Here is a 144,179-nt window from a genome sequence, read left to right as displayed (position 1 = left end):
CTGAATGCAACCTGGCCAAACTAGCTGCCACTGCTTCATCCTCACTTGGAGAAGAATGACTTACTAAGCATTAATCTAGAAGATAACATCTGACAGAGGCCAATATCGTTTCTTTTTCTAGGGATATAATAATGGTAAAAATTGCATCATCCTACATTTCATAATCCTTTCACTTACTTCAAGAGGCTTAAGTGACAGCTTTCCCTAAAAAAGAAACGTACATTAGCACTCTTATTTTACAAACAGTCAGCAGGCAGTAATAGTTAGGAAACTTGTTTTGCAGTATTAGAAGCATGTAGGTGGAATAAGTCTTCCAAACTAAAACAGAAGTTACATACATGAAGTGTGACATACCCTAAACACACTTAACTGAAACACTCAGGGAAAAACTGTCTCCCAAGCATGGGCCTTTGTAGACAATCTGTACTGTAAGTTTAGTCAGCCGGTGCCAGCAGAATTTACAACCTCCAAAAGAAGCTGAAATAAGTTACATCATGAACAGTGACATTATTTTAAGATTAGTATTTGTCAGCCTGCCCTGTGCACTGAATCTCAGGGAATACAACTGTCCAGGACTGAACTTTAAAGAACAAGCTATTTCTGAGATATAAACAACTGACAAGATTAGAACATTTTTCTATTATATAAAAAAAAAACCCATTATTTTAGTGCTCTAAAATAACTTGTCAGTTTTACTCCATGCTGTTGTCAAGAAGTTAGTTTTCAGCTTCAGTTTAAGCAAGTGAAAATCATGCCAAAGAGTACTTGAAAAGTGTATTTGTGGAAGTTAAAACTGCTTTACAGGGAAAATATCTCTCAATCAAAACTATGTAATCCTTCCCATAAGGCACCTGTAAATCACATATTCAACTATTATGCAATAATGTTAACCCACTGAACCAAAACCCAGTATCAAAACACCACAAACCTCTGTAAACAAGAAAGATGTGAACTGCAGCTCCGAATGTATTATTGATCGTAATACTAACACATTTAATGTATGTCAAATTCCCTCACATGAGATGGAACACTTACTAAAGATCGAGCTGTAATACTCAGTCACTCAATCATGCTTTGCAGTTGGGGAACAAAGTACATTTATAGCACATTTTGAGGAAAACTGTGCTCATTTCTACCACTGTACACAACACAGGCATAAAACAAGACTTACTCCCAGTGTCTCAGTTTTGAAAGACACTATACTCTCGATCTGAATCTGAAAAAAAAAGCAAAACTACTTTTCAGCGGCATATTGTATCAGCCAAAAGGAGGATTCCCATTGCTACATTCTCCATTGTCTTACACGTGAACCAAGCAAGATTTTAAAATACATCTTAAGTTACGATTTTTTTAAAAGGAATGACACTTATACTCACTTACCTGAGACTCCACAGTGACTGTCATCATAAAGATGTTGCTGGTGCATGGTAGATTTTTTATATATAACATGAGGATGACCGTTCTCATAATTAAAGTTACTGGAATCTTCTGTTATATTCCTTAAAGGCTCAATAAAATACTCTTCATCTTCTGTAGCAATGACTCCATGCTTAAAGAAGAAAATAAGAAAATAAAAACTTACAACAGACAATATAAAACTTCTATTTAAAAGCTTAACTTTAAAAAACATTTGACTATCATCTATCTCTGTGAAGAAATCCACAACCATAACCCCACACAGAAAACAATGCATAAGCCAGCTCTCCTCCACTGATTCTAGTGGGAGCAGGAGTAAGCACCTAGAAGCAACACAACAAGAAAAGAATAAAAGTATCATTGCCCTGTTTCTGGAGTTCTTTCCCATCAGTTTTGGTGGATGTGGTAAGAAAGCAAGAGATATTCTTGGTATATGACAAATATCTCTTCACAGAGATGTTCCAAAACTACATGATTCATATCCATTAAAAGTGATGCCAAGCCAAAATGGCCTTGCTCAAATAGCGAGACCAATATCCCTCTATAATGCTACACCGGTAGATGCTTAAAGCCACATGCTGCATCAAAGAAAAACAGCATGAAGGATTAATTTTAGAACATATATTCAGGGAAACCATTCAGCATTTTTACATCCAGATGCTTAATCCCAAAACTGAGCTAGTTATTAAAATCAAATTATTAATATTAACTTGGATACACTATTTACAAAGCATTTATTCCTTAAAAGGTCTTGCCACAAATCTGGCAAATCCAAGTTGTTGCAGACTGTGCACTAGACCTCATTCTTCATGACAAATGAACATTTTTTTCCTCCTACTGCAGCACAGAATAGTAGATATTCTATTCTCATAACTTTCACATTTGTGAACTCAGCTTCTTCCAAACAGGAAGTGGTTTATGGAAGAAAGGGGAGATTTCAGGCCAACTATGCAATTTCCTGAACCTTCAGCAATTAAAACCGAACTTTAGCAGAAAATCCAGTTTTGGGAGCCTTTTGGATATAGAAATGTTGGGGGAATAAGCCCTCACAGACTCCTACACCTATATTTGCTAAATAAAAAAATTCTGCTATCTGTATCCAGAAAATTCTGAATGTATGAACTTTCTACACCAGGATAAGAAGCTGGTCATCAGGTAGGAGACTAGAAGCAGGAACTTCTCCATTCATATCCTGATTTGATGCATCACAAATTTCTATAACACCTTTGATCTGTAAAGCAAGTACGGTGCATGAGACCTTTTTTAAAGGGGGTATCTTTTTCCTCAGATGAGACCTCTATGATCAGCCATAAGACCACTTGCTCCGTATCTGCTCTAAATATCCTGAAGCTGTTTCTAGGATCAGGGCTTGCCATTGCACTCTTGGTCAAAGCTCCCATCCTGCTACTGTTTTGTACATCAAGAGCCTGCTGTTCTCCACTCCTGGAATAACTGCATTTCAGTAACAACATAAAACTTACAAAATAAAGAGTCCTGTATAACACATCAGAAAGAACAGTGTTTTCCAAATATAACCCTATTATACATTTCGAAAATACACATATGAACACAGTGCAGCTTTCAATTACAGATTCCTTACATAATGACTATAACACTACGTGTTCCTCATCAGTGGTATTTTTTCATTATGAACTCAATTATTTACTCAAGAAGGTAACATCAGGGTCTATATTCACCTGGAAGATGCTGGTATAAAATTCCCCTCACAATGCCTTCTTGTTACTTGGAGTCTAGGATTTTACTAGAAAATAAATCATTTGCTGGTACACTACTGCTTAAATAGTATTAAAAATATAAACCAAATTGTAACTGGGTTTGCCAGATGTGCAGAAAGAACCTTGACAGTCTGGACTGCATCCAGTCTGGATGTCAGACATCTGGGTTCAAGCTAATCCTGGGCCATTATAAGCTCTGGTATTATGTTCCCACAGGAAGGGAGTCCTGCAGAGTGGTTCTGGCCAGCACCATCAGGCTGTCAACTTCATGCCAAGCCTGAGGAGACAGAGGTACCATCCAACCTGTGGCTCTGCCTCTGCAACAGAGCTGGTCTTAACCTAAATCTGGTTACACCAGAGTATACATCCTTCATGTCTGTACTCAAGTCCAGCCAGGTTAACAAGTCTAAGCATGAATGAGGCATTTATATCAGATACTGAAACCGATAGTTTTAAGCAGTGAGATGACCTCAGTGGGAGCGAGTCAATTCAGATGCCATAAACACTTAACTGCAGCATTAGTTCTCTATACAAGTTTGTGTATTTGCAGGAGCAAATACACAAAAACTATTATGAATGTCTGCAAACTATGATCACAGTTCCTTCAGGTACCAGCAGTGAAAAAGGTTAGGAGAGTATCACTAATTTTTCCTATGCATAGCTAACATCTGATCCCATCTGCCCTAACACTGTGGTGGTTTAAGACAAGATTTTAATAACGTTTAGTTGAGGAACTGCAAATAAATTGTAACCTATACCCACCACCAGGTAGTCAGAACATGTACGCAGTCAGTTGCTGCAGCTAGCCAAGTGATTTGATAAACATTGGAAACACACTTGCCCTCCACATGCCCTTCACCTAAGTCCAGCATACATATATGATTTTAAACCTAACATTAATTTTGCTTGCAAACAAAACTGTTCTTCCAATATTGAACTGATGCAAGTTGTCTTGGTGAATCACAGTGACTGATTTTTAAGCAGCACTCTGAATTCTGTACATTAAAAGCACCTATGTCAGTGACAACCAGCATTTATTCTAATTATGAGAAAATTTATGTGGCTAGAGATACTTCCATTGTATATGCATTCAGCAATGCCTGATTAATAAATAGTGGGAATTATGCTATTATATCCAAATCAACATTCTAAACCTTGGTTTTGGCTTATAATCTACTATTTGAGCAAAACACAATTTCAGTTGGAAAAGGAGCTTGGAAAAAATGTCCTTTTAAAGCATTAAAAGGAATTAATTTTAATTTTCTAGTTTTTCTATTGTATTTGAACAGTTTGTAAATTAAACTTCTGCTCCAAACCGTAAGAAATATCATTAAGACATAACAATGATCAGCAAAAGATTCTGACAATATACCATGACTTTAAGAAACAAGCTGAATGCCCCAAGTAGGCTACTCCAAGCAACATTCCCAAGATTATTATCTAAAACAGTCTGAGGTCCTGTGTTAACCAATCCCACTACAGACTGTCAACTCCTGCTAACATAGGTAAGGTCTGGATCCAGCAGTCTGACATGCTCAGACAAATCTGTGAATCCATATGGAGTTCCCCTGAATTTGTGAAAAGGAATCTTTTTCTGTCAGGCTGTCCAGCTGGGGCCTTAACCTCCTTCAAATGGGGGATGTCCATCAGTCACAGAAGCAAACTGAATTATGGAGGACAAGTAAGTGCGTGCCTTTTTCACACAGTACCACTGTTTTACAATTTCTCCATGCCTTGAATCTTTCTAGACTTTATGCTTTACCCATTTTTAATATAAAGTACTAGTAATGGAAACCTCTGAAAATGTGTCAGTGCTGTTCAGTATGTCTACAGCTGGCTATACACTTCGGTGTCCTTTTATGACTGAAGAAAAAGATTGCATTAGCTTACTGTGTTCTTAAAGATGAAAAAAATAGTGATCTGGCCTGATAGAGTACATCACAGAATCCAAAGACACGATAAAACTAGGACAGGGACAGCTTATATGTAATTTTCTGAATACTAAGCCTATACTGCAAATACATATTAGTACCAACAGAACTCCAAAGACACTGATCTAACACTAAATCCTTTTCAATATAATTTCTGATCTTTAGAAATTATTTTATAAATTAGACATTACTTTACATATGACTCAAAAATACCATACTATATGCAATTTATAATCTATGAAAGTAGATGCATTCTTTATGGTAGAACCAGCTTTCAAATGAGCTAATTTAAGAAGAATATGAATAATTTATACCCATACGAATTTAGGAATACATGAAACAAACATGACGTCTTCCAGCAAAACAATTCTTTGTTTAACCAAGTAAGGTCATGCTTTTAGTCACAGCCTACTACTTGTGCTTTCTTATCATTTCTGTTTGGATGAAGACATCTGTGTTACCCAGCACAAATGTTACTCAGTGCATGGAACTTCACATGCCACAGAAATACTTGGCCTTTTACACTGAACATTTCCTTGGAACCATAGTAGCCTCAAAATGTGATTTCACTTCTCATTCACTTTCCTAATAATAATCACTTTCTACACATTTTAAAGTATTTCGCACTACTGGGCTTTTCAGCTCAAAATGAGAAAATCTGCTACTGTGGAAAACTTGTCTGAGCACTCAATTAAGAGCTCTGACACCTAACAGAGGACAGAGGTGGATCAGAATGCAAAAAGTTTGGTTTCTGCTCAATTCCACTACTATGATCTCCAAAACTTTTCTTCTTTAAGCCCTGCTCCCCTCAGAATTAGACAAACTTCTTTCCCTTGAGGTGAAGTTCTACTCTCTTCAGCCAATCTACCACTGTTTCTTCTCTTTTTTTCCTTCAGTATGACATACTCAGCTTAGGCAATGCCTCAGCCTTGTTGCCTTGCACCCAACATCCAACAGCCCCGAAATGCTGCTCATTGCAGGCTCTTTCATGAGAAATCCAAACCTGCAATCCATCCGCAAATGTAACATCCAATAAAGTAAATATGAGTTTGGAAGCCAGGGAGCCTGCCGGACAAGACCTTCAATTTCCTCACATGACTGCTCACTGGATGATAGAGCTTTTCTCGTAACTTCAGACAATTTATAGCATAATCAGGGCCCAGCAGATGGAAACTGCTGGAATGAAACTTCAGTAAGTAGCAGCCTGTAATTCTGGGGCACTTGGTAATGAGAAATATAGATGGAGAGGCTGAAACAGGAAACAGTGACAGGGAAATGAACTGACTGCTCATCACTTTTATTATAATGAAACTGAAAGAAAGCCCTCCTTGCACTAGAACTCATTGTGTTCTTCAAAGTCATACAACTTGGGTTAATTAGATCATGGTCTCACCTGACCACCCTGAATAACTGAACAGAATAACTCAAAATATTCACCAAGGGGAAGAAATCTGACTCATTTGGCAATACTGACTCCCAACAGGACAACTGGAATAAATGGAATGCTTAAATTCTGCTTGTGAGCAACACTCACTGTTAAAGATTACTACTGGTTTTAGAGTTAAACTTAAAATGACTGGCTTTGAGACAGATGTTAATCAAGGACTATGCAGAATGTGACCGGCAGTCTCTTACAGACCAACAATCAGACCGGAAAATTCAACGAATGCCTTAAGCACAACATATTCCGAACTATCACTGATTCTAAAACAAGTAATATTGTCTTCAACATTCACTGCCAATTGCTTTATTAAACATGTTCTAACCAGCAGCTGTGTAACAAAATATGCATCAGTAGGAATCATCATTTACAAATAACTCTGTGATGGATTTATCTGAATGGAGTGGTAACTCCCATACTCAGTGCTCTGGAAGGCCCTGCCAACACTGGATGACAGAGGAGTTTCTGCACAGTAGAGGATGACACTGAGTCAAGCCTATCACTGCACCACTCTGCAGGATTCCTGCCTCTCTGAGCAAGAGCCTTGTGTCACCTGTGCTGCTGCTTCTGGAGCATGACAGGAGCCTCACATGCTTGTGACTAGGCCTTTCTAGGAGATGCAGTGGACACCTGACACTTGCAGTCCCAAGTAAGAGGCATGACCGTGAAGAACTCGAGAGTGCCAGTCGTGGGGTGACCGGAGACGGGATTAAGGCTGCCTTAATACCTGGAAGAAATACGTAAGAGCTGATGACAACTAAAAGCATTGAAGATGACTATTTAACTCGGAAGCATTCCACACTAAAGTTAACTAAATTTTAACTTAGAAACACCAAGTTAACATACGGACACCCAGAACCACAGAACAACAGGTGGCTTCACTCCAGCAAAACAGCAAGGCTGAGGGCAGAAGGAAAACGTGCAGCAATGGGAATGCTAAATGTCACCTCAGAGTGTAAGGCACAGAAGCAAAAAAACAAGATTCTGCTTCACCATGGCACCTTCCATGCTGCTAAATTCTGTGAAGAAAAGAAGTGCCATGAGGAGCGAGAGATGGCCAAAGCTGATAAGAAAACATGGCCCTTTTCCTGCTTCACCCCACTCTTGTTTTCCTAACATGAAAGGAAAACCAGTCGGCTAAGGCAAGAGCAGGCATTCTTGGCTCAGTCCTTGGCCAAGGTCTGAGAGGAACTGACATGGGAGCACCATGGCACTGACTGCAGGCTCCAAGGGGACCAATCAGTCTGTGCCTCAACTGGCAGAAACTCTGGAGATATAGAGGCATGCAGCCTCTTTTAGCAGTGAGTCCTGAAAGCAGGGATTTGGTCTCCATAGTATTTTTAGCTGAAGAGAACTCAAAAGCAAAATGATTAACTGTATTAATTTAAGAGCTTATATAACTGTGACAAAAAAGTTACTATACGGGAACTGCAAAACCAAAGTGAAAATTGTACTTAATTCAGACCTATCCACTACTAGTTTGCATTAACTAAGCTGTGACACCACACTCAATGCAACACCATTTTAACTAGTAGCTGGGTGTAACGCAACCTACCTAGGTCTGAAGCAGTTGGCTTTTGTTTGTACATAACATCCCAGGATGCATTATTCAATAGCACTTCCAAGGATAAATAGGAATTAGTTTAGCAAGTCTGTGTAATTTTTTTTTCCTTAGCAGTTAGTTAGATCTGTCTAATCCTAACAAGGAGATTGACCAGTATTCTACTGTAATTGAAACCAGAATGAATAACCATAATATATACATATATTTTTACTAGAGAAATTACTGGTTCTTGATTTAGTCTTTCCTAGTCATGCCCTTCTATTTTAGTACTTCGTTACTCAATAGTCTGTTTTTTAATTTTTTGCATTTGTTTTCTAATTTCTGTTGGGAATAAAAGAAGCTTTTTCCCATGCAATTACTACCATCATGTGATCAAGAGATCAACAGTGAAATGATATGAGAATAAAAGAGATGAAAGTGTCTAATCCTACTTTTAAATACAACTGTTTACAATTTGTAAACAAAATACTTCTGAAAAAGGTAAGTAATTACTTTCTGATGGTGGTACTTCCAAAGGATCTACTTTCCTCTTCACTCTTTGAATTTATAGCAATGATCACTTCTACAGCAAGCAATGCCTCTTGCCTGTTATTTACTCAAAATTTCTAAACCCAAATTCTCAGAGACAACAAGCAAGGGTTCAGTTCAACCCATATCTCTCTGGAGAGACTCAGCATCCTGAAGGATCCACTGTTTCCTCCTCCCTGCCCCTTGAGCTTGCAACATTTTTATAACCTGCAAGGATCTCATCACAGACCTAATCTTGCAGCCCTAGTGCAGACACTGTAAACACTGAAAACATTGCCTCCTAAAGGACTACAGAACTGGGTCTTAGTACTTAAAATTAAGCTTGAAAAACTGATTACTACTTTTCCCCAGGACCCAGATCAGGTTTTGGGAGTTTTCTGCACCCTTCTGTCTGATTGCTTCCCATATGGACTCAAAAAAATGTAAAATATGCCAATTCAGTTCTTCTGTAATTTAAGAGGGACAAGTACCCTATTACACTAGAACACACAATGTGCACTTACCAGACCATTGCAGTTGCTTAAGGCCACCTTAGTTGTTCTGTGTTGGTCTTGCAAATATCCTGTGTAATAACAGTGGTCTAAAAAATCGTGCTTCCATTGCGGTCCATCTTTCCCCCAGTACTCTACTGTAAAATGTCTGGACACCAAATCTGTGTTGAGAGTCAGGTTTAAATGAAAGTGCTTGCCATAGGCAGAAAGTTTAAAAAATAATTTAGATGCTGCCAGTTCTTGGTCATAAGGGTCTGTGCTCCTCCTCCTTCTTGAGGGTTTAGCATTTTTCACAGTAAAACTGAGGAAGGCTCCATTCTGATCAACTCTTACTGGGATCGTTAGTTGGTAGTGTTCAAGGTAAGACAGGAATTCCTCTTTGTAATCACAAGGTAAGACAGTCCAGGGAGTGGGCATAGAAGAAAAGAAAATACAACAGGAAACAACAAGTAGTAGTATAAACATAAACCATACGTGGCTATATGTCATCACCCTCATGATTAAAAGCCATTTTCAGGTAGACACAAGATACTAAATGAAGTAAACCATTCTTTTCTTTCTTTTTACATCAAGAAAATGTGTTCCGTTTCCTATTAATTTAATGTCACTGGAAACACAAAAGTCTTTAACTACATGTCTTTTCCTATTTACCCCAAATATGTAAACATTTGGCGCTAAATTCTAACCTAAGAAGGACACATTCTTCCCAGTGATACCATTCAAAGACAAAAGCTATTAGATCCACCTACAAGAATAGAAACAGCAGTAATGAAAAGTATTATATTGTAAAAACATGTAAATGGCTCTTCATTCATTAAAAACTATAAATGTTAATGGATCAAAGTAAGAGTTGATCCTTACTTCCCAGTCTAAAACATGTTAATGTTGTTATGGCAAGTCTCTAAACTATTATCGAGTACCACATTTTACTAGATTTAATTTGCAAGGCTTTCCCCACACTGAGACAGAAAAATTAAAACAAAAAATTTAATCAGATTTGCTATATTTAAACTTCCATGACAATGAATCATGATAAAGCTAAGAGCAGAACCCATATGATCTCATTAATTACATAAATATGGTTTAGAAAATACTACCCAAATGCAATGCAAAAATAGATGCTTCTTGTCAGCCACAGAGATCAGACCCTACCTTGAGAACTATATGAAAGTCTGTTGTCACTGTGAAATTCTGATGAAACCATGACTAGGCTCAAAATCCATGTCCACGTCTTCCAAAAAATTTCCATAATTTAGAAAAGCAGAAAGCTCTTTTTGGTTTTTTTCCTCCTTGGAGAGCTACCTGTGTGCTACAGAGTTAACTCCACTCCAGAATCGCACCATAACAGGTATATTTATTTTATACTACTTCCAAATTAACTACTGGATGTTCCACTTTTTGACAGGTATTCTTTTCCAACAACCTGTACTTTCTTCTATATCTGCAGTCATTTTCTCAATTGAAAATAAGTATTTGTAAGATTCCTTAAGATACCAGTAAGAGGTTAGACGGGATAGTTACTGAACTTGCTCCGTTTCTTCTCCTGAAAAACAAAAGAAAATGAGTTAAGGCAAATTCTTTCTACTAAAACAGATCTACACTACAAAACACTAAGCCATCATAGTGAACTACACAATGTAACATTTTGAAATAAAATTCAACCATTATCACTTCTATGGTCCAAGGTCACAATCTTACAAAAAAACCCATGAATTACCATTAACCTTAACAGCAGATCCATATAGCTTAAGATGCACATATCGACTTTATGTTAAATAGGCCTAAGAATTAATAAAATTAAGGTTTCTTGTTGCTCAAATACTGTGTTCAGACTTGTTCCAGCTATAATCAATGCTATGCACTCATTGATTTCAGCAGTGAATAACTAGACCCAATACACTAGTAGACAAAAGAAGACCTGGGAAAGAATCCAGAGTACAGTTATCTGATCTTTCTGCAGCACGTATTCTGTTATTACTTGGGCCTGGGTTCTGCTTATGCAGGCAGAATTCTCATTCACTTAAATGGGAATGCTGCACGTTCTAATACCAAGGAACAAATTTCAGTATCTGAAGCTATTCATCATACACATTCTAATTTTTCAAATATTTGTTGTCAAAAAAATGTTTTGTATGTATCTTAACTACAATTTGCTGTAGTAGAATATATTTTTATTTTCATTTTGCAGGTCATGTGATTAAGCAAATAACATGTTTGTTGGGGGGTTATTTTTGCATTTAAAACACTACTGCAGTAATACTAAAAAGCAGCTCTAGCTGCAGCCAGGGATTAAATGGAAGATCTATGCAATCAACCAACAGTCCAGTATCATGGGATACCAAACCATGTGTTTTGTCAGCTGGTACTAATCAGTCCTCTTAAGCACCCGCAGCACACCTGTGCTCATAGAGTAAACTGCTGAAGCAGACAATGGAAAAACAGAACACCTAAGGGAAGACTGTTCAAAAACAAATTTCCAAAAGCATACAGAGTCACCTACACATGCACCAGATAAATTTGCCTTTCTAAAATTCTGGGAATGATTTACAATATTCATTCAGAGAGGTAATACCCCTGCAGCCAGTGGATTATTTGTAAAGGTTCAAGAGCTGTAGCATGCCATCTCAAGAAAAATCAACGTCATGCAAATCTTATCTACTAGCATCACAGGAAAACTTCTAGGAATTAGGAAACTTCTTAGCCATTTTGAAATACATCTAATTATTACTGCGTAAATGAGGTTAATCTGATCATTCCAATACCTGTATTTTAAATATCTTTCAAGACAGCACACAGGATTTAATCAGGTTCGTAGAGTGCATAAAAGATACTTTGCAAGCATAGCTTGGCTTAGCAGTATTTTTTCCTGGGGAAGCATATGGATTTAGTGATGCCATTCACAGGCTTCAAGGCCTTAAAGCATATTAATAAAACCTCTGGTCTGGCCTTCCATGTGAACTCTTTATTTCCCAGCTAATATTTAGTTACAGCTTTTAGACTTTTACAAGTTTTGAAGACACATAATGAGCCCCACACTCTTCAGCTACATCAGTACACTAAATGTGCCTTATTTCTAATGTGAGAACATCCACTTTCAAATTCCTGTCACCATTATCTTGCTTCACCCATCCGCTAACAAGCTGCTTTCTTCTCCTTGCATGGAGAGTTATAATCTGATACAAGCACTTCTTGACACATCCTGATAAGCAGCTCAACCTATTTGGTTTACCTCATGCTGTACAATCCAGTTTCCAGATGTCTGAATACTTCTGCAGTTTTTTTCTGAACCCTTTCCAATTTGTCAGCATCCCTTTTCATGCACAGACACCAGAATTGGACGCTGTAGTCCAGTAATGGCTCATTACTGCCATATATAGAGGTAACATTGCCTCACAGCTTTTACTTAGCCAAAAAATTGTATCAGGGAGCTCATGTTCAGCCTGTTTGGCTGTTAAGTTATCCTAACATTAAGATCTCCTGCAACTGTAGTACCTAAGGAGCTACGTTGCTCAGAATACTAGACATAAACTACAGTGCCCATTGTTTAGACACCAACAGCCCACATGGTGGGCATTGGTCAACAGTGTCCAACTGTCACCCACGCCTAGTGTCTTTGCAGGGGTCTGTGTGAAATGGCCTCCCTCATTTCAAGCTTCACACAAGAAAAATCTCCTTTCACGTTAAGCTTGCTGGAAGTTTCAGCAGAATTTTTAACCTCCTTTCCAAACATATTACAGCCAGCTTGAGCATTGATACAAGCAGACCACGTGTAGCTATATTAATGTTCAGAGTTAAGGAGTAGTTAACGGACATGAAGGATAAGTTAAGGAGTAGTTAACGGACAGGTAACTCGATATAGTACTTCCAGTATGAAGTTTGGTAGGAATGTCAAAGCGTAAACTGTCTATACCCCTTTTTTTTCCATCTTCCTCGGTAGCATTTAGTCAGCATTCCACTTTTCACTGTTGTCAAGATGACACATTTGGTCAACACTAAGCTTACAGTAAGAAGCGTTTTCTCCCTCGTGGCTAAACTACACGTTCACCCACTGCTAAGGGCAGGCGTGGCTCCATGTCCTGAACTACTACCTAAAACCACAGCTCCCACCTAATTAGAAAAGTTCTGTCCACCGGCAAAGAAAAAGTACGAGATGTTTTTCAAAATCCAGGATGCCGATGACAAAGCAGGTGCGTGGCACTGGCATTTCTGTGCAGGCACTGATGACAAGAGTGGCAGTGCCGTCACTGATGCCATGAGCTTCCTACCCACTGCAACTCAATGAGGAGAAAAAAGGCCATAAACACGAACGGGAAGACTTTGGGGCAGGAAGTGGATAACGGGGAGGTGACTAGCCAAACTGCTCAGGCCAGTCACCCAGGGAGCCTCCATCTAAGCAAAGGTGCCTTGGGCAACTAAAGCGTCCCTTCGACTGAAGGCAGCTGAAGTTTTAGGAAAGGCAGGCTACCAGCAGACCGCCGTCCCAAGAGCATCACCACACTTGCTGCCTCCCCCGGGGACTGCCACGTCCCGCTCCACTCCCGGGGTCTCCACACCAGGGACGTCCACCACAGTACCGTCAGGCTCCGGCACGCGGCGGCGGCAACGACGACGATGACGAGGTCTCCCGGTAGGAGCCGAGGTGCCGAAACAACACGACACCGCAGCGCCGGATCACCCAGACCAACCGGGGGTTACGCTTCAGGGCGGAGCGGACGGGTGGAGTGAAGCGACAAACGCGTCGAGGTCCGCGGCGGGCGGGAAACGGCCCCGCCAATCCCGGCGGGGGGGGGGGGGGGGGGCGGCTGTCACCACGCCCCCCTCCCCCCGGCGGGCTCGGCCCCCGCGTCGCCTGTGGAGGTGCCCGCCGCCTTCCCGCCCTCCCCAGCCCCGGCGGGCGGCGGGGAGCGCCGCGGTGAGGCGCGGCCAGGGGCGGCCGTCCGCGCCGGCAGTACGAGTGGTTGCTAAGGAAATGCGGAGGGCGGGGCGGGAGGGGACGGGGCGGGGGGCGGGCATCAATCACACAAATTCAATTACAGGTATCGGGGCTGTCCGTGAAAAGCGCTGCCGGGCTTGAAAAGCCGGGGATTAGCCGTGGCCCTTGGGAGCTCCCCCGGCGAAAAGAGCGACGCGCAGACAGCGCCGGGAAGGGCTCGGTGAAAAGAAACGGGGGCCGGGGGGTGGCGGGGTGGGGGACACGTACAAAGGGAAAGGACGGATCCTTCCTCCCCGGAAATTAACCAGAAAGCGAGGCGCAAGGCATAGAATTGCTGCTGTGCGTGCCCCGACGGACGGCGGGGCCTGCCGGCCGCCCCCCCCCGCCCCGGAGGGGGACGGGGTTGCAGTCGTATGAACAGCCCCCCCAGCCGCGCCTCCCCCACGGCTCCCCGCCGGCCCTGCCCGGGGCTCAGCTGTCACTGAGTTTGTGGGGGGGAGGATGCAAAAAAGCAAACCCATGCACACCAACCCACCCAAAAAGTCAACAGACTAGAAAAATACATGGCTATACGTATAACCCAACACGTATACACATACATATTATATACACACGTCTGCACGCACAAAAAGTTAAAAATCCCTAGTATTGAAGCCAGTTGGAGGTCACCAGACACACATCCCTCAAAGAAAATTCAGAAGGAAAAAGGGAATAATAATAAAAAAAAAAAAGCCCTCCTCCCTAGAGAGGCTGAAGGGAAGAGTCTGGTTGCTGTGGTGGAGTTGATCCTAAAGTTAACTTTCAGCAGCCCATTTCCAGACAGCAGCGCTGAATCTATTTGGATAAAACGCGTGTGACCCAGACACTTGGCGTTTGGCCCAAACGCGTTGCACCGGCAGCCCAAATAAAAACAAGAGTCTGACTCTCCCTCTCCCTCTCTCTCTCCCCTCTCTCTTCTCTCTTGTACAACAATGAAAGAAAATAGCGAAGACAAAACCCGCACACACATCGCCAGGCAGCGAGAGCCCACTTACCTCCTCCCACCAAACAAAGTCCCTTTTAACCCCGGGCCGCTGCGGAGACAGACACACACCGATGAACACGGCTCCGCGGGGTTAAGAGTCTGGCAAACCCCAAGCGGCTCGAAGTAAATCAAAACCACACGCTTCCATCTTCCTGATGAGCCCGGCGAGAGCCCGACATCCCCGCCAGCATCGGGCTGCGGGACGGCGGCCGCCCCGACCCTCCGAGCCCCGGCACAAAATATGCACTTGTCCGACTTGACCGCTGCAGCGGACAACGCCGGACACGGCACGACCCGACCCGACGCCGGGATTCCTAAAGTTAAAGCAATCCGGAGTAGCTGTAGGTTGTCGTTGGGGCTTGGGGGCTGCTTTGGTTTTCATCTGTTGTTTGATTTATTATCTCTTTTTTCCTCCCTCTACCAACGATTTAGTGTTAAAAGTATGAAAAACCTAAAAAAAAAAAAACCTAAAAAAAAAAAAAAAAAAGCACCGTTCGAGACCGTACTTCATAAACCACTACTCTCTTCGGCTGAAAATCCTCGCAGCCCCTTCCCCCATCCTCAAAGGTTTCTGTCTGAAATTACTCCAAATCCACCTCGCCTAATGCAATATAAACCTCCCCCCGCTCCCCAAAGTCCTGCACGCACCATTATTCGGGACACAAGAAAAGCAAAAAGTTTCATTGAATAGCGTGAAATCTTCCTTACCGTTTTCATCTTCAATTTCTGATATAAAGTAAGTTTCAAACAATAGAGATTGCACAGGACGATTCCCGTATTCCTCTCTGCTTTTCCCCTCTGTGCAAGCAACCATCAGGCTTATATTCTCCAACAGAGTAAAATTCTCTAGCCTTCCTAAAAGGGGTTTTTAGAAAACGGGCTGGCTTGGCAGGAGGAAGGATGCCATCAATTCACCCAACCTATCACTCTGCACATTTTGTCTTTCCAACAAAAAAAAAGGGGGGGGGGGGAAAGGAAGGAAGGAAAAACAGGCTTATATTGGGGGGGGGGTGGGTGCCCTCCTCTTGAGCAGCCTCCTCTGTGCAAAATACCATGTGAATATCATCTGAGTTCGGGGGGGGGGGGGGGAGAGGGGGGGAGCAAGAGACAGAGAGGGGGGAGGGGGGGAAGAGGGAAGGCAAGCAGAGCAGGAAGGACTCAGTAAAGTTTGGTTGAAGTAGCCCCAGACCTCCTCTCGCTGCCGGCCCCCGGCCAAGCCGAGCGCGGCGGCAGCAGGGAGCCTTGGCAGCCTCGCCCGGGGGACGGCGCGGAGCACGCTGACGTCAGCCTGCAGATGTGCCCCGGGCCGGCGGCGCGGCCACGCATGCGCGCTCCGTCACGTGGCGGCGGCGGCGGGGGCAGGGGTACAGTCGGGGTAACGAAAAGCAGCGGAGGGGGGTGGGGAGGCCGCGCGCTCTTCGCGGCGGGGGCGGGATAACGTCCCGGGTGCGATTCCCCCGCCCGGCGCCCGCCAGCGGGGAGCCCGGTCCAGCCCAGCCCAGCCCGGCCCGGCCGCAGGGAGGTGCCGGGACGGCCGTGCCACCGCTGCCGCAGCCCCGGTGTGCAGTCGGCCGGCGCCGGGCCGGGCCGTTGCCGGTGGGCGGCGGGGCGGGGCGGGGCGGTGCCCTCCTCCCCTACCCCTCCCCGCCGGCGGCCCGGTTCGCGCCCCATAACGGGCCTGAATAAAAGAAAAAAAACTAGCACCATTTCCAGCTGAGGGCAGGCGGCGTCCGAAGCCCGCGTGGCAGCGGGGTGACCACCACCGCGGGGCCGGGTCCCGCCCGGGCCGGGCCCGGGCCGCGCAGCCCCGGGCGCAGCGCTTTCGCTTTTATTTGCGGCGGGGACCTGGTGGCACCGGGCTCGGGTGGGGGGCGGCGGGCCCACCCAGAGCGGGCGGCCGCGTCGCGGCATCGCCAGCCCCCATCTGGGAGCGGGAGGAAGGTGGGCACGGCAGCGGATCGCGGGCAGTCCGCGGGACCGCTTGTGTCCCCTGAAGCAAGCGAGCGGCGGCGGGGGGGCGGACGGAACGTGAGACTTTCTCTCCTAACAGCCGAGTTAATTTCCGATAGCGAAAAAAAGAGAGGGGGAGGAAGAAAAAAAAAACCCACACACCCTTCCTGAATCGAGGTTCTCGGGTTTCGAGCTTCTGCTAAGAGTGTTTCCCAAATGGTGTGGGTGCTCGTTTTCCTCCCGAGCCGGAGGTAGTAGGTGTAATTCCTCTGGTGAATGTCATAGTTGGCTGGCCTGTGAAAGGATTTGCAGGCGAGGTGAAGGTCCCAGAGCGTAGCAGCTCCGGGACTTCTCCGAGGATCGAAAGAACAGGATCAGCCTGCAGAAGTCAACAGCCCGCAGAGTAACCTTCGTGGTCAGGAGGGGCTGGCTGGCTGCCTGCCCCCAGAGATGGAGAAGTCGGACCCGGGGCTGGCACTCACCTCCCCGGGTAAACGCCGCATGCTTACCTCTCGCTATGAAGCGCTGCTATATAGTGGAATTAGGTTCTACGTCTAAGGATGTGAAATTTCTTTCGACAGTAGCTCTAGCAAAATAAGCACAACCAACCCCCTAGAAAGCTAGTCGCATTTCTCGCCACCGGTGCTGAAACTCCGCACTAAATACGACAAGCACTTACTTGTGAGATCCTTTTATAGTCGTTGGGCAAACTAGTGTTACAGTGGTTCGGGGAGTGGCAGAACGTACCACCGCACTGAAAACCGACCGATGCTCCTTAGGAACACGGGCGCTCGGAGAGGGAGAAACGCCGTGTTCTGGAAACACGTCGCCAACCTGCTCCCGGCGGGTTAATTGCTCGTACCGAGGGCGCCATCCCGCGTCGGCGGGCGGGGAGGGAGTGCGGGGGGCGGCGGGGCGCGGTGGGGGCTGCTGGCGGCTCGGCCCCCCTCCCCCCGGGGACACGCGGGGAGCGAGTTCCTCCCCGCCTCCTCTGCTTCGTCGCGTACCTGCGGGGGTAACGAATGGCTGCTTTGGGGGCTATGGCTGCTTCATTAAGAGGGGCATTTCTACTGCTGAGGTGAGTGGTTTTTGTTAATACTCCAAAGTTCCTGCTTCTGCAGCGACTTGATGCGTAGGATGATCACATGGATAAACCACGCTCGCCGAGCAAGCTCTGCGGCAGATGCAGCCAGGTGTACCTCAGCCGCATCATCTGTCCCCACGGACAGGCATGGTGACAGGTTCCGCTCAACCTTTTCTGCAAACTCAGAGGCGTATACGGAGACGTGGGAGAGCCTATCCTTTCGAAAGCACCGATTGCGAAGAGAGAGGGTTTTTTCCCCATTCTGCATCAGGACCAAAAATAACCTTTTGAACAGACAGACACACATCACAGCCAATCGCGTCATGCTTACAGTATCCTCACGGGATTTGGGAGACCTGCCTTCAAATCAGACCCTGCCCGAATCAGACTCGGGAATGCTCACGTTGCTGTCTGACGGCTAGGCTGGGGACTATTCTGGTGTGGGAGACTGGCCTCTCTGTGGCTGGAGCTGTTCCACTGTGTATAACTGATTAAATACTCATCAAGCTAAAAAGAAAGACAGCTTATCACTGTCTGGTTAGGGCCCTCACGTGGGTTCAACTCCATGCTCTAAATCAAGCAAAGATACATGGGCTCTGCAAAACCCAGCTGCTTGCTCAGACCAAGTTACTTATTCCCTGTCCCAGACAACTACATTTTCTTGCCTACACCCGCTGCTGGAGCTGAGAAAATGTTTCCAATAGCAATTTTTGTCAAAACTGGTATATTACCAGGAAAAGCTTTGGCTCCCGTTAAGAAATTCCTGACCATCTGTGATTAGGATTTCTGACAGAATTCCCAATACAGTTTGACTTACCTGTTTTGCTTTATTGCATAAAATAATTTTTCAGAGTGAACCTCATTCAGATAAAAATAGTGAGCTTATGTGATGACTTATTTTTGTTCCATCAGCCCAAATGATATCTATATACATTTTTTATGATCTGCAACTTTTTAGAAAAGAAACTTGGGCGGAAACTTGTATGCAGATTCTTAGCATAAATTTTTCTTTGCTGCAAGTAGATATCTTTGTAAAAAGGATAGGAATTCTACCATGAATTCTCATAATATATATAAACCATTTGGGCAACAGCGTCTCAGAAGAATTTCTGGACAAGATTACGCATTTATTGAGGACAGAGCATATTACTCCATGTCTTAACCAGTTTGTTAGTCTCTGCTGACCATGAAAGTAATTAGCTAAAGCACTGTTAACTTTACTTTAGGTCTTTGAATCCTTTAGTACATCAGTCAACAACTGATAAGATTGGCAAGCACAATTTTTGGTTTAAATAAATATTTATATTACACTTCATTTTAACATTGCTAGATATATTTGGAGGTATTTGGGGTTGATTCCAGGAATCTTGCTTTTAACTGAAATAAATATGGAAGAGAGAAAGCTACAAGTCTTTGATCAGCAGTGCACTTCTGTAAGATGAGATTCTTGTTACCTGTACATTTGGATGGACATGCTTGAAAGTATGGGTTTTTCCAGGATATATTTTTACCTGGTCAGTGAAGACCTGAGGATAATAACCTGTCATATTTAGAAATATGCCAGCAGTATTGGGGAGAAAATAATAATTTTTTAAAATTAAATATAAAATGATGTTATAGATTATATAAATATGCTTGCTAAAATACTTTGGTTGACCAGATAGCTGAAAAAAATAATACATTATAACCTTGCATTTATATGTGATATCAGTTGCATGCTTTTATCTGCTTATAGGGAGGAAAGCTCTTGATGTGCGCAAGGCCTTTACTTTTAGTCCCCTGAACTAAAAGATTCTAGGGGTGCTTGAAGGTAATGGTGCTATTGAGATCCAGTATCTTCCACTGACATTTCCTTGTAAATAGCCTGAATTCAGATCTCTTACAAATCTCATCTGCCCTTGCAGGAAGAGATCTAAAAACATCTCTAGAAATTATCCTGGTCCCTGGGTTCAGCATAATACCAACCACTTGCCATCAGAAGTAGAAACTATTGTGCCTGGCACATTGTATTTCAGAGAGAGAGAATGCATATCAGAGTGTACTTTCAACTGGAAAATGCACCCTTTTTGAGTTGAGCTGTCCTTGATGGCCCTCTAAAACAAAATTCACGGGATGCATTTGCCTTCAAGAATGGCTTTGAGGCTACTTCTGCCCAGCAATGCAGATATTGCCAAGAATGTCTTCATTTAAATACGAAGAGCCTTAAGAAAGGCAGGATGGTAGACCATCCTTTTCCAGGCTGCACCCTGCCAGCAGGTGTATGTGTTATGCTGATGCGGGGTTTATCATCACCCAAGCCTCCTTGTTCCTGCAAGACCCTGTGAACCTGGCTAACCCGATTATTTTGGTATAAGATTTGGAAATAAAACTGGAAAACTTCATGTAAGCTTGGCATCCTCCAGCATGTCCTGGCAGGTTTCCTCCCTGGTGGAACACAGATGAGGCAGGGCAGAGAGAAGATCAGAGAATATGAATGTGGTGAGAGTAATGCTCAGAGCTTGCTCAAAACGTGGGAGGGGTGGACAGTTGGGAGGGGTAAAACTAAATCTCTCTCTAGTAAACCTGAGATGAGGAATCTTAGACTACTCAAGCTGATTAGGGAATCCCTATAGCAGAATGGATGTTGGCCCCAAATTTTGCAGGCATGTTACGATGGAACTGATCCTATCCTCATTAAGATTAAAGCAGAAAGTATAGAAAAAAACAATACAGTCCCACACAAGAACAGGAATAGTAGTAAGCAGAAAAGAAGAGGTAACTCATCTGAGTGAGTTGTTTTATTTCAAAGACAGTATTTTTTCCTGCTTTGTCTATCTTCCAGAAAGAAGATTAGGTCAGTAGGCATAACTGTTTAAAGAGAGCATTTTCCAGCCATATGTATTAGAGGTTTTCTGTGTATTCTTGTTTTCTTTATTTTCCTATTTCCAGAGAAAGTTGTTCATAAGATCTGAACAATCTGTAAGACTTATGGAGAACAAAGCTGAGACAAATTGTACAGTATGTGGAAAATGTGTACGGAAAATCTCCATGGAAAAATTTGGCAAATGGTATTCCTCAAAGATTAGTGTACACAGAAACATAAAAGCTATGCAGAAAATCTTAGCAAATACATAAGAATTCAGTTATTTTGATTTTAGAATGAGAAATCTGGAATTAACTCACAAGAAGACTTGGCTATTACCACGCACAGCACTGCAGCATTTTGCAGTCTGACACTAGGAATGACACTTCCAGTGCAGAATTAGGCACCTCAGTCTCAGGTGCCTGAGTGACTTGTTTAGTTTCTGAATTGAAGGAGAATTACGGTAGTCATACTGATGAGCATCACAGACTGCTCATTTAGCATCTGCTGAACTATGTGGTGATTCCCCATTTCTTGGTATGCCTTATATAAAAGCATGAACACATACACTAATGTCAGAGATTGTAAAATTGGATCGTGAAATGAGCACAGATTTATTTCGAATGGAAAGAATTGGACTTTCCTTTCCATATTCCTGGACTGTATAGCTGGAAAAGATTTATTAAAGACTCCAGAGCATACAGTGCATACTGCTTTGGACACAAATTACAACTTTGTCTAATTTAGATGGTTTTCTGGCATTCTTTCTACCACAGTGTCTTGCAACAGTCTATAAATGGAGCTATCTTTAATGAAAGTTGTTAAGCCAATGGTTTGAAGAAGAATTGGGAAAAAAAAAAAATTTCACCTCTCCTCTTGTAACTTTTGGGTATCCCTCCAAAATGGAAAGACTTATTGTGAATGCAGTAAGGTGTTATGTGAATGTGGTTAGTAAATATATTTCTTTCCTTTTATCTCACAAGTAACTTCATTTTTCATTTTCTTACAGGATTATCACAGTACTAACAGCTCCTTATTTAGGGAAGACAGTGTTCTGCTTGAAAGGGGTTTATTAAGGCCCCTTTAAATTTCCCTTTTCCAGCTTATTTAGGATTGGCTGTTTTTGCATGAAGATGGTTTGTGCGGCAGTAAGGGCTCTGACCCTCGTATATGGCCCTAATATGGAACTGGTTAGACACTGGAGACTGGAGAGTAGAAAGGGGAACTGCCAAAGGGGAACTGCCATATATGCTTGCCCTGTTCTTTGCCCAGTTAACCCTAGTTATCCCCTTGTAGCCACTCTTGGAGGCAAAATCTAGGGCCAGATGAATCTTTTGGTATGACCCAGCAGCTCTTTTTATGTTAAGAGCAGTCTTCAACTTCTTCAGTACAAATTGTAAGCGACTTAACTTAAAAGCACTTCCCACTTCTCACTAATTTCCACTGTAATCCACTGGCATTCACAGGTATCCACCAGAGTCTACTATGCTGTTGGATTTCACACTGAGGCAGCTCAGGAGCATCCATATATTACATTTAGCTGCTCTGCTGTGAGAGCAGAGATGTCCCATGAAAGAACAGGAAAAAAAAAGAAGTCCCCAAACAGAACAGTTACTGTTCCCCTCCTAATGACTGCAGCTATTTGTCAAATGAACCTCTCAAAGCTCTCTGCCACTTATACAAAGCCTGGGACCAAAAGCAAATACCATGATGGTTGAAATTTATATAACCCTTTCATAAGACTTAGTCCTATGAATCTTCCATTATTCCACTAAATATTCTTGAAATACATTGTCTTGCATGTATTTTTGCTTATTATTTGTTCAAAGGGTACTGTTACAGTCTAAAGATAAAACTAAAATAAAGGAGTTTCAGTAAAAGATCAAAGGTCACAACGTAAGTTTTCCAGCATCAAAAATGTCTTTTTCACATTATGCTGAAAACTCAGCTGTGCATTAAAATCACAGACAACTTTTTGTTTCTAAGGAGTCAAAAGATTACATTTCTTAGTTACAGGCCTATATTCTGGGCACGATCTGTGAACTGAAATATGAACTGGGTTTAGTGTACTTCTGTTCCTGCTATAGACATTAAAGGATTATTTGCATCAATACGCAAATTATACTGGAAAAGGATAAGATTCAATTTTTCTCAGAAACTTTCAGGATGCTTAATATTATGGTTCAATAGACTTCTACAGTATACGCTATCAGTTTTGCATTCTAACATGAAATAATCATAAAACCATCCAGGGATATGAAGATGATGGTGTGTGGCTGTTCACAGATGTTTGAGGGCAAAGGAGGAGGGAAAAGCAACTTGTTCCTGTGTTTGTACTTACATGATGAGCCAAGATCAAAAGAGGCCTCATCCTCCATGTGGTCATCGCTGGAAACTCTGATACAGATTCAGGCTGATTCTAGCAGCAACCTTCTGAGCTACTGAAAGACTAAATTCTCCTAACTTCAGTTTTTCTTTAAAAAAATCCCCCAAAACCCCACTCTATTCCCACCACACCTGAAACTCAATTAGTGGTAATAACTTCTATGTATTATTTTTGGAAACTTTGTAATTAATAGTATATCAAGAAATTTGTCAGCCAAAATAAAAGTGCTCAAAGCAAATGGAGTAACAGCTAAAGAAATCTACAGGCTTGCAGAAAATGCCTGACATTTATTTTTAGCTCACTGCATCCACAATTGCAGCCATCTATAAATCTACACAAGTTCATCTACAGATTAGGTTATCTGGCAATAAATAGAGTAAGCTCCTATATAAATTATTGCATGAACAGTTTTCTGCATAGATTTAGTTATAAAGATAACTCTTCTAGTACTGCCAGTCTGGATAAAGTTTGGCTTTGGTAAGTACCTGCAGCCATCTTAGCAGTGTATTTACAAGGGCAATCAGGTACACACATGAGGAGTATAAACAGACAGAGGTATCCCACCTGCAAGTGTGTATCTATGGTGAATTTTTTCTGCTGTCTTTAAAAGAAGGACTTAAAGGTTTGCCTGTTTCCTAAGCCAGTTAACGCTCATCCAGAGCAGTGCAGAAGTTGAAAATCTAGTTTTGCATTTTACCAGCTATTGATGGTATTTGCTAAGAGATCAAATGGGACTACAAGGGACCTAGGTGTAATTAAACATTAATTACTTCATAATTCAAGGATCTGTGTAACTCAAATAGTTTACATTTGTGCAACATCACACCTTCAGTTCAGCTGGTACAAATTTTAAATCAGGCCAAAGTACATTTTAGTAATTATAAAAATGAAGTATTTCACAGCTACTTCCGCCACGGCAAGATTGCTTCTTCCCCTAACCTAGGCTCATACCTCTTCTAAACTATCGTTAATTTTATGCATCACCTGTGGGTATAGCCTGTCATTTCTATTTAAAGTCTAGACACACAATGTTTTTTTTCTCATTTTTGAATAGCTGTCCCTGGGCCATTCCCTTTCTCTGTCCCCAGATACAATGTCTGACTTTCAGAGGTGAGAAACAGAATTGGGATTCTTTCTGAATAGGCTTGGGGGAGGGTGCAGGGGTAACCTTTGCTCTTGTTCTGCCCCAGATTCTCGGCTTTGCACATGAATGAATACTCTTCTATTGGGCTCTTTCTTTTGGGGGATGAAACAAATTAACTGAAAAAGAATACCGGGGAATTCACTTTGTGCACTATCTCTACAAAGTTTTTTTCTGAGACTCCATGGAAAAAAGAAATTCAGAAGCTTAAAATGCCTCATGCAAAACTTTCAGAATAGGCAGGGCAGGCCAGCATTCTTCGCGTGCTGCTCTACAGTAAAACTACACATAGATCTCTTACCAGCTAAATGGTTTCTTACCAAAGATGTAAAATACGTTACTATAATTTTTCTGAAGTACAACTAGTTTTGAAGATAAAAGGTTTAATGCTTGTTTGTTTAATCTCTGCTCTCTAACTAAGACAGAGGCTAGGTGCTTTTTTTTTATTTTTAGTTCAAAAATCTAGAGAATTTGATGAAATATGATGTGCAGAAAAAGATTTTTTCATCTTGAGAACAGAACTCTGGGTTACAAAATGCCCACACTCTCTATAAAGTATGATTAGATACTACAACTGTTTTTCTCAAAGCGAACTAATTATGCTTGTGCTATTAAACATGGCATGTGTCCTAGTAAATGTGCCTGGATGGATGGATGCGTTGCTACCAAAGTGTCTTGTGCCCCTTGCTAACAGTTAGGCCTTTAAGCATCTCAGAAGTTCTCCCAGTTGTTTCAGGTATGTATTTTACGTGGAACACAGGAATTAATCTTTTATGACTCAATCTGTAGAAAAAGATGACCATTGCTACTTTCTATGTCTTCTTGGTTATGAAGCACGTAAGTATGTAATATACTTACAATGAACTTACTGAATCTTACAATGTTTTCAAGTGAGACAATGTCACTGTGATCAACAACAATGAATGCTGTGCTTTGACCATTGACAACAAACTACCATCAGCAGCGGGATCAACAATGTATCAGGGCTATCCTAATTCTGTCTCGCTCTTTGATCCTGTTCAGGGAGAAAGTGAATTCTCCCCCTGACCTCTGAGATGCATTAGGAATATTAATGGTAAGTATGTGCAATATTAATGGTAAGTGTGTCCAATCCAGTGGTTATTACCTCTTAGCTTATTAAACAACTTATCACAAATGAGAAGCAGTTTACTGTATATTAGTTGGCAAGGTCACACAGGCTTGGTGACTTCAATGCATATTAAAAAATTTAAACTATTTTATTCAGGTCTATTAATATAGATTTAAATATAGTTTTTTTTTCATAAAACAATATGTATGTATAAATGTAAAACATGCATATGCTGGTATTGGGAGGGTGGGCAGGACTATTATTTAAATTAATCCTTTAAAATTTCCATAAAATAATGCTTTGCTCTTAAAAAACCCAAACTGATCTTGTCTTATGGTTGAAGTACTGTGTTTAAACTGAGATTTCTAGTTTTTCTCATCTTTGTTTTTGAATAAGCATTTTATGAAATGTTCAGATGGTTTGATAGTAGTGAACTTATAAGCACTGTAGATTTACAATCAAGAAATTTTTATAGCTGAGAATGGGGAAAGGGCTCTCCTGTTGCTGATTAGCTGGTTTAGATTCAGCACTTCAGACAGGTGTACAGGCCCTCCCAGCAAGTCGTTCTGCTTTTGAGGCTGAATAAAAGTAGTCTAGATTACACAAATGATTTTTTTTTTAAACAGTCAAATTTAACTGGGACTAATTAACTGTATAGTTAGAAGGTAATTTGCATGATTAACAAACACTGCTTTTTACCCTTTGGGAAAAAATGAAAGTAATTAAAAGGAATTCCCCTTTTAAAATACAGTTTATTTTGGATATACTTCTTATCCGTCTTTCTTCCTGTTATCTTACTAAAATAAACATACTTAACTGGTTTTTCATAATACTGGTAACAAGATCAGAATCTCCCTACAAATATTACAGCTCTGTCAGAGTAGGTAATTTGTATTTCCCAACTTCACACTTGGTCATCAGGCAATTGTCCCACATCAGGCAGCGTAATACTTTAAACCCCTGAGCATAGAGTCATAGACTGGCCAGCTGGAAGCAAAATAGGTTTCCCCTTACCCATTGCCAATGTGCTGGACTCAACCAATTCCCTGAAGAAAAATGACTATATTCTTGGCACACAGCAGCTACTAAATTTAAATTCCTCCTGCCCCTATATACTAAGCTTTCTATCTGGTTCAACACTGAACTCCTATGATTTGGCCAGCTTGGATTCAGAAAGGGATCTTAGCCATCAATAAATTTACTGAAAATGATGCTTTGCTTTCCTTTCCTTCATAGTACTAAAAGGAAGTTCCAGTGAGATGGAAAAAGTGGCAGATACAGCCAACCTAACATGCCATCAACAATAATTTTGGCTCTATTACCTGCGCCAATCCACATCCGATTGCGCTGCTTCATTTCTCTCATACATTACTGTCATCTGTAGCAATGTGCATGTTTAACCAGCAAATCTGAACTGAATGCAGATTTTCTAGATAGGAATGGGAGAGGAAAATAGTCTGAATAGTTACTTTAACTTAATGAAAATAAATTTTAGTTAAGGTTCTCAACTGTTCCTGGGACTACATAAGATTCATCCAACATCGTATGGAAGAATCATTCTATCCCTTTCTTGTGATTGTTTAAAATAAGTGCCGCTAAAGTGAACAAACTTTGGCTGTGTGACTCAACAGACATTTATTTAACCCACAAGTTTATGAGTTCTCTGATGTCCATTTATTCTAGAGAAAACTTAGTTGCAGAATTAGTATCTTTATCTCAGATTAGATTATGTTATAAACTAGCCATGTGTGTTGTAACCCTGATGGATACTGGATAGGAGATGAATAAATATCAACAACTTTGGCTTAATAGATCAATACTAAAATGCAGCTATTACAGAAGCAGAAGCATGATTCTCTAATTTTGTAAACAATGAATTCAAGGTAATTTTATTCAGTTTCAATGAAATAGCATTGGCTTCTTTATTTTTACTGATCTAATTTTGAACCATAGGATTCTGTAACTGTCTCCAGTTTCCATTATTCCTACAAACCCTTTTTATGTCAAAGCAAGATGGAACAACGCATTAAATGGTATACTAACATTGAGATGAATGTATGCTAACCTGACAGTAAAAGAAAGTTACTGTCAGATGTTCAGAATCCTTATGCATATCCCTGAAATTAAATAGAAAACAAAGAGAGATTTTTCCATTGTGTTTTTAGACCAAGAACTTTGGGATTTTTTTCTGTGTGACATTCATATTCTAATGTCTACCCCATATAAGTCAGAGTCAATTTTACTCACAATTTTTCTTGAATAAAATAATGGTTTAACAGAAAAGAGTCTTTATCCAAGCCAAATGCTTTTCAGGTTGCACTACCTCCACTGCTGTTTCATTCCTCTCCAATACACCATTTGTGTTTGGGGCCATAAAGACTCCTCAAATTTGGGCTTATCCACCTGTGATCAAATCTTTGGGCTTATATCCACCTGTGATGATTAGTCTCTTACGATGGTCACAGTTTTCACCTCCTTTCTTTGGGTTTAAGAGTTTAGGAATAGTGATGGTGAAGATGAGAAGGAAGTGGTTTATCCAATTAAAAAAATTCATGCATCTTCCCATTTAACAATGAGACAAAATACAATCTGCTGTTAAACTGTACATCCAGACCACTAAGCTGACATGTGAGAGACCCATGTTCATGGCCCTGCTTCAAATAAGTCAATATTATTTAGAGTAACTGGAACTGATTTAACATAAAACCAGGGAGAGATCTATGCTTGACTGGTAAATTGGTTTGTTGTCTTGGCATTCAGTAACACAAATCAAGGTTCTCAACTTTGCTTTGCCCTACGGTTTTACGCATCCTATCTAGGAGCCTTTATTAATAGATTTGCCTTCATAGAGCTGATAAACCTTTCGATAAAAAGAATATAACAAGCTATAGTCTATGACCTGGATTTTAACTTCCATAAAAAGGGGGGAAAAAAAAGGTCCTTATTGGTTCCTCCTACATGAAGTATAACTATTACCAGGAGAGGAAAAAAGTCAATGAAATGGCACACCTGACACTGAAACATTTCCAACTATTCCATCACTACATTTACAGAAACTTGTTCTAAATTCAGCTTTTTGAAAAGTTGCTCTTTTCCACAGTTTTCTTACTTTTCATAAAGCTTAAGAGAGGGAGTACAATTTGGACTATTCTCCTATAAATTGATCTGCCAGGACAAAAGAATGTCAGCAATCAGCAAGCTAAGTACAAAACCTTTGTAAACAAAAGATGCTCCATTTCAAACTCTTAACTGGTAACTGTTTTTTTAAAATAAGTAAGGATAGATAACAGTAATAAATAAACAGCAAATAAAAACGTAGTACCTAGCATGTTCTTGATCTTTGATCCACAGTTTTCCTAGTATACAAAGTGCAATGGAAGCTCTAGCATTCAACATGCTTAAAAATCCAGTCATTTAGGCTAGAGACTAAATACAGAGCTGAGTGTGCAGCACCAATTTATAAATGCTGTTTGTCAACCTCTTCGAACCAAATGTTATTTGTTTTTGCAATTGCAATTCCTTTTTCCACCTTCCCAGGTTTGTGTGTGGCAGTTTGCCTCATACCAAAATCTATTGTTGAGAAAATTATGTCCTTTTCAGATAGAATTAAATTGTTATGTTCCGGGAACAAAGGACTGGAAGGCCAAATAAAAACTATTACCTCGATCCCTATGGCCTATTTGCACAATCTTTTTCTCTAAAATACTTTCACTATCAGTGGCTTAGCATCAAGCAGTAGGCTAGTAGGAAGGAAATCATAACAGGGTCTGAGGCCTCCTGGAAGAGAGGTCCACAGCTTTCTTCTCTGGGAATCATTTTTGTAGTATTTTAGGATTTTCCAGCTGGACCTGGCATGCAGGTTCACTCACAACACTTTCAGACTTCCCCCCTAGGGTCCAGATTCCTGTCCCTGTGCAGGTACATGATTACCAGGGTCAGTTGTCCCTCATCTTTTTTCCGTGTTGATATAGGAACCTGACGCAGATTTTCTATGTAAAACTAAATATCTTCTGGTCTATCAGTTTCATATGCTGATATTCTGACAAGTGTTCCACTGAAGATGGGAGAGGGACAGCTGAATGATTCACAGAGCTAACCAAACTGTCTGCATCTGATCTCCATCCACAGCTCCTCTTTGTCACTTCAGCAGCTTGTGTGTGCACCCCTCACAGAGAGTTTGATATTTGTGCTGATGACTTGCTTCTCTGGAGTCAGCACCAAATGGCAGATGAAGAGCCTTAGGAATTACCTCCCCAGGAGATATCGGCATGGTGTCTGGATGAAAAATTTTACAGACTTTGTAGTTGCATGTAATGCAACTGGTTTTTTCCTCCATAAGGAGACTTAGCAGGTCCTCTGGTTTCCTTGAAGTTGGAGATGGAAGTGGGATGCATCTACCCTTCTCTGAAAGTATTTCCTTCCTTGTTTTTTGCAGCAGCATCCTGATCAGATGAATGTTGGCTGCCCCGAACGAGAAGGCACCTGAAGACCCAGGGTGATTCCCAGTGGTTGATGGTCTGTTATAAGGCTGACACTTTTTTCACTGGTTAAGACATGACATAATGAGCTGCTAGAGGAGGATGCTCTTCCCATTTACCTTCTAATGTGTTGGGAAGGATCTAGGCTTTTTTGTTTTTATTTTTCATACCAGGGCTTTTCCTTCTAAGATGATTCAGTGTGATTCTGCAAATTTTCTTTCACAGTTTTACAACATAATGGGGTACTCACACTTTCATTACTGAGAATTAATATATGTGCTAATAATGCCATGTTTATAGGGAAGTTTTTGGAAAAGTCTAAATAAAAAACCATGTCCTGAACTGAGAATTCTTCATTAATTTGAATGAAGAAGAACGGCAGGCAGTGCCCTGCTCACAAAGCAGCTAAAACTCTGCATCTGGTAACCTTCTTGATGGAAAGGGACCATTTTTTGCCCTTTAGCTTCCTCTGGACAATTCTGTAAGAAAAAAGAGATGCATCCCTCCAAATTGCCTCAGAAACCAAATAAAAATATTTTTTGAATGTATTAGCTTTGAAGAGAAAATCTTCAGAGAAAGCTGTGCCACAGAGAAATTGACTGGATAGAGGCTCAGAGCCAAAGATAGGTCTGTTTTGAGTTACAGTAGGGTTAGGGAACACCCCATTGTAAATACTGCTTGACCTAGAAGGTACTGATTTTGGAAGGAGAAATGGGAGAAGAAAGGAAATAGAAGACATAAAAGAGAAAGTCAAGAACAAAATATAAGGAAAGAAAACTTAAAACGTGTATGAAGGAAGATGGGGAAAGAAATAGACACAAAATCTCTCAAGAATATCTATTGTACGATCTTTTCTAATGGTATGAACTAATGGTATGAGCATAATAGAAACAAAAAAAGAAATGTCACTTTTTTCCCAAATAAAATGGTAATTCTTACTCTAGAATTACTCTATGTGCAATACATGGACTGAGATTTTAACATCATATCATGTAACGTAGCAACTTTTTTTTTTTAATTGTAGGCTACTAAAGGATACATAAGTGCTTCATATATTGAGTAGTATATAAAACCAGCAGCATGCTATTTGTACTTCATTATGTATCACTATGCCAAAATAATAAAACAACTTTCTAAAACTGATCACAGTTTGTCTTATCCTTTATTAAGGATTGACATTCCTGTCAAATGTTTTGACAGGAATAGTGATTATAAACAAAAAGATTTCTATTTTAATATCTAGCTGCCATATACAGTATTAATAAAGCAGGCATGACTCTTTGAAATAAAACATTTTAATGTGAAAATATAACACTCTAATTAATATACTAAAAATACTCCATTTGGTCTGATTCAGACTGATTTGTTGCTTACAGATGATTGTGTAGTTTGCTAACAATTTGCTAAACACCCATGTCTGATAATTTTTTTTCACATAAGCCTGATCCCTGCCGTACATATACATGTTTATTGGAAAAAGCACATACTAATACCACTTCAATATTATTTAATTCTTAAATTGAGTTCTGAACTGCTACCACAAATTAGATGTTTGAAAGTGAAACACATCAAATTCAGTTTGTTAATTTTAGTCTCTAATTTTTTTCTAGATACTGCTGCTTTTTTAAATTGGCACTGGGTTTGTGTCTCCTTGCAGAATCACGTGCATGTTGACTACCTTCCAGATTGTATTTTTTAATAATAGCAGCTTGAAAAAAACCTTGCTAAAATGTTGCAAAGATAACTTTTTTCAACAATCATGATAATGCTTCTTTGTAAACATTGATGCTGCAGTAATCCAGTGGGACAGTTTCATCCCTGGTGTAGACCCACGGACAGTCTTATCTCTAGTGGAAAAGAACTGCAGCAGGAATTATTTTGGCTCAGCAAAATAAATCTCTCTTGATTTAAAGTGAAGGTTTACATCTAACTCCTGATAGTTTTATATAGAGTTAGCTGATTTGTTTTAGGATGTTTCTTGCATGGTATAGGAGACTTCTCATTGTAAGTTCTATTCCTATCATACATCCTACTGGGGCTCACTCTGTCCTCTCCTAGTTTCATTTGGTTTATGTGACTCCTGGCTCTTTAAAAAGTGCTGCTTCTCTTGCAGTAATTCACAGTTGATGTAGAGATGTAATATTTCAGAAAATAAGTATCTGTGTTACATTATAAAATTTGAATGCTGCTGCAGCTACACTTTTCTTGACGTAGAACAGTCACTGTTTGACTAACTCAGTCAAGACACAGTTGTTATTCTCAGCTTCAGTGTTCCTGAACTGTAACCCGTATCAGAGCTTTCCTTCTGAGTTAATCATCTCAAAGTTAGCAGTCCAGAGACTTGCAAATGTTTTTTAAATTCAGCTTTGTTGTTACTGCCCATGTCAGTCCTAGCTGTAGGAGGAAAGTTACATTTGAATTTCTGTGTTGTTCTTAGCAGAATTCTGCTGAGACACTCACATATGCAGTTATGGTATTATTTTTATACCTTTGCCAGTTCTTCAATATTTCATCTTCCCAAATAACAGACTACATGCAATGTTGCCAGAATCCTGTCATATACAAGGGACTTTGATCAGGTTACACTATTTTTGTCAAGCTTGTGCATAGTCAGTCAAAGGATGTAAACTGTGCAGCCTTAGCCTTCATATGCAAAGAGCATCAAAACTAAGCTCCTGTTTGCAATCAGTCAGGGGTTGCCCTGCAAAGTTAGAGCCATCTGGGAACTACCTGATAAAGTCTAGTTGAATTTTTAATTTGCAAAACTGGTAGGAGGACTATTCTGAACAGACTGACTAACTTTAAATTCAGCTCAGTTAAACAGTTTCACCTTTCCAGGAGGAAACACAGATCTGCTCCCTTTCTATTAAGGAACTTCATTCACATTGACCTCAGCCTTTGGATTCTTCTCTTAAATAGAACAAATTAACTACCTAGTTTTCCAGTGTTGCAGTTCAGTGTTGCAGGATTACAACCAACACGTTTCTGGATCTAATAAAAATATAACTTTCAATGCAATGACTTTCACAAAACAAATGCCTCTAATAATGAAACAGACACAAGTCCAAAAAGGAATGATACTGAAATAAAAGCATGATGCACATTCAAATAAAAACCTAGATGCAACTGCATCAGGTTATGCACACACAGTAGTGTTGTAAGCTAACACTTGCTCCTTGGCAACATTTATTAATGTAAGTTAGTAATTTAACCATAAGAGCTTTACAGTCAGTCAGTGCAAATAAAGATAAAATTAAACAGTTCTGTTAAATAAAAGCAAAAGAAGTACCAAAGATGAACTATTATAAGACATAATTGATTTTAAGCATAGTAATTTGTTTCTGTGGATAATTTAGTATTCTGGCAAAGATGTCTCTAGATCATGACACCAAAACTAATGGCTTGCCTTGTCACCTATCAAAATTCCCCAGTGTTCTATTAAACGAAATAAAAACACTTTATAATCTTAAAGAAACTTAAGCAACCAATTGTCAGGGAAATGATTTATTTTAAGTAGTAAAAGACTAGTTATTTATCAAGCAAACTGCAATATTAATCTGGTTTAATTTGTATTTTGAAGTCTTTCTGCCTGAAACAGTCTCCAGCAACTCATTTAAATGCAACCTAAATTACAATTAGAATAGGCATACCACCAAAATTACCTTTGTCTTGGCTAACTATAATCCAAAAGCTCACTTGGAAGCACCTGCAAGCAGCATTTGTTGCCAAATAGAGAAGGCAAGATTATGTTTCCTTTGACACAATAAATTTTCTAAAATACAGAATTTTAAACATTTGCAGAACAAAGAACTTCTTGTAACCATGGCTGATCATAATTACTGAGTAGTTCGGCACTGCTGAGGTACCTTGGAATGCTCATTGTTTAACCTGGAAACAATCTAAACTAAACTGAACTAAACCACAGTGTTAGTATTGCCTGAGAGTATGCACGAAACACAGTCTCACTGGCTTAATCACTAGAATGTCACCTTTGGGAATAAGTAAAAGTATTGTGATCAAAAAGTTGTTATGCTAAAACAGTTTGAAGCAAATTAAATAAATAAGCAAATAAAATAAAAATCCAACAAGAAAAAAACCAGTAGATCAAATCCAGTAAACCAAACCAAAACACTAAAAAAAACCCACTTTCTTTCAGAAAGTACATGGATTGGCTATCTTTTGTGAATAAAAAACTCGTGAAGGATGAATTGTAGACTTAGAGTAAACAGACGCAAGGTGGCAATACCTTCCCAGACTGTTTTATGTGCTGTTTATTGGACTTTTCCTTTTTTTTTTTTAAGCTTCAAATACAGTATAAGATACAGAAAATGTAATGTCATTGTACCAAAATACTAAAGAATATTCAAGGTTTCGAGACAGACTTATTTTCCCAAGGTTATATGCCTGTAACTAGCCATAGCAGTCTTCATTAGCATCACCTGTTCCCTCTCAAAAATACAAACAAAAAGCTTATATGTATTTCTGCCAAAATTTTATATCCAGAGACTTTTATGCCAGTCTTTCAAAATCACAATTCTTTTATCTGCAGCAAAATCCAGACAAATACAACAGTTAATTTTAATGCCACCATCAAAAGTTGAAAAACTATCTGCAGAACAATTCAGTTAATTTTCTAGGAAATGTCGTCAGTAAGTTAGTACCAATCACAAACTTTTGCAGAGTTGAGTTTGTGAGCACAGATGTGGTCTGCCTTTCCTTGTAACCTTGTAATAGTACCTGCAAGAAGGTGTTCATGTTGCTAGATTAATTTCCTCACAATACGAAGTTTGCTGTACCCGTGTATTCTGGAAAGTGAGAAGAGTCAGGGGCTCTACACTGTACACACAGTTCAGAAGAATTGCTACTGTAGAATGAGGCACTTCTTCCTCTTCACATATGTGCTAGTTTGGATCCCATCAAATCTGAATGGCAAGTAGCACTCCCTCAGGTTGAGATTTTCTACTGCATCAGTCACAACTTGTTTTGTGTTTGTGTGGCGGGGTTTTGGTAGTGGGGGAGGGGCTGCAGGGGTGGCTCCTGTGAGAAGCTGCTAGAAGCTTCCCCAGCTCTGTGTCAGACCTGCCTCTGGCCAAGGCCGAGCCCATCAGTGATGGTGGTAGCACCTCTGGGAGAACAGATTTAAGAAGGGGAACCTCCAGCAGAGAGGGGAGTGGGATGTGAGAGGAACCCCTCTGCAGACAGCGAGGTCAGTGAAGGAGGGGAGGAGGAGCGGGGCAGGAGGGGATGCCCCTGCAGCCCGTGGTGAGACGGCAGGCTGTCCCCCCCAGCCCATGGATGGGAGCGGGGGTGCAGATGCCGACCTGCAGCCTGGGGAGGACCCCACCCCGGAGCAGGGGGATGCCCCCCAAGATGGCTGTGACTCTGTGGGAAAGCCCGCGCTGGAGCAGTCTGTGACTGAAGGACTGCAGCCCATGGAAAGGACCCACACTGGAGAAGTTCGTGGAGAACTGTCTTCCGTGGGAGGGACCCCACACTGGAGCAGGGGAAGAGTGTGAGGAGTCTTCCCCCTGAGGAGGAAGGAGCGGCAGAAACAATGTGTGATGAACTGACTCCAACCCCCATTCCCTGTCCCCCTGCTGGGGGGAGGAGGCAGAGAAAATTGGGAGTAGAGTTGAGCCTGGAAAGGAGGGAGGGGTGGGGGAAAGGTGGTTTAAGATTTGGGTTTACCTCCCATTATCCTTGTTTTGATTTCATTGGTAGTAAAATGAAATTGATTTTTTTTCTTCCACAAGTTGAGTCTGTTTTTTGCCCATGACCATAATTGGTGAGTGATCCCTTCCTGTCCTTGTCTTGACCCATGAGCTTTTCTTTATATTTTCACCTCCTCATCCCACCGCGGGGAGGCAGGAGTGAGTGAGCAGCTTCATGGTACTTTGCTGCTGGCTGGACTTAAACCACAACACAACTGAAAGCACCATTCTCCCAGATTTGGCCTCTGATTCAGCAGGTGATTTTTTATCCATGAATTATGCCCTGGATGGTGACAGGGTTGTGACTGACATCTTTTTCCTGACCCTATTAAAGCCACCAGCTCAGTACTGGGAGAATATGATATGGGTTAGATGGAGAAGCCTCCTGCTTATCTGATGCTTAGCAGAGTCAGAGCTGTAAGGGGTTTTAAGCAGCGTCAATACTCAAGAGATAATGGGCCTAATCAAATAAACCCAGCCAAGTACAATACTATCTTACTCAGTAACAATCAAAGTCAAAGAAATCTGTCCTTACTGCTTGTTGCCATCATGGCATCTTATTGTGATCATCACTGGTTATTACAGAAAACACAAAGATTAACTGAGGTTTACCAAGAAGCCTGATTGACCCTTCTCAAGATTGTCCTGTTATGACCAGCCAATTGTCTATATATGAATTGACAGACGAGGTTTTAATTAAGATCTCAGAGTCCAAGGGCAGTTCTGTGTAAGACTGGCTCAGCTGTGAATCTCAGGTACACTTCTCCTAGCTCAGGTGGATAGCAATATGATGTAAAAAACCTCTAATTCAAAAAGATGACTCTGAAATGACAGAATTTAGTATTGCCACTCAGAAGCCATGGTAACACAGGAGGTGTTCAGTTTCCTCTGATCCAGAATATTACGAAGTTTCCCCTTCTTCAGAACAAGGAAATAAGAATTTCGATTTACACTTTTGCTTGATCTCTTCTACAACTCTGAAGTAAATCAAAGCAACCACTTCTTTTTATAAGTTCCTGAAGAGTGAGGTACAAAAATTGCCATACAAGCATAAAATGAGATGTTTGCCATTGCTGACAATGTCTGCTGTTCAAGTATCAACTGCAGTCTCTGACCACGTCCAGTGGAAGGAACCCAGGCTTCCAAATGTCAGCTCCAGGATAGTTTTAATGTGATTCACACTCCTGTCAGGAAACTGCAGACTAGGCAACCCATTCTTTTAAGAACAGACAGATAAGATACTGTGGTCAGCTGGAATCCCAGACACCTTTAAATAGGTGTCTGAATTGTGACTCCTGTGGCCACGGATCAAGCATGCTAAAAACTCTTTCATTAGGCAGATGATCCATATGAACACTAAACAGCTGATGATAAAGATATGAATAATCTCGGCACGTTCTTTTGGATCACTCTTGCCTTAACTTTAAGCTCTAAATTATTTTCAAGAGCCGCTTTTAGAAGATCTGTAGGTTATCATCAGCCTGGCAGACTAGGATTTCCTAAAAAGATGGGAAGGAGTGGATTTTCTCCTGAGCCAGACTTCTCTCCAGCAAGAGATTCCTCTAAATACAATAAAAAATATCTGAATAAACACCACCGGCAGGTGGTGGGTGTCAGAGACTGAAGGAGTTAACGTCCCAGACACTGTGGTGGGCCCAGCTCCCCACCATGGCGCGCTCTGCCTGACAAGGAACCCTGCCTAGCAACGCACCGAACGGCCTGGACCCAGGACTGGTGAAATCTTTCTTTTCTCTTCTTCTTCCTCTCTCTGCCTCACTCTCTCTTTTTCTCTCTTTTTTCCCGTAATCCCCATACCTCATTCCTTCAGACATAAACCGCTGACCAAGTCTGGGACTAGGAGTGGATCCAGCCGCCCCTGGGCTCCTCTCTGAGGAGGAGTCTGGAAAGCAAGGGGGTCTGCTCTGAACCTCCTGACCCAACGGGAGGGATCTCCTTATTTCCTTCCCTGAACTGATCCCCAAATAAGCAGGGTCTATAGTATATGTTTGGTGATGTATGGTTAGCGCATGTTACACAGTTTACTGGCATAGTTTCATGCCAATTCTTGTTGTGAGCAAATAAAAGTGGGGTTTTGTGAGTTAAAGGATCCCTGGTGTCGTTTCACCTTAATCCTGACGTGGGAATCGGCAAACCTGAGTCATCGTCCTGAGAAATTGGGATGTGACAGTGGGAAACACATTGGGGTTTTTTTTCCAAGATGTGTGTCAGAACTTCAGGACTTTAAAAAAGTGGAATCTCAAGGATGTTAACAGTTATAGCAGTCCCCACGTGGTCTGTTTGCCATCACTCGTGTTGGACCTCACTATAGTATGCTTTCTGGATTTTAGTATTGTGATTACTACTGCTATATCTGGTATGTCAAGACGGACAGTGTTTTCAAAGGCATGTTTTGGTGCCAGGAAGAACTTGCTTGTCTAGGCTGGTATACTTGGTTTCAGCAGTGAAGCCTTTTTTGTTATTATCCCTGCCTTTTATTGTTCCGTGATGTTTCAATGAATTGGCCTTGCTTGACTTTTCGTTATAAGTCGGATGTATTTGTACTAATTTATGAATATGGCACTAACGTGCGAAACTGAAAATGTGATCTCTTGGTCACAGAGCTGATGCTGATGAAATTAATGTCAAAGTCATAGACTCCAAGGTGCAGCTAATTACAAACATGCTGGTATCAATGGTCACAATGCTTTTCTTCCCCTTGGAATTAGAGATGTCTTATTTTGAAGTAAGGGTAACTGTTTAAAGCTTCTTAAATTTTCGCTGAAGGACAGTAACAGGTAAGAATAGCTCAAGTGCTGTATCTATGTATTCAGGTGCAGGATGAAACAGAGCAAGAGCAATGGCTGTAGCATTTGTCAGGCATGTGTACTCTTCTGGGGCAGAAGATTTACCTCTATATTTGTTGATTAATAATGTGAAACAATTATGACAGACTAATTTCAGTCATTATCAATAGCCAAAGGCAGGGGAGGAATATCTGTGTCTATGCCTGAGTGGTTTCTAACTTATTTGGGGGAGCAAGTGTCTAAAATACCCTGAAAAAAAAGTTTATGAAAAAAACAGTACCTTTTTTCTTCAGATATCATTTGAACTTACACTGATCCATACTGTGACTTCTTGCCATGAGAAATAAGAGGGAAAGTTTTAATGCCATCCTGACCTTTCCCTTGCACTAATGTACAAGGTGTGTACATATGGCTCTAAGAAAAAGCTATTATGAACTTGCATATGTGAGGTACAAAGGTACGTACAATGGAATCTACACTGAACCATATGCAGAACAGAAATTTTTTCCATGAAGCTGGACAGCATACTCAAGCGGCAGGTTTAATACTCGGTGTTAGATTTAAACCCACTGTACAGGTCTGCCCCTTTCTACTGAGGTTTCTCATCTCCAAGACAATTTAGCCTAAGTAGCAGGAAATGAGAAAGGAAACCTGGGGAACACTGGGTAGGCAGGAATAGGGTACACGGCCTTTGTTACCAGCAGTTTAAGGCAGGAACAAAGGGGTATCAAAATGCACCCTAAAGCAGATCTACTGTGTCAACCTCTATACTGCGAGTTGCTCAGTGTAATTCAGCTATGTGAAAATGTGTCCTAACAGAAAATGTCTACTGATATTATCTAGGACAGGTCAGTATCATGTCTGGTAAACAACTGGATATTCTACTTCACATCATAGGTAGTTAAATTGTGGAAGTGTTTGTCACAGGACATTCTGGACATTAAAAAAAGTATATGGATTTAAAAAGTGATTGCACAAATGTGTAGGAATCTCAGTTAATGACTTCACGTTGGTGCTTATGAAAAGGCTTGGCTCTCTTCCTGGCCCATGCTGCTGAAACGGTACACACAGGCTCATTTTTAAAACTCAACAACACACTGCATGCTAAGCACCTGTTAAGCTGTTCTAGTGCCATAGGTTTGCCATGGGTAGAAAGCTCACCTCTTTCCTCTGCTTCTTTGTGGCTTTTTCACAGCTAAGTGTTTTGTAATTGTATTAATTTATACACTAGCAGATGTACTTGAATACTCATCTAAAGGAAGTAAATTCAGGTTCCTGATTGTTGGCCCTTGACTGGGACTTGGCACAAAATTATAATTGTGAAGTGGCAGAGGGGTCCAGCTAATTGAACCTGTCAGTATCTCTCCTCTTAAGGAAATTCATAACTATCCATGCTTACACTACACACTAAAAGGTCACAATCAAAGAATGGATGACTGTGGGTTAGATCAAATTTTCATGTTACTCAGACTGGTAGATCTGAATGTTCATTGAACTTCCCAGCTTTTTTTAATGTTAGCTTTGTAGAGCTAAAAATTGACATTAAGCTAAAAAAAAATCCTTATTTCATAGAATGTACATACATAGAGTCCCAATATTAGCATTTACAGAAGCATTAATTCCAGTTAAACAACTGTCACTTAGACATGCACAGAGAAAAAAAATGGAGAAGTTACCCTGTTAGGTCTTTGGATGTACTCCCCAACCTTCCTCATTGTTGATACTACTGATGGAAGATCCTATTCCAAGCTTTTCTGATAAGGAAAATCTGTTCTTCATTACTGCCTTGAATTCTTCCATTTAGTTGCCAGGATTTTTCTAGGAGCTACAGCTTCCAGCTAGCTCTATTTCAGCCTGAATCAGTTTCCCTTAAAAACTGATAATGCATTTTAGGCCATGAGAAAAATTGATTACCTCTTTCTACAGCTTTTCTTTTGCTGTAGTGAGTGACTTAATCGAGCCTAAGGAAAAAGCTCTACATTGAAGTTTCAGGTTTTGAGCATGTCCCAAGCCTAAGCAGAAAGGCTCTAGGGAATGCAATAAGATACTGTGGAGCTGCAGGAGGGTCTCAAGGGATATCTATCTATATCTTCTCAGGGTCCAACAATTAGCAGGACATGGATTTCTGAAACAGCTGACTGCCAGTTTTCTTTAATAACCAACCACTCATGGATCTAAATTCTATAAACTTGCATTTTTTGAAAATTTGTACTTAACCTTTACAACATATTTTATGGCAGTGAGCTCCATAATTTAATACAAAGCTTTATATGAAGTGCTTTATTCTAAATCTATTCTGATAATTTACTTGGACAAGATTCAATTTTGTGTTATGAAAAATAATTAATAATGCGTCTTCTCTAGACCACTCATTTATAGACTATCCTATCTACTCCTCAGTGTTTTGGGGTTTTTTTTGGGGTGGTGGTAGTGTGGGTTGTTTTTTTTTTCTTTTTAAAACTAGAGAAGCTACTTAGTATTTAACATTTTTTCTTCAGCTTACCAATGTCAGCACAGAAGCAGGCATGCAGGATCAATGAAGTATTTCAGCTTTATAATATTAGTAATAAGGTGAAAAGATAGCAGAATACAAAGTATTTAAAAACAAATGAAGAAAAAAATCTAACAAGACAATGCTAGAAAGCAAAGCCAAGAAACTTAGCTGTTTGAATAATTAATTAAAAATACTGTAAGGTAAATGTGTATAGATTAGTCAGACATCACAGCTAGATTTTGAATAACGGAGGGCAGTTGAGCAAGCAGTATGAAACAAAAAAAAGTCAATGTTCATGCACAATAGCACACAGTTCATGCTTAATCACCACTTGTGTGGGTAAAATGAACAGCATTCACTCAAAACCACAAAAGACGTAATGATTTTTTTGCTTAACATTTAGTAGGGCTAAAAAAGGCAATTATGTTAGAACTTATATTAGATTGGTCCCCACTTCCTCTCCCATGTGTCCTTATATTACCTTGTAAAGTTGTCACGTGAAATACTCTGTTGAGTCCTGTTCAGGACTTTCATAGTAATTTTTAGTAGCTGCAAGGCCTAACTGCAAAAAAATAGCCTGATTTCAGTCATTGCATTTAGTTTCTTTATCTAAGAAGTTGAGGACAACTTCCTACTACAGGTGATGGAGAGCCTGACCAGAGGAGAGGTCCTGCTGGATCTGTTGCTCACTAATGCAGAAGAACTTATCAGAGAGGTCAAGACTGGAGGTAGCCTGGGCTGCAGTGATCATGTCCTGGTGGAATTCTCAATCTTGAGGGGTACAGGATGGGTAAAAAGTAGAGTCACAACCTCAGAAAGGCAAACTTTTGACTGCTAGTACCTGAGATCCCTTGGGAAACTGCCCTCAGAGGCAAAGGAGCGAATGCAAGCAGGGAGATATTTAAAGACATTTTTCTTAGGGCACAAGAGCTCTCAAACCTGATGTGCAAGAAGTAGGGCAGGGGAGGCAGGAGGCCAGCTTGGCTAAGTCAAGACCTCTTAGCCAAACTAAAACACAAAACCAAAATTCATACACAGTGGAGTCAGGGAATATATACATCCTGGGGAGATTACAGGGATACAGCCCAGGAGTGCAGGGAGGGGATCAGGAAAGCCAAGGCACAGCTGGAGCTGAACTTGGCTAGGGATGTGAAAAATAACAAGTTTCTTCAGATACATAGGACAACAAAGGAAGATGAAAGAAACTGTATCCCTTTCATGAGCAAAGTGGCAGAGCTGGCTACAACAGACTTGGAGAAGGCTGAGCTACTCAACAACTTTTTTGCCTCTGCCTTCACCACCAAGTGCTCTAGCCCCGCCACCCAGTTCATAGAATCCAAAGGCTGGGACTGAGAGAATGAAGTACTACCTACCGTAGGAGAAGATCAGGTTTGAGACCATCTAAGGAGCCTAAATATGCACAAGTCCATGGGACCTGATGAGCTGTGTATTGGGTTTGCATGGTACGGTAAGTCCATGGGACCTGATGAGATGTGTATTGGGTTTGCATGGTACGGTTTTGGTAGTGGGGGGCTACAGGGGTGGCGTCTGTGAGAAGCTGCTAGAAGCTTCCCTCATGTCCAACAGAGCCAATGCCAGTCGGCTCCAAGACAGACCCGCTGCTGGCCAAGGCCGATCCCATCAGCAATGGTGGTAGTGCCTCTGGGATAACATATTTAAGAAGGGGAAAAAACTGCTGCGGAGCAGCACCCAGAAGAGAGGAGTGAGAATACGTGAGAGAAACAACTCTGCAGACACCAAGGTTGGTGAAGAAGGAGGGGGAGCAGGTGCTCTACATGCGGGAGCAGAGATTCCCCTGCAGCCTGTGGTGAAGACCACGGTGAGGCAGGCTGTCCCCCTGCAGCCCATGGAGGTCCACGGTGGAGCAGATCCCCACGTGCAGCCCGTGGAGGACCCCACGCCGGAGCAGGTGGGTGCCCAAAGGAGGCTGTGACCCCGTGGGAAGCCCGTGCTGGAGCAGGCTCCTGGCAGGACCTGTGGCCCGGTGGAGAGAGGAGCCACGCTGGAGTAGGTTTTCTGGCAGGACTTGTGACCCCACTGGGGGACCCACGCTGGAGCAGTCTGTGCCTGAAGGACTGCAGCCTGTGGAAGGGACCCATGCTGGAGCAGTTCATGAAGGACTGCAGCCCATGGGAAGGACTCATGTTGGAAAAGTTTGTGGAGGACTGTCTCCCATGGGAGGGACCCCATGCTGTGGTCAGTTCATACAGAACAATGTGTGATGAACAAACCACAACCCTCGTTCCCTGTCCCCCTGTTCTGCAGGGGGTAGACAAAATGGGGAGTGAAGTTGAGCCAGGAAGAAGGGAGGGGTGGGGGGAAGGTGTTTCAAGATTTGGTTTTATTTCTCATTATCCTACTCCGATTTGATTGGTAATCAATTAATTTCCCTGGGTCAAGTCCATTTTGCCCGTAACAGTACCTGGTGAGTGATCTCTCCCTGCCCTTATCTCAACCCACAAGACTTCAGTTGTATTTTCTCTCCCCTGTCCAGCTACAGAGGGGAGTGATAGAACAGCTTTGGTGGGTACCTGGCATCCAGCCAGGGTCAAACTACCACAGATGCATCCTCGTGTCCTGAGGTAACTGGCAGATGAAGTTGCTAAGCCACTATCCATCGTATTTGAGAAGCTGTAGCAGACTGGTGAAGTTCCCAGTGACTGGAAAAGTGGAAACACAACACCCATTTTTAAAAGGGTTAAAAAGGAAGACCTGGGGAGCTACAGGCTGGTCAGTCTCGCCTCTATGCCAGCAAGATCATGGAGCTGATCCTCCTGGAAACTATCTTAGGGCACATGGAAAATATAAGGAGGTGATTGGTGATGGCCAACATGGCTTCATTAAGGGCAAATTGTGCCTGACAAATTTGGTAGCCTTCTACAATGGGGCACAGGATTGGTGGATAAGGGAAGAGCAACGGACGTCATCTACCTAGACTTGTGCAAAGCATTTGACACTGTCCCACACAACATCCTTGTTTCTAAAATGGAGAGACATGGATTTGATGGATGGACCACTTGGTGGATAAGGAATTGGCTGGATGGTCACACTGTGAGAATTACGGTCAACAGCTCAATGTCCAGGTAGAAACCAGTGATGGAGTCATGTCCCTCAGCTGTCTGTATTGGGACTTGTATCATTTAACATCTTTGTTGGGGACGTGGACAGTGGGATTGAGTGCACCTCAGCAAGTTTGCCAATGACATCAAGCTGTGTGGTGCACTCAACGTGCTGGAGGGAAGGGATGTCATCCAGAGGGACCTTGACAGGCTTGAGAGGTGGGCCTGTGCGAACATCATGAAGTTCAACAAGGCCAAGTGCAAGGTCCTGCACATGGGTCAGGGCAATCCCAAGCACAAATACAGGCTGGGCGATGAGTGGAGTGAGAGCAGCCCTGCAGAGAAGGACTTGGAGGTACTAGTGGTTAAACTACATCTGAAAAAGTGAAGACAGATACTGTTAGGCAATATAGCATAACACAGTATGGGCTGATTAGGAAGCATGCTCGACACTCACAACACACTCAACATCTGCAGCCCTTTCCACAGAAAGATATATCATCTTTCCTAAGTGTTTATCTTAAAGCCAATAAATTTGTTTGCAAAAGCTCTGGAAAAAAACAACACACCAAAAAACCTACATTCTCGAGATGACACTTTACTGTTAGTTCAAAATGTTCACAAGGCCATGTACAGCAGGAGCTGAGTTATTACAAATTTTGCCTCTACAGAGTACAAAAAAAATACTAAAGGAAATGGAGAAGAGTTAAAGCAATCTAAGAAAGGAACATATGAGAAAAGTAATGAATAACGTATGATTTTTTTTTAAAGTAAAAAGGACTGTTAAATGTCACCTGAATTTGCATCTTATTAAAGGAGCTGAAAAAACCCTCCACACTGCAAATCTTGGCATCGCTTGCCATAAAACAAAGCCAACTGTAACTGAGCAGTTAAAAGTAAAAATGTTTGTCTTCGTATTTCACCCTCTGACAAAATATAAACTTTATTAAAACAAAAAAAATAATCAAGTCGTACAAGAAGAAGAGGTTGCTGATACAAAAAAGCTTATCATAGAACTTCAGTATGTCTTAGCCCTCTAGTCAGAGTACTGGTTTAAAATAAACACATAGGTCACGCTACATGTGAAAGGCTTCTAGGCGCATTCTGTTTGGATCTTCTGGATGTCTCAGGGCAATTCCATATCGCAGCAGCAGCTCAATATAAGGTGGCCAAAATGAGTCATTGATTGTTACATAAGGGTCATGTGGTGTGTTCATTAATTTGTGTATAAGAATCTGGAAGACCAAAAGGATAAGATTTAGGAATGAACAAAAGAGCTAGATTTTTATCTCCTTTAACTGAATTTACACAAATTATTATAATGGGACACTTTTGTAGGCAATATAAGAAATACAAGACCACAGGAGAAATACAAGACCTGTTCAAGGTAGAAGTAAAATGAAGAACTTACAATTAACTTTATTACATCTTTTTTGATGTAAAAATTAGAATCAGAATTCTCCTTTTATCCAGACTAAGTTTTTCACCATCTGTCAAAAATTCTTAGTGTAACAGTGAATGCCTAAAAAAGCTGAACATGAAGGTGGATAAATCCTTATATAATTAATCTTTAAATCAGTATCTGTTAATTTAAGATTAAAACAATAAATAAGAGGGAAAGCTAGTTTTTTGGGAATCCCTTGCCTCAAAACCATAATGACTTACTGTCAACAAATAGTATTTCTCCCTCACTCTTTCAGATTTTAGCAGAAAAGAATGTCTATCTTAAAAGTTTTGTAAATTTCATTTTGCTAATCTAAAAAAAAAAAAAAAAAAAAAAAAAAAAAATCTGTCTTCTTAGATTGAGAAGAATTCTTTTTCCTGTATTTTGTGTCCTTCTGTAGGGAGTGTTAGAAATAAAAAAAGTCTGCACCTGTGAAAAGTTAAACATCATAGTCCTCCTCTAACTTCACTACATTTGCACATCAAATCTGTTTGCTCATCTCATAAATGGATTATCCAAATTCTTAATATCACTTCTTGTTTAAGTATGACAAGCACCTTACAACAATTCCTGTCCTCTTGAAGCTTCCTTACTCCTCCTTTGTTCCTTATCTAAATACAGAATTAGTTAATGGAGTTAAAAAAAAAAATCAGTTTTGACATTATTTTTCTGTTCTTGGAGACCATGTTTATGTCCTCATAATTCTGCTCATGGGGAATACTACACACAATACAGATTAAATAATCTTGCCTATCCCATGGTGCTCTCTCTATTCATCCCAGATATTTCACCTTTCTACTCAGAGCTTCTAAATGTTACAGCTTTCCCAATTTCAGTAGGTACAAAATATTCTGTCTGCCTCTTTATTGCTAAAGAAAAACTCAAAATCCTCACTACCAGACTTTACTCTTTTTTCATCAAGTGCTATTAAAAGAAAATTTGAAAAGAAAAAAAATACTGCTTTTCTTTTGCAGAACATTCTGAAGAATTGTTCCAGTTTATGTCTTTTGCACTTATCTGCCCCAATTATGAGTACTTACTCCAAATGCATTATTTTAGATGAATTGCTACTTAGTCTTTTCTGACATCTTATATTCCAAAATAGCCTTTATGGCTGTAAGTTTACATACATTTGTATTGTAAACAGTCTTTCAAATCTTAAACTAGTTCACTAAATTCTCAATCAGAAAGGAATAATCCTCAAACTGTTTAAAAGGAAAAGAATTACTAAATTTGTAAAAAATTTCAGCTCATTACTGGAATAAGAAGTAGTATAATAAAAATTCTGAGGTTTGCATGAGAAAAGTTTACTGCTTGCTTACTACTTAAGCTAATTTAATGAAGTAGGTACTGATATACCTAAATAATAGAAATGTATACACCTAGCTTGTCAAAGTGGATTTATTAAAAAAGTACACTTTCATTATTTAACAAACATACACATGGAGATTGAGGATTCAAACACTTTTGAAATTGAACAGGCACTTGAAGTTAGAACCAAGTTGCTCAACAAAAAAACCTCCCATAAAACAAAGATAAGGGACATTGACAGTTTACTCCAAGACAGTTAAAAATAAGTCTGAATTTTTGAAAGTAGTTATGTTCTTCCAAATGGAAGTCAGACATTACTTGGATGTGTTCACATTTTGAGGAGATTAACAACATCAGAAAAATATGAAGGGCAATTTTAAAGTATTAGAAGAGCTTTAAAATTTTAATTCAATAGGGAATGTGGCTGTTTTAAATTCTGATCTGTTTTCAAGCTCTGACTAATTTGGTATTAATAGGCATGCTGAGATACTTGAAGCATGTAAAATGATTTTGATGATGTAAGCCCAAAGTCTGAGCTTTAAATTGAAGTACAACGTCATAGTGATCATAGCACCTTAATACCAAGAAGTTGTTCATCAAGTTTTCTGTCAGGAAAAAACTCTTTCCCCCAGGGAAGACTTAAAACCATCTGAAGAGTGAGGATGGAGGAGGAATAGGAAATTTCACTTCAAACACTACATTGAAGACAAGAAGGAACAATGCTAGTGAAAAGATTTTTAATGCTCCTTCAAAATTATGCTTTGCAAATCAAATTGACAAATTGCACTGTGATTAAAAAGACACACTAAGCAATGCTGGCATACTTAGAAAATCGATTAGAAATGCATTAATCTGATTGATTTCCTCATACTAGGAGATAATCCAGATAGTACACAAGACTACACATTAATTGGTCCTTCTATAACTGTTATTGTATTATATTTCAGAAATACTTTTATTGAAACAGTATGAAGTATAGCATGAAATGGAACAATTCATTTTTTTCTTAAGCATAGGATTTGTCTCCTCTAATATGAGCCACTAAGGCTAATAAAACTTCTTTAAAATGATCATCATTAAATTAAGAAATAAGGGATAATAATTCCTCAGCTTAAACTGAAGATTTAGTTATCTGAATTATTGCCACATCTCTTGTAAAAAATTGGGCTTTTAATTTGATAGGAGTTAAAATAGAAATCTGACGTAACATTCTTAAACATTCTACTTTTCAATTAACTATCTTAACCATATGATATATATGGTTATTTACTTATTACTATATTATGAACAGATCTGAGTTTTGGAAAATCCCCCAAATCTCTACATAACAAAACAGTCTTACCTCTAAAATTTCATGCAGTGTTATCAGTTCTACAGCTGGCTTTTCAAAAGACTTCTGCAAAGACAACCACACCCCCAGCCAAATTAACAAAACCCAAAACTAAATAGTCAGGAAAAATGTTAACTGACAAAGAAAAATAATCACACAATTATTTGACTGCATAGTACAGAACAGATGAAGACTTTTAGTTAGATTTAGTCATGACAGAAATACAAGGTCGTATTTAAATCTACCAGTTCAGTATCATACACTTTAAATGTAATATTTTTTAATTAATTATTAAAAAAGATTAATCTTAAGCAATCATAGTATATCTACCTGGGTTTACATTTAAATAAAACCAAGTACATATTTATAATGTAGTATAGTGCAAAACATTCTATGAATATGATCTGTTAGGGAAAAAAAAATGTTTTTCATGAACTTTAGAAAAATGTTTACAATGCAAATTTGACACAGCTCAAGACTTCAGCTCATACTGCCTTAATATTTTTTCATGATTGGCCGATGAATATTTGTTTACTCTTACTTCAACTTCAATTAAAAAAATAGGCCAAGCTTAAGAAATAGAATAGTTAAAAATGAAAAAAAAAAAAAAATCATTAGAAAATTACTTGTTTTCATTTGTAGCAAGCAAATCAAGACATTTGCCTATAAATTGATATGGATTCCTTAGGCAGCACTGCCAACAAAGCTGCTTGTGCTGTTGCATGGTGAACCTGATTCTTTTATTTTTCAATTTTATCCTTTTTCCCCATCCACTTCACATTCAGCAAAATAAAGGAGATAATACAGCACTGGCAGCTGCTTACTCAGCACTGCTGTTGAATATGTCAACTTAAGTCCTAAGATATTAACAGCCATGCAGCACCTTATACAAAGTCCACTTCTGGAACAGAAAAGGAATACAAGCAATAAAGAATAATTTGTGAAAGGCAAGCTCTGGCTCCTTTTTTCCAGTCACAGTTCTTAATATTCTCACCTTCAGAAAGCCACAAGGGGGACATGGTGTCTGCTCCATGGAAGCCTTGCAAACCATGGAGCTAGGTCTCAATAATGCCTATCTTTGTGCCATTGTCCTGATACTAGGCTGAGGAAATAGAATCTACACTAAGAAGCTGCAAAAGGTTCCTTAGGGCAATCATGGAGATACTTCTTAACCTTGGCTGTTGTATTTCACTGGCCAAAAATACTACTTCGCAACTTAGGTAGTGGGTTCAATATTAATGTTTGAAAGTTGAAATTAGGTCATGACTTCAGTAATTACTAAAACTGATATACAAAGAATAAAATCTTAAGGAAATTAGTCTAAAGACATTTGCACTCTTACAGAACTAGCAAACTTAATTTGCTGGGTTTATAATATACATTGTGTATCTTGCTTTGCAAAATTATATTACTTATATATTTTAAGTGTCACCAATGTAATAAGTATCTCTAATTAATTAATGCTTATCAAGTCACTTCTAAGCAGGATGCTCAGCATATATTTAACCTGAAAGGCACCTTCTCCCTTCCATGAGATAGATTGGCATAAAGAATATTCCTCAACATATGACTTCTCATATTTCTTATCTTGAAAAAAATGTGTCTTTTTTTTTATCCAAGATTTAAAATGCAAGATAATTCTTACCTCAGTCACTACCTATACTAAAGGTGTTGGGCCAACAGAAGCTAACATGGGCTGCTGTGATTCAGTCTTGCCTCCCACTCCCAAATGCAGGTGCCTGGTAAAAGGAGGGTGGAACCAGAGCAGCGAGGCTTGGAGCAGTTCAGACTGCTCTGGAGCCATGCCCCACAGACATCAGCCCTGCACATTTGCCCTCACACAGAACTACTGAGAACACAGGAAGTCTCCATGAAGTGAAGCAAAATTACTGATGTACAGAGTTAAAAGAGTTCAGTGCTTCCAGAGTGTTGAACCGAGCTGATAATAGGTGTGAATAATGTGTTCCCCCAAATCAACATAGCAGCAAATTTCATTGGTAATGCCAAAAATTTGTATTTCTGACACAACAAAGAAAACAATATAGGTGAAAATGGCTGTCTCCCCTGCCTTCAGTTAATCACTTAGATGCAGATTACACGGGACCTGCAGTTGAGCCATTGAGATCCAACTGAGTCAAAAGACAGAGAAGCAGCTATGAATTCACAACGAGTGAAAAGAAAGAAAAAGACTTGTCAGAAAACAAACTGTGTTTAAGAGCTCAGGAAATGCATAAATAAAATTAAAACTAAGACAAGATAATATCTTGCTTGGAAATTTATCAAAATAAATTTTACATTTAAGTAAAATTAAAAGAAAGGTAGGTGGTGATTAATCCCTACACCTTGGGTGATTATTTTTTTCTTTAGATTTTAATAAGAAAAATTGCATGGAAGAGAGATGAAGGCAGGGGAGCTAATAAGAATTTCTGATAGTATAACAGAAGCTGAGAAAATTCAAGCAGTTGATTTCGCTCTGGGGCAGGAGATCTTAACATAAAATCTTCCTCAGAATTCTGAAACACACAAATGAATTCACTGTTTCTTATATTTAAAACATAGCTGAATATGACCACGAACAACTCGATCTAACTTTGACATTGCCACTACCTTGATGGTGTTGGAATGGAAGATCCCCAGAAATCACTTCCAGCCTATATTTTTCTACGACATACATAAATGAGAGCAAATAAACTGGTGTATCTCATTATAGGAAATATACTTTTAAGAAAATAATAATCATACATATGGGAAAAACAGATAATTGCTTAAAATGCATCTAGGAAAGTTGTCAGTGTTTGAAGAGGCATGTCCTAGAACAATTTTAAGATGAGTAAGAACTAGCAAATAGGGAGATGACATACCAGGCTGAAATCAGGAAATACATGATTGAAAGATGACAGTTAATTAAATCCCTGAAGCTTTAATTTCTTAATGTTGGAGCAAAATGTATCATATTTAGTAACAGCAGGAAACTGGAAGACATTGATATGCAGAAGAACTAAGATAGAATAAGATGGTTGAATTAGACTTTGAAAATGGACATCATGCCTTGAAGGCTTCGTGTGGTATTTTTATGTGCAAAATACGTACTTCTGTGCAAAAACAAGTCTTTTTTTTTTTTTTTTTTTTTTATTAAAAGCTCAGAGCTCATCAGTTGGAAATAACAGGAAGAAAAAGACAAGGATGTAATTAGTTGCTTTTGTGATGACTGTGAGCTAGTAGTTTTGTTTATAATACTGTTTTTTACCAGGTTCCAAAAAAGATGAATCCAAGTTGAAGCAAGTAGAGAAAAATAGGTATTATTAGTATAAGTCAGGGAACTGAAAAAAACCCTACCTTACAGGATAAGAACAAGAAAGCTTTGCTAGTTCAATTAGCCAAACGAAGAAAGAAAGTGTGTAAGATTGCTGTCTATAACTATCAGGAGGAATAAACACAAGAAAGAAAGAGCTATTCTAGGGACAATACTGGCATAAGAATACATGGATCTGTGTTAGACATGAACAAATTTAGACTGGAAATTAGGAGATAGTTTCTAACCATAGTACTGAGGTACTAGAACAAACCCCAACAGAAACGGTAGTAACAAAAATAATTAGTTTTAAAATGGAGCTCAATGATAATATTGAAGAAATTATATTATGCAGTTGTCTGAAATAACAGGGAACTATATTGAAGAAATCCTTTCTATTTCTGTGTTCTGAAGTGTGTCTGAAATCAAAAATCAACCTCCACCTTTTTTGTAGCTTTTGTAACTATTGTTTCAAATAGTAATGGTAAAAGGTTTATTTTTACTGCAGATTTTGAATTTATTATGCAAAATACTCCCTGACTGCCTATTTTCCTTAACGTTTTAAGATAATTTTTGGCCCAGTTTGCCTGAACAGAAACTGATGGTTAACATTCCAAACTACGCTATAATTATAAACACTTGTCCTTATTATTGTTCCAAAAACATTGTGAGACAATTAAAATTTGCTTTGCCAAGGGAAATATGAAGCCACTTGCCTAGTCCAGTAAAAAAGAAAATGGAACAATTTGGAGTGAACCCATCACCATTTCCAAATTTGGCACAGCTTGCAGTTCAGTAAGAAATACAATACATTGCTATGCATCTCATTGGGTAAAGGATATACGCATTAAAAAAGAAAATATCCAGCTGCAAACAGCCTTAAATAATATAAGCCAGCGTGAAAAATATCAATTAAACCTAAAGGATCAGCAGTATGAACTCTACTTATTTCAAAATAGAACTGCAGATTCTATACTAGTGACTTTAAAAAGATATTGCATCTAATTAAACAGAAATTGCACATTCCAAATTTAACAGCTACTAAGAAAATCTTACCTTCTTTTTAGTACTTCCACCGTTCTCTGGAATGGGAAAATGTTCTCCTAGGAATTCACCCAGAGCATTCGAGAGTCCTTCCTTATACGACTTTACTTTCGACATTTTATTTTGCAGTTGTTGAAGTGCTCTAACATTCAAATTAATAGTAAAAACATAGCAATAGAATATGAAATTCAATAAAATAATTGAAAAGTTCTTCAGTAAAAAAATCCCTTATTTTCTATTGTTGTGAATTCAACATCTTGAATCACAGGATATAAGCAGAGAGTAGCAATATTTTTCATGTTTCAGATATGGATTACTGAGTTATTATTTGATCTATTTAACAAAACAAGGAGTATGTTTTAAGAGTTTGTTTGCTCATTTTCTTTTGTTGATATTTAAATTCTTCAATATAAAAACACTGTTGAAATACCTTTTTCTGGAAAGTTGTTCAGTTTGGGTTTTCATCTCTTCTTCAATTCTACTAAGAGCAGCTACTACCTGCTCCTGTTCCTCCTGCCACTGCTGTTCTCTTTGAAACATGAAAAGTAGGAAATGGCACAACAGATAAGTAGTTTTCCTGGACACTCAAAAAAATAATGCGTGGTAAAAAAAGCTTACAGCATTCATAAGTCCACATTATTGTATTACCTTTTCAGATCTTCTTCCAGTTGTTCATTCTTTGACTGAACTGTTGCCAGCACCATTTCAAGATCATTCTTTGTTTTCTGCAACTATAAAAAAGTAAAAATAAACCTAGAGTTTGCAGATAACCCAGTGGTATTTGTTCTGTGTAAGGTTACATCTATAAATCTGGTAAAGAGGGCCAAAATTATCTGTGATTTCTTAAAAAAATATGGCTATGGAGTGACAGACTATTTTTTTAAATCCACTTGGAGCTATTCAAAATGTTACTGTCACCAGCTGCCTATTAGTGTCTTACTGAAGCTCTGTAAAACGTAGTTGATTGTACCTGAAGCAGACTATGGAGGACACACGTGAACTGCTCATCTCATGAAAGACTGAGGAGAAGATATCTGCTCTATCAGGGCTGTGTTGTCTAAATCATTGCAACTGCTTGCAAGAATGAATCATGCTAATTGCACCAACATAAAGCATACAGCACTCAGAAGACAAACCTGCTGCAAAGAAAGACTAATTGCATCCATTAATTAAATGGCCTACAGTGATATGGACATAATTGGGAAAGGAAAGAGGGAGAAATAAAAATACTGCAGCCAGAAGATAGGGAAGAGTGGACTCTCAGTGGACTGGGTCTTTCATTAATGCATTATGTTCTACAAAGTAGTATTTCTAATAGTTTATGTTTTTTTTAATGCAAAACTATGATTTGGATATATTTTGTCTCCTTCCATACAAACTATGAGAACTTTTATATTTATATTTCACAATAAAAATTGTGAAAATATTCTACAGAAGCAATTATGCTCTATATATGCAACATCTGAAAAAAAATTTGAAATCCTCAACAAGACAGGCCACAAAATAGGATATCAGATCAAATATGCCATAGCAATACAGTCAAATGAAAGTGTGCAACCAAACAACTCTTAATAGCAGCTGGGTTCCCTGTTGTGAGTGATACTAGAGGGAAGAAACCTGGTAGGAACAAGAAAACCAGAAGTGTTTGGGTTTTTTTAAGCCATAGCCACAGGAATATTCACTGGTCATGTTGCATACCTATGTCCAATGCTACCCCCAAGGCATTCTTGATCTTTCTCTTTCTTCCAAAGCCGGAAGAACTCAAATTATTTGCAGATTATTGCCACAGAACTCTGGATCTAAGAATACTGACTCTTCTGTGTAACATGTAATGTTACATTATTTTATATCAGTATGAAATGCAATATTTAAAGTTTCCATTTAAAAGACCATTCATTACAACTAGGAAATTTAGTAGCTGTAATACAGGGGAAGAAACACATTAGAACAACAGTGCCTGAAGAAACATACACAGTATCTTAGCAGTAGTCCACCACAGGAGTGGTCATAGGAAACTGCAACAATTGTATATACTTTTTTATTTTTTTCAACAAAAATTAATTATCTCGTAACAAACAAAAAGACTTACCTCTTCTTTTCCTAATGCTAACAGTACATCTGGATTGTTAGAAATTACTGAAAAATAAAATGAATTGGGTTTTTTGCATCAGATGATATAGACTTGTTTACATTGAAAAGCAGCCTGGCTAGAGAGAAACTTTTGTAGTCTCTAAAAAACTAGCTTGGCTGTCAGCAGCAGTGGTGTCCTGCTGGGCTAACCTACTGTCACTTTTCATCAAGTTAAATTAGACTGAAACAAGTGTGGTATTAATGCTTCTGTGTTATTTTTTATACCTGAACTAGCTCAGGTATATAGGTATAGGTACATTAATACTGAAATGCAAAGTACAGTCATACTTCAAGCCTGTTTTTTTCAGTGGAAGGTATTCAATCAGTATTACCAATGTGGGCAATCAAATTCTTCCAGTCTTCCAGTTCCTTCTTGAAAAGCCTCCCACATGCTTGATCAGGATTGTAAAACCTATCAGACTTCAAGAACTTAAAAAGCAAGTCACCATCCTTACTGTCCACAAGAACATCAACATGTAGGGAGAGGAAAGGCCCAGGAAGGCCTGTATCCTAACTCCAACCCAGAGCAATAGCAGTACTTAAGGGAAAGTACAGTACTATTCAAGGATGTGGTAATGTTCCCCAGAATGTTTCTGCAAAAGGCAGCAATTTATGGGTCATGGATTTTCTGAATAAAAAGTGAATTGTTGTATTTGATAGCCTTCAAAGGACTCCAGTCAATTCTCAGTTCCATCTCAACTTGCAGCATCTGCATAAACGTATGACTTTTGAAAAATTGAAGCATTTGAATCTATTAAGAGGAAAAATGAAAGCTACTCTAACAGATTTAAATCTTAATATGATAGGGATATTTTTTGTCCAAGCTTGGGCTCTGAATCTCTAATCCTAATTACTTCAAGAAAAGCTTTTCCTTTAACAAAAAGGAAAACCCTTAACTTTCTCATAAAAGCATTAAATATCTCCTAAATACAAACCAGTTGATTTCATAAATGTATAAAAGTACTTTTTTGGTAAAGTAATTTTATAGTTTTTATCTCCACAAATTTTGAGAAGCCTTAGATCAGCAGTTTTAAAAGGAGTGTTTGTTCCGAGATTAAAATCAGCAAAACTACTGAGTTCAAAGTGCATTAAATTACATGTCACAATAAAATCCCTTTTACTTAGAGAGAGAATTACTGTCTCTAAATTTTGACAGAAAATTTGAGTAGAGTGCTCCCAAATCAAGCTTATGTTTAAGAGCTGTGGGAGGTAGTGGTCTGTGCTATTATTAGAGCAAGATTTCTTTAATGACATGAATATCCTACATACACATGATAAAATTCATTGGTGTGCTTCTATTGACATTCACTGGTGTATTTGAAGAAACCCATACAACTCCTTCCCCTGTCCACCCCCTGTGATTATTGTGGGCCCTCACTAACTGGAATTATCAATTTCTACTATTGGTTTCTAACACTTCTTCATTTTTAGCTACGTAACCCTGAGTACATGCTTCCCATTCAATATTCATATTGTGTGAGTATTAGAAGAGAAGGCCACATCTTGCTAGGAAAGAAATCACTAACCCTTATTTATGAAGGAACAATGCAGATGTAAGACACTGGGAGAACACATTATGGCAGCTGCTGCTATAAAGAACACAGGTTGTTCTACCTTCTATCAGTTAAAGCTTTTTCAGTTATGAATTGCTACACTTCCAAAAATCAGATGTACTATGTATCACTAGGCAACGCTGTTTGACAATTACTAAGCAAAATACTACCAGATGCTAGGAATGTAAAAGCAACTGCTATGCGTATGTTTATACAGTAACTCCTATTAAAATGGAATTTGGCAGAATACTGATATTTTGCAAAGAAAAATAGAAATTATGCAGGGACCACAACTGTTTTATATGGTTTAAAATACGGTTGCTTCCACTTCCTTATTTTGCAAAGGTAAAACTTAAATTCTATTTTTATGAGCCAAATGCTTGTTAAAAAGTTTTAATTCAGCTGATTTAGCAGCTCTAGAGCTACATAAATAGTACCAGAAATTGAGAAAGAACAAGAGACTAAAGTAAAAGCTTTGCAAAAATAAAATTTGCATTGTGGATTCAAGTCTGTTTGCCAATATTGTGCCCAAAGAAATGTAGAATTGCCAAGTTATAACCTCAGAAAATAAGGTTTAAAATTGAAATGCTGACATGCCCTCATTTACAAGAAATGAACCGGCCATTACTAAAAGTGGAGACTAAAGTAACAAGACAGCCTGACATGCATGCTCTACTAGCAAATTGTGTGAAATTAGAATTTCTGCTATACCTTTTTGGATATATTCAGCCAATATTTTCAATTAAGTAATTCCTCCTTCAAAACAAACAGTAGGTAGAAAGGAGCCAAGATGGACAGAGAAGATGTATGAAAATGAGGAGTCTACTGTGCTTACAAGCACTATAGCTCTATTCAAATTCTTAGCAGCAACTTTTTTTCTTCCCTCAGAAAGGTAGCCATAAAGGCAAAGCTTTTCCTGCAAAATATTATTTGCATTATAATATGCATAAATCATTCCTCTAGTACAAAATCAAGATTTCTAATAATAAATCTTATCACCTGGGAACAAGTATGAATGGCTAAGCAAACCAAGTCAGCAAGCCAATAAAAATACGTCAAGCCCCAAGAATATTTTTAAGCAAATAGCTTAAAGTTCAAAATAATTACATATTTTACTAAGGAAACCTAACATCTCCAGGTATTTTACCCGGACTAAAACTGTAAGTGCTTTCAATTCATTTGCTTTAAGCCAGAAGCTTATTCATGAGCAGCAGCTAAGAACCAGTTTTTCCCAAATTCATTCAATGTCATACTTTTGGTCTACATACCTCTAAGAAGCATTTGAAGCTGACTATTCTTAGAGACAGGTGTACAAAGCACAGGAACTATGAATTTATTCTAATACTCTATTCTATTTAGAAGAAAGAAAAACTTTTTTTTTCCAGCTCCTATTATTTGATCACAGTATGCAGCAAGTACATGAACTTTGAAAGAAGCTGGAAAAGTGACTTAAATGTTCATCTGAAAATGCATTCCAATCTGGCCAAATGACAAAATACTGGAAATTACCATCTGCTGTCTAAACCAGATTCCTATCATTTTCTAAACACTAAAAAAACCGAGCCTCTTCTGGCATAAAAATATTCAAATGAGTCAGTTTATCCATTTAAAGATTAACTACTAAGTTTTACTAGGTTGAAAGGTGCTAACAGGTCCTTGACAGGAGACATAACAGTGAGTGCTACCAGAATACTGATGATAATGTAGTGCGAACTACTACTTAGAAGTCTCCAAATGGGAGATGTGAAAAAACAGATTACTTTATTCACACTTAGATTCTGAATGGTTTTATTTTCAGTATCTGGCCACATCAGCCTTGCAACAGAGTAAAATCAGTCAGCACTGACGCTTATGTACAAAAAGAATTTTGAAGAACTGAGGAATTTATACCTTTTGACTGATAATGCCTAACAAAATATGAGAGGTACCACTTGTCTCAGTGGTCTGTGCTTCTCAGGATCCATAAGTGATCTGGATTCCTGTGTTGTTAAAATGAAATGTCTTTTACCACCTTTTCTTGACCTGAAATCTCTGGCCCCTGTTAAATCAAAGATAGATATTTTATTATGGTGTAATGGGCTTACCGCTAAAGGTTTACTTCAAAGTTTCAGCTAGTACGTCATAATACAACACACTTTTGTGAAGTATTAATAATAAAAATCAAGAATGTATGGTTAAAAATATGTCTGGGTGAATTATTGTTAGTTTATTAGCAGTACTTGGAAAGATAAAAAATATGTCAGCTTCTTAAAAGACAAAATTATTTGCCAAAGTCATTCTGTCCTAAAAAGTAAATACAAATGGAAGACGGAGAAGAAACAATCACAGAAAGGAGAAACCTTAAGGAGGGTAACAGCATACTGAACTTTTGTTATTTTGATAGGTGATCTGCTAACAGTTATTTTTCCATTTAACTAACTGATGAATGGTGATATGAATCATGCATTTATTTGTCCAGAATCATAAGATTTAGTAGAATTCACTTTGAATTCTAAGTTCACTTAGAACTGAAGTACCAGAAGAATACAGAAATGAAACATACATGCTACTGTGGGAAGTATTTAATTTAATGTTTTAATAGTTATAATGCAAAAATACAAACCAGCAGACATTTGATATATACACAGTTTAAGATGCCTAGATGAAAGAGACTTTGCAGAAGTTTAAGTATACCTTACATGGAAGCAGTTACTTACTTTCAGGAGTTCTTTTTTGCCATTGATTGTATTCCGCTTGTAAAGCTTTCACTCGCGTTATTAACAAGGAAAGCTGTGCAAGAAGAAAAGAAGCATTTCTTGAAGTGTGTTGAGTTGCCATGGAGTAAAATGAGATAGTACAGGATAGAAATTCAATTAAGTTCATACAGCAGAAAACAAAAGACCATCTATTACAATAGACCACTTATTCCTTCAAAAGATTTAAAAAGCCACTCACAGGGATCAAGAAACATTTTTATTCTTTTTTCAAAAGGGGGAAATCAGAAGAAGTCAGAGTTGGCATTTTTCCCCCAATTTCCTCTGTAATATCAGACAATAACCACAACTGAAGATGAGCCGCTAGAAGCAATGACAATACTTCACATCCCCACTCCTTAGATGCATGGCTGATACACATTTAAGGTTAATGGACTGTGCTTGATATGTGTGATTACTAAACAAATGATTGGCTTCCAAAAAATCAGTAGTCAAATAAATCTTCTATCAAAATGACATCTGTGGACTCAACAAAAAATGCTTTAGAAATAGTGCTCTAGCTCACTGTAATCACTGAAAATACAGGAGCAGTAAGAAAAAACACCAGTTCAGAAAAGTTTATTAAAAAAACCCTAAGTAAACAACATAGATTTAAAAAAATGTACTTATTTAAATATCTTACAATGTTCTAGAGAAAGAATATATTCATTATTACTATTCCACTTCTTGAAACTGACTACACCTGTAATTTTTCTCCAAATACACTGTAAATTACATAGAGATATCATATTACAAGTAATCTGGTAAGAAATTAAGCATACATTTAAATACAAAAGGTACTGCTAATATGGTCAAACATTCCGTAAAAAGCACTGCATATTGTATTTGGCTTTTCATCAACTAAAAAGAGAAAAATATGCTAAGAATCATCAGCTGAGTTCTTATTATAAAAATATCAAGAATTGACAACTTAAGCTTAGCTTTTCACTACTCAGAATAACTTTGTAAAGTGCATCTTCAAAAGCCAACCTTTTAAAATAAAGGAAAAGAAAACAAACCCCAAACAAAAGAAAAAATCACCATACAAACATTTCTTATTTTCTAGATCACGTGGTGTCATCTCTTTTGTAATGGAGCACTACTCTTGGCAGTACCATCAGCTCATTCTTTGTTGCTTTAAACTTGATAAAAAAGGATGTACGAAATGTTCTGGATGTTCCAGTAACTGGACAAAAAAACCCTTTCCAATAAGTTAACACTTCCATTCAGCAACCTTAAATCAAGGACTGTCTTTTCAACAGACAAATACATACAGCAAATATGTACATCAGATGCCTCTCTCTCATGCCCTATATACATTCTTCACAAAATACGCTGCTCAGTAAGTACCCCTTTACATCGTAGACCAGGATCAGACCCCAAATGTAAAGGATAAAACCAGAGAGTACACGGCAAGATTACAGTCTTGAGGTGATTAAGGAATGAACATTAGTAACAAGGTCAACAGCAAGGAAGAAAAACATAGCTTCTTTGCCAGCTATAATGAAAATAGAATAGAATGGTTCCAGTTGGAAGGGACCTACAACGATCATCTAGTCCAACTGCCTGACCACTTCTGGGCTGACCAAAAGTTAAAGCACATTGAGAGCATTGTTCAAATGCCTCTTGAACAATGACAGACTTGGGACATCGACCACCTCTCTAGGAAGCCTGTTCCACTGCTTGACCACCCTCTCGATAAAGAAATGCTTCCTAATGTCAAGTCTGAACCTCCCCTGGCACAGCTTTGACCCATTCCCATTCATCCTGTCACTGGGTAGCAGGGAGAAGAGATCAGCACCTCCCTCTCCAATTCTCCTCCTCAAGAAGCTGTAGAGAGCAATGAGGTTGCCCCTCAGCCTCCTTATCTCCAAACTAGACAAGCCCATAGTCCTCAGCTGCTCCTGGTAGGATGTGCGTTCCAGCTCTCGTCACCAGCTTTGTTGCCCTCCTCTGGACTTCATGCAAGGACCTTCACGCAAGGACCTTCATGTCCTTCGTAGATTGTGTGACCCAGAACTGCACATAGTACTCAAGGTGAGGCCGCACCAACGCTGAATACAGCAGGATAATCACCTCTTTTGACTGGCTGGTTGTGCTGTGTTTGATGCACTCAGGATGTGGTTTGCCCTCTTGGCTGCCAAGGCACACTGCTGACTCATATTGAGCTTAGCATCAAACCAGCACCCCCAGACCCCTTTCTGCAGGGCTGCTCTCCAGCCACTCCTCGCCCAGTTCATACTTGTGCCCAGCGTAACTCCACCATAGGTGCAGAATCCAACATCTGTTCTTGTTAAATGTCACGCCATTAATCATTGCCCAGTGCTCCAATCTATCTAGATCCCTCTGCAAGGCCTCTTATCCCTGGAGAGTCAACAGCACCTCCCAGTCTGGTATCATCAGCAAACTTGCTAATGGTGCATTCAACTCCTGCTTCCAGATCATCGATAAAAATATTGAACCAGACTGGCCCTAGAATTGAGCCCTGAGGAACACTGCTGGTGACCAGTCACCAGCCAGATGTAGCCCCATTCACTACAACCCTTTGAGCCCTGCCCTTCAGCTAGTTCTTCGCCCAGCATACCGTGTACCTGCTCATCTCACAGTTCGACAACTTGTCCAGAAGAATGCTGTGATGGACAGTATCAAAAGCCTTTCCAAAATCTAGAAAAACTACATCCACCACCTTTCCCTTCATCCACTAGGCAGGTGACCTTATCATAGAAGGATATCAAATTAGTTAAACAGGACTTTCCCTTTGTGAAACCATGTTGACTCTGCCTGCCGATTGCATTGTTCTTTAAATGTCTTTCAACAGCACCCAGTATGATCTCCATAACTTTTCCAGGTACTGAGGTTAGACTAACAGGTCTGTAGTTTCCTGGGTCAATACAAGTGCCTATGTTAGGGCTGCAATAACATCCCAAGAAAGTTGCTGACAGACGATATAACATGACCTTTTCCTCTCCTCCCTACTTTCTATTATGAAGTGCAATCTTATTTTCATCTTAATTGGCAACTCCATTTAATCACTGTCTTGCTATGACAGTTTTCAAGAAAAGCATATCTCGGAAGTTTAAGTATTAATTACAAGGGTACAATGTGCTTCAGTAAAGCTGCAAAGAAACATAAAAACCTCAGTCTACACCCAATTAAAATGACACAAAATTTATTTCTACTTAGAGGTTTTTATCTAGAATCCTGAAAGGAGAAAAAGGTTGTATTTTATGCATTTGAATATGCATCTTCCTTTATTTATTCTGATTAAATAATAGTTTAGAACATACATTATTAGCAGCAAGAGTTTAATGTCATTACACAGGCATTAAAACATCTGAATGTATTCAACAGATACATCTCTGAAAAGTGCTCTTTTTATTAATTATTCAGTCAAGTGTATTGAATTAACCATCTGAATACTCTTACTGAAGTCACATAAGATGGCGATTTATAAGACCTACATATTTTACCCAACCAGCCCAATGTTTAACTATTTATACTTTCTGAATTTGGGGTCCTCATATGAATTCTATTTTAAAGGCTCCTATTTAGAATTTATGAACAACTAAACAGTGAGCCAGCATTGCCTTTTTGCATGTTCCCCAAAATTTGAGGGATACAGGAGCTCACGTTCGTGCACTCAGCATCACTCTGTTCATTCTAATTCAAGCACATCCATTTCCTACCAATATCCACAAAGGGAACAACTGCAATTGGCAAATACAAACTTCCAGAGCCAAACTAAAGTGATCAATACAGTTTCACAAATTACTTATACACCGATTAGAAAATAGTCCAAATGGGTATTGAAGTTACATACCACTCCATTTTGCTGCCTATGTTAAGTCATTTATCAATTGTGTGGCAGGACTGCATGGAACCTTTTTGCTATACACAAATGCAACTTTTCAGTATTTGCTAGACACATACTTCAGCATACAGCTTCAAAGTTAATAAGAGTAAAGCTGTCAACTTTAGAGAGTAAGTTTAGTTTCCTTCTTTTGGAAACACACCGTATCTTTAAAGAAAACCAAATATTTTGTAGAGAATAAAAAAAAAAAAAATTGTCTTACCGTGGTATCTAATTTTGGCAGTGTTTTTCCTCCTTGTACCTTTAGCTTGCTCTGGCACTTGATAGAAAATAAACAAAACAAACATTTACTTACTCTTCCCTTTTGTAAGAAGGGAACACAATGCTTAGAAATTGAACAGAAGTTGTTTAATATAGGAATAAAAGAGTTGACTTGGCTCCTACCACATCCCTCAGAGCCTGACCCAGAACAGCAAATTAAGAAATATTTTGAAATCATACCACAGTACAGCTAAGAAAAGATGTATGATTTGAGGGAAAAGGCAAGTCATGAGGGAAAAGTTCATACAGGGAAAGACACTGACCAGATGAAGAACATGAGAAACTGGGAAGAGTGAGTCATGGACAAGGCTGAATGGGGAAGCTGCTGAGAAGTTAACACATTTGCTGCTACTATTCTGGCTCTCCAAACAGAGCAATCACATTATAATACACATTTTCAGTTTTAACTCATTTAGGGCAGTATACTGTACACTTCAGAAATGGTCTCATTTTCAGAAGTGCACTACATCAGCTCCCATGACTGCAATGGGATATATATTAAGCCTGAAATTCAAGCCACCACTGATATCCAAGGCTTCATCAGGAGATGCCTGCTAAACTCCTTTGTGTTTTATAACTGTCAGCAATTTAACCTGCCCCATGACAGGGCAGGATGTATTCTATTAAGCAGTAAAACTAATAAGCAGTACTTTGGAAACCTTGCTGTTAATGTTTTGGAACCAAAACACAATACAGGATTTCTCCAATAAAAACTGCTAATGCTGACACACAATCATTGGAACATTACATCATAAACCATATAACCTAGGAGCTAATTCAATGACTATTAGTTGTTTAAACTTTTTGCTGAAACATGCATGCATCCAGAATGCAACAATCATGAAGTAATAAAAATCCACTGTTTTTATCAACTTCCAAAAATAACACACATTATCACTTCCTATATTGTTTTGGGGATGCTGGGAACAAGATACCAAAGATTGTCTATTAAATTCAAAATAATAAACTTTCTAACTTCCCTTCTAACCTGAAACTTCCAAATATAGTTCACATCTTCTGAAGTGGTGCCAAACAAAACTTGTGTTGATAACTAATGGTATTTCAGAAACCTAGACACAGGATTCCCTGCCACTTGTTCAATGTTAAGATAAGTTACCTGTAACAGCAAATAAAATCACATTAGTCTTTTTAAATCTAATTCTGTAAAACTATTGCACTGTAGGTTGTCTATGCTTTGTTCTACTTTAAGTTGGGAAGTATTTTTACTTCAGTTTCAGATACTTCTAATGCTTTGAGTTTACAACTCAGAACTCAAGCAAATAGCATATAGATACCACATAAAATTGAGTGAAGCAATTAAGTATCTCAAAATATAATTTAGAACATAATTTTTCAGAACCAGCAGAATCTTACAGGATGCATAGCATTCCCTCAGAACTGTTAAAAGCTTATCTTTCCTGGGATTCATGTAAATAAAAATAACTCCCTCTAAAATGTTATTATTAGCATATTGGACCATATATTGAGATAGATAAATTTTATTCTTGAGGATGTAACTGTCAATTTGCATGAGCATATGCTAACATCGTCATCCTGGTAAGGCTCTTTCTCCTCCCATTCTCTTTCTCCTTTAAGATCCAAAGTGTTTGTGAACAGCAGTTGAATCCCATCTTGCATGAGGCTAAAGAGGGAAGGGTCTTGAGTCTCAGTGTGCTGGTACTACCAGAACACAAGTAAATTGTTTAATTTTCCATAGTTTTAACATATACTCCCATTCTATTTAACTAAATCATAACATCAGCACGCTGTAAACAAAGTTTGACACTGCAAGGCATTCTTCACCCCTGCCAGCACTTCTATCTTTGGCCTTTCTGAAGATCTTCTCTTCCTTTTTTTTTTTTTTCCCCTTGTTTTGTTGTGGTGGTAAGCATGCAGTGAAGGATAGGAAAATGAACAAAAAAATGCTAAGGAACATTTACAACAGATCTAGTCTATCACTTGTGATTTGCATACCTCTTCCATCTTCTGCCAAATACTCTCACATTCATTCAAGAGTTCTTCCTTGGCATCTACAGGACAAACTGAGTCATTGGTGATTTCTGGTAAATATTCAGCCTATTAACGAGCAAATAGAACAGTTATTATGTAGATCTACAATAATTATTAACAGCTTACTGAATCATACATACTTGACCTGAACTAGCAGGTAACAGAGCAATCCCTCTGAATCCAAAGCTTTCAGTTAACTTCCCTGTACTTCTAAATAGCACCCAATCACTCAGTAAAATCAGCTAACTATATTACTATAGTAAAATTTGAAGACACTAATAATGTTTTTTAAAATTGAATCACAAAGCCCTAAATTTTCAAAACAGCTTTGACTATCTGCAATGGTGATTTTTATTTCCTGACAACTTGTCATGGTTTAAGCCCAGCCAGCAACTAAGCACCACACAGCCGCTCACTCAGTCCCCTCACCCAGCAGGAACAGGGAGAGAATCAGAAAGAAAAAGGTAAAAACTCGTGGATTGAGATAAGAACAGTTTAACAGAACAGAAAGGAAGATACTAATAATGATAATAATAACAACAATAATAAAACGACAATACTAATAATAAAAAGACTGGAATATACAAAACAAGTGATGCCCAATGCAATTGCTCACCGCTTGCCAACTGATGCCCAGTTAGTTCCCAAGCAGCGATCCCCACAGGCCAGCTCCCCCCTGTTTATATACTAGACATAATACCACATGGTATGGAATACCTCTTTGGCCAGTTTGGGTCAGCTGCCCTGGCTGTGTCCCCTCCCAACTTCTTGTGCCCCTCCAGCCTTCTTGCTGACTGGGCATGAGAAGCTGAAAAATCCTTGACTTAGAATAAACACTACTTGGCAACAACTGAAAACATCAGTGTGTTATCAACATTTTTCTCACACTAACTCCAAAATACAACACTATACGAGCTACTAGAAAGAAAATTAACTCTATCCCACCTGAAACCAGGACACAACTCTAGTAAAGAAACAGTAAGAGAATCTCACATCTACAAAGCCATGCTTCTTTTCCATGTATTTGCAAAGTTCTTAGGCATAGTTACTTCTGCTCTGTCTTCCAATAGATGTCCTAACCTATATCTCCTTATGACAACTTGAATTTAGAATCTTTTTGATTAACAAATTAAAGCTTCCTAGAGGTTACTTGAAAAACAAACAAAAAACCCATGAAAGATATGCAGGCAGCCAAGCAAAGAGGACACCAGGACAGGCAAGAGAAAAATCAACCCAAGTTAAACTAAAAAATTTGATAAACTGTTGGGTCAGATAGAAACACATCCAAATTCAGAAATTTAATCCTAGTTAAATCTATAAAGATATAGATGAACAATAACAGCAATTGGGAGGAAAAAAAACCAAGAAGGGCAAAAATGGCACTCAAAGGGAAATTTTTTTTAAGGTAAAACAAGCAACCAGGATTTCCTAGACATACAAGATGCAGGAAGCCTTTAAAAAAAAAAACTTAAATGGATCACTAAGCCCACCAAATACTTCGCAATTAAAAAGAGACATTAAAAAAAGATAAAGACCTAAAGAAGAAATAAACACCTGCCTTCTTAATGATGCCAAAATTCCCAACTCAACCTTTTGTTCATTTTCGGAATAAAAATGCAGTATCACAGAAAATTACGTTGGAAACTTGAATAATTTAAAATGAGAGAAATATTCAACTAGTACCTTCAACGTTCAAGTATGCCATAGCAGAGTGGCTAAGACACAAATCAGAACATCTCACTGAACACTGGAAGTATTCTAGAGAACTGAAAGGTAGCAATACTTCTACTAAGCTTTCCTGGCAAATTTGTTGCATCAGTAGTTAAAAACAGAACACTAGAAAATGTGGATTGCCATGACCTGATAAGGTCTAATGAGGACAGTTTTTGCAAAGGAAAATAATTATCCTCCTAAGTCTTGGAATGTCTCCATAACATAAACATAATTTATTAAGACTTCTGAAATACCTCCAGAGAAGTCCCCCACAGAAGGCTAGTAAAAAAACTAAGCAGTCTTGAGATGCAATGTACTTTTTTTACTCAGACAAAAACTGTCAGGGAGACTGTAAGAGGCTGAATTGTTATCTCGAACCATTAGCCTCAAAGATTGTTAGGTATGAGGGACTGGGCTGTCATCAAGGAACTGTGAACTGCTCATCTTGAGCCCTTTGTCTCCAAGATGGCCGGTTTAAGCGGGACACTCCTCTGTCCATAAGGACGATTACCAGGCCATTGAGGCATCCAGGGGAGGAAACTGGCCTGGAGCTGATAAGATATTGGTTTCTGGTATCGATCACGCGAAGGTTGTGTGATAAATGAAACCTGCAGCGCATGACATCATCGAAATATGCCCTATAAAGAACCCCTAGAAACAAGTGGTGAGAGGGCCTTTTCTTCCTCACCAAAGAATTGAAGATTAAGGACCGACGGGACGCCGCTGGATCCGTGCTGGTGACCATCCTTGCAACTCCCACCACCGACTGCTTGCCTGAGGACCAACGGGAGTCCGCTGGATCCATGGTGGTGACTATCCTTGCAACTCTATCCCGACTGCTTGCTTAATTTCTACCTTTTCTTCCATTCTATCCTATCGCTACCATTTTCCACTTTTGATACTTTTGATAATAAAAACTTTTTTGACTATACGGCATTTGACCTCGTTTGTGTCTTAATCTCACTCTTGGGATCATATCGAAACCTTCCCCGACATTGGATCGGGACAGAGACAAATAAAAAAGCCTCTCAACAGAATTTTCATCATGCCCAAAAGACTCAACAACAGAGTTAAGAGGGCCTGAATGAAAAAAATAAAAGGGGGGCGGAGGGGCAGAAAAAGGAGGTACAACCTTTGGAAATTTGAAAGGTGTCTAGGGGTAGAGTAAAAAGTCCTGTCCCCCTGTGCCCCCCCCAATAATACAATTCATCAACATGAAAACATTATATGAAATAAATCTGAGTACATAGCCAACTCCCCCTCCCCAAATGTTTAAATTGTTACAATGATGTTATTGTTGTTGACCCTCAAAATTCCCCATGATTGATTTCACACAAAGTTTCAAAACGTACACATTATGAGAATATACTACAAGTCTCTGTAGTGCAAGCCAAACTGACTCGGTCTCCCCAGTACTATGCTGTTAATTACCTTACAAAGTATATACATTGAAGTATCATGTTCAAATGTTTTTCCTTGTGGATCGAAGTTTTGCCTATTTCTGAATGGTAAAATTAGGTTTCTATTTGCACACCATACCTGAAAACTGAAGACTTTTTTTTGCATGTCACTAATATTAATGCATTCCAGTACCAACAAGTTAATCCTTCTTACCGCATTTTACAACCACATAATTAGGTAAAAAAATACATGCAAGGACAAGCATGCATTGTATACACTCTGCCAGCCAAGAGATCAGGGAAGCTTTATGGGAAATGTTTCATGTCAACAAAAACAAAACGACCAACTACTGGAAGAAATTCAGAGATGAGAAAGGAAAGTAACAGCAGCCCTGGGAAAACTGATAGGGGGAAAAAAAACCCCAACCCCCCAAAAAAAGAAAACCAGGAGTTCACCGTGGGAAGGAGAAGAACAAAAGCAGGATCGAAATAACATCACACAGAGGTTAGACAGGCATCTCCCCCTCTCCCCGACATAAGCCCCAGTACTACGCCAGCGCCAGGAGAACACGAGGAAGGAGGTTACTCCTCGCAGGCCAGGGCTGACCGCGGCCTTTCCCCAGGCGGCAGCGAGCGGGCGGGCAGGGCGGCAGGGGCCAGCCCGCTCCCTTCCCGTCGGCCCCGCCGCCCTAACGGCCGCCGGCCTCGCCACCCTAACGGCCGCCCCGGCTCCACGGCCAGGGAGCCGCTCCGCTCAGTCGCCAAAACGAGGGAGCCCCCGCCTCGGGCCAGCAGCGGCGCTCAGGACAGGCGGGCGGCCGCCCCTTACCATGGCGGTTCGGTTCGGCTCTGCTCCGCTCCGTTTTGCTCTGCTCTGCCCGCGTCTTCCACTGCGCGCGCTCAACGCTGACTAGCTGCGCCCCGTGACGTCACGTTTAAACGTCATACGCCCGGCAATGGGACGTAGCGCGGGTGGGACGCGTCGTTGGGAAGTGATGTTGGGCAGCATGGCGTCGTCCGACTCGGAGCGTAAGCGAAAGCAGCTGGAGACGGCGGGCGGCCGTGAGGAGAAGGAGGAGGCGGCGGCGGCAGACGAGGAGGATGAGGAGGAGCGCTGGGTCGGGCCGCTGCCGGGGGAGGCCGCCCAGGCGAAGAAGAGGAGAGGTAACGGGGGGAGCGGCGGAGCCTTCGCCCGCCGGCCCCTTCTCTGGGGAGCGGCGCGGGAGGCGTCCGTGGCGCTGCCCCGGGCCGGCTCCGAAGCGGTGGGATCGCCTCCGGGCCGCAGGCCCCCCTGGGAGCGCGGCCGCCCTCGGGCGGTTCCCCCGCGGCCGGGGCCGGGGCCGGGGCCGGCGGGCGGAAGCCCGTTGCCTGAAGCGGCGTCTCGTACGTAAACCGACCAGGCTGTGGAGGGACCCCCCGCCCCCGGGTGCAGAGGCGTAGGGCCGGACACGCCGTGTTTCTTCTGCTCCTTCTCCCGGAGGAGGCCGACCGGGAGGCCCCGCTTTGCGGCGCCCGCACGGCTGGAGCCGTGCCGCCCGCGGCGGCGGGGTCTCTGCGCCGGCATCACTGCCCCGTGCCGCGGGAGCAGGAGCAGCCTGCGGGCCGTGCTTTGACACACGGCCTGTACGCGTCCGGCAACTCGCAGCTCTCTGCGTGTCGTCGTAACGTAAACTTGAGTTTGACGGCGTTCGACAGATGCGGTTCGGTGACAAATGGCACCGCGCGGGTGTTAACGGTTAGGACATAGAAGTTGGAGGCGAAAGTAGAAAATCAGATTATTTTAGGTGGGCCAGTTAAACAACAAACTGGGTAGGTGCTAGCGTAGCAAATACTTTGATAAAGATTTGATTAAAACATAATCATGAGATAGGAGTGTGAAGTTTGCAACGTAGTTATAGAGGCTTAGGAACATTACAAACTGTGCTAAACATAATCATAAGAATACAAGTATTGTTGACAGTCAGTTAACCATAGAATTCTAACACAGATCGGTTAATTATAGTGGTTTGTTTTAAGAAATCGTATGGACCTTAGTTCTGTTGCTTAGAAACCCTACTTTGATCAAAGTTCTGGTTAATGGATTATGTGAGATCGACCAATGATTGTTTTAACATAAGAATATTAATAAGGTGGTATGATTAAAAGACCAATCATAGAAAAGGAATTAACATAGAATGTACTTTTGTGTAATCTAATATATGATGGTAAGAATCGCACTGCGCAGAATCACCTAAGAAGAGGTCAAGAAGCGGACAAGTGAGGAAGACTATGGAAGACCACCAGAGGGCTTCTGAAGACCACCAGAGACCTCTAACGCGCTTGCGTAAAGGACATTTACATATGTTAATAGTTTCTCGGAAAACTAATGATTATGTATAACATTTCTCGGAAATCTAGTGAATATGTATAACAGGTGTGTATTTAACCTGCATAGTTAAACCAGACAGGGGCACACGATAGGTGGAACGATCCGGTGGAACGATCCCCCATGTGCCCAGCGCTGCAATAAAGGAGTGCCTGCTTCTTAACTTCTCATTGCTGTTAAGGAGTTTTATTCCGGATTTCGGCAACACTAGCACTGAGAATTTAAGCCGCGGTACCTGCATGGGACCTTGAATCTCTTAACAGCAATAGGGATGTGTCTGGTTTTGGAAGAAAGTGAGGTGTGGATGATCTTCTGGTTTCTGGCAGTAACTTTAAAAAGTGTTGTGTTGAATTTTTTTGTATACAGTCAGACAGCCATGGTAATAGTTGCTTTAAAAGGGGGCGTCTTTATGGGTTAAGGCAGAGTTTGGGTGGTTTTAGTCTGCCGAGAATCTCTGAGTACAAAGCCACACTGGAAACCTCCTTTATTAGGTTTGCACAAAATCCTAGCGTAGTCTTGACCAAAATGGGAGTAAACTATTCAAGCATAAGTAAGGGAGAACAGAAGCTAGATGTACCTTTATGAGAGAAAAAAAAAAAGTTCCTGATTTTTCTTTTTATTCTGTTTAGTTCTTGAATTTGAACACGTCTACCTTGAAAATCTACCGTGTGCTTCAATGTATGAACGCAGTTACATGCACAGAGATGTCATTACACATGTAGCATGTACTAAGTAAGTGTCTTTTTTTTTTCTACTGTATCTCATTGTCAGAGATGTATTTTTGTATATGTATATGTAAAAGTTTAATAATGGAAAGTTACTGTGTCCAGAAAACTAAGTGCAAAGGAAAGAAGTGAGATAAAAATTGTTTAAATAGACTAAAAGAGGATCTTAAAATCCTTATTGCAATGTGCAATATATGCAGCGACTGAATTAAGCGCTCAAGCTATCTGTACAAGATTCTGTTTATTTCACTAAAGGATCAAACTTATATATGTTTCAACAAAGATCTAGAAAGAGCTAATGGCATACAGCCAATACTACTAACACAGGAGTGCATGTCTGGCTCAGCTGGGATGTTTGCCTGTCCTCAGAACAGTTAAAGATAAGAACATTCCATACACATACTCGTGACTGTCTTCAGCCACATCTTCCTAGGCATACACTGGGCCATCCTCCGACCTGATCTTGTAAAACTAGTTCTTGAAAGGCTTGGCAAACACGCAGCACAACAAATCCTAACGGTTCACTCTTGGAAAGAAATGCCAGGTGTTCCAAGCTGCTCCCACAATATATGTTTAAAATTCATTCTCTACACAGTGTTAATTATAGTGGAAATTACTTCCTGCTGTGAAAGTGCATAATGTGTGTATCTTTTTTTTTTTTCCTGTTATTTTTCTTTTGTAATTGTAGGACAGATTTTATTATAACAGCCAGTCATGATGGACATGTAAAATTCTGGAAAAAAATAGAAGAAGGGATTGAGTTTGTTAAACACTTTCGGAGTCACCTAGGTAAGAAGTTGCTTTTTCTTCTCTAAAGAACGTCGCTTTTTCCTCCCCTTTGCTCGTAGTTGTTTGAAGAGGGAGTGCAAATAAAGAGGAGAGGGGTTCTGGGATTCATTCACTGCCGTCAGGAATTAAATGATATCTACCTATCTTCCTTCATTCCCCTGTCCTGTTGCGTTTTGCTCCCAAACTGCAGGAGGGATAGGGTGAGAATAAAATGTAGGACTCCTCCTGCACAGATCCCCTGCATCCTTTGCATTGCCTTGTGCCCTGCCTGTGGGGAGAACATCTAGGACATGAAGAAACTGTCTATTTAAAAATAAGTGAACAAGGTACATAAAATCCACAGAAATTTAAAAAGATTTTACTTAAAGTAAGGTTACCTTCATCACTTATGTCCTGGTTTCAGCTGGGATAGAGTTAATTTTCTTTCTAGTAGCTGGTATGGTGTTGTGTTTTGCGTTCAGTATAAGAATGTTGGTAACACACTGATGTTTTCAGTTGTTGCCAAGTAGTGTTTATTCTAAGTCAAGGATTTTTCAGCTTCTCATGCCCAGCCAGCAGAAGACTGGGGGTGCAAGAGAAGTTGGGAGGGGACACAGCCAGGGCAGCTGACCCAAACTGGCCAAAGGGGTATTCCATACCACGTGATATCGTGTCCAGTGTATAAGCTGGGGGGGATCACAGCTTGGGAACTAACTGGGCATCAGTTGGCGAGTGGTGAGCAATTGCACTGGGCATCATTTGTTTGTATATTCCAGTCTTTTTATTAGTAGTATTGTCATTTTATTATTTTTATTATTACCATTATTGGTTTCTTCCTTTCTGTTCTATTAAACTGTTCTTATCTCAATCCACGAGTTTTACTTGTCTTTTTCCCGATTCTTTCCCCAGTCCCACTGGGTGCGGTGGAGTGGGTGAGCGGCTGCGTGGTGTTTAGTTACTGACTGGGATTAAACCACAACACCTTATCTTTTTCTTTTTTCTCCCTGCAGGATGGAAAAAAAAATGGTTATTTTCATCTAGAATTATTGCAGCTGTAGAGTAAATTCTACATCATTGTCATGATTATCAGCTGAATTGCAATTAAGAATTAATAATTTTAACCCAATTTTCTGAGTTAATAAATACACACAGCCTTCTATACTATGCTAAACTTTAAAGCTGCACAGAAAACAAGGTTCTCATTGCTATTAGAAGTGATGATATGCCTGATGGAAAAAAGCACTTTGAGATGTAAATACATGTTACAATAAGAAAAATATGTAATAATACATAGTAAAAGTACTGTTTCTTTTTAGAGTTAGAAAAAAATGTTATGGTGGGTTCTTTAGCTTCTCATTATATACAGGAACAAAATGTGAGAACAAAGCCTACCAAGAAAAAATAAGTATTGTGAAAAACTTATGGAAGGCTCAACTGCAGAGTAGTTTTGAGTATTATGTGTGTTAATAGCAGGACTGTAATAGACTATAGAGTTCTGCTTCTTTTTCTGTTTTGAGAGATGCAAGGTGAAGAGCACATAATTTTTTACCATATCATAATGTTGTTCTCGGGTTTTTTTAAATGAACACTTTAAATGAAAAGAATTGCAATTATAATCTTTCATTTATGTATATGGTAAAGAGTTCATTGTCATGTACATGATGCTAACATCTGTTTTGTCTGATAAGACAGAAAGTGTTGTTTTGTGAGGATTATTTTTGTTTGTGTTTTTTTTTTATTAGTCAGGTAGTTTATGTCAAAAAGGTGGAGAAGCAGCTGAGAAACAGGCTTAAACCTCTGTAGGTTTTTTCCTGTGGAATATTGAAAAGAAAGATGTCCCTTTCTTGTGTCTTGATAGCATGTTAACTTTTTAAATAGGTGTTATTGAGAGTATTGCTGTTAGTTCGGAGGGAGCGTTATTCTGTTCAGTTGGAGATGACAAAGCAATGAAGGTGTTTGATGTAGTCAACTTTGATATGATCAACATGCTGAAACTTGGGTAAGTTACTTAGTTCCTGAAAATGTTTGTTTGGGATTATAAATGGGGTTATTTTGCTAAGAGGTAAGTCAATAATTTGGTTTTTTTGAGGTTTTTTTTTTTCCCCCCCAATCAGATGAAGCTGAGTAAGTTGCATTATCCAAAATGCATCCAGTGGCTGGAGACTGCCTGACTGAATAGAAGAACTTATGACTCTGTATGCACAGTACATGAGTGGTGTAGGTCTGTGCCTTTCCTCAGTGTCAAATACTATGCACAAAGATGTGATGTTTCTCAGAATACTTAGTTAGCTGTAATTTTTTTTCTGTTGTTTAGCACTGAATTTAAAAATTATAGCCAACTGGTAGTTCCAGTAGAGAAGGAATTTGGCCTGTATATATTGTCTTATTTATTGTCATAGGGATAGAAATTTCCTCCTTCTGTTAGAAAGAATGTTGTTGTTTTCCTTAGTCTTGCTGTTGTAGGATTTCTGTAGTTATACAGTACGTAGCTAAAGAATCTGGGAGAAATAGGAATGGATATTATTGGAATTATAACAATACCAGAGGAAAACAAGCCCCACACTGTTACAAGGGTAAATTTGGAGGGTTGGAGGATTATTGAATGCTGTACCAAGAATGGTAGAAATACTGATGTTTCCATAAGCCTTTTATAAACTACATAAGCCTTTATAAACTACAAAAAAAAAAAAAAAGGCTTTTCAGAATGCCTATATAAAAGGTTATGTTATCTGCTTTGTTGATTGTAGTTTTAGTATCATCCTCCAGATAATGTACTTAGTCTATAGGAATTGATTCTCTCTTGGCTGTCTGCTGTGGAAAAATTCCAGTTAGCCTTAGTCTTTTGTTTTTGCTGGTCTTTTCTGCTTAGCAGCCCTGTATTGGTAAACTTGGTAAAATTATAGGATGAAAAAAAAAATGAATTTAATATTAAGAAAAACTTAATTTGATGTCACAATAGAAGGTGCTTTTTTTCTGTTTGAGAATTCAGGGAAAACTGAGATAGAGTTTAAATCTATTTTGCTTCAGGGATACCCTGAGAATGCTACCTATAACATTTTCCTATAGTATGTTCCCTGATTTATCTTTAAATAGATTTTTTTTTTCAACCTCAGTAATCAAGACCCCCCTTTCCCCATATATTTTTTTTTCAGCGATAATTGGGTTTTACCTGAAGTGAACTCTTTAATGAAGAAGAGAACGGTATACAGCTGTAATATAAACAGCATCCTGAATAGCCTTTTAAAACTTGTTGTTTGTTGCTCTATCTTCTGCATTACTGTTTGTTGAGCAGATAGTTTCTGTTGACGTGCCTGAGAATTTTTTCATGGCTGTTTGCTCAGGCTTGCAATAGTTAATGTAGAATCATAATTTCTGTGTGGTCTTTTCAGCTCACATTATCTTGTGTTGCCTGCTTTGATAGGTATATGCTGGTGTATTGCAAGGTTGCTTAACTTTGTCCCAGATTTTTCAGATCCTTTCAGTTCTACCTAATCTATATAGTGTGGCTATCTGCAAATCCCCATGCTTTATGCTTTCATCAGTGATCTGGAGAAGGGCAGCTATTTCTGCAGAAACTTTGGATAATGATTCATAGATCAATAGGACATCATATTTATTTATTTATTTATGTTTGTTTTGATCCTTTTTTTTCTAGTGAACCTGAGACAAACTTCTGATTATGTTTCTCTTTATGAAAATCTACCAGACAGGCATTGAAAATCCAAATTATTAGTGTCTGTCATTTGTCAGTCCTTCAGTATCTGTTAGTTTGATTTGTGAAAGGATACTAAATATGAGTTTTGTATGGAGACTGTATCATTTCCTTGTGGTCTGTCATTTAGTTTCTGAATTCTGGTTCTTAAAGTCTTTGGTTACAGTCTTTTTTTAAAAATAGATGTATATTATTGACCATATCTCTGGCTTGTTTTATTTGTAGAGTATGTTTTTGGTAGTAGCAAATGGGTTCCTTCTTAAATGCATTCAGAACGCTTATTGAATATATGGTGATTGTCTTAATTTTACTTACATCGCTTTGGGGGGGGTTGTTGTTTGTTTGGCTTTTTTTTTGCAAGACTTGGTTGAACTTTTCTGTAAGTATATGGCAAAGGTGCAGTTGTCTTCATTTCCACTGAAGCATTAATCACTTAACAGAAGGAAGAGAAATGCTGTTGAGTAGTAATCATTAATGCCACTGGTACTATTGAGCTGCGTTTCCTTCCTTACTCTTCTTTTATACCCATCTTCTACCTTTGCTTTCTATCACAGCGTCTTTATAAAACAATATGGGAGCAATAGAAATTGGCTGAGCCATCCACTAAATTGTGTTGCTTGGAAAAGCTTGGTTATAACACTGTTGAATTTTAGCAAGACAGATATTAGCAAGACTAGTAAATAAAGTTCAAAATTGGCTTCTGATACTTGATTTCAAGTTTATAGCATAACTCAATTCTTATCTAAGTAACACCAGTCCTTATTTCTTTTTTTCTTTTCTCCTTCTACTCTTTGTTGCAGCTACTACCCTGGCCAATGTGAATGGGTATATTGCCCTGGAGATGCCATATCTTCTGTTGCAACATCTGAGAAGAGCACAGGAAAAATATTCATATATGATGGACGAGGAAATAACCAGCCACTTCATGTTTTTGATAAACTCCATACATCCTCTCTTACTCAGATACGGTTGAACGCTGTCTACAAAGTAGTAGTGTCTTCTGACAAATCTGGAATGATTGAGTACTGGACTGGTACTCCTCATGAATATAAATTTCCCAAGAACGTGAACTGGGAGTATAAAACAGATACTGATCTATATGAATTTGCTAAATGCAAGGCTTACCCATCCAGTATAAGTTTTTCACCTGATGGCAAGAAAATGGCCACTCTTGGGTCTGACAGAAAAGTTAGAATTTTCCGTTTTCTGACGGGGAAGCTCATGAGAGTCTTTGATGAATCTCTGAGTGTAAGTTTGGTCTTGCTTCTCTTTTTTTGAGGCTTTTTCTCTACTTACTTGAATATATTTACCAGCACATGTACTTAAGTTATCATCTGTTTCTAAAGCTGAGCTTCATTGCTATATTTTTCTTGCAGAAAAGGTTTTCAGTGTTCTCTTCCTTACCTCTTGTATTGCTTTACTCCAGAATTAATTCTGACTCATTTATGTTAGTTATGCAGTGAAACTGAGTTGTTGATCTTCATCTGTGTTTTCATACTGCTAGATTTCTTTTTACTAGAAAGCAATTATGGAAAACGCCCATTTGAAATAACATCAAAATAATGAATTAAATTTGTCATCTTCTAAGAACTTAGTTAGACAGCTACACACTTCCCTTTCTTTGCTTAAGCCTAGTACTACAACGTGCCTATTGGGTCATTAAAATAAGGAGAGTGTTACTTGTATTTGTTTTAATTCCTTAGTTAAGTTTGAGTGGAGTAGTCTCACTTGAGTTCTGTATTTTCTAAGCATGTGGATCAGTGTTTTGCTGGATCAAAAGTTTAAAATATTTCCATATAATAGATTTTTTTTTTTCTTTTTTCTGTAGATGTTTACTGAACTTCAGCAGATGAGACAGCAACTACCAGACATGGAGTTTGGTCGACGTATGGCAGTTGAGCGTGAGCTGGAGAAAGTGGATGCAGTAAGATTAATTAATATAATTTTTGATGAAACTGGACACTTCGTTCTCTATGGAACAATGTTGGGCATTAAGGTCATAAATGTAGAGACTAACAGGTAGGTTCCAGCAACACACGTTGAGATAAACATGTTTGTTTCAAAATCTGTAGTCAGTCAAATTTACAGTGTATTTAAAACTTGATATGACTGTGGGGGTGTCTAACCTTTTGTTGTTGTTGTTATTTGGGAGCCTTACATTAGATACTTCCATGCTTAATAATGAGTTGTTGCAGTTCAAAGTTTAGGAAAATGAGGAGAAAATATGGCAAGCATATTTGTATTAAAAGTGTGTAATCAGTTCATCTCTGTCTAACTGGATGTGATAACACAAAGTAAATGTGGATCTTGCAGTTGGGATTTTATTGCATAAGGAAGCTGACTAGTAAATTATGTAGCAAGTTTGAATAGAGAAGCATCATAAAAACAATTAGTAAATTATTTTGAGGGAGTTTTGGGGTTTTGGTTTGAGTCTTGCAGTCAGAAAGGAGACATTCTCTGACTGTGAGCAGCTAACAGTAGTTACACCTTTTTACATCTTGTACTTCAGGTGTATTCGTATCTTGGGAAAACAAGAGAACATCAGAGTGATGCAACTAGCTTTGTTCCAAGGAGTAGCAAAGAAACATCGTGCTGCAATCACTATAGAGATGAAGGCATCTGAAAATCCTGTTCTCCAGAATATCCAGGCGGATCCGACAGTAATCTGCACAGCTTTTAAAAAAAATAGGTTTTACATGGTGTGTGTGGTTTCTGTTTAAATAACTTCAGTGTTGTATTGATGTTTTCTCTGCATTATTTTTTATTTTTCTTCTTGCACCTTTCCAGTGCTTTTTGTCTTGAGTATTTGCGAACACAACTTTTCCAGAGGAGTCCCTTTGTGTTGCAAGTATATTATAGAATTTTTAGCTTGAACTAGCTATACATTGACTAGGAATGGCTTTGTAGTCTTCAATTTTTTTTATTTTTGCTCAAGCAGTTAAATAAACTTGGATGGTTTTGGCTGTCTAAATTATAGTTCTCTGAGAAGGGTATATGCTTTTGTTCTAGCTGAAAAAAAAAACTTAAATAAGAACATGTAAAAAGCCTAACCAGATCTTATACTGATAAAGAACCAGTAATTAACTGTATAAAATATGTAATAAAACATTATTAAATTCAGAGCAGCATCAGGACTCAGCAGCACCAAGTACATTTATGGGCAACTAACTAAGACAGGAGTCATCTTCCTGTTCACAATTTAGATTTTAGGTGAGATGCAATGAATAAGCGAAACAGACAAGCAGTTCCGGAGTAGTTAATCAGGGATGTGATCACCACAGAGGTTATAGAGATTGGTCTGTGTGTTTTTACTTGTGCTTGAATTTGATCATGTTTTCCATTGGAGCAAGATAGTATACTTTCTAAAGCTTTGTGTGGTTAGTGTGTAGTATATAATGGAATATACTACTCTGAACAATTTGACAAGTGAGGAGGAAAAGTTAGATGAAATCTGGAAACATTACTGAACGTTAGAGAAAACACGACTGTATGCATGCAGAAAGATGAGTGATTGTCATTTGATATGTAAGTGTACTAGTCAAGTGGATCTTGTGTACTTGTATATTTATTCTGTGTCTTCCTGTAAGTGCTATAAAAATTAGACTTCTGAGATTTTGCCTGTTCTGAGGTAGGTTTGCTGTTTTTCTATAGTTTTATATTAATGAAGTATTGGAATAAGAGGTTTTAGTTTGACTTTGTAGTGAAACTGAAAGTTTTGTGATGAAACCTGCCAGTTTTGTCTGAATATAACAGAACACATTGATATTCTCCTCTCTTCATTTGAAGAAAAGATGCTGAACTACTGTGGGCTTTCTGTTGAAAAGGGGAGGAAGTTTAGAGATAAGAGATTTTAAAAAGTTACTTGGATTTGCATGCAGTTGTACTAGCATTTGTGACTGTGGAAATGCTGGTAATGCACAACACTGAAATGCAAGGATAGACTGTCTATGAATTCTCTCCCTACGTTTCAAATCTATGTGGTTGTTTAACAGGTTGAATAATCGCATTGATATCTTGGGTGCAGAGCAGTGTATAAGATAAGGGAGAAAAAGAAAACCAAACAGTTAACCTTCTGTTCTTTTGTTCTTCAGTTTACTAAACGTGAACCAGAAGATACCAAGAGTGCGGATTCTGACAGAGATGTATTTAATGAGAAACCTTCTAAAGAAGAGGTCATGGCAGCCACTCAGGCAGAAGGTCCCAAAAGAGTTTCAGACAGTGCCATCATCCACACAAGCATGGGAGATATTCACATCAAGCTTTTTCCTGTTGAGTATGTATTCAGTAGTTTTTTCTGTAACTTTGTTTTTCCTTCCTTCTGTGCTTTTTGGTGGCAGTCTCCAAGACTGACATTTCAAGCTGGGAATAATCCTTTTCTTCCCCTTTTTCTACTGTCCTTGTTTCCTGACAGTTTCTTAATACATCAAGCTAGGAATGTGACTCTTGACTAACACAAATAAAGTAGGTAAAACCAGGTCTAAATAACAGTTGGGGGCACTGTTGGTTTTTTCGTGATTTTTGCTTTTATTTAATTATTGGTTCAGGGAGTATATTCCTTTCTTAACTTTTGTTCTTTCTCTAAACCACAGATGTGGATAGGTCATGATGCTCTTCTGTGTGAGCTACATATTATTGTAAGGCAGTGCTGTTTGATTCTGTCTTGAAAAACAAAGCAGCAGTAGATTTGGCAGTAGGTCTGTATAAGCCAGAGGAATAGTGGTTTGCAACTTCCAAGTGTGGCCATTGTACTACATTTTATGTTATTGCAGCTCCTTCAAGAGCAACATAAAATTTATACCAGCATATAATATTAGTGCTGTGTATATCCAAAACTAGGCATATAATTGAAAAAGAGTTTTATGCATGACAGTTGCTGAAGTTATTGTGTCACCATATCTCCTTTGTGATGCTAATATATGCAAAGATTTTGTTATGAAACAGTAAATGTATATAATATATTATGCTACTGTACATTGAAACTTAAACCATTTAAGCATAGTCCGTGCTTCTCCAAAAACAAATTCATGTTTTTTCATAAGCACAGGTAAGGCCACACAACCTCAATTCTGCTCTGTAGGGCGGCTAGTCTTTTACTGCTCTCTTCACCAGTGTCTCCTTGCATCACGCCCTAGTTTCTGGAACTCATAATTCTAGCATATAGGTTGCAGTAATGCTACAGCCCTTGCCAGTGACTGACAGGCCAAGCTACATTATTTCTGACTTTTTTTTTTTAATTCCCATGCCCATGTGTCACTATATTTGCATGCGTAGTATTGCTAGGTGCTTCACTGCAATGTTTTGTATGCAATTTTAAATAAAATACAGTATTATCAGGCTTGGTTATTGTTAGGTTTGTCCTTTCTTGTTCCAGTATTTCCTCTCACCTGAGATTTGAATTTAAAATCTCATTAAGATGAACATCATTAAAAATTCAAAGAAGAGCGTATAGGATGTAGCTTTGTATGCCCTTTAAATATTTGGCCATGTGCTTGTGGAATAAAGTTGTGAATGACTGTGTACCGCTCAGCAGGAACTGGGACTCTAATCTTGTCTGTTCCATTAGTTACGCCATCGGCACTCTGTTTCACGAGATGATCTGCAGTATCACTAAGCCCAAGCTCATGTTCCTTATCACAGCTAAAGTAACTCTACAGCTATGGACTCAACTTGGCTCTTTTCTTCTTTGCTGGGAAAATGTGTTTGACTGCGTAAGCCTGTCAATGTAGATCTACCCTGGTGTCATGACCCGGACTGGACAGACCAGGGAGTCGTGTTGAATTCGGAATTCCCTTGGGTTAAATTAAGGTGAAATGACACCAAATGATCAGTTGAACATTTTATTTATGATGGAAGCAAACTGAATTTGGGAGGCATAACAGCAGGTGGTGTGGTTTCTCACAACAGGAATTGGCATGGAACTACCTCAGTAACCTGTGTAACCCGTAGTGACTATATATATCAGTTCAGGGAATAAGGAGATCCCTCCCGTTGGGTCAGGAGGTTCAGAGCAAACCCCCTTGCTTTCCAGACTCCTCCTCAGAGAAAAGCCTAGGGGCGGCTGGATGCACTCCTAGTCCCAGACTTGGTCAATGGTTTATGTCTGAAGGAATGAGGTGTAGGGATTGTGGAAAAGGAAAGAGAAAGGGAGAACAAGACAAGAGGAGAAAAAGGAAGAGAGGAAGATTTCACCGGGCCTGGATCCAGTGTTGGTCTAGTCAGCCGAGGGGTCCAGTTCCAGTGGGCTTGCACACATGGGCTTCGGTTTGTGTCCTTTTATCATCTTTTCCCCTCCTTTGGGCGGGCACCTGAACTCATCAGGCCAATTAGGTGGGCGTCATGATCAGTTTGTCAGCCTTTGGCTTGGGGGTTGCCTGGGGAGCAACCTCCCCCTCCCTGCAGACATGATCTTTTGCCATGCATGGTGAGATGTTCTGCTCAGCATACCCAAAACAGCATTATCAGAATAGGGAGCTGTGCACCCTCTGGCACGCCCTCCCCCTCCTGTTGCTGCTGTCCGGCACTGATCGGCTTCTTTTCACCTGTGGCTCCTTGCTATGCAGTTTGCCTCTATGCAGAGTTAGTTCCTAAGCAGAACTTGCACCACCACAATGTTTGAGACATTAACTCTTTCAGTCTCTCACACCTGGTTACTAACCCATTTTATAAAACTAGTTGAAGAGCTATTGCAAAGAATTTTCACTCTGGTAGCAAATCACTCAGAAGTAAAAAAATCAAGTCACAAAGGTGAAGGGGTTGGTTGGTTGGTTTTTTCTGCCTTTTTATTCCATCAACAGGAATATTCCACCTCTTTACCATGCTTCCAAGCAAGGTTTGTGAGTAGTTTCAGAGGAGGATAACTGACTTTGCTGACTGCAAGTTCTATAATATTAAAACATTGTGTTTTTAGATTGTACTTCTTGTATGCAACATTGGACACCTTACATATATAGCTTAATAGAATTATAGAGATAAAAGAGTGAACAACTTTTTGCTTATGGAGCATACGCTCCTTAATTGATTTTGTAAATAAACTATGTAAGTAGAGAGCTGGGGAAGGAACATCTAATCAGTGGTGCCTTGAACTAGGCTTTGAGGAAATAGATGTGGTTCCTGACTGTCATGGTGTAAGCCCAGCCAGCAACTAAGCACCCAACAGCCACTTGCTCTCTCCCTTTGTAGTGGGATGGGGGAGAGAATCAGAAAAATGAAAGTGAGAAGATTCATGGGCTGTGTAAAGACAGTTTAATAGGTAAAGCAAAATCCATGCACGTGGGCAAAGCAAAATAAGGAATTCACTTACTGCTTCCCATGGGCAGGCAGGTGTTCAGCCATCTACAGTAAAGCAGGGCTCCATCACACATAACGGTTACTTGGGAAGACAAACACCGTCACTCCAAACGTCCTCCCCCTTCCTTCTTCTTCCCCCAGCTTTATATGCTGAGCCTGATGTCATATGGTCTGGAATATCCCTTTGGTCAGTTGGGGTCAGCTGTCCCGGCTGTGTCCCCTCCCAGCTTCTTGTGCCCCCCCAGCCTCCTTGCTGGTGGGGTGGTGTGAGAAGCAGAAAAGGGCTTGGCTCTGTGTAAGCACTGCTCAGCAGTAACTAAAACATCCCTGAGTTATCAACGCTGCTGCTGCCTTCATGTGTAATTGTGCAACTTTGTACTCCTCTCATGTTTGTTTGGGTTTTTTTTGCTCCCAGCACTGGGTTTGAAGAGGTGGGGATTTGTTTTCTTCCTTATTTGATGAAAGTCCTTTCTACAGTGTGCTGAAACAGTGTTCAATACAACAGAATCTTAGTCTCAGTGGAAATCTGTATGGCTTTGCCCCCATACAATTAAATATTTATTGTAGCCTGTATTTTCTGTTACATGATTTTAGGTGCCCCAAAACAGTGGAAAACTTCTGTGTGCACAGCAGAAATGGTTATTACAATGGACACATATTTCACCGTATCATCAAGGTAACTTGCAAAAATTTTTGTTGTTGGTGGTTTAGATAATGTACCTTTGTGGTCAGTCCTCTCTGTTAAGCCTTTTATTTCCCTTTTGCACAAATGATTTCTGGAATCACTTCAGACTTCCCTGTAAAGTCTGAAAAACTCTGAGGTTCTAAACAGCTTTATCACTTACTGGAGTGACTGCAACTGGCAAGGTGGAAGAAATCTGAAAATTGAGAGAAAGATCAATTCTGCAATCCTGATTGAATTAAGATTTTGTTTAATGTCAAAAGGCTTTTCTTGTAAGGCTTGTTATTTCTGTTGCACCAGAATCAAGCTGATACAGCCTAAGTGTTTGCAAAAGGTACAGAGAGTCAGGTTTCTGTCCTCCACTAGCAGGAACAGTGAGTAAGCTTGTTTTATTTCACAAGTACTCAGTTATGACTTAAAGAAGCCCTGAATGCTTTGTCCCATATCCAAAGCATCTTAACACTTTTTGTTGAAAGGTTTGAAGTAAGTTGAAAAAAAAAGTCACCTAGCATAAAACACTTTCTATGCAATGATGTAATAACATTTAATTTCTGTGCAGGGTTTCATGATTCAGACTGGTGACCCAACTGGTACAGGAATGGGAGGTGAAAGTATTTGGGGAGGAGAATTTGAAGATGAGTTTCATTCAACTTTACGACATGACAGACCATATACACTCAGCATGGCGAATGCAGGACCAAATACCAATGGATCCCAGTTTTTTATAACAGTAGTGCCAACTGTAAGTAATATTAAAAGCTCAGTTTAAGGCCTGGGATGCTAACTAGATAGTAAAAATGTATTTTTTCTGTTGGAAAAAGGAACACAGTAGTACTATCTAAATAATATTTTCCTGTTATTTTGCAAATAAGTGTTGCACACAACAACATATACTGTGTAGGCTTCACGGAAGCCATCCTTTAAGAAATAGAAAATTATTTTTGTCAGTTGTGATCAAGAGGCCTTTTGCCTTTAACTGGAGTAAGGGCAATGTCAAATTCTTAGTAAATCAGACATGTTTGCAATTGTGTATTACTAGAGTACTTTATATTAATATACTGGTTTAAACTTGATGGAAATCTAGCTATTGCTTAGATTATTTGAAGTTTTTTGATATGGTGCCAGGATGACTCCTTAATATTGCCCAATTACAGCTATACAAAGAAGCCATTATTCAGGTTTGAAGATTTCCTTTGATCTGTGTACAATTTTGGAGCCAACAAAGAAATTTTGGTATGCGAATCTAACAGATACAAAACAAATCTTAAACGTAATGCTTATAGAAACTGCATTCTTATAGCACTTATTTCAAAATCATGTGTCTTTTTAAAAAGCACCCATCTACCACAATTTTGAGGCTTATTAAGTTATATCAGTGCCTATATTCAGATTGCTAATTGGGCATACTGTATGTTTGAATTCAGTAGTATTCGGGACTGGCACTTAGAATTCAGCTGTGAAAATACCATGAAAGAGAGACTGAAACAGCATTTCTGTGAACTGAAAATACACGTCAAAATTAACTATGAAATGCTACTGCATTGCTAGAACTTGGCCTCTAGTACTTTAAGAAAACAATTGAAAAGGTGAGTTTAAATGCATATGTATTAGCTGCACTCTCATATTTACTTACATGCTAATATTTACATGATGTTAAGTTTCATAGTCTGAACACACAAAATGTATCCATGTTCACTTACTCTAGGTCAGTCTCTTTCTGGTTTGGTACCTAACCTACATGCTGCTTTCTATATTAATATCGTTTTTCTTTCTCCTCCTGTGCTCTTAAACAGCCGTGGCTAGATAACAAGCACAGCGTGTTTGGACGGGTGACTAAAGGAATGGAGGTTGTTCAGAGAATCTCAAATGTAAAAGTCAATCCCAAAACTGACAAACCCTATGAGGATATCAGCATCATCAATATCACTGTGAAGTAAGCCAGGAGTTGAAGGTTCCAGCTTAAGCAGAAAAAACTTGGCATGGTGGGACCCAAAAAGGGACCTAGAAAGAACAGAAACATTTTTGGTAATTCCTAGACATTAAGGAGTGCCAGGACAGAGCCATCACCAGTTCTACTATTTTTAATGTACTTAAAGTGCCCTAAGTCTGTATTTCTGGTAACTTTGTATTTCAAAGTAAAAACAGCTGTATGTTTCTTACAAAGTCTATTGTTTTTCTTGTTTCTCCTCTATGTAAAACTGAAGACAAAAACCCACATGATAACGTTTATAAAATAGGATCAGGGTATAGTTTCTAACTGCCATGTTTATTTTCACCTTTCACATCTAATTATTTTCACAGTACTGAAATGTTTGACAGAGGAAAAGGTCCTCTGAGTAAGCTCTTCAATCATAAATATGTTCATCAAAAGTTAGATTAAGTTATGATACTGTTTCCTATGACAACATATGTTAATCTATCTCTGTCCTTTGAAAAATGGTTCTGTATGTGTCTTCTGTGTCCAAGAGCAATGATCAACTCTTGGAATGCCAGTGTGTAAGGTCCTGTGCAACTTGTTTGGCATTGCCAATAATGTTTTTTTTCTTTCAATGTTTGCTTTCCCATTATTTTAGCCTAGGGAGTCTGTTTCTGGCTTCATTTGTACCCAAAGTCCTACAACCAGTACTGTGTCTACTGCAATACTTAGTTTAAATTAATGATGGCATCATCTCAACTGAGCCTATGTCAGGTGTTTCTGATGCAGTCCTCCATGAAAGCTCAGACAACTTCTCAAGCTGTTGTGAATCTGGGGTGTCGTGGTTTAAGCCCAGCCAGTAACAAACCACCACAAAGCCACTTGCTCACTCCTCCCCTGCCGCAGCCCCAGTGGGCTGAGGAGGAGAAAATACAAAGAAAAGCTTGTGGGTTGAGGTCAAGGACTGGGAGGGATCACTCACCAGTTATGGTCACAGGCAAAAGACAGGCTCAACTTGGGGAAAAACCAAAACCCATATAATTTACTACCAATCAAATCAAAACAAGGATAACGAGAAGTAAAACCAAATCTTTAAAACATCTTCCCCCCAACCCCTGCCTCCTTCCTGGGCTCAGCTGCACTCCAGATTTCTCTACCTCCTCCCACCCAACAGCGCAGGGGGATGGGGAATGGGGGTTGTGGTCAGTTCATCACACCTTGTCTCTGCTGCTCCTTCCTCCTCAGGGGGAGGACTCCTCACTCTTCCCCTGCTCCAGCAGGGGGTCCCTCAGGAGACAGTCTGACTTTCACAAACTTCTCCGGCATGGGTCCTTCCCACAGGGTGCAGTTCTCCACAAACTTCTCCAGGGTGGGTCCTTTCCACGGGCTGCAGTCCTTCAGGCACAGACTGCTCCAGCACAGGCTTTCCCACAGAGTCACGGCCATCTTGGGGACATCCCCCTGCTCTGGGGTGGGGTCCTCCCCGGGCTGCAGGTGGGCATCTGCTCCCCCACTCCCCTCCATGGGCTGGGGGGGACAGCCTGCCATCTCAGCACGGGCTGCAGGGGCATCCCCTCCTCCCCCGCTCCTCCACCCCTCCTTCACTGACCTCACTGTCTGCAGAGGGGTTTCTGTCACATTCCAATCCCACTACTCACTGCAGGTTCCCCTTCCCTTCTCCCAGAGGCGCTACCACCATCGCTGATGGGCTCGGCCTTGGCCAGAGGTGGGTCTGGCGGATCCAGGGAAGCTTCTAGCAGCTTCTCACAGGAGCCACCCCTGCAGCCCCTCCTGCGCTACCAAAACCCCACCACACAAACCCAAAACATGTGGCTAGGTAATGGTCCTGTTGTTATGTTGGATACTTACGTCTACTCCAAATACAGTATCATTAAGTTTGACTGTTTATGTTCACATAACACCAGGACACTCATACAAAATGCAGAAGTTTACAGTTCTGGTAACTTCATTCATGAAATGAGACATGATGCATGCTAATCAAATTCAGTCCCTCAAAAGGTGCTACCACTAGGAAGCTTACCTTCAGTGAGATAAAGGGATATCTTCAGGATCAATAAGAAAAATTCTACAGTAAGTTAAATGTAGCACACCTCTATTCTGAGATGACCTTAAAAAAAACGACGTTTATAAAAACTCATTCACAAAGTTTTAGATACTTTTATTGAAAATAATTCATTTTCTGGGCAACTCAAATTGCAGCAGCTCATGAATTGTTTCCACTAAAAGAACCCCTTCTTTCAAGAAATCTTTACATAACATCCACACCTACTCCAACAATTCAGAATAAGAGCTATCTCAGAATAAAACCATCCTGTATCACATAGTCCACAATAAATTTGAAGGTAGCATACAGTAAGACCATATCAAGTGATAAAACATTATTTTTCAGTTAACCTAGACATACTATTTTTGAGCTGAGATTCTTTAAAGAAAGCCACAACACAGTCACTGGATGTTATACATACTCACTTTCACAATTAAGTCAAAATCCTATGAAAAGTTATTCAGTCTTTTCAAATAATCCTCACAGTTAGTAATGCTTGAGTGACTTCTAGTTGAGGAAATATTCCAATTACACACTGCATAAGTCAGTACACTAAAAACTAAAGTTCAGTGAAACTGGTGAAACAAGCTTAAATTTATAACAGAAGCAATTTATATGTAGTATTAATTTATAATACAAATAAACCTCTTAGTGTACTGGTTTACACTGAAGAGTTCACAGATGAATGCAACACTTTCACAGTTACTTCAAGTCATCTTAAATAAATTCCATTTAAAAACACTTTTATGGTAGCATTCCATGTGTCACAAGCAATCTTTTGTACTCAAAAATATGCATGAGTGAGAATTTTTCCTCTGCCCTCAAATGTAATGTTACAAAAAATCCGAACTAGTCACCCTGAACATTTTAAAGTAGTAGAACTATACTGAGAGGCATGTATAACTGAAGTATAAGCCAGCTAAAATAAAATTACAGAATCAGGATTTTTCTAAAGGATGCATGTCTTCTCTGTTAAAAATATTCCAGGAAAAGGTATCTACCATGCTTAGCAGAACTTGTTCATATTTAAAAAAAAAGCTATGAAGGGACAGTCAGCCCTAAGTAGGTCTGGGACTGCTCTGCAGTACAGGCTAAGCAGATGCTCAAGTCAGAGCAGCCAACTGTCTATTGTGCAAGAAGTTACAGGCTGGGAAGGATGAACAATTTTTAGTTCAGCAGGTGCAAGAAAACACCTTTCACTCCATTGTAAACTATTTCCAAATTTGTCAGGTTGTCTGAAGAAAGAGTAAATACTCCTTCTCAGCACCTACATAGGCACTGAAACCCATTTCACAAACATTTTACTTTAAAGCTTAGCGTTCTTTCAGCTCCTATTCCAAGTTATTAGACTTGCTGAATCTGAAGCTGCATTTAACACCATTTACAGGAAATTTAAGTAACAAGAGAAAACTACAAATAAGTGTCATCATGAGGAAGTAGTTACCTTAACTGCTTCCTCTTGAAGAAAAGTGCAAATGTACTAAATTATTTGTTTATACATTCTTAGCTTTACCAAAGGTATGTAGTGAGAAAACATCATAAAATTGGTAACATTACAATAAAAGCCAAAGCCACAGATAATGGGGTACATTTTCTTTGCCAGGTGAAGTTCACAGCTCTCACAGGTAAACACGCTTTTCAGCATGGTAAAAAGATCTACCCATCTGTGAAACAACCATGCTCACTTCCCTGTCTGGTTCTCCTGATTCACCTCTACTCCAGTAAGAAAAGTTGATGATACGCAGTTTTGATCTATTGGCCATGCTCTTCATAGGTCCTCTCCCGACACGAAGAGGTCCATGGCATGGTTCTTCAATTGGCAATGGCTGTGTACTTAAAGAGGAGGGCAGAAGATTCTGCTGTGCATACCAGACATAAAATTGTTAGCAGAGTTGCATGTGCAGCGGACAAAGAGACATCACTAAGTCGTTGCAACCTTCTCTGAATTTAAACAGCACTATACCCATATTTCATGGGTTTGTGAATGAGCAATCTCCGAAAATAGAGGCATTGGTGATAGTTCCATGTAGAAGATACAGTAAGAACTGAAAATCTAATTATGGAAGGTTTATATCACATTTTACCATCTGCTCTTCTAAGTAAGAGTTATAATTAGTGTACACTGCTTTTACATTGTGTTATTTAATATTTTAAGGCCACCACCTTAATCTGGAAGCATGACTTCTACATAACAGTACATAGCTGGATTGACATTACACCACACTACTTCTTTAAGAAGTTGTTTGGGTTTTTTTAAACTTCATTTGACTTCTTGAGGAGTAACCTTAACCTCTAACAGCAGATTATGTCCTCAAGCACGCACAAAACACTTTCAGCCCAATATCACTATAGTCTTTCCATAAATAATTTAGCATGTGTACAGTTAACAAAAAACCCCAACTCCTCCCCCTCAACCAGAAAAGGAGTAGCTAAACAATGTCACACCCCCCTAGCCCTGCAACACTGTTCCCCATTCTCAGATTTCTTTGCCCAGTTATGCTGCCATCCGGTAACAAACAGGGAATAAATAATGGGGGAAACATTTTCTTTTTGTGGTGTACTTGCATGTAATTTTCAATGCCACCTTTAGATAAATGCATTCTTTAGATATTAAAGAGTAGCACCATTTATTTCTGACTAATAGAGCTGGCTACTCTAATAACTTGAGATGGATTCTGGAATAGTTTCCTGGGAAAGTATTTCTAAACGACTCAAAAATTTTCTGACACCAATTAACTACTTTAACCTTGTTATAATTATTAGGTGAACTCCAATGTATATTTTATCAGGGAAGAATTTTAAATTGCGACACCCTAATTTCACCAAAAAGAATTTAAAGGCACCCTTGTAATGAGCCCATTCCATTACTTGTATCAAATTTCAAAAACACTGTAACAGCACAAGTTTACTGAACCAGTTATCCGATCTAGGATAAAGGCTTATATGTTTCTGTAACCACCAGGTTAAATAAAGTCCCCTCTTCAGACAGCAGACCAGGCTACAACATCCTAAATCGTGCAAACAAAACAAAAGAGTAAACTATAACATTAAATTGCAGCTGCTGTAAAATTAAGCCACATCCAGGACACCAGCAGCCACTAACTGCCTCGAAAGCCAGTCCAATCCTTCATAAAGTCCTGTACCACTTCGGGCATCACAACCCTGAATATACCAGCTCCGGCCACAGCAGAGTTTGTGGAGACTCAGCAGTTCTGTGATTTCTTCTACTGAAAGTGCACCTGCTACATCCTGCAACAGAATCAGATACAATGACTCAATTATTATTTTGTATTATGTTTGAAGCATTTTATTTTCAACGAATGGCTTAGACTGAAGCTACAGATCACATAAAAGCTTTCCAAACACAAAAGCCAAATAAACCAGTTACGCATTTACTACTTGTTACCATAAAACTGGTTGTTGAGTTTACTAAGCACTCTACCACCACTTATTTTGCCAGCATTAAACATAAGGAAAACATCTACATTTTATTCTTTCCGCATTACCATTCCCTACCCATAGCAGAGGGTTCAGAAAGTTGGAATTTGATACACAAACTGAGGAAAAGTAACAGAGTGAAAAAAATGACCAGTACCTGTTTATTAGCAAAGATCAAGAGCAAGGCATCCCGCAGTTCCTTCTCTGTTAATAATTTTGCAAGTTCACTGTGTGCTTCACTGACCCTGTCTCTGTGACTGCTATCAACAACAAACACCACCGCTATGAAAGAAAGAGAGAAATGTTTTACACACATTTAAATATAAACTCTGTAAAATTAGCTTTCAACTTACACAATTCTTTTTTTTCTAGCAGTATTGTATGTGAAGTTTCTCAGCAGTGCACAACTTCAATTTCAAATCCAGGAGGACTGAGAAATGCCTTACATACCTCTATACGTTTGACAAAAATGTAGAATTCATCCTAAAACAGGGAAAAAAAAAGTCTGCTTTTTGCCTAGTCTAACATAAAGGTTGTGATATTTTAACTACTTAGGTCTAAAACCAGATTTACTATGTGTGGATTGAGTATCTCAGTTTAAACCACTTCTCGATCCATTTATACTCAATCAACTCCATTTATACACAATCAACTGTTCCAGTTTCCCTTAACTGGCTGTAAAATCTACAGGTTCAGCCAAATCGGCACAGCTTCCTTCAGCTACAGACTACACAGTCCAGAGAAGATTGCCATGGACCTGACAGCAGCAGTAGATTTTACTATCCACTACAGAGAGTAACCAAGATGCCAGAAAGACTAGAGAGTCAGAGAGGCAGAGCTAGAGGACAGAATTTAAACTCATGGTTTTTGCAATGAAAAAATCCCAACAAAACTAAACAAAACTTAATTGCAGTTATGCACCAGGTTAACTGCTTAAGAATTTCTCTCCAACATACAATTCTTCAAGGCAGACATGATTCCATGCTACTGGCGTTTACACAATAAGTTTTAAGAGAACAACAGAAATCCCAAAATACAATTTTTAAGTTTGAAAAGATGAAGAATTTAAAATGTTTAAGTTTGCAATGAAGGCCGAAATAATGCACAAAGTTGAGCACATAACTGATGTTTGTCATTTCCTAAGTATTTCAGATAATTCTGAATGAATTAATGAAGAGGAACCCCTTTCTAATTTGGAAAACAACTATGGAGGATTTACAGAAGGACAGCATGAATTTCTAAGTTGGCACCATTTAGATCAAAGTTTTCAGAATCAGTAATCTAGTCTATGACCAGATATTACACTGCAATACCAAGTCAGATGTTACAGAACTTTGCAGAATTTTTTAAGTTGTTAACTAAAGGCTCCTAAAGGCTGAGTGTTTTCCTTTCAAGTGCTATTTAAATTTCATACCTGGCAAGTACTACTTCTCACTATGCAAACTTTGGAATGCTGCACCTTGTCTGTTGTCAGCTATAACCAGTTTAACAGAGATTCTAGTTTTGTTTGGCTTCACAAACTGTCTGATGGATTTATGGAGAACGTGCCTTTATCATGCAGCAGACACTATGGCCAACTGGATTAAAATTTCTTAGCTCATGAATCCAGCAGCTGTACTTTGCATTAGATGAACAATTTTCTACTGTTATAAATTATTTCTATTAATAAACTTTTTGGCTCTGAAATACAAGCTAGAAGACAAAATACAGTTTAAAAGTTGTATTAATCTCACCTTGTGTATTGAGATAATAATGTTTCCACAAGGGCCTCAATTTGTGCTTCCCTCCTACATCCCAAATTGTAAACTTCAAATTCTTGTATTCTACTGTTTCAACATTAAAACCTAGAATAAAAATATTAAAGTTTTATAGTCTTGTTCTGTATGAATATAAAATAATCAAATTATACATGTAAGTCAAACATTCAGAAAAATCATTACATTTAAATTGCTGCTACTAACCTATCGTTGGAATTGGCTGCATGAATTCATCTTGCTTTAACTTAAACAAAATAGTTGTTTTCCCAGCTCCATCTAATCCTAGAGTGACAACCCGAATTTCCATTTTTGGTCCAATATGTACCCTGTTGTCCTGGAAGAAACAGCATACACAAAACAAGAGCAAGTTTAGGAAATTCAAATTAGAAAACTATGTTTAAGATACTTATCTTGTCACTATTTGTAAAGTGATTAAATGGATGGACTCCAAAAATACAAGGCACAATCACCAATCACCTCCAGCAATAACATAAACCAAAATACCCAATAATCTCTGTAGTGAACCTGTAAATTCTGCCTGCGTTATCACATGCCTTTTAGAAACACAGCCAATCTCATTCTAGTATGCCTGTACTTAATAAAATTTCAAATTCTTTCATCAATCTGGCTCAAACCACATGAGGGATTGTTCATAGTAATCAGGTAGAATTCTCTGACCAGAGAACTCTCTGTTGGTGTTGTAGCTTTTCCACTATGTTTTGTCACATTATGATGCCCCCACCTACAGAACTATTTCCTTGCTGGAGGCTCCATAGCTATGCCTCTTCACCTCAAGCCACTTCCAATCCTTTACCACATTAAACCAGCAACATTATTAGCATTAAGCAGTAATCTGAAATCTGAAGAAAAACAAACAATGTCCCCCCACCTCAAGTCTTGCTTGGAGGCAAGGAAGGAGAATCAACTTCCTATTTGTAGTTTAGACCAAGCTACCATGAGTATTGAACAAGCTGATGCTAACAATGCAGTCAAGTGGTATTACTAATATAAAGCAGCAAACCATAAATTGTAAAATAAACAACATAGGCTAAGATTACTAGGTACCCCTGAAACATATTTTGATGTACTTAGAAATGCTACCTTGATCAAATACCAGAGTTTCAATCATCAGAACTATGTGGCAATACATTGTTTTCTTGCAAAATCCAGACAGCGCTGTGCTAGGTAAGCAATACACAAAAACCTGTGTCTACCCCACACAGCTTTTCATTTCTTCTTGCATTAGAAATGCTATTTACTGAGTGCAAAAATGCTACAACCTCTCCTGGTACAAGACCAACATGCACCAGCGTGACTGGATATATAAACACCTATATTAGGTGACTTGAGATAGACACACATACACACACACAGGATCCATTATATAGCTGGATATATGTCATCATGACATGCAATTCCATTCTCCCCTCTGTCACAGATGAAGCAGCATATTGCCAGAATAATCAATACAGATTAATTCAATGACCTTACGCTATTGCAGTCTCCAAAGAGAGTAAACACAGCTCAACAAACTGCTTTCTAAAAAAAAGTAATTAAAAAAATGTTGCAAAAACCACAATGCAAAAGTAAGCAACACCATGATTGTAAGTTTAAGAGTCAGGTCAAAGGTCCAGCTAATCTAGCATGTTGTCTGAAACTAGGTAAAGATGGATGCATGCAAAAGTAAGAGACAAGGAAAGCAAAAAGTGATAACTGCCCTAAACACCCTCCCTGTGTCAAACAGCTTGCAGCTCATGGACTTAGTGAGCCAACAGTGCGGTGTCTGCAACTAACTGATCTTGATGTATTATTCATCTATGAATCTGTCTGTCTGCTTCTTGAAACCACAGACATTTAGGGCCCAGAAGATCCTTGGCATAGAACTCCACAGGCTGTTTGTTGTGAAAAAATGACTTTATTTGAATCTGTGAAATGAACTTGTACAAGCTGAGCAGTTTCAGCCCTACAGCTTTGACACTACACAAGACAGATGCTCCAAAACCAAAAGACTAACTGAATATTTGAGATTTGGACAATAAAACATTGAGACTTATTTGCTTTTTAATAAATTTCTTCTAAGTTCTAGATTTCTGGATTCAGAGCTGAAGTTGCCAAATTCAGTGACAACATTGCAACACAGCACGTTATCAGAAAGGGTTATCTCCTTCTGAAGAAGAAAAACCTGTGGGCAGATTCTTGACAAGCATGTCAGCTGGAAACACATAGGCAAAGAGCAAGAACACAAAGAAGTATGCAAAAGGCACTGAGGAATATAAAAAATGCCATGCCTCCAGCACCCTTTTCACACTCAAGCCTCAGTTCTGATTTTGTCTAAAATTTCTGGGGATGAATGTTCCCAGTTCTTCTCTGCACCTGAAAGGAAGGAGGAAGGAAAAGAGGCAGCTCTGGATAGAACTGCTAAGTTTATAGGTTTCTTGATGAAGGCAACAACCTGGCTATGGCCAGAGCTTGCTGATAGTCAGCCAGTGTGCTGGTTTTAGCTGGGGTAGAGTTAATTTTCTTCACAGTAGCTAGTATGGGGCTATGTTTTGGATCTGTGCTGGAAACAGGGTTGATAACTCAGGGATGTTTTAGTTACTGCTGAGCAGTGCTTACACAGAGCCAAGCCCTTTTCTGCTTCTCACACCACCCCACCAGCAAGGAGGCTGGGGGGGCACAAGAAGCTGGGAGGGGACACAGCCAGGACAGCTGACCCCAACTGACCAAAGGGATATTCCAGACCATATGACATCAGGCTCAGCATATAAAGCTGGGGGAAGAAGAAGGAAGGGGGAGGACGTTTGGAGTGACAGTGTTTGTCTTCCCAAGTAACTGCCACAAGTGATGGAGCCCTGCTTTCCTGGAGTTGGGTGAACACCTGCCTGCTGGTGGGAAGTGGTGAATGAATTCCTTGTTTTGCTTTGGCTTGTGTGAGCAGCTTTTGCTTTACTTACTAAACTGTCTTTACCTCAACCCATGAGGTTTTTTTTTTTTTTTTTCTTCTGATTCTCTCCCCCTTCCCACTGGGTGGTGGGGGGAGTGAGCAAGCGATTGTGTGGTGCTTAGTTGCTGGCTGGGGTTAAACCACAACAGCCAGCCTGGCCGTGCTCTCAGGGCACCACCAGAAGCACCAGTCACCATTACAGCTCCCATGGCTAGAGGGCAGAGGCAGTGCTGGCCCGTGCAACTTAAAGCATCAGAGAAGTAGAGGAGATGAATGATTCTGTCAAATTTAGCCATCCTGTTGCAGTTTGCTTTCTGTAAGTTTTAGAGTGAAAACAGGTTGTTCTCAGTATGTTTGTACTCTCTCAGAAGGAATCAAAATGCAATCTGTGATGGACACCAAATTTCCACTTTTTGTGTAAGCAGTTCTGTCACCTTAGGAAGAACCTCGCAAGAAAAGTTTCTACTCAGAAAATAATGTATAGCACCTGTAATACGAGTCAGAAATAATTGGCTATTGATGATCACAGCTAGAGACTGACAGATGAAGAAAAATTATCTCTGCATCAACTATATCAGCACCTTTAATAAAAAATGTTATTTAAAAAAATCTGGCCAGTAAAACCCCTACGTGTCTGCATTTCTGGCAGGTGCATAACTTGATAGCATACTTAGAAACAGGTAACCTGTGATTTCTGTTTAAGTAAAACTTGGTGTTTTCTTAAATCTCAATACAGAAAGTGCAGAAGAAAAAAATCACACAACTGTGATCTCTTGGGTTTTTGTCCTTGTCCTTCATCTTTGTTAAGAATTTGTTGACATGACAAAAGCTGTATATAGCTTTACTTAAAGATAGTGTTAAGTGCTTTCCGTCTGATCGATTACTGTCTTCTAGGGTACTCTTGGTGTTGGTGAGGGTTAGCAGTTTCCCATACTTGCTTCAACAATGATGGATAAGTGCTCTTTACTACCTGAGGTACTGTTTTCCTAATTATTTTCCCTCTCCCCAGTATGTACACACAAATATTTAGGATGACCAATTGCTATTCCTGTATATAACACTCCACAGCCACTGCTCTCATTTGACCAGAACAAAACAGCAATCTCTCTCTTCAAATAAGGATCACGCTCCTGGATGAGGAGCCATTTCCTTGCCAACAAACTAAGTACATGAAGACATCTCAACCTTATTTGGTCAAAGTCCTCATAAATACATAGGTAAAGGAGGATCCACTGGAAACAATATATTAACAACATCTGGGAAACAATTATTATATATTAATGTACTTCTTGAAAGATTTTCAGCATCTTGTCCTGGAATTATCCAAATCCTCCCTTCAGAGCTTTATATGTGGCATTTCCCTTGATGGTTTAGGAAGAGGAAACAGCACTATCCATGTTTTTCATGTCATCAGTGAAACAAAAAAAATGTGGATAAAACCTACTCACTTTCAATAGTGGAAAGGATTTCTCCCTCCCCTCCTTAAATTTCCACAACCTTCACTGGATATGGAATGTTCCTTTGATCTGGTACTGTTTGAAATGCTTTTTTAATTTTATAATGGATGCAGCCTTCAGTGCATGAGAGTTTCTGAGAAAGACCTTTTCAGTGATATAATAGCAATTTACAGTTTTTGATCTGAAGGTTTTATTTCTGTCTGAAATCTGTTGCCAGGCACAGACCTTTCAGGTACAACAAGCCTCACTACAAGTCACAACAGTGGCCATCAGCATGACAGTATTCTAAGAAACCATTGTGTAGAAAGAGAGCTTGAAACTTGTTCAGAAGGGAGGAAACATAAAAAGTAAGAGACTGAAGTAATGATTTTCACCTTACTTTTTCATGACTGCTGCTCTTTTTGTGAAAAATGACATTTGCTTTGGCACCTTTGAAATTCAGAATCTAAGCTTCAGAATATTTCATAAAAATACCAATTTGTCACAGGAGAAAAACAATAGAAGTCCTATTTTTTTCTAAAGAAAGCTGAGGTGGAGAGACACTGGAAGAATTCTGAGTCCCCCAAGCTGAGACTTATTTCAGATCTCCTATTACAACTTAGCTGGCTGCAACCATTCTCTTTGTAAATGCTCAGAAATTGGCAATCAAAATTTTCTGAGTCAGATTAACAGCTCCTAAAGACAAAACCACACATCCAAAATGCCTCTCTGACTCAGCCCTGTGAGATGGCAGCATCAATCAGCTCTTAATACACAGAACGTAATTCACCATCTGTGAAATGTGAATGCTGCTTCATTCATGGAACAATGGAGGTTTGCAGAAGAGGTCTCCCTGACCCTACTAACTCTGGTCTCTGCTGAATAGGGAACAGAGGGACAGAAATGAAAATGTTGCATTTATTGATCTGACAAAGCAACTATTACATGGAAATTCAAATATACTGAAGTTACAAAACAAATTATTTGGAAGAAATTGGATTTCTGACAACAAGAAGAACTGGGACAGAATCCCCATGGAAGCATTCATTTCCTTATAGTACAGACTTCAACAGCAACAGTTAAATCCTCAGTTTCACCTCAGCAACAATAGATGCTATTCCTCTTTCACCCATTCAGAACAGAAAAAAACCCCATAAATCAAAGTACTTCTTGCTCTTTGGAGTTTCAAATTTATTTAATCTCCTATGTGAAAAGTATCACCATTATCAAATTCCAAATAATTTCATCCCTTTCAAAGAATAGGTGGTATTGAAATGATAGTAAAGCAATAAAAAACCCCAACTACTTAGAATATGAACTGTGTCTAAACTATCAGTGAATACAAAGCAACTACAAGACAAATTATCATTTAACAAATTGAAAGAAATACATTACTTTTAATATTATAAACTGAAAGTTATAATAGCATTGTTGCATTTAAAAATAGGTGTGCAATTTTCAGGAAATAAAATAATAAACATCCTGCAGAAGTTATGCTGTCTTCATGAAAAAGCCAAAAATACATGGAAAAACAAAGGGTAGATTCCTGCTCTGAGTTGAACTTACAATAAATCAGGTATATTTCCAAAGGAAGGTGTTTCTAGAATTCAAAAATACCATCTTACATATTTAAAAGAAAGCAGTTAATGTTTGAACAAAGCTACTGATGTAGTCAATGTCAAATGAATGTTTCTCACACTAATTCCAACAGTACAGTGGTTTTGTTGCTCAAATACCACACAGCATTCATTATATAAGACGACACTGTGGCTCTAACTGATACTGAACTGCCTAAATTTGCTGCAACAAATACAGCATCATAATGAACATATATCATTCCTGCTTTCTTTTAAATTACATTTGGGACTTCATAAAGTGGATAGCTGTACTTTCATGAGATTAAGAATACCTTTGTAAAAGTGACAGGTATGCTAGCATCCAGCTGTACATGATCTGCAAGTTCTGTAAACTGCTGCTGCTGTTTCTGTAACGTCTCTAGCAACCTTGTAATTTCCTGTTTGGCCAACACTACTCTGCAGTCATCCTAAACAGACAAAGAAAACAAAAGCATGTCTTTACTTTAGTAATTTACTTAAAATAACCAAACACAATGTAAATATGATGGCTGGAAATAAAGCATTTTACACAGAAGTACTCTAGTTAAAGAAACTCACATTTACAAAATAGATTTGCTTAAAATTGCAATACAAACGTGAAGCCCTTGTCATTCTTCCTTAAAATTAATAGATACTAAATAGTTCTGCAGTTTTAAAAAACTTTTTCTTTGACCTCTCTTAGTCCTGTAGGAATAAGAATATACATTATAAAAGACAGTAATTTAATATATAAAGAATATTTATATCGTTCGTATATATCATTCCATCAGCTGGAATAGAGCAGCTGCTTTGCAGCATACAGCAACACACAACACAAAGAGAGTAATATCCACCCATTAATGATGCGAACATTTGCATTGTTAAAAGTACATCTGAGTAAGCAACCAGACACTGGCTCCGAACAAATAAAAAAAAAGTACAAATAACACATTAATGAAGTAATTTCTCACACTCAGTTTACTGTTTGCTACATATACTATTTACCTCTTGCTACCACTAAATTAAGTGAATAATGGACCACCCAGATACACTTATATAGCCACTTTCTTCACATTTAATAAGCTGAATTACCTGTATTACAAGTGCTACCGAGAGTTATTTAGTCCTAAAACATTTTTTCTTAACAGCCTTGTATGGCAACTATCTGCAAGCACCTGTACTGGTAATTGCAACTGTAAAATCCTTCCCATAAATCTCGTAGCTTTTTTGCTTCAGTTTCATCTCTCCTTCCCACTAACCTCACAAATAACTAGAAATTACTCCAGACAAGGGAATCATGCCACAGGATTCCCAGCAACTGGAGGACTTGATGCTTTTGTAGTGATTATCCTTGTCTAACACCCCCTTGAAATGAAACTTCAATCTCGTGTTATATCATTATTGTTTTAACATTGCAAAGGAAATAAAAATGCAGAGTATGATCTGACCTTTTCATTTGTAGCCTAAACTTCGTCTGCAGTTCCATGTATCTTGTCATATGTTACAGTTCACTGGCCAACCTACCTGTTGTAAAGTCTTTTCACAATGAAGGCAAGCTGTTGAAACCTGTGACAATAGGATGGTCATGTCTTCCTGCTGTTGCCTAAGCCAAATTAACTTCTCTCTCACATGAGCATCAACAACACTAAGAGCCATTTCCTCCTGACGACAAAGAGTTTCATGAAGATCAGAAAAATAGGCTCGGACACATGAGCGAGCGTTCTCCGCAGTCCCTGGTACCTACAGTGTCACAGTTGGGAGATCCAGAGGATTAAGGACACCAGTTGATTCCAGAAGTACATTTTTCATTTTATTCAATTTCTAACTTATGTTCACATCTGCTTGGCTGCATCACAGTTCAAGTCTCAATTATACAGAATGGCTTATCAGCCCTAAGAGTAAGGTCCTTCAAGAAGTTACTCCAATAATTCAGTAGCTTATTTTTATATATACACACCTAACAAAAAATGACCAGGGAGAAAAGCCTCAGTAGTATCACAGCACCTGAGAACAGATGCAACCTGTCACTGTACTTCAATACTGTAGTACCAGTTATACAGCTTTCCCTACTATCTCCCTATTTTCATGTAGCCTAAAAACATTGTAACAGACCACAAGTTCCCCTCTACCTGCTGGCTTAAGCCTCAATGCTGAGTTAGTTGACATAAGAACTTAAGGTATTGTCTTATAAAACCTATGTATAATTTTCAGAGAAATTCCTTATCTTGGTTATTACAAAAAGCAAATAGTCTGTGCACGTGGGGGGAAAAAAAAAAGCATACATGTTCAGTATGGGCCATTCCAACTCCATCTTCAACTATTTGTTCTCCTCCTTCTATATGCTGAACAATTCCAACTAATTTTCTGGAATAATCTGAGATTTCTTCTGTGAAAGTTCTTATACAGTGGGCCATGTCTAAAATGGATGCACGAATCTGGTTTGCTTCTGGTTCCAAGACAGAATGCTATAATGAAAAGCAACATATCAAAGATCAATCATAAATATCTTCCTTAATAATCTTTTCTATTTTACTACATATTTAATGTATATATGTGTGTATGTATATGTGTATATATAGCAAAGGCAAGCAAGAATTTAAAACCATCTTGCAATTTAAAACACAATCAGGAGTTACAGATTATGCTGAGACCAAGATAAGCATCTAGCAATTACACAAGTAAACATACAAATTTGCCATTTACCATAATCAATTATAAAAAAAGAAGGGCACTTAGACTGCACCAGCTTGGGTGAACCTAGTGTTTGCATAATGAAAACAACTTTCAGAACTGGTGAGTCAATGCTGTGAGAAGTTCAGAAAAGCATCAGATAAAGGGACTGTCCATCTTAATATATAAATAATTTATTGCGGTCTTAGAAATAATGGGGCTTTTCCTTGTAATTTTACCATGGCAGTCATCTGAAATAAAGGGAAAACAAAAGAACAGTATGAAGTTACTTCTGTAAAGACACATCAAGAATCTACCATCTTTTCTTGATAATCTTTTATACTTTAATTGGATAATTATGCAAGCCACCCCATGGCATGACTAGAAACAGATTATTAGCAGTACCTTATGACCTTGATGCTTCCCGTATTCTTTGCAGACACAACACATAAGAGGACTCCCCTGACAGCCCTCTTCTAAACAAACAAACTCAATAGCATGCACTTGGTGTTGGGAGCACATGGTCTTCTCATGAGGCTTATCAGCAAGAGGTACACGCCTGTGTTTTGCTAGTGTCTTTGTAGAATGCGTAAGCTGGGAACAGTCTGCACACAGGTGAGTGGCACAAACAGTGCAATATACAGATGCAATGTGGGCTTCATCTTCATCACAACGAATGATACTCTAACCAAAAAAAAAAAAAAAAAAGACAAAACTGAAGTTGTTAACATTTAATTCCAATAACTGCGGAAAATCAGAAAACCTGTCACCCCTATCAGACTGAAAACAGACTTTCTTTAAAAGTTACACACTAATAAATATTTGGCCAACTTTGAAAACTTGATTTTAAGTTCTCAATAAATTTTTAAAAAATAAAAGTCAGTTTCCTTTACAGTCAACTCCAATCAATTATTCTAGAGGTGTTGAGTGATTTTACAAATCCAAACCTCAGTGGAAGTTGTAAAGGTTTGGAGGATAAAATAATTCAGGCTCCAGTCATTTCCTCCAAGGCACTCATTACAGAACAAAGAATTACAAATTTACATACAGACAAAACACCAATGGACAAATAAGCACTTAGGACAGTTATCTATTCCTAGAAGAGCACTGCATGATACTTTTTTCATACCAGTTGTTAATAGTGAAATGATTAAAGCAGCTAGTTTTGATAATGAAGTACTATCACATGATGTAGTGCTATCAAATGACTATAAAAGGCAACTACCCAAGAAGAAGAGTTTAACTCTTTAGGAAGAGTTTCTAAGAAGTTTTAGAAAACTGTCCTTAAATCACTGTAAAATATCCAAATAAGTAACCTTTTCTAAAAATCTTAAAAGCCCCAAAAAGGGGAAAAAGGTATGCCTACTCGGCAATACCATTTCATTTTCTGCTTTAGTTAGTACAGATCAGCAATCAGTTATGAAGCAATTAATTGAAGCCTTAATACTAGATACTGAAAGAAAACAATAGCTTTATTAGTGAAATTAGATTTGGCAAAAAACTGATTTTCATTTTTTTCTATCTAGAGATAACTTTAATCAAATGTAACAAACTTTTTGCTTTTTTTAAAACTCAGTACCTCTCCAGATAGATCAATGGCTTCTTCTGCTGTCCCACACTGCCCAGCAGGTCCATTCTGCAACCGTTCCAAGAGTTCCAACAAAGCAAAATTCTTTTTCAAGCCCCAGACACCAGAATCTCCTATTTTTGAGAAACATTCAAATGAAGGGGAGGAGAGGAAGAAAAACCTCAAGCACATACCATGATGAGAAGTTCCACAAACCACGGCTGAGATACTGACAAATATTAAGAGTACATTAACTACAGTGATACTAACTAGAGTGAGATACAACTACCACTTTTTCTGTGTAAGCTCACACTACCTTTCCATCCTCTTCCCTCCTTTCATCATGGAACTACTTAATATTTATGCAGGTTTTCCCTACTTAAAAGATGCCAAGATTGTTAGAATTTTACAAAAACTTAGTAAAAACACTTATAAAATAATCCGCAGTAGCTAACAACTAAAGACTACAAGGAACACAGAAACTCTAATGTATATCATAAAAATTAGTATTTTGCATAACTACATACAATGAACATTTCTACTGTACTAACAGAAGCTGTGAAGAATTCACACTGACAAACCTCATATTCCCTGAATCACAAGATGCAACACCTGTTGCAGATCTCAGTCCAGTAAAAACCTGAACAAGAGTTAAAACAATATTCAGAAAGACCCACTATAGTGAAGCAGAAGCCCACATCTATTCCCGTGTCATTTTGTAGAGTTTAACATGAAGCAACGTGATGAGAAGCAAAACCAGAATTGCATCCCAATGGCTGCTGCTAAATCCTACCCACACAGACGATGTAGCACGAGAACCCTACTGATTGCTTCTCCAAGAAAGTATCCCTTGACTTTTTTCAGCATCATTGTCATGAATTTAAAGACATTTTCTCTGTTACAAGGTAAAGGTGCCTCAAGAGATGAAGCATCATATTTGAGCACTAGATCATTACTTTTTAGTCATTACAGAATCACAGAACGGTTGAGGTTGGAAGGGAACTCTGGACATCACCTTGCCCAGTGACCCTGCTCAAGCAGGGTCACCTAGAGCTGGTTGGCCAGGACCATGCCCAGGCAGCTTTTGAAGATCTCCAAGGAGGGAGATTCCACCACCTCTCTGGGCAAGCTGTGCCAGAGCTTGGTCATCCTCACAGTCAAAATTGTTTCCTTATGTGTAGACAGAACTTCCTGTGTTTCAGTTTGTGCACCTTGCCTCTAGTTCTGTCACTAATACACTGAAAAAAGCCTGGCTCTGTCTCCTTTACACCCTCCCTTCAGATATTTGTAAAATCTCTCTCAGCCTTTCCTAATATGAAAGATGCTCCAGTCCCTTCATTATCTTACTGGCCTTTTGATCCAGCAGCTCCACGTGTCTCTTGTACTGGGCAGCCCAAAATTGGACACAGTACTCCACATGTGGTCTCATCAGTGCTGAGGACAGGGGAAGGATCACCATCCTGGACTTGCTGGCAACACCCCTCCTAACGTAGTCCAGGATACCATTAGCCTCCTTTGCCGCAACAGCACACCAGGTAACCCAGGACCTCCAGGTCCTTTTCTGCAAAGCTTCCCTCCGGTTGGATGGTGCATTCACTTCTCTCATTTTCTTCCCAAATGAGAAAATTAGAATCATAGAGTATCTCAAGTTGGAAGGGACCCAAGGATCATCGAGTCCAACTCCCTGTTCCTTGCAGGACTGCCTAACACTAAACCATATGACTAAGAGCACCATCTAGATGCTCACTGAACCCTGATAGGTTTGGTGCCATGACCACTTCCCTGGGCAGCCTGTCCCAGTGACCAACCACCCTCTCAGTGAAGAACCTTTTCCTAAAGTCCAGTCTGAACTTCCCCTGACACAGCTTCATTCCACCTCCTCGTGTCCTATCGCTGGTCACCAGAGAGAGGAGATCAGCACCTCTCCCTCCACTGCCCCCCGTGAGGAAGCTGTAGGCTGCAATGGGGTCACCCCTCAGCCTTCTCTTCTCCAAGATGAACAAGACAAGTGACCTCAGCTGTTCCTCCTAAGTCTTGCCCTTGAGAATTTTCACCATCTTGGTCACCCTCCTCTACACACGTTCTAACAGTTTGACGTCTTTCTTATAGAGACACCCAAAACTGCACACAGTACTCAAGGTGGAGCCGCACCAGCGCAGTGTCGAGTGGGACAATCACCTCTCTTGACCAGCTAGCTGTGCTGTGCTTGATGCACCCCAGGACACGGTTGGCCCTTTTGGTTGCCACGGCACACTGGTGACTCGTGTTCAACTTGCCATCAACCCAAACCCCCAGACCTCTTTCTGCAGGGCTGCTCTCCAGCCTCTCATCCCCCAGTTTGTACGCATAACCAGGATTATCCCAGGATTAAACCTCTCTGCTTTGTCTACATCTGATCACAACAAGCAATGGACCAATGTTATCTCTGATCCTCCTTATGCTGTTAACTTATTTAAAAACCCCTTTCTGTTGTCCTTCACAGGGCTGGCCAGCTTGAACTCTAATCAAGCTTTGGCCACATGAATTTTCTCCCTACAGTGGTAAACAGCATCTCTGTAGTCCTCCTGTGTCACCTGTCCTTGCTTCCAATGTCTGTACACCTTCCTTTTCTGCCTAAGTTCTAGAATAAGATACCTGCTCAGCCAAGCTGGCCTTCTGCCCTGCTTGCTTGACTTCCAACACTTCGGAATTACTTGCTCGACTTCAACACTTTGGAATTGCTTGCTCCTGCGCTCTTAAGAGATGGCTCTTAAAAAGTGGTTTACATCTAATGCAGAAAGCACCTAGCACATAGCAGAAACCTCTCAGCAGAGTTGTTACATATAAAAGAAAAAAAACGTATTTTAGTAGTATGCTATTAGATGTTCCTCAAATGGGATGTTTGCCATTTTCAGGGACTGAGTACACAGAATCTGAGGTTCTCCTCAATATAGATCATCTAGAAAATTGTATTTGATTAACTGCGATACGCTGACTACCATTGCTGAATCACAACTACATGCTTTTGGAAATCAGCAATGACCAATTACAGATGGCCAATCTGAGAATAGAGAGGTGTTTTTAATGCAGTTTAGGGTTGAATTCACTATGAATTTCCAGAACAAGTGTCACTTCCATGTGTAGGTTTGGGTTTCTTTTCTTCTTCAAAACTGGGGGCAGATCAATTTTGAAGTTGTTTACTGCCCAAACTAAACCTTTATTACTGCACAGTTTAGAATCAGTTTAACTCCTAATTGACACTAACAAGGCTGTTCATATATAGTATCAGTACATGCCAATCCAGGTAGAGGATCTAATTACTTGCTAACAATTCCTAATTTGGAAGGGACAAGTAAAGAAATGTATGTGCTCTTCTTCCAGCCTCAATGCTATGATGAGCTCTTCTGCTGTTGTCACAGGGATTTCATCACAATCAGTTTGCCAAAATTGGTAGAACACAGATATATAAACCAATCCTCATTAAAACCTCGAAACATCCTGTTTTCCTAACAAATAACAGAGTTAACCCATGAGTGTCTATGATCTTGTAACATTATTTTTACCAGTTCTTGAAATAATATATCTGAGAACAAAGACAAGCTCAAGAAATTATTTATTACATCCAACATTACTGCTGAATACTAACAGAGCACTTCTTTGGTGCACTGAAAGGAAGGCAAGTTGTGGATGTCAGTTTCGTCACATAACATTGCCCTTATCTCTTTGTCAGATGTTTACATAAGTGTACAGAAGCTACTAACTTCGGGAAAAGAAATGGGGGGCATTGCTACCTTTGAGTAGAATGATGAAACGCACAACATTACTCGTAGTATCCAGGGTAGTGACAGATGTACATTTATGTAGCTAAGAAGGTGCCTGGAAATGCTACCTTCTATTTAAACAGAATCTGTAGGACCTGAAATTGACTCATCTATTTTATGATGGAACTTTTGAACTGTGTTTGTAAAACAAGAAAAGGTTGCTGCAGTTATTTTTTAGAGTGCGGGACACCACTCTCTGGACAAAACTGCATATGCATGCCGCTTTTGTAATTCAGATATTTGTTTCATACTTCAAATGCAAACATACCCGTCTAAGAATGAGCCAAACTTTTAATGAACCTCTGCTATTCACTGTAAAAAAATAATACATACTACAGTTCTTTATTAGATTCAAGTAACTGCTTTATTCAATTTACACTTTGCTTCAAGCATGATCTGGAAAACACAACTTTAGAAAACAATGCCAGATCTGGAAAAAAGTTGGGCTGCCTCTCATAATCCAGATGCAAAGACTAGCAGAACAACAACTGGAGCCTGAGGCTGGTTCCAGATGATGCCTAAAAACTGTTGACATTTTCAGTCCACATATCTGGTGTCTGACAGAAGTCTGCATCTGACATGAACTCACAGAAACTGTATCCCATGTGTTTTCCCAAAGAGAAAGCCCAGGCTACTTGAGTTGTCTGGTTCTCCTGAGTGTAATTTCATAACTCCTAAACTATGCTGCCCTGTGACTGTCTGGTAGGCGTATGCCCTCTGCATCCTTCTGGAATTCAGATGTCATCCCACTGATCCTATACAGACATTAAGGCTTCCTCCTTCAATACTGAGATTTATCAAACACTCCATAGATTTTGATGTATCATTAGAGTGAAAGTGCTGTTTCAAATGAACAGACACCAACTACTATTAGTAGCAGGCAGTTATGAGAACAGCAAAACAAAGTACCCATCCCAAGTACTCATGTTTCACTGCTCCTCAGCTTGGTACACATAGTCAGAGAATAATCAGAATTTTCATGGTTCTAAGAATATGGATCTTCAGCTCCCACAGGAGTCTGGATTTGCAGCACACAGAGATTATATACTGCTATAAAGGCTCTTTGTAGAACTACACAAACACTGTTCAAATACGCTCACTGCCTAAAAGGCAATGCTTTTAAGAGCTAGGTATGTTACAATACTGTTTGTAAGGAAGTGTACACAAAAGCAAAAAACCCCCAATCAAATAACAAATGGATCTGCAAGTTTTCCTGTCTTCAGCTTCAGCTTAAGAATTATTCTCTGTACTGGTTTTGGCTGGGATTTACTTAATTTTCTTCATAGTAGCTGGTATGGGACTATGTTTTGGACTTGTGACCAAAACAGTGATGATATGACACCTGTATTTTAGCTATCGCTGAGCAGTGCTTACACAGAGTCAAGGCCCTTTTCTGTTTCTCACGCTGCTGCGCCAGCAAGTAGGCTGGGGTTGCATGAGAAGTTGGGAGGGGACACAGCAGGGACAGCTGACCCCAACTGACCACAGGGATCTCCCATACCATATAAGATCATGCTCAGAAACAAAAGGTGGCGTGAAGAAGGAGGAAGCATGGGGTGACATTCAGAGTTATGGCATCTGTCTTCCCAAGTAACCGCCACAGGTGATGGAGCCCTGCTTTCCTGGAAATGGCTAAACACCTGCCTGCCAGTGGGAAGTAGTGAATGAATTCCTTATTCTGCTTTGCTTGTGTGCACAGCTTTTGTTTTACCTATTAAACTGTCTTTATCTCAACCCACTTTTGCCTTTGCGATTCTCTCCCGTCCCGCTGCGCAAGAGTGAATGAATGGCTCTGTGGGGCTAAGCTGCCCACCGGGGTTAAAATATAACATTCTCTTTTGCTTCAAGAGCTATGAAACAAGAAAAATGAGACTGGCTTTCAATCTTAAGACTTCAGATCTTGTTTGAAATACATGCAAGTGCTTTTTACTACCTGACAAATATTTTTCCTGCAGTACTGTTTCAAAGAGCAGACCTGCATTACACAGCTAGGCACAATTACGTGGAAGACGTATGCTCACATGTTGACTGTTTTCCCATCAAGGGGAGCAGAACAAGTAGTTTCATGAGGTGCACACAACATCTGGCCAAAGTGAGGGCAACAATGCTATGGTACCTCTGAAGAGGGATGTGAACAGGAACCAACATACCCACGCTGTATACCTTATTGCTTTGTGCAGCTTCCAGTTTTGCTACGTGAAACTTTCTTTCCTAGGCATTTCCTCCCACAGTTTAAACCATCAACCATAATATTCTCAGTGGCCAAACTCAAAACAGAAGTTATGTGCCTCACAGATAAAAGGCAGAGTTCAGAGAACAGATAAATGGATGAATACTGTTTTCCTACAGCTCTAAATGGGAGCATATATAAGCTATTCTCCTCTCCAACACCCTCAGCTGGTACAAAGAAACCATTGACTATCTTTAAAAAAAATGCTTACCAGTAAAAGACTGTTCATTTTAGCACATCTGCTGTTTCTGCAAATGGGCCTATCAAAGTACTGGTTAGTAACTTTGAAGTTAGATATAAAGAAAGGGCATGTCAGTGGTCTCTTCAGTTATCAGTTCCACAGTGGAAGCCTTCTCTGGTACAGAAAGCATTACCAACACCCTAAGCTCAGTACACTCCACAAAATAAATTGCGAACAAAAAAAGAAGTGTTTTAACTTTTGTTTGCCACAGATCTTGAAGGAGTTGACAGAAGTTAAGTTCTGGGACTCCAGAATTACAGTTAGCACCAGCACAGCCATCTGCCTTGGTATATTCTGAGTTCAGAGCTTAGTTATTTTTTAGATCTAGCACTCCTGCAGGATCATAGTGTTTTTCATAACACAGAGCAAGGAAGAGTCACCTCCCATTACAAGCTGAAGAAATACAGTGTGCAATATCCACTTTTAGAATCTAAATTATGTCAAACCAGTTTGTAAACAGTCTGGATTTGCTGACACTATATCTAGACAGATTTTTACACACTAACTCCCAGACAGCAAAGCACAGGAAAGTGGCTAGATGGTTCTCTTCTACAGTGTTTAGAACAGTTGCTACTGTCCCGTAGCTGTGCATAACCTTCAATTACTACAGTATATAAAATAATCACATTAACAACACACCAATATAATGACTGCTGATACTAATGTGGACCTCATATCTCCAGATTAAGCCACTAATCCAGATATCCATTAACAGCAGAGTGTATATGGATGTACATGCACCAAAAGGATAAACCTACTTATGAAATAGATTATAGCAAATTAGCCTTTAAGCAAACATTGGATAAGGCTCAGAGAGAAAGAAGCTGTTCAGTCATAGAGTTTCTTACAAAAGTATTTTCTTTCACAGGTTTAAATATGTTTATTAAAAAAAAAAAAAACAAACAAAAAAACACCAACCAAAAACCAACCCCCCCCCTCCAAACCAATCAAACTACGAAGTAGTCTCCTCAGATTACATTCTCGTAACTGATTTTAATCAGGTTGGTTCTGTCCCATGTCTAGCAGGGAGAGAAAGCCAAGCCAGAAAAGTCAAAGTAGAACTAATTTACTGATATGTAACCAACGGAAAAGATACAACTGTAGCCATACTGTGTTTATTTTCTAGTGCATAACTTAAAGCTGTCAGGAGAAACAAAGTTACACTGCTTTTACATTCCTTCTTCATTTTTTTATTATACCTCCTGAGATTTGCTAATACATGTTAGACATTCTCAGTGCGCTGTCTTGGACACAAATAGAAAAAACAGGCAAAGCTTATCTATCAATTATTAATCTACTAAAACAGAATTTATAACCAGTAAGCACCCTATAAAACATGCATTATCACACAGAAAGCCATGTCTCATTTCACTGGTATCTACTATACAGTTTACTTATTTGACAAAAAGCCACTTTGCTTCTTTTCACACTAAACATACTATAGAATTACTACATACTCAACATACACATTTTCAACACATCTGATCAAATGCTTATTTTATATTTAAAAAAAAAAAAAAGATGAGTCATGTAAATACGTCTATTTAATCTCTCGGACTTTAGCTCACATTCTGCTTTGGTCACAAGTGTAAAAGTCTAGTGATCTCATCCTTCTGCCTACAAGGGATGTTTGTGCCCATTACAAAACCACTACACAATCTGACAGTCTCTTCTCAGAAGAATAAGACATGAATAGCAGGAAGTGTGTCAGCCAGGAATGAGATAGTGACAGAGTGAAGATACTAAGACTGACGCCAGCCAACAATACAAATGTCATTTTCAAAAGCATGAAACTTGTCTGCAGAAGGATTATAAATAATGCAAGGAATAAAGGAGCAACTTTTATCTAAATGTCTGAACAAAGCCGAGAGAGTATTATGTTATAGCTACATTTTCTTGCATAATGTTTTGAAGTTTTATCTTAGCACTCAAACACTAGCAAAAGAATATAGACATGTAAACAATACCAATGGGATGGATTCCACGAAGGATGTCAACACCTGCATACATCAGTTCAACAAGTTCTAATGACAGAGAATAGTTTCAGCCCTGTAATGTGATGATGCTAGGGAGATTTCACCTGAGCCATAAACTGTTAAGGGCTTTCTTAGCAGAACTGCACAGCTAAAGTCAAAAGCCAGAGCCTCCAAAGCTGTTACACAAGGACATCCTTCCCAACCATTCCCTGGTCCATGTATTTAAAAAAAAAAAAACCAACCCACTAATCCAATGCAGGACAAAGAGAGAAAGCAGTTTGCAAGAAATTATTCACCTCTTCTCCCAAATCAAGGTACTTGAAAGGAAAAGGCTTTAAGGGGAGTCTCTTCTTCTACAAAGACCATTTTATACATTTTCCCCTAAATATACTGCCTGAGTCAACATAATCTCCAGAATGTATGGCTTGAAAATTTTGAAAATTGAAAAAGCTTTTCCATTACATCTTTTTGGTTAAAGAATGTTAATCCAGTTGAAGATAACCCCTAACAGCTCACATACCTTTAGTATGTACATACCCATTTAAAATTCCCCACTAGAAGATTCATCACTGGCAACTTCATTAAAGAACTCTCAAACCCTCCCCCCCAGAATCCATGTTTAGTCTACTTGCAAAGTAATATGGTTTGGGCAGGCTTTAGTCCTACCAGTTCATTACTATTTTCTCTCATAGCAAGATTTTATGAACTATTAGAATATTTTGCTAAGCATGTAAACGTGTTGTCATTTTTCACTTGCAGACTCCGTATTTCCAGAAGTCCTGATTGACAAAGTACTTCTAAACCTGCCTTCCCATACAGTTATATATATAGAGAAGAGACAGGCCAGTAAATTTAAACCAAGTGTCCACTTCAGAAGGGAGGAAGTACAGCTAAATCTATACAAATATAGATCCCTGAGTATTTCTTTCAAAAAGTTCCCAAGATTCCTTGGTAATATAGGATTAAGTGATTTATAAAGAGCAAAGGAAAACAAGCAAGTATATCTGCTGAACTGTATAGGTTAAATGACCAACTAAAAGCATCCGTAAAATCCACAGTTATTGACCACGGATCTTTACTCAACACAGGTAGCTTTACACTCTGATTGTACAGCTTTTCTTTCAACAGACCTTTCTCTTGGCAGTGACCCTATAACCTAGATTTAGATGCTAAAGAGTTTCCTGAGGCTACTCCATTAAGCAGCAGAATAGCAATTGCAGAAATGGGTGAAAATGGAGCTTGCTTTATCACATGCCCTCAAATGGAGGGAAGGATGAGAAATTCACTGGGCCCAGAGTTGCCATGCCTCCCCCCCCAGCACCACTCATGAGCTCTCCAAAGGAAACAGTAACTACAAGTGCAGCACATTTAACCAACAGCAGTAACTACGAGGTGATTAGAGCAAGACAACAAATGCACAGACACCACAAAGAGGCGTCATTACGACCTGTGCTCCAAACACTCCATTTTTACATGGTGGAAGCAGTAAGATTTCTTAAGACAGTTCTTATGGACCTGGTAAGACTAAAAGCAGCTATGACCCTCTTCTGCCCCAAATCACCAGGCAGAGCATTTTTATTCACACAAGTCTTTTTACTTTCAAGCTGTTTTGCTAAAACTTTCTACCTGTTGGTTTTTTGAGCAACTGCTGGTCACAGCATATCATCCTTCTTTCTAGTACTAGAGAGCAGGATGCAAGTCTACTATCCTAGACACAAAAGCTGAAGCTTTTCTTCCCTCTTCCCATCTGTAAGAGCCTTACAAGTTTAATAACGTTTCACTGTGTTTCATCAGAAGCTCCTCAGTATTATGTAAGATGAAAAAACTTTAAATGTTTTTATGAAGCTTTGTTTTTGTTAAACCTGAAAGCCCCCCAAAATTATGAGAGAATACTTTCAGATGCCTGGGAAAAAAATGCACAATAAAAACTAAGAAGTGACAAGTTCCCTATTGTCGTGGTTTAACCCCAGCCAACAATTAAGCATCACGTAGCCACTCACTCACTGCCCCCTCCCCCCCCTGCAGTGGGATGGGAGAGACAATCGGGGGGGGAAAAAAAAGTAAAAACTCATGGGTTGAAAAAAGAACAGTTTAATAGAACAGAAAGGAAGAAACTAATAGTGATAATAATAACAATAATAAAGTGACAACAATAATAATAGGATTAGAATATACAAAACAAGTGATGTCCAGTGCAGTTGCTCACCAGTCACCAACTGATGCCCAGTTAGTTCCTGAGCAGCAATCCCCCCAGTTTATATACTGAGCATGACTTCATATGGTCTGGAATATCCCTTTGGTCAGTTGGGGTCAGCTGTCCCAGCTGTGTCCCCTCCCAACTTCTTGTGCACCCCCAGCCTCCTCGCTGGTGGGGTGGGGTGAGAAGCACAAAAGGGCTTGGCTCTGTGTAAGCACTGCTCAGCAGTAACTAAAACATCCCTGTGTTATCAACCCTGTTTCCAGCACAGATCCAAAACATAGCCCCATACTAGCTACTGTGAAGAAAATTAACTCCATCCCAGTCAAAACCAGCACTCCCATCATAACAAAAATGCTACTTTTACTCTACAAGATACAAGCAGTGGTCTTGGACAGAAATACTTCACAACAGCAGGAGTGTGCCTTGTGCTCTAACATTCTCCCCCTTAAAAGCATACCTTAAGAAATGTTGTGCAGCTGTACAGTCATAGATAAGAAGTAAAACAAATTGTGACTCTTTTAACCACATCTTCTAGATTGGCAATCATTCATGACACTCATAATTACTACTTCCCTCCCCCCCGAAAACAAATCCCTCTTTCATATGAGACTGGAATTTCTTTTCATGACTCCGATTTCCGTGAAAGCATCCCACAGAATGCCTCAGTATTCCTCTCAGTTTGGTCTACAATCTAGCAGATTCTCCTCCTGCAAAGTAAATTTTTATTCAAGCGAATTTGATATTTAAACATTTCTTTCAGGGATTACCAGATTAGAGGTCTCCTTCTCTGAGCATTCCCCTCCTTCCAACAGCTTTCCCCCCACCCCGTGCTATTTGGGGGACTAATTAGCTGGAGCCAGTTCTATTAACAAGTTCTTCTCGGTACAAATTCTTCTGATAACTCATCTCCTCCGTAACCCTACGTTAAATAGGCAAGTCCTATTCTGAAGTAATTATAAGTAAGTGTCATCTTTTGCCTAAAATAAACTTCCACTGTTGGATAAAAGCTGTATCTTATCCTTTCAAATACTGTCTGCAGACAGTCCTACAGTAAGGGAATTCCTATTGATAGCCTGCCACTATCAGTTATTGCATATACAGAATTACTTTACATTGTAAAAAAACATGTTTGTTATCACTGACACTTCCCTCTATATCACTTCATCATGAATCCAGACAAATCTGTTTGTCAAAGAAACTACCTATTTAATTGCATGGTTTATTTAGTGTTCAGGACAACAGGAAACGAATACCCATGCAGGAACCCTTAGACACTAATTTAAAATAGAGTAGTCCCTTTGTAAATATAGGTGTTCAAAAAGACTTTAAGGTATAATGCTTGCAAGCCCAGGTTCAAGAAGTTAAAATCTTGACCTTCTTTTTCTAAGACACCTATTTTACTAGTGCTTAACAATGCTATGAGCTTCTCTGAATGAAAAGGAACACCGCACATTCATAACTCGGAAATATTATCACTAAGTGGAGCATTAAGAATCTATTATCTAGCATTATCTTCTAGATATCCTTGGCTGACAGGTTTTAAGAACTTCAGACTTATATTTTCTTACCTAGTTCAGTAACTTGTCGATCAAAAGGACAACGAACTGCTCTGCCATGAAGGGGAAGCCGGGTAAGACAGTCATGGCAGACAGTATGGCCACACAAAAGCAGCCGGGGAACTTTGTCACCTTGCAAAGAAAATACATCTTCACAAACACCACACTCAAGAACCTGTAATTTAAAGAGACTATATTTGGTTTTGAGCTGATAAAAAAAGCAAAACTTCATACAGTAACCCATGTGGCGCAGTTTATTTTACAGAAGTTCCTGCAATCACAGCAGATAGGCTGAGTCATTAATATTGCTTTGTACACACAAATAATGATCATACAAATGATATTTAAAAAATAAATAAATAGACAAGAACAGAACATTTTAACTCTTCAGCATCCCACCTGATCACCACTAGTTCTTCCCCACTTCATTTAACGCACTGCCACACGAAAAGCCTGCTGGTCAAGCAGCACAACTAAGTACGCAGAAACGTCCTTGCAGGAAAAGGAAACGGAGGGCAAGACCCTGCCAAAGCAGACTATCAGCCGGTGGAGAAAGTTTCCATTCATACTTGACGCACATAATAATGTCAGTCATACCAAGGTAGCCATTTACGAAGCTACAAACGCAGCACCGACGTAGCAGGAACAAACAGCAGGGGACCAGAACATCTTAAACCGCCAACAAAAAGCGAGATTGACCATCATTTAGGGAAAAAAAAAACCCAAACAAAAAACCAACGCCCGACAATCCGTAAGACAAAGCGTCAGCTAGCCACCTCAGGCAGCCCAGGCGTTACGTTTTCTCCGAGACGGCTCCCCGCTGTGAGGCAGTCACCAGTCGCCCTCCCCCTCACGCAGAGGCCTCCCGCCTCGCAGCCCGCTCCGAGGCACCGCGCAGCAGACCGGCTGAGCGCGGACGAGGCGGGGAAAGGGCTTCCGAAGCGCCCCGCCGCCTCAGGGGACGTCTCCCGTCCCGGAGCCCCCCTCGCTCCCGCGCTACCCCTATCCCTCAGATGGGGCAGCGACGGCGCAACCCCCGGCCGCCACAGCCTGCCCTGCCGCAGGAGGCGGCGGAGCCGGGCGGCACGAAGGGCCGAGCAGCCCGTCCCACCTTCACTGCGGCGCCAGCCGGGCCGCGGCCGCTGCCACCGGACCCCCGACTGCCGTCCAGCCCGGCGCCAGCCCCGACCTTGTTTACACCTAGGGCCGCCATCTTGGGGAGGGCGGAGCAGAGCAGCCACCAGCAGGGAGGAGGAGGAGGAGGAGGAGGTGGAGGAGGTGGAGGAGGTGGAGGAGGTGGAGGAGGTGGAGGAGGTGGAGGAGGTGGTGGTGGTGGTGGTGGTGGTGGCCGCCCCCCCCCGCCCGCCTCAGGCACTCCCCCCCTCCCCCACTCCCGGTAAGCGCATGCGCTCCCCCGCCGCCGCACCGGGCCGGTCTGCGCCCTCCTCCTTTGACGCGCACCAGAGAACTACGGTTCCCATGGTGCCGCGCGGCTCGGCGGCGCCCCGTGGCTTCTGGCGGACTACATATCCCAGCGTGCAAAGGAGGAGGCGGTGATCCCCCCCCCCCCCGAACGATCGCGGAACACTCGTCTGCCCCGTCAACCAGCGGGGGAGCGGGCGGCAGTAGCTCTGGGGGCTGTAGTTTCGCCCGCCGTGCTGGTGCCGTGCCGTGCCGGTGACGAGTTGCATCCTGGGAAAGCCGTTTCCGGGTTCGGCGGTGTTTGCCGCGCCCGGGCTCTGCGCCCAGGTTCACCTCGTCTCTCCCGACCGAGCCTTTTCCGCCCCCGGCAGCGTTTTGGCTCATCTGCCCTCCCGCAGGGGTTAAGGCTGGCGCCATGGACGTTAACCAGCCCAAGCAGGAGCACTTGCTGGCTCTGAAAGGTACCGACAGGGCGGCCCGCCGGTGCCCGCCCGCCCTCCCGGGCCGTTCGTACCGCGGCAGCAACGCGCTCCGCCGGGCCTGCTCCCTGGGGCCGGCCTGAGGGGCGAGGCGGGCCGGGCCCGGGGGAGACGCGGGGCGCTGCGGCCGGGCCGGGCGTCGTGGTCGGGGTGTGGGGGGGAGCGGCGCTGGCTCCCGGTTGCGAAGCGGTCGTGAAACAGCGTGTCCGTTCCGGAGGCGAGGCCGTTACTTCCCTCCGTTTCAGAAGGCGGCCGAGTAGGGAGCGGTCGGCGGCGGGGCGCCCGGCGGGGGGTGACCGAGGGCCAGAAGAGGGTGGCAGGGGCGGGATGGGGACGGAGGGCCCGGCACGACCCACGGGACTGCTCGGTGCGTTTGCGTTTTGCAGAAGGCTTTCAGCAGTTACCAGCGAATATTGCATTTAAATTTGCTTTCCGGTTCCCTGCTTGGCTGCTGTTTGGGTCTTTTGCCCCTTTAACCTCATGCTTGATGCGCAGCTACTGGGCTTACATCCTTGGTTCAGGAATCGCCAATAGCGAAAATAAAAACGTGTGTGTCTCTCGCATACCTTGCAGAATTAATACAGAAATCGAGAGAGCCCTGTAAAGAATTTGATTGTTTCTGCTGGCAGTTGGGTACCAGTAAGTCAGCAATTGAAACACTGAAAAGCCTGAATCTACTTTCACCTTATTTCAGTCAACAGACACAATATTTACTTTCCTTTTTTTTCTAACTTTGCTTGTTTATACAATAAATGCTGCTAGTTAAGTAGGAGTAATAAATAGTTGGTTAAAATCTCAATTCTGCAAGCAATTCTAAATCAGTGAGGCTGCTCAGATGGGTAAAGTGGTGCAGGTGTGTAGGTTATTTCAGAGCCTATCTTCTGCCTGTTTAGTAGTTTTACAGCACTCCTCAAGAGAGAGTTTTTAATGGGTCTGCATGTCACTGTAAAATCTGTTAACCGTAATTCAAAGATCAACGAGCCTCTTTTCATATATGCGTACACACACAATAAAGCCAAAAACCCTGAGAACATGAAACATCATCAGCTGACATTACAAATGCATTTTGATAGTAATTAATTAAAAGCAAAAAGTGTTATGATGGATCATTTTTCTTTTGTAAGAAACCAGTATAATCCTCGGGCTTGTATCGAATTTGGTGCAGTGTCCAGGCTGTAGATTTTGCAAAAGAAGTGAGAGAGGTATCAGGGTTTGTTCGCATTGTGACTATTTTAAACAAAATCTTGACAGTGTAATGATTAAGCAATCCTAGATTTTATTGATTTTAATATCATTGTATATTGCTCATCTCTGGCAGGGAGCCTGAAATGATTACAAACTTGTTAGGGGGGAAAAAACAGGAAAGGAAGAGAGTACATAATATGTTATGTTATGTTTCATAGTGGTGTTTGCAGTTTTCCCACACACATACTCCCCCCTCCGCATTTAATATAATCTTTGTATGAAAGAAGGCAGCAATATATGAAAATGTATGAAAGTATAAAGTCTTTAAGGACTTAATGAGTCTTTTAGTTACTCTAAAAGCCTAAAAAATTAAGGAATTAGCAGGTCCTTCAGCTAAGGACTGAAAGGGTGGCTGCATGTGTTGCTCAGAAGCTCTGAGACTAAAACTAAATGTGTAGTTCTGATATGAAATGGAAGCAGACAACTTTAATTTGCCTATATCACTTCCCTTTTGACCTGTGACTTTAAAAACTGTTATATTGGTCAGTACTATTTCAGGAAGGGTTTTTGTAACACACATGTTTTCTAGCTGCTTTATATGCCCTGCCTTAAAATGTTGAAGAGTAGGAGGAAAACACTTTAAAAAAAAAAAAAAAGGTTTGGTAAATTTGAGAAAATAGGCAGTAGTAATTTTTGTCTTTTAATATGCATCACAACAGTATAGCAAGAATAATGACGGATGGCAAGTATGAGGTGGTAACAGTAAAAGAATGCTCTTGGGAGGGGCAGTGTTGAGTAAACTGCGTGCATATGGATAATATTTAGGGTACCGAGGTTATGCTGGTAATGATGAAATACGGTTGCTAATGTTCAGCCTGGATAAAGTAGAATGTTCTGATATGTATCTCGCTTTTTTTTTACTACATGTTGTTTTTCTGTAAAATATCCTAGCAATGTTTTTCTTAATATGGTAGTATCTTATTTTTTTATAATACTTCTGCTTTAGGTCCTGTTTTCCACTGATCTTTGCAGCACGGGGCAAGGAAATTCATGTAAATAAGGTGTTTCAGTCTTGATTTGAGAATCCTAATCAAGAGACTGTTCCTTTTCTTAAGACTAACTGGATTCCTACTGTACAAGCATGGAAGTGGTCTTGCATTATCGACCACATCAGAGAGATCTAATGAAACTGCAGAAATTTGCAGAAGCAGCAGTGAAGGAGTTTCCCATTCGTCAGCTACCACGATTTACACCCTGGTTTCCAAATGATTTATACAGACTTCCCCTCAAACCAAAAAAGCTGCCACCTGTTATTTCTTGTGAGGAAGCAGAAGAATTGAAACAGCTTTCTACACCTTCAGAATATGTTACAGGATCTCCTGATTATGACTGCACAAAAAATCTCCTTGAGTTTCAGTCTAATGTGAAACATGGGCAGACTTTAATCCAAGCACAAACTGTTCAAACACCAATTAACTTGGAGAATCAAGGAGACCTACCACATAATGGAAAGCAAAAATTGAACAGGTCTTGGAGTGTCTCTCTCCCTAGCCCTAAGCTTAAAGAAAAGATTCTTCCTTTATCTCAAGAACTGCAAAATAATTTGGAAAGACTACAACTGCATGCGTTTTATAGAGCAAAATGGACAATTGAACAGTCTATTTGTAATAATCAGAATTTGGAGGACATCTGGATAAAACTGAATAGACTCATCAAGCAGAATGAATTGCCATCTTGCAATGCTACTATCCAAAGATCTGTGGGACAGATATGGATTTTCTGTGATATATTATACTGCGAATATGTTAGAAATATTCTTAGGGAAAAGCTAAGCCTTACTGATAAAATGAATTTGCTTGTACATAAATTTGGAATTATATTTAGTTTATAACTGTGAGATAGAGTTTCAATATAAAATTGCTGTCTGAAGTACTAGAGTTTTTAAGCAGCTTAGAATATATAAACAACTGATGAATTAATGAGCAGAAAACTACTTAATATTACTTTGCTACAGTTTTTTAACCATAATAAATATATTTATTTAACTTTGTTTTGCCAGGAGATTTATGAATGGTTCTATTAAGATTAGTAAGTTTCTGTTTGGCTTAGTACTGCATTTTGTAGCTTTTCTCTACCTCGGTGGTCTAAAGGAAAAAAATTAAAATAAAAATTCCAGACTATTATGCCAAGCTGTGTCAGACAATAAAATGTATGCTTTCAGTCAAGCAACGTACATCCTTACTGTGTGTCTTTGAATTTAGGAGAAGGAAAAATATTTTTAAGTGAGTTGTTATAATTGCTATAAGGATGTGTAACTATTTTTGACACTGAGGCTTTCAAGATCTGATTATTTCCTGAAAGTAGCGGGGGGGGGTGGGGGCGGGGGTGGTTTAATGAAGGCATAGCCCTCGCATGAAATACAAACTTACGTTCTATTGCGTGTATATGCTGTCTTAGTAATGTTATCCATATTTTCCCAGAAATACTAATGAAAGTTTCAGTGGAAGTTTTGCACTGAAAAATAATGAACAACGTAGCATTTGCTAGTTTATGACTTTGGTAATAAGATCTTTTTTTTCCTGATGTTTCTGGTCTTCTGTCTCTAATTATATTGGGGAACAAGAAAGGACTAACTTCCAGCTACAGGTCAGGAAATTAAGAAATTGGACTTCTATCTGTAAACCTCTATTTGTTGTCATTATGGAAAGTAAAGGTCTCTGAGGACTTGAGTGCATTTTATGGTGATAAAAGGCTAAGTTCAGCATGACCTTTTGTCACCTGAAAGAATACAGTGTTTCAAGGTCATGTTTCAAGGACATGACAAGGTCATTGTCCCTGCTCAATTCAATGTTTGGAGGGTCAGTAGAGCGGTTCACCTGGGATCAACATGACTGCAAAGGAATGTATTTCTAGGCACCACTGCTGACTCCAGATAATTTTGCTGTAGGTGGAGGTCAAGGTCTGTGGCGTCTAGAAAAGGGGGAAAATAAGTGAATGTTATTTGTAGGTTGTTAGATTATCATTAACACTGATCAAATAAAGTGCACATAAGTGTAATAGAGATCCCTCTGTGTAAAAACTAAAAATCCCCTTGGACTTTTACTTACATATTTCTTTTGACATCCTTATATTGGAATAATTATATTTTATTATAGGCATTACATATCTTTTTGTAGTTTAAAATTAAGGATATTGCTCAGTTTGGATCATTGGCATTTATTTCTAAACTTTGGCTCAATGTTAAGGGGGTCTTATATTGACATTTGGGGTGTTTGTGACATTTAATATTAACACGTAGAAAAACTGATGTAAAATGCTGTCTAGAGTAACTGAGGATCATTATTAGTTTTAAAGCTTATAAAGCCAAGTTATTTCACTGGAAATTATTTTTCTGAGCTTAACATAATAGTAACAAAGTTTCTTTGAGTGTCAGCATTTTTAAAGATCTAATAGAGTAGAATGCAGCGTGATTTGAGTTTAATTTAATGATGTATTTTTTGTCTAGGATCTTAGAATAAAAGAGATGAGGGGTCGTCCTGCAAAGAAACAGTATTTTCTAATATTGATAAATAATCTACATATCATAATTTATTTGTTTCTGACTTTGTTCCATGATCTATTTATTTATTTATTGTGTTAAACGTGACTAAACTCGATCTGTAACTATTCCTTCAGAAACAGTCAGCAAGTACTAGTTTATATGGGCTTACTGTAGATTTGAATAAAATTAGGTAACTACCAATAATACAGTCCCACTATATTTAATATAGCAACAGAAGTGCTAAACAAACACCTTACTAAACAGAAGAAGAGGTTGGTGTTGCTCTTCAGTGGTAGCTGTCAGCTTTCTGCTTCTTTGGGTTGGCTTGTATGTGGATAATGATACATATGCTGCTAGCTGTGAGCATCTCAGCTGGATAACTGCCATGTAGCAAAAAGTGAATGCCACATTTGATTTCTCTACAGAATTATTCAATCTTGGGTAGCACCAATGTACAAGCTGAAATCCAGACTTTCATTTTGAAACGTTCCAGAAATGCTTAGTTCATGTGTAATTCAGTATTTATCTTCATTTTCAGTGTTGAATCTGATTCTCCATTTACCCTGTTTCACATATTTTAGGGCTTTTTATTTACCTTGTTGTTCTAAGCCTTCATATTTTTCAACTTTTCACCATAACAAAGAGAATGTATTTCCTTTTTTACGTGAAAACTGAGATTTGTTTGTGTCGATACTAACTTGCATAGGTCTGCTGTATTGTAGTGTAAGTTCTTGTGAACCAATACAGCCCACTGCACCCAAATGTATATGAAATATTTGAGTATTTTACACAACTGTAAATAGTGAATGCTGACCAGACATGTAAGATGTGTAAAAGTACAATAAAGATAAAAACACAGTATGTGTGTCAGTGCAAGGATGTTGATTAACTTGTTGCAGTCAAGACAAATCCTTTATTTTTCAGTTTTCAGAAATTAGATGGTTTTATGTTTGCTAAGCTTCAAAGAAAAACAAATCAGTGATTTTTACATATTCTGTCCAACACCTAAGGTTACAAACACTCAACTTTGTTTCATGTGAATGCTCTCATAAGAAGCTATATGCAAGATTAGGGCCATTGGCTTATATGAATAGGGAGCAATTCTTTTAAGAAGCAACACCTTAAATCTGTAATACAAATAAAAATCATGCAATTCTGAGTATTCTGAGTTAAAATAGCCTTTGAAAATACCACTTTCTTTCTTTAATAGCAAGATCTCAATGACGTTGATTTTGTCAATATCAATAAAATAGTTTTTTTCTAAATGCGTTCCTGAGGTTTTTATGATGGTTCTGCTGGTTTGAGTTTAAAGTTTGTGACTAAAAGAAAAAGCGTTTGTATAAATAATGTAGGCTTTTAGACTTGTAACTCTATCTTGCATATGTTTGGGAGATTAGGGTGTAAATGCAATTCCTTATAGCGTGGAGTTGGACTGAAAGGGTCTGTACTAGTCATCATGTCCTGTTCTAGAGCAACCAGGATCACAGAACAGGCATTTAGCCTAGAAAAGTCCACAAAAAAATCAAACTGGTACACTTTTCCTGAAGTCCAGAAAGTACTTAACCCTGTAACAGCTATAAGACCATTAGCATGTAAGACTGAAAGCAGGTAGATGTTAGTGCACTAAGGGAATAAAGCAAGAGGGAGCAATGGTGTCACCAGTGCTCTTGTATCTCAGAGTAGCAGGAAATTTTTTATATTCAAAAAGGCCAGGTGATCCAAAAAGGTGTAACCCTTTTTCAGGCTGAGATTTGGTTGTTGTGGGTTTTTTGGTGAAAGGAAAGCAAGACAAAATCATACTTCTAAAAAAATAAATTAAAAAAATACTTGTTTCATTGACCTATGGTTTATTTTCTGATTTTTGCAGTGATGAGGCTAACCAAACCTACTTTGTTCACTAATGTTCTGGTGACTTGTGAAGAAAGAGATTTGCCAGGTATGTTGTTTTCTACTGACTGATTATTATGTGCGTATTAACAGGTTTAAGCAATGTGAGCACCTGAGACTTAGATGTCATAGGAGTCTTACAACCTCCCATAGATGGTAATCTGAAGCAGCAATATATTTTATGTTTGGTAATGGCTATAGGAAAATACAAAGGTGCACTCTACAGCTCTTGACCTACAGCTTTGAAAGCTTGGTGATGGTATTGCAAACATGTGACCTCAGTGTCTGAGCAATTAACACACAAGGTGGAAGGCAGTTGTGAGGGAGAAACATGTGACCTCAGTGTCTGAGCAATTAACACACAAGGTGGAAGGCAGTTGTGAGAGAGAAATGTGTAATTGTAAAAAGTTTGGTATTACTGTCATCTTTATCTGGAGAAAATGCCCTGGTAATTAGAACCAACGCATGAATGTTCTGGGGAAAATTATTTTGCAAGAATCACTGCTTTTTATTTGTGTTATGCTTGGGATACAGTCATAAATTGGAAATGCTTGGGTTGTCCCCCAGTAATAGTTGCAGTCTATAAGTCAATTATAAGAAAGAGGCAAAGGAAAGACTCAAGGAGACAGGATCATGTGCAAATACAAAACAAGCAAGGAAAGAAAATAAGTGGGGTTTATGAGTTCTGTTATGTAATGTGCTTTACTCAGCCAGAATTTCTCTTAAAGTTTAATGTTAATTTGAGCAATGCCTTTGGGATTGTGTACTGAATGGTTTATTAGACACAAGTGCATGGAAGAAAGTTATAATTTATAGGCAGGCCTATAGATATATATTTCATCCCTAACAAGTTGGTTGTAAAATGAGTATGGCTAAAATAAAGTACATCTGAATAAGTGATTGTCATAACTTATATGTAGACTAAGCTTTAGACTTAGCAAATATTTAGATACTAGCAATTTGATATTTCTACAGGTAGTTTATTTAACCAACTCATGAAAGATGATCCTTCTACTGTAAAGGGAGCAGAAACTTTGATGCTAGGAGAAATGCTGACTTTGCCTCAAAATTTTGGGTAAGAATGAATTATTTTAACTGTAACATGCAAGGTTTAGGATTCATTTAGCAATAATGTGTTTATTACTTTTCTTTCTTTTTGAATATCATTGTTATGCGATGAGATATTCAATCAGCTTAAAAATAATCTGTGGCTTGATTTATAATGTGACATAATATGTAATTGTCTGGTGCCTGATGTTCCTTGACTGTAGCCTGACTTTAAATGTAATAAGAATTGAAAGTCAAAAGAAATTTGCCCCTGAATTTCTAATGTAATGCACTACTATAAATCACATCTTGTACTAATAGAGTTTGCTACAGTGATTTTTGTGGGTACTGTAAGCTATCTTCTTACTCTTCTCAGATTTTTATCTAGAAAAAAATTCTGATTTGTTCTCTTTTGAAGTTGTTTGTTTTAGAAGGATGACATTTAGAAGTATGGGTGTGAACATGCCAAAGTACTTCTCGGATTTGATCTGGCAAGCGTGTGTGTGTGCATGTCTGTGTATATATATTATATTTTATATATATATATATATTTTAATTAGAACTTAAAGGATTTTCAGTGAAGTGATCTGTTCGGGTTTTTTTAAGTAACTGTTACCAAATATTTTATTTTTTTTAAACACAGAAATATATTTCTGGGAGAGACATTTTCCAGCTACATTAGTGTACACAATGATAGTAATCAAGTTGTCAAGGACATACTGGTGAAGGTATGTGAAGATAAATCTACTTACTGGATTTATGAAAAAAAAAAATTATCTTGAGTATGTTTTCTGACAATACCTTGCATGTTTGGAAATCAGAAACAGTAAGACATAAAAATAGAAATTATGATAAAAATATTTAAAGACTAAAATGAAAAACTAAGATTGTATTAAAAAAAAAACACGTTATAAAGCTTTTCTGGAGAACTGGTGTAGCGAAACTTCCACAGCTAAGAAATTTGAGTTATATTTGCTTACTTGCACTTTCAGTGAGGTCATCAAAGCAAGTCTCTGTAGAGCATGCATTGACTTGTATTCTGCTTATATTTCAAATAAGTTCTTCTCTAGTGCATTGTTTTTTTGCATCTTCTGCTGAACAAATAATACATTGAGAATAGAAATTCTGGAAGTAATTGTGGAACTCAATGTGTAAAGTAAACAGATATTTTATAAGCTGCATGTTAAAGGATTGGACCATATATATTTTAGAACTTGTCTTCAGCTTTGAGTATCTCATCATCTTAACATACCTTGGTTATATTATATGTATAAAAGCATGTAGGGTGCAAAATGCTTAGTGAAACCTAGTACTTTGTAACATAAGTTATTTTTCTTTAGATTGCTTTAAGCAGCTGCAGTTCTAACCAATGCTTTGTTTTTGCCCCCAGGCTGATCTTCAGACAAGTTCTCAGCGCTTGAACCTTTCAGCTTCTAGTGCGGCAGTGGCAGAACTTAAGCCTGACTGTTGCATTGATGATGTGATCCATCATGAAGTAAAGGAGATAGGAACACACATGTAAGGTTTTAAATTTTTCTATGATAAAATGAGCTTAAATGAAACTGCAGCACATGCATGCTATTCTGTTGCTGCTTTGATATAGGCACAAAATCTAAAGTACTTCAAAGTTATTTTTCAAAAAATTGTTTCTTTCAGCTTAGTTTGTGCAGTAAGTTACACTACGCAGACAGGAGAGAAGATGTACTTCAGAAAGTTCTTCAAATTTCAGGTATTGCATGAAGTATTCTACTTTTAATAAGTGGATGAATCTGGAAAACCCATTTTAAAACATTTGATACTTCAAAAGCACTTTTACGTACTAAAAATCTGTTTGACTTTCGAAAGTGAATTGATAAAAACTGTCGCTTGAAACTTCACATGAACCGATGGTTTCTAATTACCATGCAGTTAAACATTTCAGAAATAATAAATATTACATCTTGTAATTTTTATTCATTTATTGAGAAAGAAAAACCTACTTTATAAAAAAACCCCCTTTTTTAGCAGCCAGCTTTATGATTATGATTATTTTTAAACAGAACAAGTATTTTTCTGGCACATCTAACCTTGGAGTTTAGATTGTAAATTTCTGATTTTTCTTTTAGTGTGTGTAACCTTTTTTAAAATTGGATCTAAGTGGTTTGTTTTTTAAAGGAAACTAAGCAAAGCAGTCTAATGTGTTGTATCTGACTAATACCCACAGAAGTAACTGATAGAGTTGAAATGTTTTGTTCCGCTGCGCAAATTTCAAGACTTGAGAATAACTGAGGAAGGCAGGAAATTACTATTATCTGTAGACTGATTCTGGCAGGAAAGAGTCTATTTGAGCTGTGTATTTAATGGGTGTTTATTTTTTAGAGAAATATGCTGCGACTTGGATAATTGTGGGCTCTTTCCTATAGCCTGGAGGATTAGGTGACATGCTTTACTGAATACATTTTTAGATACTTTCAGAGTGTCTGGCAATACAGGAGCATTAAATAATTGAGACCTGTATCTTTTCCAAGTTGCAGGTGATTTCATTTTGCTCTTTTCTAGTACTCTCTCTAGATACTTCAGAAAAGAGCATTTCAGTCTTTAGATGGCTAAATTGCTATGCGCTACAGACAAAGAACACCTGAGTGCTGTTAGTAGTTGTGGGCCTTGAAATGGCAGGTATTCATTAGTCAAAGGTGTTTCCACCAATCCTAGGGAAAATCATTCCATATCAATTTTCATGTTACGTGCTCCTCTGAACCAGAAACTCGGCAGTGTTTCTTCATATTTATTGAAGCTGATTTTCATCTTTCTGTGTTTTGTCTTGTTCTCCTTGTGAAACTGTTTTCCTTTCAGTTTTTCCATTCTTCATGCCCCAGGAGTTCAGTATGCTGTCCCTCAGTCCCCTCTAGGCTTTCACTGATCGCTAACATATGTGTCTGCAGAATTCCAGTTCTCATGATCTCTCCCTTCCCTACCCTTGTTCTTGCCAGAGCCTTGTTCAAGATGTTGATTGGTCTCCTTTAGATTTGATATGGAAACTTATTTGTGCACATTTTTAAGGGGTCTACATGCATATTGTAATTTCTATGTTTTTTTAACTGAATCCAGCACAGGCAACTTTAATTTCAAAATAGCTAAGGCCAAGATCTGTCAAATTTGAAGCTCTTCCTTCAAAGAAGAAAGTGCAAGAGCTTCTCAAAAAGTATATATACACTTTAACACCATAAATATTCTGTGATTCATTATGAGAAAAACACTGAGCAATTTTGGCTGGGTGTTTTTTTTTTAATTTAACATGGAGACACCAGCTAGAAAATCTGAGAACAAACCAAAAGATTACAGAAAACTGAACAATATCTTTACAATGGGAATTAATGGCTGCTAGTGACTGAGGTGCCACCAGCTATTTTGTAACAACAAAAAAAAAAAACAAAACATTTTCTTTGACAGATCCTCAACTTTTTCAGTTATGTTTTCTAGGATCTTTTAAGCTGAACTGGTGTTACAGTTGGTTTTAAACAGCTTCGTTTGCAACCATTACAGGTAGTTTAATACTGATCAATAGCGCCTTTTTGTTCCAAAGTTTTCTCTTGAGTAATTAACACCCTTATGTTTATATGGAGAAGGAATGATTCTTTCTAGGGTCTGGTGGTTGTTTGGTTTGGGGGGGTTGTGAATGTCACTAATTATCTGATTTTTACTGGAATGCCACTTGAAATTTACTGGAATGAGTGGAAGGAGAAAGAAAACATCAGCATTTAGGGAAATTAAGAAGCTTACTGAAACAAAATATTTGGTGGGAAAAAAAAAACACTCAACCAACAAACACCTAAATGAAATTTTTATTTTTTTTTTTTTTCTGACTGGAGGGAGAGTTGTTATTTGAAAGATTTGAACATTATGCCTGTTATAATGCAAAAATCTGTGGAGACTACTTGATCTTGAATTCTTCAGGGCTAAAAAAATTGTTCACAGCTTGGAACTTTAGGGGTCTCTTAGGATGCAGTATACTTACATGTAAAGAAAAGAAAAGTTTCCCTGTGTAAAGGGAAATAAATGTATTCAAGATAATTTAAATCTGTTTTCATACAAGTATAATAGAAGATTATTTCTTTCAGTTATGTCAGTGTATATCCATTTCATATTGGAATGTGTTAACTGAAGTGGCTTTACGCACAAAATTGAAGCACTTAAGAACCACAACTTTATTATCACCTTTTATATCATTGAATTGTTTTCTCTTGCTGATTTAATCTCATGTGATTAAAATGATGTATTGGCTTTTTATTTCCTGTAACAGTTGCATTTTCAAGAAGGAAGTGAAGCCTAGTAATGATTTGTGCTTAAGCTAATCACATGAATAGTTCTCCATTTCATTTATTTTTAGAGAAGCCCTCAGCAACTTTTGTTTGCTGCAGAACACTGAAGGACTTGTAAATATTACATGGTTCTTGCTCACTCTTGAAAGCAAGTGCAGACCACTTCAGGATACGAGATGGATGTAATGTTATTTTACAGACATAGATCTACTTAGTGCACTGCATTTGTCTGGTTTCATAAGAGGCCAGTGCTTGGGTGGAGAAGTATTTGTTTTCAATTGGAGAAAACTGCTTAGTAGCAAAGCAGTCAAGTGTGCAAATAAGAAGCCGAGAGTATGTACTCTAAGTTGTGAGGTTTTAGCTGAGTTGATTGTATCATATATTCCATTATGCACCTGTTCTATGTAAGATCAAAAAGAAAAATAACACTTTAGTGAGTATCTTGGCACTTATCAACAGTTTATGCTGAAGCTGTCTGAGAAACCAATTGTCAATCTGTCTTTTTTCCATTTCATTCAGGTTCTTAAACCACTAGATGTGAAAACCAAATTCTACAATGCTGAGGTGAGAGCTGTGTGTATTTGGGTTTGTTTTGGTGTGCTGGGTTTTTTACTTTGTTAGGTGGTTAGATTAAAGTCAAAGAGCTTCTTAAGTACATCTTTCTGAGAAAGATGATCGGTTCTAAAGGGAAAAAAATAGGTGGTGGGGTTTTATCATTTATTTTAAAAATAAATATACTGTTGATGAAGTGGGGAAAGGGATGGTAACTAAGGCAGACATGTCAGGACCTTAATGCAATTGACTGACAACTTTGCATATTTTCCATTTTCCCATGAACTCAAATACTTTCAGTTATTGCTTGTATATTTAGGCTGATAGAGTACTTACTGTAAGGGAGATTAATTGTTCACAAAGCAGATAATAATTTAACAGATTGGGGAAATTTAAATTTAAATTATTTAACAGAGTGGTCATATTGACATTGAGGAAATTTAAATTTATGACCCTTCTGTTGAATAATTTAACTTTTAGGTTTGTGGCAGTTATACACAGTACTTCAAAACTAAATTATCGTATACATGCCTTGTATATTTATTTGGACATACTTAGGCATCTCTCTTTAGCTATTTATGGGAAGAATTTTAGCTGAAGGTGACACAGATAGTGGAAACTCTTACAAATTACATACAGCATTCTTTTTATTTGTAGACATTCCCTGTGGGTATATGTATTATACAGGCCTGTTGAAGGGTATAAACTCCCACAATATCTCATTATATAGCAAGTTAGGAGATGTTTCCATCATTATCACTCACCTGCTTTGTGATAGTGAGCAAGTAGCTTAATTTTGTGAGCATTGTATTCTCTATTGTTTGTACGAAGTTCAGGCTGATGCTTGCAAACTACTTTGAGAGTTTCCATTATGAGTATTAATCTTTTTCCATAACCCCTGAAATATGGTCAACTATTACACTGCTAGTCATTTGGTTGAAAACCTTCATTAGTATTCTTAAACAGTTTGAAGCAGTTTAAAAGATAGAGTGAAGTTGGAGGTGGTTTATGTTGCAGTGAATAGTAGATGGGAGAAAAAGACTAAAGTCTCAGTGAGAGGAGAAGAAAATATAGGGAATTTTGGCAATTAGAAAAATAACTTGTCTTAAGCTAAGTAGAGAGTATTTTGCTCTCCTGTTCATAACTAAGTGGATATACATGCTATGAATTTGCATGTAGAAAAGCAGAGAGTCTCCAAGTCTATTGTTCTAATTATTTACCTCCATCAGTCACACCTGGGGTTCATCATGCAAGATCATGGCTATAGAGGTGTGGAAGGTATATTTCTTTCCCTTCCTGACAGTATCAATAGAGAAAAGAGAAGGGAGAAATAACAGATAAGAATTTCTGCTCTACAAATGAGGATTCCAGATGCAAAGATCTGTTTTGTTCAGAGTTGTGCAAGAAATTTTCCATAAAGATTTTCTCTCTGCTGTGAATGAATAGCATGTAAATTGTGAAACATTTAATATATAGCATGTAATTTATTTAGAGGGTGGATAAATCAAGGCATAGGTCGTAAGTGATTTAAGTATCATAGTACAGAGGAAAAGAGAAAAACATTTTCCTAAAAATATATTGGTACATGTATCTAGGCCACAGGCTTCAATTCTTAGGTTGACCAGGTGTAAGATACCTGAGTAGGATCAGAACGTAAGCACATAGCACTGGTCAAGTGCTTTTTAGAATTGGTGTTATCTGTAAATGGGAATGTCTGGAAATGTCTCCTGCTGTGATTTAAGAACAAAAATAATCCGAAAAAAACAGGTAATTCCTCTGGGAACAAATTAAACCTCTGTTTTGTGCATGGATTATGTTATTGTTTCAGATAGAAAATATGTGGTAGGGGAAAGAGAGACAGATAAATTAAATGTTGCTGTCTCTCTATACTTCACTTGTAAATTTTGTGTTGTGCTGAAACACTTCATAATGATTATGGGAATAAAATCCTCTTTAAGATAAATTCTGGGCAAACTTTTGGTTTGGGCAAACATAGGTTTGACGTTCTTCTCTTACAAAATGTTTTACTGACTGGCCTTGATACAGGACTTAATAAACTCCATTCTCAATTAGCCACCAGTTCCTCATGACAAAGATCTATGAAAAGCTCTGGTGTCTGAGCTGATACCTGTGGTTTTTTTGTTTTCATTCCCCACCCCACCCCTGTAAAGGTTTTAAAAGGCTGCTTTGATGCCTTTTGTTATTCCTGTTCAGGAATTTATGCAACTCCTACGACCATAGTATCCATACAATTGATTGGGAAAAATTTTTTTTTTTTTTTTTCCAAAATATTTTGGATGATATTAACTGACCAATTTTCATTTGCCTAGCAGACTGATATAGTATCATTCATATTTCATTTCTGAAAGTATATAAAGTGCTGCTATGTGTTGTGACCACAGAAGTCAAAATCAAAAAAAAAACCCCTAGAAATAAGCCTTTGGTTAGATGTATGTGATACTACATTGCTGTCAAACCACCAAGACCTTCATACAGAATATTAAGAAGGACAGTTATCCTTGAGAGCAGAGGAGAAAAAAAAAGTGTATGTCAGTTATTAGTTAACTAAAGGTCTTCAGAGGTTGACTAACCGGTTGAACTGTTACCATTAGTATTACAGATGTGATGCTATCTATTCATGAAGTCTGTCACTAAAATGATTTTCTACTAGAGATTTTAATCCATAATTTCATTTTTTTCCAAGACAAGGAATGATGCTGAACCTTAATTTTCTTGCTTGTTGCTCGTATTGCAGTAGCATCCAAATCAAGTTGATCACTGAAATTCGTGCATAGAACGCATGCCCTGTCGCCCTAACCTGCTGCAATCCTGAGAGTGAATTACCTGCCCCAGTCTATAGAAAGTCTCTCACTGACTTTGGTGCGCCTTGGAAAAGGCTCTGGAAAAGGTTCTGTTCCTGCAAACATGCCTAGGGAGACGAATAAGCAGACACTTAAGAAAACGAAGTTTGCAATTAAAGTTGGATTTTTGGAATGATGGAGATTCAAAAAAGAGGTTTTCCTGATCATGTTGTGCCAAATTTTGTTATAAGCTGCAGTATTGTAGCTTTGCTAGAACACATTACCAGATTATCTTTATTTTGAGATGTGGGTACTTCAAATGTAAAATGACAAGGACTGTTTTTCCATTTCATATACAACCCATTGCATGGATTTAAATTCAGGACAAACTTTAAACCTGCTCAAAAACTCACTCTCTTTTTTGGGTCAGTTTGTTTATCATATCTTACCTGTGACTTGTGTGCCTTAGGCTCTCCTTTGGATTGGTTCTGAAGCAAAGCTAGTAAACCATGTAACCATACTAGCTATAACTTATTAGAAATGTAGTTGTCATCTTTGTTTGCATCCATTTTTATTTACGTTTCTGTCTTACTAATGCTATCTTGTTTAGATGGTGCAAAAAAAATGCAGAAATGCATTTTGTTTGAAAGTTAGCCTCCTTTTTCTTTAACATTTAACCCTAATTTCTCTAATGTGTTCTTTTTTTATTTTCCCATTAGAGTGACCTCAGTTCTGTGGTAATTTTTATTTATTTTTTTATAAATATATATGCTTTTTAATTGCCTATCTGTCTCTGTGCTTGTTGTTGACATTCTTTTAAAAACATAATGGAAAAGCAATGTTTGTTCTGCATATCATGAACTGATGTTTTCTCATCTTTAAATGTGCAGCTAATCATTTAAATGGTTAGCTCTTTCTTTAATACCCATTGTTGAAACTAAAAGTTGATTATTACAGACTCTTGCTTGTGAGGGTCCTCCTATAAAATACCTTACCAAAATTTGATGAGACAAATTATTTGAAAATGGGAGTTAATCCCTTCTAAAATTTTCCTGCTTATGACCCATAGAAATGTAGGTCTTACTACAGCACTGCTTGTGTAAGCTGTGACAGAACTTTTCATGTCTGGTTGGTGGAGACAGTGGGTTTGAGGAGAGAGCAGCAGTTGGATGTTCTTCCTTCCTTTTGCTAGCTGGAACTGCACTTTCCAACTTTAAACTGCATGTAACAGTTGATGAGTTAGTATGATACTTCTGCAGTCTGATTTCACTTTAAGGTGTGCCTTGTGTTAAAATAAACTGCATTCTTCTGAAGTACTTAAGGGTTTTGTTTTTTTTTTTTAAACCACGTGATATTAAACCAACTTAAGAATAACACAAAACTAATTTGCTTTTTCATTATGCCGCTTGTTTTTTCCTTTTCCTTTCAAATTAGCTTTTTTCTAAATTTCTGCCTATGGTTGCTGCATTGAAAACAACTAAAACTTGGGTAAATGGACACTTTGAGCAATGGATTTATGGGATATAAACAGTATCAATTTAAGTGACAGGTAGTGGTAGTAGTAATGATTACTGAGAGCCATGTTTTAGTTGGGGTTATTTCCAGCTGCTCCTGCAAGTGTGAGGTCTGTCCATAACCCATGGAGCTTGCATGGTTTTCATTACTCTATATATGCTATTATCTGGTTTGTGTTTAACATGTTTATAAGGCACAACAAATAGTTCCAGTACCATTCTGTATTCCTCCTTCTAATGCAATGCCTTTTGAGACTAAAAATATTCTGATTATTTTGTCCCACTTTTATTTTGTAATTTACAAGCAGGACTCCATTTGTATAATGAAGTAACTTATTTATACTGATTAAAAAGAAACTGTAATCTTCCTTCCACCTTCCCCATAAAAATACTTTTTAAAATTTATCATAGCTAAATACCTAAACTGCTTCATACTGAATTTATAGAATAGAATGTTTCAGTTGGAAGGGACCTACAATGATCAGGTCCAACTGCCTGAATCAGTAACTCTCTTGTAAATGCAGATTTGATACCCCCCCCCCCCCCCCTTTTTTTGATTGGCACTTCTTTGGTTTTGTTTTTCAGTTCTCCAGGGGCTCATATCTCTAATAGACTGAGCCTTGCATAATTATTCTATCCTGAGCTTTTAGAGCTGCAAAGTGACTTCACTGGTCTGCAGTTCCATAGAAGTGAGGCAAAACCACCTCTAGTTCCATGTTTTTTCAGCTTCTAAAGCTTAACACTCTGTAGCTTTCATTCCTGTGCTAGAATTGGTCTCTATATAACATCTTCAGGCATTAGCTTCATTTAACAGATAAGTCTTATAGGATGTTTTGAAGGTAGAGGACCAGTTAAACTGTTGGATGCATATAATATTGGTAACTATTGGCATGATGAAGCTGAGTAAGGGAGGAGGCTGGTTTTGGCTTTTAGCTGGTACATCAATGTTTCAGAATAATAATAAAATTTCAGAGCATGTACCTGAACTATTTTACTTCAGTTAAAGAAAAACACACACTTTAATTTAATTTTTTTTATACAGCTTGATGCACTAGCAATCTGGCATGGCATGTCATTGTGCACTGCAATTCCTTACCATTTATTCGATTTTTTTTCTTTTTTAATAATTTGGTTTAAAACTTGAGTTGATGAAAGTCTTGGGAAGTGGTGCATTACAAATAAGCAATAGCTAGAACATAGCAAAATTATCCCACATCCATTGTTTGGCAAAACACCTGTTGACTAACACTTTTGCTCCTATTGTTACTGGGATTAAGGTTTTTTCTTGCATTAATTAATTTGATTTGCAGGCATGAACTAAACACATGTGACTTTTTTTTTTTTTTTAACAATAGGACTGTCTACTCTTTAATAACACTAATCATGTTTTCATGAACTTGCACTTTTGCTTTTTTCCAGACAGATGAAGTGTTTCTGGAAGCTCAGATTCAGAATATCACCACCTCTCCAATGTTTATGGAGAAAGTGTCTTTAGAGCCATCTATGATGTACAATGTTGCAGAACTGAACACCGTTGACACAGCAGGGAAAAGGTATGTTCAGATTCAGGATATTTGACTTTGAAACTCTTTGTATTATGACTTCATGAGGTATAAGCATTACAGTTAGTGAGTTGCCTGTAACAGGATTGTACTTCTTTGCTCAATTAAAAATATCAAATTCCTGTTATGTATTCAGCTGGAAAAGCTGTTACAGTTTTCTTTTTGTAGAAACTATTCTTAAAACTTTGTAATCCTACCTAGTAGAGAAATCCCCAGTTTAATCCTCAAATAATTTGTAACATGGATGACATGGTAACATGAGAACATACTACTTCTTAAGTATCTTCTATGTAAAATTTAGCCCACATCTGGTTCTGACTTGGTCTGAGTATATATATAGCTTTACAGCACCCATCTGACTTGTCCTTGCTTCTTCCTAGCAGACTGGTAACTGTTTTCAGTTGTTCTAATCAACATCTAGCAAGGCAGCAGTCAAGGTGAATCAGTGGAATGCCCTTATAAGATCTTAAAATGTAAAAATTGTCATGCTGAAATAAATGAAATGTCATTTAGTGTCAATTATTAAAACACCAAATACCAGAAGAATTGTCTACTGTGTTCAGTAAACTGTTGTGGATACAAAAGCTTGTGATATCTGGGTAAAAGTTAACTTTGGCTGTTCGTGCTTTGCAGTTGCTTGGGTTTTTGGAGCTGATGTTTGGGTGCTTCTGCAGTGGGGGCTAAAGTGAAAATTCTGTATTCTCCTTGCCTGTCGAAGGTTTTACCTGCAGTGTAGTGGAGCATTGTTCTGACAAAGTGTTTGCATCCGCTGTAATGGTTCTTGTCGCGAACAGGAATCTTAGGCTCATGACACTGAGATTTACTGGGGGGGAACCAAGTAGCAGAAGTAAAATTACCAGCATTGTTGTTTAAATGCTAAGATGCCAGATAATAAATTATAATGTAGCAAAGGGGATTTCCACCTCGGTTCTCTCTTGCTCAGATGAATCAGGATTTTTTTTTTTCCCCTTGGTCCTTGATGCTACATAAATTCTAGAACTCTTTTCTGCTGTGAAAACAAAAAAATACTCTGTGTTTTGCCATGAATAAAATACATACACGTGGTAAGACCGGTGAGGAATGGCAAAAAAGGTTGGGTTCTTAAGTCGTCTTAAAAATGTTTAAATTAAGGCCAAATGTTTTTTTTCTTTCAGTGAGTCTACTTTTGGCTCAAGGACTTATTTACAACCTATGGATACACGTCAGTACTTATACTGCCTAAAACCAAAGCAAGAATTTGCAGAGAAAGCTGGAATAATAAAAGGTGTAACAGTGATTGGTAAACTAGACATTGTATGGAAAACTAATCTGGGTGAACGAGGAAGGCTGCAAACTAGCCAGCTCCAAAGAATGGTAAGTTTAACTTAAGCATCAATTTAACTTAGCATCCATTTTTAAGGCAACTCGTTGAACAATTTAATAATGACTTGAAGGAAAAGTTCAAGCTGCTTACTTTCTGGACCTCATTCTGAATTCACGTGTTTGTATACATATTTGAGAAAGTTATTTAATACATTTGGTCAGTGAAGTGTGGAAAAACACTATTCTGAGGGACTCTAGCTGAACAAAAGCATTATTGTTCCTTTTGGTCATGTGAATGGCAACACTTTTTGTGTTTTTGAGGATTTGTTTTCTGGCAAATAACATGCCTCTTTCTTTTTTCACAGCACTGAACAACATAACTTAATGGATTGTGCACTTGAATTGCCAGAGTCAAGCAACCTATGTAGCAAAATACATTGGTTAGAATAAAATTAACTTCTTGGATGCCATTTGGCAATGAACTGAAAAGCACTGACAAAAAACTCCTTTAAGTATGCCAGGTGTTGACACAGAAGTCTGCTCCCTAATTCATACAGACTTTTTAGCTTCAAGTAACAATTTTTATGTATAGGATAATACTATTTTATCTTTCATGTCCACAGTTTTGATTGAACCTGTTCTATTCTGGTTGATTTAGAAATTGTTTATGAACTTTAAGTTGTAATTATTAGCTTGCTTAAGTCAGCTGCACAGCCTGTCTATGCTAATGCCTAAACCTGACTTGCATCTTTTGAATTGAGGCTGGTGTAATACAGGAGAAAAGTAAAAAAGCTTTGACAATTGACTCTTAATCTGAGTTTGCAAAGCTTGTAATTGGGTTTCCACCTCTGTTTCTCCCCCTACCCCCATCTTTTAGTAAATCAAGCAATTCTGTAGGGAAATCACATTGACTTGAAACTAGGCAAGCAAACTTGGATCCTGGAAATTCACAGCTAAATCACTAAAACTTGTTTTTAATTGAGTTGTTAAGTATCTCTGTAGTCCCATCAAATTAGAAAATGCCCTTTTTTCTAAACTTACTCCTGCTACTTGGAAACTTGTTGCTTGTTTTTTAACTAATAAACTGTCTCATTTTCAGCTGACCTTTCCTATCATTTCTCTTTAAAGACAGGGTTTTTTTTCCCTTCCCTAAATCAGTATTCTCTCACTCTGCATCCCTCATTGTTGAACCTTTGAGAATTGCACTTGAAACACAGTGGTGATTAACACACCTCCACACACTAGGATTAGTTTTAGTCATCCATCATTCTTTTGTGCTAGTGATTAACAGAGAAACCTGAGCTGTTCTGTGTACTTTGAGCAACATCTGTCTTTGGAAAAGCAGCAAACAGCTTTTGGTTTGTGTTCCCTCCCCGCTACCCTGCTGCCTGCTTTGAGTTGCAGTGCAGCTCCCTCTTGTCTTCTCCTCCTCTTTTAAGTGCTATCAGATTATTTCATGTCTAGGCTCCTTTCACCTTCTATAACTTTCCTCTTAATCCAATTACTAGCCCTATAACTGTTGTTTCTCCCACAGGCCCAGAATTTTACCTGTACTGTGCCCCTCTGTCACTGTTCTGGTTCAGATCAGGAATGCACTTTTGAAACAAGTATCCTGGATCACCACCATGTACTGTAATTTGGGTTTTTTTTGTGAAGTGGTCTCGGAATTCACAACTACATTCTTTTGGCGTGACATTAAACCAGACAGATGCATGTCCACAGTATGCCAGGGGTGCTCCACCTGCTGATGGGCATTCAATCCGGGACTAGACTACAGCCAGTCCAAAGTTAAAGACCATTATTCTTGAGTAGCATAAGCAAGGAGTTGTCTAGTTGATTACATACTCTGAGCAATTATATTTTTTGGATGAAAACTATTTTCTTTCCTTCTGGTGTTACTGTAAGGCCTTTACCTGTAGCCATCAGTTCTTGCAGGTATCTCATTGTTAAGGCCAACAGGTATGTACTGGTTTAGGCCTTCTCATCTCCTCTGATCCTGTCTTGATTTAGTCAATTGCTGCTAGGTTTATTCTATAAAATACTGCTTTTTTTTTTTTTTTTTTTCCTTAAGATACCTCTCTTAAAGGAAGAGTCTACTATTATGGCAAACTACCTGTTGTTGAGGAAACTGGGTATAATTTTTCCAGCAGATCCCTTTCTGTCACCTAGTACAGCTAAGTACTGTACTTTTTCCAGTGCTGGATAATTACTTCTCTTTCTTGAAAGGTTCCAAACTTTTGTTGCTCCACCGGTCTGAAGTGTCTATCGGGTTGAGACCCCTTTGCTTATTCTAATGTCCAATTTAATATGCTTTCTAAAATGTTATTTGTCTTTAGTCTGTAATGAACTGTATATGACTAAAGCCTGTTCCCAACCTGTCAGTCACTGGCTTTCTGGACCTCATCAGGAATACCTTTTAATCAAGCTGTAAATGTAACTTTTACTACAGCATCCTTTTATCAGCAGAATTGGAACATGTGTGACAACTAAGCCTTATTAGGCAGGACAAATTTTTCCCTTTTTTTCCTTACGTTCTATCATTTGTGGGGATTGAAAATCTAAAGCTTTTTATCTGCAGGTTGCCACCCTGAATCAGCCCTGATTGGCAGTAACTAGGATATCTGTCATAGGTTTGTTAGTAGATCATATGAAATGTATTTGTCTCTTGACAGAATTGGATAGTTGACAAGTGTTTGTATCATGTGCCTTTCTGACTGGTGGCAATTAATTATTTTGGCAGAGGCTTGGAGGACTGAAATGGCAAGGAGAATGATCAATCTCTTATTTCTTAGTATGTGGAATAGTGGTGGGTTTATGCAGGAAAACTATACTTACATTGTCCATAGTATATCTGTCATCTGCCTAACAGAGAGGTCTTAGAATAAAGCTGATCTTCTTGGGAACTGTACATGCATATTCAAACTTTAAGGATATGAACTACCTGAAAAACTTAGTAATAAAGATCATCCTTGTCTAATGAATTGTTAAACCTATCAAGAAAGGTGGTCATCGGTAGTGGATGGAGCACGGCTGTGATTTGGGTACAAATCAAAAGCATGAAGCATCAATCTTTCTTCAAATTCCCCTTATTCCAACCTTGCTGCAGTAAGTAAAACTTGAGTAGTAGAAACTTCAACTTTACTATCCAGCATCTAAGAATATGCATTCTTGTACCTTCTCAGGCGCCTGGTTATGGCGATGTAAGGCTTTCTTTGGAGACAATACCAGACACCGTAAATTTGGAAGAACCATTTGACATTACATGTAAAATAACAAATTGCAGGTAATGATGTCATGTGATTCTTGTGCTTTTTCCTGAGTGGGTAAGTTGTGGGTGTCTTTGTTTCATTTTTCAATACTTTCTCCTGAAACAATTCAAACCTGGTCTTCATTATGAGTTGTAGCAACATGAACCTACCTGAAATGCATTTTTTACATTACAATAATTTTTAAAAACCTGAAGAAATTAAAAAAAAAAAAAACAACTTCTATCATGATCTGTTAATACTATTTGAACTAGGAGGTTGTCAAAAATCTGTAGTGGAATTCTATGGAACTGGCTGCAATATCACTTAAGATTGCACCCCATCCTTATATCACTAATTACTTAGTCTAATAACAAAATGAGTGTGTATATAGGATTTTAACTACAATTAATTTTATCAGAATAAATGATGCCATTTGTATCCAGTTGATTATACCACTAGTTCTGCACCACTGCTAGAATGCCTGCTAAACATTGTCACTGTAGTCTTCTGTACATCTTTATCCATGTTTTGACTTGATTTGTGTTTACACTAGGGTCTACAGTAGCCCTTTATAAAAGGGTTGCAAGGGTGACATTTAAATAAAGAAATTCTATTTAGAAGGTGAAGCCAGGGACTAAAGCATCTGGTCTGGACATGCTTCTCATGAAAATCTTGTACTCCATCCAAAATCTGAGCAGTATTATGTTATCCAGTATTGCTAAACCCATGACAGGATGCTCCTGTTGGACAAAGCTATATGCAACTGAATTACTACACATCACAGTAAATTTTGCTTGCTGCCTTGTAATTATTTATAAATGCTTGATTAACAGTAACCTGAATAATAAAGTAATCAAGCTTTTACATGTCTGCAGTCCTTGAATGCTTAAAAAAAGCCCACAGGTTTATTCTTGTTTTTCAATTTCTTCTAGCAGTGAAAGGACTATGGATCTTGTTTTAGAAATGTGCAATACTAATTCCATCCACTGGTGTGGAGTTTCAGGAAGACAACTTGGAAAGCTGCACCCAAGTTCATCCCTCCATCTTGCACTTACGTTGTTGTCTTCAGTGCAGGGACTGCAAGTAAGTCTTTATAGTATACTTTTGTTATAAAATAGCTGTTTTACAAGCTTATTAATTCTTTCTAATAACAACTTTTATAAATATTTTCCCTTTCTAGAGTGTCTCTGGCTTAAGACTTACGGACACATTTTTGAAGAGAACATATGAGTACGATGATATTGCGCAAGTCTGTGTAGTTTCTTCAGAATTCAAACAAAGCTGAAGAAAAAATTCTGTGTTTCTGCTGGGCTTTTTTTGATCAACTTCTTGATGTTTTTGCACCTGAATCGTGTTAAAATGTGTACAAACAAAACCAAATCCCTATATATCTATAAATGTAACTATGCTTATTTAATTCCTCTGAGCATTTTCTGAATGTTTAAAATCTTCTGAAAACATGCATATACATTTTGTCTACTGAAAATAAAGCCTTTGAAAGAAATGTAGCTCTAGCAAATCATATTGCATTAACATCACTTTAGGGCAGGGGGATGAGATTGTTATGGAAAAAGTAGCACTTTGTACTTATTTTTATTTTAATTATTTTTTAATATTTAAACATTTTAAAAATTGTGGTTCTGACAAAACTGCTTCAGTTTGAAGGAACTGTTGTTTTACAGACAAGTTCCTGGAATCCAACCCCCTAAAAGAAATACATTGGTGTACCTGGCATTGCAGTGTATTTGCATGGTACTTGCATAGCCATAAGAACTAGAGCCTTGTAAAGGCATGAGGTGAGACAGTGCACCTGGCACTGTTGAGGTGCTAGCAGCTAGAAAGTGGAGTATCAGCCAAAAAATGTGCTCACTCCTTGGAAAGGAGTAGTACAGCAAAGCTGTCCCTATTAGCTGCACTCTTGTGCAGAGTTGTGCATCCCTGCAATACAGGCCATGCTCTGAACAGGCATGTTACTTCCCAATTAGTAGGGAACTGAAAACTAAAATAGCAAAACTCGGGCATTTTTTTTTTATTGTTAAACTGAGGTGGTGCAAACTGTTTTCCTATCCCAGACGCATTTAAGTAGATTTTTAGGGAAATGAGGAGAAAACCCCTGCCTGGCTGCTCTATATCATGTCCTCCAAAGCATATGCAGGAAGAAATTCAGGACTTGGTTAAGCACTGAAATGTACTTTTCTCTAGCTTTGTTTTGACAAAAGATGGAAATATTTTTGACTGAAATATCTAAGGTCACCCAAAGGTAGCCATTTAATACAGAAAATAGTGACTGGCTTTCCTAGTTTAACACTAGTTAAACTAGGGTTAAAGATTCTACTCAGTGGCTTGTCATATTTCTTAGCTACCATATTGGCACTTAGCAACCTTAGTTAGTTTTGACAGTATTTTACTTAAGGCTTTCCTGTGTATAAAATCTTTAAGTGTAGAATTCAATTTTAAAATATTGGATAAATTGAGGGAATGAGTCCATACACAGAAAAAATAAAACTATATCCTGCACATCTAATAAAATGCCGAGCAACCACCATAAACAGGTATTTTAAAGAAGGCAATTTACCTGTTACTCTAGATATACCAACAAACTAAACCAGTAAAACCACAACTATCCAGACAAAAAATGTAAATAACTTTATTTATAATCTATTTCCAAGTTAAATGGACACAAGTTGAAAGAGATGTAACCATAAGGTAATAAGAGGTAGGAGAGATACAGAAAGGGTAGACAAGTTGCATTTTGCCAGTATGATTTCTGTAGCCCTGAAACAGCATGTCAATCCAGAGCTGCAAACTTAGTTCTTTCTCAGTATGCATGAGTGATTTTACTTTGTACTTGTTACATAACCAAAAGTGCAACTGAAACAATTTCTAAGCTGAATATTTCATTAGGTGTCTTTATGATCAGGCATAGTTAGAAGAATATAATTCCATGCAAGCAGGTTACAGGAGTTTACAATTTGAGTGCAAAACACTTTTTTCTCTAACGATTACCACACTTACATGCTGATGGAATAGTAATGATACAAACCCAATTAGGTGTTAAGTGCATACTTGCTCTGTTGAATGATAAACTGCAATTGACCTTAAATTTAAGCAGTATTTATGGGGATTGTGGTTTACCACTTGATCTAGCAGGATGAAAAATTTTAGTGCAAAATGAAGTGCAGTTATTACACAGGAAAAGATTCCTTCCTCATCCTGTGATTAAGACATATTGCATGACTGCAAAACAATCTAGCCTATTCAAGGCAAAACAGACTTTAGTATAAATGATCCCTCTGTTCCTGGTTCCCATGGAAAAGCATGTAATGACAGCTCCTGTTATTGGTTTCACTGTTTTTATTTAGGCTATAATGCCCTTTCTGTTAATGTACAAGAAACAAAGAATGTTTACAAGTTAAGTATTGTGCCAGTTGTAGCACATTCCTAAAGGGTTAGCTACTGCCATCAATGTTTTAATAAATACCCTGGTTACATATTACCTGTACTGGAGTAAAACCTAAACATGACAATATTGTAGTATGTGAAATGAAAGTTATCACTCTATAAAGATGATTTCAAGAGTAGTTTTCAGATAACTAACCAATGCTTCATTCCATTTAACCTTGGGGATAGTTCTCCTTTAAATCCAGTAAGCTATAAGGCTTGTACTTGGCAGTACAACTTCTACAGCTAGTCTTTGACTATGATCATATCTTGTAGCTCTTAAGGAACTCTCAAAAGGTTCTTGACACTCCTTCTGTCTTAAAGTAGAAAGGAAGCTAACTGCATGATGATTGCTGTCCCAAAGTAAGGATAAATTGAGTGTGAGAGAGATTGCAGTGCTGTCCAGTCCACTCTGGATTTATTGGTTCCCCTTATCAAAGTTAAGACTCATTTTGAGCAGCTGAAAATATGAAAGAGAACTAAGAAGAACTGTGAAGTTTAACAGGAGATATGCTAGGACCAATGCTTCTCTCCTGACACAGCACACTACTCTAAGTAATGTTTGTACCATAGCTATAGCCCACCCACAGCCTCCATCTATTTTTCTTGTAAATGGTATCCTGTGCTATTAAATGTAACTGAAGTAGCAGTTTTCTTGAATGCATTAGACTTGGGATCTGAACTACCTCTGAAAGAAGATCCTGTTAGGGGTTTTCTTCTTTGTCATCAGATGTTAAGAGTTGGGGTTGTTCAGCC

The 144,179-nt window shown here is 38.9% G+C and overlaps 6 protein-coding genes across 15 annotated transcripts in view; 3 read left to right on the top strand and 3 right to left on the bottom strand.

The window, feature by feature from the left end:
• LOC115337222 (A disintegrin and metalloproteinase with thrombospondin motifs 6-like) overlaps positions 1 to 13,695 on the bottom strand; it is a 19,698-nt gene extending 6,003 nt beyond the window's left edge. The window contains exons 1-4 of the mRNA XM_030005332.1: positions 13,601 to 13,695; positions 10,260 to 10,650; positions 9,120 to 9,484; positions 1,381 to 1,549 (exon numbers count right to left, since the gene is read on the bottom strand). Of these exons, the coding sequence (XP_029861192.1) occupies positions 1,381 to 1,549; positions 9,120 to 9,484; positions 10,260 to 10,356 (631 nt within the window). The 5' untranslated portion in view covers positions 10,357 to 10,650; positions 13,601 to 13,695. The remainder of the gene's footprint in view (positions 1 to 1,380; positions 1,550 to 9,119; positions 9,485 to 10,259; positions 10,651 to 13,600) is intronic.
• Positions 13,696 to 44,706: 31,011 nt separating this feature from the next.
• On the bottom strand, positions 44,707 to 86,821 carry CENPK (centromere protein K). 3 transcript variants are annotated; one of them, XM_030004492.2, is made up of 11 exons: positions 86,795 to 86,821; positions 69,045 to 69,051; positions 65,067 to 65,168; positions 63,034 to 63,090; positions 58,925 to 58,997; positions 54,635 to 54,681; positions 53,194 to 53,276; positions 52,976 to 53,083; positions 52,558 to 52,687; positions 48,222 to 48,275; positions 44,707 to 45,359 (listed from the first exon to the last, which is right to left on the bottom strand). In XM_030004492.2, exons 2-11 carry the CDS (start codon positions 69,045 to 69,047, stop codon positions 45,201 to 45,203), a joined length of 816 nt encoding a protein of 271 aa, XP_029860352.1. In that variant the 5' UTR covers positions 69,048 to 69,051; positions 86,795 to 86,821; the 3' UTR covers positions 44,707 to 45,200. The 3 variants fall into 3 exon arrangements, with proteins under 3 accessions (XP_029860352.1, XP_029860353.1, XP_029860354.1); XM_030004493.2 differs by lacking the exon at positions 86,795 to 86,821 and having other exon boundaries at positions 52,976 to 53,074; positions 69,045 to 69,196; XM_030004494.2 differs by lacking the exons at positions 69,045 to 69,051; positions 86,795 to 86,821 and adding an exon at positions 68,672 to 68,872.
• On the top strand, positions 69,206 to 85,913 carry PPWD1 (peptidylprolyl isomerase domain and WD repeat containing 1). 3 transcript variants are annotated; one of them, XR_003921942.2, is made up of 12 exons: positions 69,206 to 69,379; positions 71,210 to 71,312; positions 71,994 to 72,094; positions 73,952 to 74,072; positions 76,586 to 77,033; positions 77,614 to 77,804; positions 78,295 to 78,484; positions 79,877 to 80,058; positions 83,667 to 83,748; positions 84,314 to 84,496; positions 85,179 to 85,340; positions 85,548 to 85,716. XR_003921942.2 is itself a non-coding variant. In XM_030004491.2 (11 exons), exons 1-11 carry the CDS (start codon positions 69,211 to 69,213, stop codon positions 85,689 to 85,691), a joined length of 1,914 nt encoding a protein of 637 aa, XP_029860351.1. In that variant the 5' UTR covers positions 69,206 to 69,210; the 3' UTR covers positions 85,692 to 85,913. The 3 variants fall into 3 exon arrangements, 2 of the variants coding, with proteins under 2 accessions (XP_029860351.1, XP_040976809.1); XM_030004491.2 differs by lacking the exon at positions 85,179 to 85,340 and having other exon boundaries at positions 85,548 to 85,913; XM_041120875.1 differs by lacking the exons at positions 69,206 to 69,379; positions 71,210 to 71,312; positions 71,994 to 72,094; positions 85,179 to 85,340 and adding an exon at positions 72,305 to 72,420 and having other exon boundaries at positions 85,548 to 85,913.
• A 1,010-nt stretch (positions 86,822 to 87,831) lies between the features above and the next one.
• TRIM23 (tripartite motif containing 23) lies at positions 87,832 to 116,467 on the bottom strand. 2 transcript variants are annotated; one of them, XM_030004406.2, is made up of 11 exons: positions 116,334 to 116,467; positions 115,157 to 115,319; positions 103,154 to 103,275; positions 101,980 to 102,258; positions 101,187 to 101,369; positions 100,429 to 100,644; positions 99,219 to 99,353; positions 93,134 to 93,263; positions 92,906 to 93,016; positions 91,330 to 91,454; positions 87,832 to 90,983 (listed from the first exon to the last, which is right to left on the bottom strand). In XM_030004406.2, exons 1-11 carry the CDS (start codon positions 116,355 to 116,357, stop codon positions 90,804 to 90,806), a joined length of 1,668 nt encoding a protein of 555 aa, XP_029860266.1. In that variant the 5' UTR covers positions 116,358 to 116,467; the 3' UTR covers positions 87,832 to 90,803. The 2 variants fall into 2 exon arrangements, with proteins under 2 accessions (XP_029860266.1, XP_029860265.1); XM_030004405.2 differs by having other exon boundaries at positions 116,256 to 116,466.
• A 332-nt stretch (positions 116,468 to 116,799) lies between these two features.
• Positions 116,800 to 143,563, top strand: TRAPPC13 (trafficking protein particle complex subunit 13). Of its 4 annotated transcripts, none has more exons than XM_030003234.1 (13): positions 116,800 to 117,027; positions 123,639 to 123,707; positions 124,634 to 124,733; positions 125,349 to 125,433; positions 126,096 to 126,223; positions 126,362 to 126,434; positions 129,523 to 129,567; positions 133,076 to 133,093; positions 135,290 to 135,423; positions 136,587 to 136,785; positions 139,917 to 140,017; positions 140,918 to 141,065; positions 141,163 to 143,563. In XM_030003234.1, the coding sequence occupies exons 1-13, from the start codon at positions 116,982 to 116,984 to the stop codon at positions 141,265 to 141,267; spliced, it is 1,251 nt and encodes a 416-aa protein (XP_029859094.1). In that variant the 5' UTR covers positions 116,800 to 116,981; the 3' UTR covers positions 141,268 to 143,563. The 4 variants fall into 4 exon arrangements, with proteins under 4 accessions (XP_029859094.1, XP_029859093.1, XP_029859096.1 ...); XM_030003233.1 differs by having other exon boundaries at positions 140,915 to 141,065; XM_030003236.2 differs by lacking the exon at positions 133,076 to 133,093.
• Positions 116,808 to 122,632, top strand: SHLD3 (shieldin complex subunit 3). 2 transcript variants are annotated; one of them, XM_030003238.2, is made up of 2 exons: positions 116,808 to 117,027; positions 119,237 to 122,632. In XM_030003238.2, the coding sequence occupies exon 2, from the start codon at positions 119,372 to 119,374 to the stop codon at positions 120,119 to 120,121; it is 750 nt and encodes a 249-aa protein (XP_029859098.1). In that variant the 5' UTR covers positions 116,808 to 117,027; positions 119,237 to 119,371; the 3' UTR covers positions 120,122 to 122,632. The 2 variants fall into 2 exon arrangements, with proteins under 2 accessions (XP_029859098.1, XP_040976965.1); XM_041121031.1 differs by lacking the exon at positions 116,808 to 117,027 and adding an exon at positions 117,037 to 117,301.
• Positions 143,564 to 144,179: the final 616 nt, after the last annotated feature.

The sequence above is a fragment of the Aquila chrysaetos genome, chromosome Z (assembly GCF_900496995.4).
Source record: "Aquila chrysaetos chrysaetos chromosome Z, bAquChr1.4, whole genome shotgun sequence".
In the NCBI taxonomy this organism is placed as follows: domain Eukaryota; kingdom Metazoa; phylum Chordata; class Aves; order Accipitriformes; family Accipitridae; genus Aquila; species Aquila chrysaetos.
Note: the sequence above shows the minus strand (reverse complement) of the source record. Positions and strands in the feature narration are given on the sequence as shown.

Coding starts and splice junctions, on each gene's coding strand:
- CENPK (XM_030004492.2), bottom strand. Junction 58,998..63,033: donor TGCCAAAATTAGATACCACG/GTAAGACAATTT, acceptor CTTCTTGCACAG/CTTTCCTTGTTAATAACGCG. Junction 53,277..54,634: donor TAGCATTAGGAAAAGAAGAG/GTAAGTCTTTTT, acceptor ACTTTTTTATAG/TTGCAGAAAACAAAGAATGA.
- PPWD1 (XM_030004491.2), top strand. CDS start 69,211: ATGTTGGGCAGCATGGCGTCGTCCGACTCGGAGCGTAAGCGAAAGCAG. Junction 80,059..83,666: donor ATCAAGCTTTTTCCTGTTGA/GTATGTATTCAG, acceptor ACATGATTTTAG/GTGCCCCAAAACAGTGGAAA. Junction 83,749..84,313: donor TATTTCACCGTATCATCAAG/GTAACTTGCAAA, acceptor ATTTCTGTGCAG/GGTTTCATGATTCAGACTGG.
- TRIM23 (XM_030004405.2), bottom strand. CDS start 116,357: ATGGCGGCCCTAGGTGTAAACAAGGTCGGGGCTGGCGCCGGGCTGGAC. Junction 101,370..101,979: donor GGAAGCATCAAGGTCATAAG/GTACTGCTAATA, acceptor TTTTCATTATAG/CATTCTGTCTTGGAACCAGA. Junction 93,017..93,133: donor GCAGCCAATTCCAACGATAG/GTTAGTAGCAGC, acceptor TTTTTATTCTAG/GTTTTAATGTTGAAACAGTA.
- TRAPPC13 (XM_030003233.1), top strand. CDS start 116,982: ATGGACGTTAACCAGCCCAAGCAGGAGCACTTGCTGGCTCTGAAAG. Junction 117,028..123,638: donor GCACTTGCTGGCTCTGAAAG/GTACCGACAGGG, acceptor TGATTTTTGCAG/TGATGAGGCTAACCAAACCT. Junction 126,224..126,361: donor AAGGAGATAGGAACACACAT/GTAAGGTTTTAA, acceptor TGTTTCTTTCAG/CTTAGTTTGTGCAGTAAGTT.
- SHLD3 (XM_030003238.2), top strand. CDS start 119,372: ATGGAAGTGGTCTTGCATTATCGACCACATCAGAGAGATCTAATGAAA.